Source organism: Nyctereutes procyonoides, unplaced genomic scaffold (genome assembly GCF_905146905.1).
Source record: "Nyctereutes procyonoides isolate TBG_1078 unplaced genomic scaffold, NYPRO_anot_genome, whole genome shotgun sequence".
NCBI lineage: Eukaryota > Metazoa > Chordata > Mammalia > Carnivora > Canidae > Nyctereutes > Nyctereutes procyonoides.
This window is the reverse complement of record NW_026575137.1, coordinates 9,709,831-9,854,009: the sequence shown is the minus strand read 5'-3', so window position 1 is coordinate 9,854,009 and position 144,179 is coordinate 9,709,831. Positions and strand designations below refer to the sequence as shown.

General features: G+C 42.7%; 2 protein-coding genes across 7 annotated transcripts in view; both read right to left on the bottom strand.

Annotated features, from left to right (window-relative positions):
* PDP1 (pyruvate dehydrogenase phosphatase catalytic subunit 1) overlaps nucleotides 1-8,795 on the bottom strand; it is a 9,423-nt gene extending 628 nt beyond the window's left edge. Inside the window, exons 1-3 of one of the 3 annotated variants that reach the window (XM_055303489.1) lie at nucleotides 8,673-8,752; nucleotides 7,534-7,568; nucleotides 1-3,477 (exon numbers count right to left, since the gene is read on the bottom strand). The exon at nucleotides 1-3,477 is cut by the window's left edge and continues 628 nt beyond it. In XM_055303489.1, the coding sequence (XP_055159464.1) occupies nucleotides 1,820-3,477; nucleotides 7,534-7,564 (1,689 nt within the window). In that variant the 5' untranslated portion in view covers nucleotides 7,565-7,568; nucleotides 8,673-8,752 and the 3' untranslated portion in view covers nucleotides 1-1,819. Of the gene's footprint in view, nucleotides 3,478-7,533; nucleotides 7,569-8,569; nucleotides 8,595-8,672 lie in introns of those variants that run through there. The other 2 variants (XM_055303490.1, XM_055303491.1) reach the window with 2 other exon arrangements.
* Nucleotides 8,796-77,801: 69,006 nt separating this feature from the next.
* Nucleotides 77,802-134,077, bottom strand: TMEM67 (transmembrane protein 67). Of its 4 annotated transcripts, none has more exons than XM_055303506.1 (28): nucleotides 133,867-134,069; nucleotides 131,984-132,072; nucleotides 129,692-129,785; nucleotides 122,704-122,803; nucleotides 120,984-121,053; nucleotides 120,806-120,877; nucleotides 115,043-115,105; nucleotides 113,334-113,488; nucleotides 113,130-113,238; nucleotides 112,293-112,379; nucleotides 111,507-111,572; nucleotides 109,665-109,821; nucleotides 108,976-109,099; nucleotides 107,370-107,475; nucleotides 97,997-98,053; nucleotides 96,829-96,927; nucleotides 95,548-95,646; nucleotides 95,204-95,290; nucleotides 94,411-94,510; nucleotides 94,182-94,321; nucleotides 92,249-92,389; nucleotides 88,532-88,612; nucleotides 87,935-88,051; nucleotides 84,980-85,096; nucleotides 84,769-84,873; nucleotides 84,117-84,219; nucleotides 80,160-80,302; nucleotides 77,802-77,894 (listed from the first exon to the last, which is right to left on the bottom strand). In XM_055303506.1, the coding sequence occupies exons 1-28, from the start codon at nucleotides 134,042-134,044 to the stop codon at nucleotides 77,889-77,891; spliced, it is 2,865 nt and encodes a 954-aa protein (XP_055159481.1). In that variant the 5' UTR covers nucleotides 134,045-134,069; the 3' UTR covers nucleotides 77,802-77,888. The 4 variants fall into 4 exon arrangements, 3 of the variants coding, with proteins under 3 accessions (XP_055159481.1, XP_055159480.1, XP_055159482.1); XM_055303505.1 differs by lacking the exon at nucleotides 77,802-77,894 and adding an exon at nucleotides 77,939-79,137 and having other exon boundaries at nucleotides 133,867-134,077; XR_008661610.1 differs by lacking the exons at nucleotides 77,802-77,894; nucleotides 80,160-80,302 and having other exon boundaries at nucleotides 84,135-84,219; nucleotides 84,958-85,096.
* Between the last annotated feature and the right edge of the window lie 10,102 nt (nucleotides 134,078-144,179).

Below are 144,179 nucleotides of genomic sequence, written 5' to 3'. Positions count from 1 at the left end.
TTTAATAATCTACATATATTTCAATTAAAAGATGACGTCAAAACATTTAGAAATAAATACATAGTACAGCCTTCCCCCTTCCAAAATGCTGCCTGGAAGAAAAGTCCCAAGCCGAATTAAGGGGAAAAGTGAGGGAAAAACAACAACTCAGAAAACAAACATTATATGCTGCTCTGAGCTACAATCTGCCTGAGTCTGTTTTTCAGTTGGAACAAGTTTTACCATCACTTCTACATTGCTTTAGTGTCCACAGTCCAGAGGAAGTCCTTGAACAGCTAGTTCATATTTTACAGAAATTGGAAGGACTCCTAAAACCCCTCGACTAATTATACACGGGAAAGCCGATCATGTGTTGTCTTAAAATCTATGTGAATATCAAACATAGTCATAGCCATTCTCTTAACGGTGATGCTAGAGGAAGTGATGAAAATATATGCACAGCTGTACACAGATCACCATTAAACACAGGACAAATGCCATTTGATGCATATCAAATAAGCTCCCAAAAAGCCAATTTGAATATATTTATTTTCATTTACTTTGATACAGCACTAGAAGGGACTGCGTATAATTACAGAGACTGCTGCAAACAACACTTGATGCTACTAAGGGTTCTATTAAGCATCAGGCATGCACAACAGTTACCTTTTAAAACTTCTCATGTATATATCTTAAGATTTCTACTTATAAGCTACAATAGGTTTAAAGCATTTAGTCATTTTTAAACCAAATATTTTAACTGACCTACGTCTACATGGGGAAAAACAAAAACTCCCTCCCCGGTGTCAACACCCAAAAGTAATATTAAATCTTACTCCCCAATTTGAGACTTAAAACTTATTTTATATACGTCACCCTTGAAACTCCAAAAGTGGGGAAGATTCTGATCACTACTAACTGGGCAGTATGATTTCCTGGCAGCAGTCTATCCACCGCACACGCACGCACGCCAAGCCTTTGGGGATTACAAGATAAGCATGACGTGCTGGTGGCTACAGATGACAATGATTGAACGAACAGTCTCTTCTTTTTATTCTGGATCATTTTATTTCAAACTAAATGAAATGAAATCCCTTCATTACTACAAACTAAAAAATGTTTTCTTTGACATCAACATAAGAGTGGAGGAAACCAAAAGCATCGTCTTCAAGGGTGTGGCAAAACAGAAAAGATCTCGATTACGTTAGGTAACCAGGGCTGGGGAAGGGAGTAGTTTGTTTTTCCACTTAAGAAGCATTCCAGTCAAATAATCACAAACACTTACAAATTCAGATTGGTTCTCAGTCATTTATGGCTTAAAGTACTGGATTTGAAAACCACTTCAGGCTAAAATAAAGTTATATGAATAATGCATAGATTGTCTATCTAGGAAATCATGCAGTAAATAAACATTCTCATGTACACTGGAACCTTAGTGATGAAAGGGGTCTGCGGGTGTGAACGGAAACGTTTTTTCCCTTTTACCAAGAGATACGCCCAGCAAGATCCTGGCTTTGGGCCTATTCAAGATCCTACCTGCCAGGTCATCCTGATTTTCTCAGATTGATAAAAGAAGCCAATGTCACAAGACATTTGCAACAAGGAACTGACTTGCTACGAGTGGAGGTGCTGTGAGGTGAGCCAGGCAGGATGAGACGCTCACGGTCCTGCCACCCTGCTGCAAAGTCAATCTGGAGTATGTGACCAACTAGAGTATCGAATGGGTAAATGCTTAGAATGACCCACTGGAAATGTTTATTGTATTAGTATCTTTTACAAATCTGTCTGCCCTTGAAATCTATTTCATTTTGAGAATTGCCAGGGTAATAATATCCACTCGCTATTCCTGGTTTTGATACGCCCCTACGACATGAGAATTGAACTGAACCACGATGATGGTAATGTCGTCTCTGTACATCCGGGCAAGCTCCTCAGGAAGACTAAGCATTTTGGAGAGGCGCTCGTGATCAACAGTCCCGAACTCGTTGTTGCCCACTGCGTGACGAATGAGATGGGTTGCTGCATTCTGGTCCTCGAATACTGAGGACATCTTGGCTCTCCTTTCCGTTAAAAGGCCATGCATCTGTCCTAGAGTCACCTTGTAGCCACCAACAGCTATTGGCTGTTGGTGATGCATGCCGGTCAGGTACTCACCCACAATCCTAACCACATCCTGCCTATGCATGGTCTCCCACAACCCATCAGTAGCCAACACTAGAAATTTATCCTGTGGCCTTAACCGGTGGTAAGTGACCTCTGGCTCAGCAGTGAGATACGGAGGCGTGTAATAATTAGGAGGGATGAACTTGGTGTATTCGTTGTCGTTCAACTGGTCTGGGCCCGATTCTATCACTCTCTTTTGAAGGTCAATGCTCCATTTGAACTTCACGTCTCCAAAAGCCCTAAAAGGCATCAGCAAGCCAAGCAGCCGATCCTGTTTCACCACACTCTTGGCCTCATTCTTTGGGTGTTCCAATTTCAGCCGTTCCAGTTCTCTTTCATTCTGAGCGTTGTGATCATTAGAGAGAGTGACTGCTGACCAAGAGCCATCCTCTTCCTGCACACCCAGCATGGCCCTGCTATCGCCAGTATTGGCCACGTGAAGGTCAACACCGTCTACGTGGGCCACACAGGCGGTGGCCCCAGAAAATGCCACTCGGAGCACCAGGTAGTTGAGGAAAGAATTGGGATCACCAACTTGAGCCTCCAAGGAGATGTCATTGTCGAGCCTCTTGAAAGCATTAATTAAAGCCTCCTTAACATCGATATCAGTAGACTCCCCAGTGTTGAGGTCTATAAGTTCCTGCCAGTAAGTCCTCAAGCTGTTGAAATACAATTTGGATGCCTCCTTACTGAAGTAATCATTGGGGTGCTTGTGCCACTGGAGGATGGGCAGCAGCGCCCGACCACTCTCCACTGCATTTTCAATCTCTAGCAAAGTCTCATGGGGTAACAAAGAGACAGCAATATAATAGAAGAGTCTCTCGCTGACCGCCTGTGAGCAGGCACAGCCCGCATGGCCGTCGAACACCCCCAAGAGCATCCCTCGGGTCTGTAGGCAGGTGGCCGCGCTCCTCCGGTCCTCGATGGGTGCATTTGCAGGCAGCTGATTGCTGTCAAATCCAAGGACTGAGCTGACGTTTTTGCCATCGAACTCGGGTACCTTGAAACTGTACTCGTTAGCCTTCAGGATGCTGTTGACTTGTGGAGGTGTGAGGTAAAACTTCTGGGGTGTGGAAGCGTATCTCCTCCCCTGGGTGTACTGCCACCAGCTCTCCTTCGGCCTGCAGAAGGTTGCGTACGCCGGGTGGGGGCTGTATCTCAGGCGACTCTGAGGAAGGTACGGGGGCGGGCAGCAGAGATGCTTGTGGTGGCAGTAACAGGCGGTGCCATAGATTCTGCTCAGCTCGCAGTTACGGAGGAGAGGGAAAAACAGCTGAGCTGGCGCTGGCATGGCATCCGAGAACAGCGGCAGGCCGGAGCTTCCGACGGGGATTCCTAGACGGCAGGTACACAGACAACAAAGGCAAGAGTTACACTTGGGATCGCTCCACCTAGCCTTGCTTCGTGCAACTGCCGGCAGGTAGACCTGCGCTAGGCCCCGGGCTCCAAGCACCGCATCTCACGCGCCCACCACGTGCTCCTTTTACAGGGTGGATTGTGCTAAGTACAATTCTCACTCCCTCACGGAGCTACGACTACAGTCGAGCTTTACTCTTCTCTTTTCCTCACATTTCCTTGTGCAGTGCAGACTGTGCGGCACGTACAATAGCTGCGGCTGGGAAAAGCTGAGGAGAAGAGGATTACGTAACATCATGCAGCGGCCGTCCACCTGGCCAATCACCCTCCGCCCTCTGTATCCTCAAGGCGGCCCTGGATCTCCCATATCACACAGAGACTCCTCTCATTAATGACAATCCTGTTTCGAGACCTGTGGCCAATTGTCTACCTTTGATTATACAAGGCTATCACCGAAAAGGCGTCAGCAAGTATCAGGTGTTAGTATTGTGTGTATATATATGTTTTCATGAATTATTTTGTAAGTAATATACGTAGATCACTGTATTGATATAATGTTCACTGTAACATATAGAAAAAATTTTACATAATGAATAAAAATAGGAATTCCAGTATTCCCTTCCTGCACCCCAGTGGACGGTCTTGCAAACTACGCTTCTCTAGACCACTGTGCCAATTTGGTGAGCTTAGGAACGTAGGTCTGCCTGCAACTTGCCAAATAATCCTAGAAAGGTCAGTTTACCTCTTTGGGCCTCACTTCCCTAGGTTGTAAGTGAACACACCGAAGCAGATGCTATGGAAGGCCTCTCCTGGAATCCTATGCCTTTATAAGTGTTAGCTGAAGTGAGGCTTTGAAATCGGATACTAGTTTCATTTTTTCATTGTTTAATTTACTGTACTCTTTGTGATAAAAACAATTTTAGGTATAGTAGAAGCTCTAAGACTTTGTTAGTAATGTAAATGCTCTAAGTTCTGGAATTTAATTTACTTGCTGGTATTTTCCCCTGATAATCAGAGGAAGCTGTAGAAATACTATTTTCAAACATTATGGATCCCAAATAGAATTCAATACCTAGAAAAATATTTTCTCTTACATTAAAAAAAAAAGTATCCACTTGCCATCAGGAAGCAATAAATGGTAAAATAAAAGTCTAAGGTTTGTATAAAAAAGGTACACATATTAAGAATTTAAAAATGTAATACTATATGACACTGAAAATATTTAGCCAAAACATTTTACCTACAAAATTTAATTTCATTTTATTTTTATTTTTTTAAAGATTTTACTTATTTATTCATGAGAGACACAGAAAGAGAGGCAGAGATACAGGCAGAGGGAGAAGCAGGGAGGCCGATGTGGGACTCGATCCCGGGTCTCCAGTATCACGCCCTGGGCCAAAGGCAGATGCTCAACCGCTGAGCCACCCAGGCACCCCTACATAGAAAATTTTATGAATGTGTATCATTAATCCAGATAATTCAGGCAAGGGGAAAAAAAAAACTCTTCCTTCTCACTAACATTTATTTCCCCTGAATTCTTGAGGCCTTGCTTCAAAAAAGTCATTTGGCCTGTAAAGAAATAGACTTTAGAAATACTTTATTATTTCTTTTTTAAGTGGACTCCATGCCTAGCATGGAGCCCAACACAGGGCTTGAACCCAGGACCTGAGACCAAGACCTGAGCTGAGATCAAGAGTCAGACACCTAACCAACTGAGCCACCCAGGCACCCCAGAAATACTTTTAAAAAGGAAATAAATGCACTAAACAAAAAAGAATACAGAAAACAAAACCATTTGAGTCATAATATCAGCATTTCCTTCTTAAGTCTGAACCCATTACAGGAAAAAAATGTACAAATATCACAGAGATTGTTAGCTATGTTACGTTACTTTCACATACGCCCTTCTGACAATTAGAGAAGTGATAAGTGAGATGTAGGAAAGCAGAAAAAAAATCAAACACTGAATAATAACTGATTCTTGTCTGCTTCCGTAATAAGCAGTGCATAAACCAGGCATATAGAACCTCTTTTGCAAATGACAGAAAGTACCATTATTTTAAATGCACTATTTAAGAAGGGATTTGTTTAAAAACCTGAAGATAAGCATAGGCAATAGAAGCTAATGATTAGAATTTTGGAAATAAGATCAATAACTAAAGAAGCATTCTAAAATGCAGTAATGGAAAAGAAATTCCAGAAGGACAGGAATCTATCAAGACTAACCACTTAAATAACCGTACTTAAACTGAATACCTGAAAGTCATCCAAAGGTTAAGGGTACATGATTGAGCCAGGAGATGTGCTCAAATGTTGGGCCACATGACATTGGCTTCCAGGCATAGACTATATCTCTTGTCAGATTTGCACGCAGAGAGCACAGTAACTCACTTCATGCTCTGTATAAAGATTTTCTAATATTAAAAATACACACGGATGCCCATCTTAAGGGAAAATTTTCTCCATGAGTTTAGATTAAGTTTGTATTTGTGCAAAAAAAAAAGTTTGTATTTGTGCTATTTTAAAATGTAAGACTTTTACAAGAAGAAGAAATGTTTGCTTTTGCGTGATTCAGTTGAACTGAATCAAACTACTACTTTGTGCATACGCGTGTGTGTATACGTGTTTGCAAGGCAGGGGTTTGGTAGATGCATAACAGAGTTTGGTTATATGATGTCTAATCTAGGAATAAGAAGTCCAAGGAACCTGCACTTTCCTTAAATACTTTGTTTTGACGATTCTTCTGCTTTTGTAGTCAACTGCAAAATGAATGAAACATTGTGGCAAAAGAACAGATTCATGCAGCAGATGGTCTGAATAATACATAAATTCAAACAACAAGCACTCAAATACTCAGGTAATAGAATTTTCCTTCACCGCACAAGTCCTCGAAATTAAAAAAAAAAAGTGGAATTTATCAACTTTCAGTTATTCAGAGGCTTAACATATGGACTGAGACTATCCCAATCCCCCAACTCCCAACATTCTTTCAAAAAACAAATTCTTGGAGAATATGGAATTCATGAAAACCCTGCTCTGTGATTAATGAGTGCTCTATCATCACCAGCACACATGATATATTCTCTCCATCAGACCAGAGATCCTTAGAAGTCAGAGTACTTTCAAATGTGTAAAGCATAAAGGAGCAAAAACTGAGCATCTTTCTGAATATCCTGTGATTCAACCACAAAACCCCATGAAATCAAAACTTTTGCTGACAAAATCGCTAAATTAATGAGGTAGAGAGCTCTTGACCAGGCTATTAAGAAGGGCAACAAGGTGCAGCGTCAGGAAACCGGAGGAGTGTCGGATTTTCAAGCGATCTCTGAGCACAATTTCACTGAAAAGTTCCCATCCCGTGATCCAGACCCAGGCACCTTTACACGCAGCATCTTAGAGCTGGGCAAATTTGGCCCATTTTGCCAATGACTAATAAGAAAAGATGCACCACAATCCGACACAGGAGCGAGACCCATCCCTTCTTACCGATGTGCTCGGCAGAGCCTGTGCCAGGAAATGATTCCACTTCATTCAATAAACCCACAGACCCTATTAATTAGAAAATGCTGTTACACTGCTCCGACTCCGCAGCTCTTTAGCTTTCCAAGCTTTTGGTAAACGGAAGAGGGGGAAAAAAGGAAGGAAAGAGAGCCACACTAGTCAAGGTGTCAGAACCTCAGTTTATGTAATCCGATTGCATGAAACACCCTGTATAAAGAATTTCTCGGCATTTCTGGAAATGCCTAGCCATTTCCCAGCCCCCGTTACCCATCTCTCGGTGAGTGAAGACACCCATCTCCCTCTGAGCCCCGAAGCCCCACGCCAGCACTTGTTTGATGAGTTTCCTCGGTCCCTCCCTGGGAATTGCACTAAGGCCTCGAAGCTCTCCGGGTCCAGGACCTCCCCCCGCCCGCCCGGCCCTGCTTCTACCTACCTCCCCCCTTCATCCACGGCGACCCACCGAAAACCATGCACACGCAAAGCCAGTCACCATCCTTCCCGGTACCCCACGCAGGTGGTCAAGCGCATACCTACCAATTCGTCTGGGCCCGGGACACACACACATTCTCCTGTCATCACAACACGGAGCCGACAACATCCACAACCCGCGCGGGCAGCAGCAGCGACAGCAGCACCGGCCCATTGAAAGCAAAGCAGAGATGCTCATTAGAGGAGGCGGCGGCGGGGGGCGGGCGCGGAGGAGGGGCGAGCCGTCGCTCCAGGCGGGAGGGGGCAGGCCCGGGCGGGCCCGGAGGGGTGGGGAGGACCGGAGCAGACGCACCCACCCACCCCGCGGGGGCGGCCGGGGCACGGCCCGAGGCGGCGGGAACCCCGCAGCCGGCAGGGGTGCGCCCCGGGCCCGGCCACGCCATCCGGCCCGGCCGCGGAGCCCGGCGGCCCCCGGCATCCTCCTGCGCCGCCGCCGCCCACCCCCCCACCGGCCTCGGGGCAGGAGCCTCGAGCGGGGTGGCTCCGGGAGCGTACGGGGGACCTGGGCTCGCCCTCCCGCCGGTGCAGGAGCCTCGGGCGGGGCGGCCCCGGGAGCATACGGGGAACCTGGGCTCGCCCTCCCGCCGGTGCAGGAGCCTCGGGCGGGGCGGCCCCGAGAGCGTACGGGGGACCTGGGCTCGCCCTCCCGCCGATGCAGGAGCCTCGGGCGGGGCGGCCCCGGGAGCGTACGGGGTACCTGGGCTCGCCCTCCCCCCGGTGCCCCCGGTGCCCCCGGCGCAGACAGCAGCCCGCCCGCAGCCCGACGCCCCCGCGCGCTCCGGGGCCCGCCCCGCCCCCGCCCGCAGCCCCCAGCGCCCCGGGACTCGTACCTCCCCCGCCGTCCGCCCGCAGCCCCGACGCCCAGAGAGCCCCGGGGCCCGCCCCTCCCCGTCCGCCTCCCCCTCCCGCCCGCAGCCCCGACGCCCCGGGGCCCGCCCCTCCCCCGCCCGCCCCCACCCGCAGCCCCGCCGCCCCCGCGCGCCCCGGGGCCCGCCCCTCCCCCGCCCGCGGCCCGCCCCCTGCCCCCCGCAGCCCCGCCGCCCCCGCGCGCCCCGAGCGCCCCAGGGCCCGCCCTCCGCACGCCCGCGGCCGCCGCTCCCCACGCGCGCCGGGCAACCCCTCACAACTTCGGGCGGGTCGGGGAGGATCCCGCCGGCGCGGGGCCGCGAGCAGGGGATACGAACCGGGCACGCAGGGGACGAGCCGCCTCTTGAGCACCGGCAGGCGGCGGCGGCACCCGGCGCTCCTCCCACGCCGCCCGGCTCGGCTCCCCGGAGTGCGGCCCCAGGCCCCCAGCTGGCCCACTCCCTGCCCCGCCGGGCCGCCACCCTGCCCCGCCCGAACGTCCGGGCCCCCCGGCGCTTCCCGCCTCCCGATTGGCTGCGCGAGGGCAGGTGGGCGGGGCGGAGGACGGCAGGCCCCGCCCACGGCGCGGCGGGGGGCGGAAGAGCGGCGCGCTCCCGGCCCGCTTTGTGACGTCACGGGGGTCAGACATTCCCTTCCATTCCGAGCCAGCCGCTCATTGGCTGCGCGGCCTGCCCCACGTGACCGCGCCCGCTCGCCCGGCTGGGGGCGGGGCTGCGTGGCGCTAGGGACCCGCGAGCGGTGGGCGGGGCTTAGGCTCCCTCCGGGGTCCCCTGGGGGCGGGGCTGCGCGGAGCTAGAGACCCGCGAGCGGTGGGCGGGGCTTAGGCACCCGCTGGGGTCCCGGGGGCGCGGCTGCGTGCCCGGCAGGGAGCGGAATTGCCGGCGCCTCGCCCCAGCCGGGACTCTAAGGCGCGGTGGCCCCGAGGTTCCTTTACATTCGCTTGCAGATTTTAGACCGGGAGACTCGGAGCCTGCGTTCCTTCGTTTTCAGGACACCTTTCGGGTACTCGCCAGGGGCAGCGGGAGGAAGTCGCGAGGAGGTTGCGCTCTCTACAGAGCGGTGCGGGTGCTCGAGGGCTTGGGAATCTGTAGGGTCTCCTCCTCCCAAAAGGGTTGCAGCCTGCGCAAGCGGGAAGAGCGCTGGGGTCGGCAGTCAGGCCCACCGTCCAGGTCACTCCTGCTGCATGAGACCGGGTCAGTGAGGTGACGTCAGGCTTGGGGTGGCTCGGCCTCCTGTGCTTGAGCAGAAGACCTCCTGGGGCTCCTTCATTGCCTCCATCCACACTCTGTCCAAGAGCCCTTGGGAGCAGCGGCTTCTAAAAGCTTCCTTGGATATTTTCACTCATTTTATCTCCTTTCCCTTTATTCCCTTTCACTAATTTTTATGTCAGTGAGGATGACAAAACATGAGAGACACCTAACTCTGGGAAATGAACACGAGGTGGTGGAAGGGGAGGTGGGCGGGGGGGGGTTGGGGTGACTGGGTGATGGGCACTGAGGGGGGCTCTTGGCAAGATGAGCACTGGGTGTTATACTATATGTTGGCAACTTGAACTCCAATAAAAAAAATAAAAGCTTCCTTGGAGATGACACCAGGTGGATCCTGGCCCGTCCCCTGCCCCGTGCTAAAGCTTAGTTTGATTCATTAAGCATCTCTGCTTGCTGGCCAACAGCATTCACAGGGCAATGTGAGCTGGATATAAAAACTGTCATGTTAATAGTGTTGCAGGGTTTTTACTTTTTATTAATCCTGCATTATTTGGTTTGTGTGTAATAAAGGAAGAAACTAAATAGACACAAAACAGTGCCAAGAACAGATGCTTCGTAATTGCCGGGTGTTCTCAGCTGCTCCTCCAGTCTCTAAATAAATTAGAGCCGTGCTTTTTTGTTCAGTGCCAGGCTGCCCACGAAACTCTTATAGCTGCTCTAAGTGGCCTTCAGCTCTGTTTACGCAGTCCACCGCCCTCACTTCCCCCTTTCTTGTTACTTCTTAAATGAGCATCCCATAATTTCCTAAGTATTCTTCATCGTCCCTTTCCCTATTAGTATATGATCCCTTTATCCACTTTTTTCTTGGTTCGTAGAAACAGTAGAAATGTGGTTTAGCCTAGTGGGTAAGAGCGAAAGTGGAGGCAGGCTGCCTGGGTTCCAGTCTCAGCTCTGCAGCTTTACTATGTGGTCTTGGGCAACCTCTCTCTCTGGCTCAGCCCTCTGTTATGTAAGACAGGAATAAAAATAGTGATAACTCACAGGGTTGTATTACCTAGGTCAATATAAATATATATTGTGCTAAAGAAACTACATAGCAGGTAGTAAGGACTGTAGAAGTATTAAACTCCACGTTGAGAGTAGAGGTTACTTAAAAATAAAATCTTGGGGCAGCCCCGGTGGCCTAGCAGTTTAGCGCCGCCTGCAGCCTGGGATGTGATCCTGGAGACCCGGGATTGAGTCCTACGTTGGGCTCCCTGCATGGAGCCTGCTTCTCCCTCTGTCTGTGTCTCTGCCCCCTCTCTCTGTGTGTCTCTATGAATAAATAAGCACAATCTTTAAAAATAAATAAATAAATAAATAAATAAATAAATAAATAAATAAATAAAGTCTTGAAAAAAAGGTGTTAGCTGTTATTAATCTTATTGACATGTGTCCACATAAGTTGTGCCTGTTTTAGATTTAGGACTCCTAAAGGGTAGGAGATCCAGATCCTTAAGAGCCTTCAGTGCAATATGTTCTTCATTAGATACTAAGAATTTATTAATAGACTGGAAGGTCCGAGAACCTTAGGATATCAGTTTAATACGTGTGAGGGGTGTCCTGCCTCTCAGCCCCTCCTCTGCAGACGTGGTGACCAGTTAACTGAAGCTAAGAGTAGATTTTTACAAGTTTCTGCCTGAGATCTCAGAAGTGAATACCAGGCTTGTCTGTTGTCTCTAAACTTCCCCGAGGACTGTGATAGTAATGAGATTCCACGATGTATACATCCATATTCATGACCTCTTCGAGTTGTTGGCTTGGTTGCATACACTTTTATTCCACACCAACATTGCCACTGTTCAGAGCACTTTTAAAATGACCATTTCAAATTGTCTTTGCACAGGAAACGCCCAACCTGTCTTATTATAACTAGCACCTTGGTTTTTACACCAAAATAGCATTGATTTCCCCCGTCTTACTATTCTTAGTTCTAAATGACCTGACTATTTCTGAAAATAACACACATTCTCAAAAAACTAGTCTTTGCCACCACTAAGTATAGTCACAAAAATTTGTCCTGTGTCTTGAAGGCAATGTCAAGGTATTTCTGGAATCAGGATAAAGGCTCCCCAGTGTAATGCCATGAAATAAATCCATTTAGAGGCACACGTTTTGTTTTCTCACTGCAAAGTTGGAGGATTCGGCGATATGTGTCTTATAAATAAAGTCATGGTCTTGCAGATGCTTTAGTATCTCAACCTTGCCTCCTCTTTCCCGTGGCTCTCCTGTCTCTAGATCTCCGTTTAGCCACTTAGTAGCCTTGCTTCAAAAGCACTGCTTGTTTTTACGTGGTTATCTGGCCAGGCAAGGACAGGTCCTTGGGTGTGCTGCTCTGACCCCACAGACTGTTTTAGCTACCAGAACACCTGTTGACACTTGGACATTGGAAGGCACAGAAAAGAAGCTCCGTGACAGCCCAGGACTGTTGTAAAGAAGGGCTGGCAAAGAGAGAAGAAGGGGTTTCAAAAATAGTATGGTACCCAAAACAGGGCTGTGCAAGAAGACCTACTTTGTCAACACCCATGCTTTCTGTGATACCAGTGATGCAAAGACAGGTTCTTTTTTTTTTTTTAGGATTTTATTTATTTATTCATAAGAGACACAGAGAGAGAGGCAGAGACACAGGGAGGGGGAGAAGCAGGCTCCCTGCAGGGAGCCCGACGTGGGACTCACAGGGCTCGATCACAGGACCCCGGGATCCCAGGACCCTGGGATCACAACTTGAGCCAAAGACAGATGCTTAGCCAACTGAGCCACCCAGGCGTCCCTGCAAAAACAGTTCTTGAATGAGACCCTTGATAGTCATTTTGTTGCCCTAGAATAAACCTAGAGATGAGCAAGTGCTGAAGCAGACTGGCCTGTTGTTCTTATGGATGGATGATCAAACCCTTGGGGGTATTGGAGGTTAGCTGTGACAGCATGGAGATGGTCCAGCAGAGTCTCTGTGGTTCCAGCCAGGGAGTTTAAAATAGACCCACATGTGGGTCTGACATACTGTCGGTCCCCTGGCTGCTGACTTACCCTTGCCTTTGCCCAAATCAACAATTAGAAGAGAAGTGGAGCCCACCACACTCCTCTTTTAAGGCCTTCTTCCCTCCAGATGTTCCCCCCCATTCCAGATCTTGAATAGGAAATCAGCAAGTATTTACTAAGTCCTCCAGCAATCACATCTCTTTTATTACCATCTCAGAGCTGAGAGTTGCTTCTTTGAAATCACTTGGAGTTTTATGCAGTGAGATGGACAAATCACCTGTAAGAAACACACAGAATGTGTATTGTAGCTCATGGCATGTGGATGAGGGGCTTTCACATTTATCTCATTTAATATTTTATTTTTTTAAAAGTGTAATGGCTTTTAAAGTCATCATTGTTTATTTTATTTTATTTTTTAGATTTTATTTATTTATTCATGAGAGATACACAAAGAGAGAGAAGCAGAGACACAGGCAGAGGGAGAAGCAGGCTCCATGCAGGGAGCCTGACGTGGGACTCGATCCTGGGTCTCCAGGATCACGCCCTGGGCTGAAGGCAGATGCTAAACCACTGAGCCACCGAGGGATCCTCTCATTTATTATTTTAAAAAAGACCTGCTGTCATCAGAATTCATGTGGCAACAGTATGTTTGAGGGAGAAAAATAAAGCTTCATTCTCAATTTGTAAAACTAGAGACAAAAGTCACCTGATCAGTAGGCAGGAAATTTCTGTGCATTAATTTAATATGACAAAGAATATGAATATGGGGTTGCTTAGTTAGAGGTTCAGGGGCCTTAGTAAGAAGACTGCAGTTCTGGGGACCTGGGTGGCACGTCTTTCAACAGTCCCTGTTAGTGGGGTGTCTTGGAACACTGAGGATGACATGCATGTGGGGGCTTGGTATTATCTAGGCATGAGACAATCCACCAAATTGATTGCTCATTCGGTGTGAGTCTATGGATGCGTTCCCAAGAACACAGAGGGTGAAAGGTGAAGGAAGGGCTGCAGGGGAACTAAGACTATACCACAGGTGCCAATTCGTGGTGCCTCTGAAGCAGGTCAGGCCAGTCTGAAGACTCCGGGAAAGGCCCCCGCTCCATACGATCAAAAATAGTAGCTGCTGACACGCACACTTCTTGAAAGCTGTACGTCTTTGCTGACCTACCTGTACACCTTAACTACTAGAGTGTAAGCCTCCCAAGGGCAGGGACCAGGTCTCTCTTTTGCACAGATGTAAACCCACGGCATGGCATACAGTGAGAACCAGCAGGTTGTGAGCGCCTTAGTTTACCCCAGTGTCTCCTTATGTCCTCATAACACTCACACGAGGAAGGTGTCATCATTATATCCATTTCACAAGAGAGGAAACTGAGTCTCAAGGAGGGTAACTGGCTCAGGGCTACATGGGTAGGAAGTAGCAGTGGAGCCATCTATCCCAGAGCCTGTGCCCTAAGACGCTCTAAGGACCACCACACACAATAGGTGCTCAATAATGAATGAATGACCTCACTTCAAATGAAAAAAAAAAAAAGGTGGCATGCTGCACCCGATGAATGCATTGTGATAAAGAACTGAAGTTTCACGGTTTCTTTGTGGATTTGAGGTCAGACTAGATACTTGCAGAATGTTCACCCAGGCTTGTCGTGTCTGTGACCAGCAGTGCATCCCGGACAGCTGTGTGTCTCACCTCCGAGTGACCACCCTGGTCAGAGCGCCGCAGGGTTTGCTCATGGTTTTTCAGGAGAACTGACTGTGGATATAAAAGTGTATTTTCCTGAGAAGCCAGATAACATTTGTAGACGAATACCTAACGTAGTCGATCCATACCCTAGTAATAGACCTATAGGTAATTACAGGATACAAAGTGAACAGTTTAATCTGTCAAAAAGCTATCAGTTATGTTGAGTTGAAAATGTCAGTTTTATTTTTAAGCAGTATCAACTGGAGGGAGAAGAAGGTCAAGGAGAGAAGACAGACAAAGTGGAAGGTTAGTAATCGCTATCGGATTATGTATTCAGTGTCTGCCAGGAACAATGGGCTCTGGAACACTAATCAGAATATTTAGGTAATTACTCAGGTACAATATCTGGGTTAATATTTGATCCCTTAAGGCATCACGGTTTTAGGAAATAGGTGTGTGTTGGAGTCAGAGAGACCTGGGTTCAAATCCTAGCTCTGCTTCTTATCAGCTGGGTAATTTTTCAAAGTTTACCCGATGGCTTCGATGTTTAGGAAAAGCTAAGGCACGTCATAAAGATTAAGGATAATGTCAATGAAAATACCAAACGATGGCTGGCCAGTGGTACCAAGTGGCAGCCCTTAAATGAGTTCTCTGTTGCTGCTCGAAGAAACAAGCACACATCCGTGGTTAAGAGCGCACCTGTCTCATGTCTCACCGTTCTGGAGGCAGACGTGTGCCGTGGGATTCAGCTGCCATCTACACGTCAGCAGGATGCATCCCCTCTGCAGTCTGTAGGGAAGAAACTGCTTTCTCCCCTTGCCCGGTAGGCCGAAGATGCCTGTGTCACCAGGCCGATGGCCCCTTGTTCTGGCCTCCGGATGAGCAGTGGTGGCATCTTCAGATCCCTGACTCTGCTCTTCTCCACTGCCCTCCTTGCTGGGGACGCTTGTAATTCCTCGGGGCCAGTGTGATAATCCAGGACGGTCTCTTTGTTTTATTTTATTTTATTTTATTTTATTTTATTTATTTATTTATTTATTTATTTATTTATTTATTTATTTATTATTTTAAATCAGCTGATGAGCAACCGTAATTCCATCTATCACCTGAGTTGCCCCTGGGGATTCTGATGTGGACACCTTGAAGGGAGGGCATTGTCCTGCCCACCACTGTGCTTTCCTCCCCTTAACATTTGTTCATTCATTCCTACACTTATTAAAGAAAAATATGATGGCTGAAAGTATCTTTTACCCTCCAAAAATCTGTTTAGGTAGAGAGCTTAGATCTAAAAAAAAAATTTAATGGGGCACCTTATGGGTTAAATATCTGACTTCGGCTCAGGTCATGATGTCAGAGTCCTGGGGTGGAACCCTGTGTCAGGCTGTGCGCCCAGTGGGGAGTTTGTTGTCCCTCTCCTTCTGTCCGTCCCTCCTCTCATGCTCTCTCTCACTCTCTCTCTCCCAAATAAGTAAAATCTTAAAAAAAATAAATTAAAACTGTACTGATAATCATATGTAGTTGACAGTTTTATTAAAAATCTCATTAGAAAATTAACTGGCAAGACAATCTGCAACAGGCCCTGGGATGAGCCAACAATTTCCTGCTGCAGACTTTAGGAGGAAAGATCACGTAGGTGTAGGAGACCCAGGGAAGAATCTCTGGAAATTTTGATTGTCTCTAAGACTGAATGTAATAGGGTGCCCCCTACCCTCCCCAAAGGACACACGTGGTCTTAGTTTACTTTGAGACGAGAACAATGGAGGTGATAGTCTCCTTCCATTCTGCCTTGGTGGCTCCTCACCAAACTTTGGAGGATGCAAAAAAATCTTCAGTGGAGCCATCGGAGGGCAGCCAACAGGGCGAAGAGCCTAGAACCGGAACATATGAAGAGTTTAGGGACATGCATGGTGTGACCTTCAGGTGCTTAAGTGATAGTCACATAAAAACAAAGGTAGATTGAGCTTTCAAAATCCTAGAGTTTGAAAACGCCAGAACACATGTGCGTCAGATTTAAACTTGGTATTAGAACTTTATGTGATTATAATTTTCTGAAAATGGAATGAGCTGCCCCTTGAGGTAATTCCTGTTCCCCAAGGTATCCGAATAGAATCCAGACAAAAGTGTGAAAGAAGGAGTTCCCAAAGCCCTTTGTTCCTGTATCAAACATTGTGCTTACAGTGGAATCATTTCCACTCCAGTCTTCCTGCATGAACTGTTACCTGTTTCTAGGCTGAACCCATCATATTGATTTTCACTTGGTGTGGAAGGTACCCACTGAATATCGGGTGGGGAATGGATGTGGCCTGGATGACATTGAGGTTGGACAGGGCAGCCTTTGGAGTGTCTCCGACTCTGAGACTCTCAGTTCTCTGAGCTAGTATTTGAACTAGGTTAAATCAGTAGAATGAGAATCCAGAAAGGAGATGCTGGTGGTACATCCTAGGGAAAGGCCTAGAGAGGGGATGGAGCATGTCTGAGTGGAGGTGCTGTATTGGGTGAAGAAGAGGCATTAGAGTTGGGGCAGAAAGTTGGGCGCTGTTTTCCCGTAGTCTGACACATGCTTAAATTGTTCTGAAAAAAAAAGTACTGTGACGATCTGTGACTGGATGGGGGTGGCTGGGGCGTAGCATGGACTGAAGTATGTCCCTCCCCAATTCGTATGTTGGATAAAGATGGGGCCCTCATGATGGGATTCATGCTCTTATACAAAGAGACACCAGGAAGCTGGCTTCCCCACCCCCGTCCCATGCAAAGACGCATAGAGAAAGAAGGGTGCTGTCTACAAACCAGGAGGGCACCCTCACCAGGGAAAAGAATCAGCCTAAGCCAAGCTATGACCTAAATATGGGAGTAAAAAGTTACAACTCTGAGTTAGACATTGGCAGCAGGAATATAAAGGAGGGGACAACTGGGGGCACCTGGGGGGCTCAGTAGGTTATGTGTGTGCCTTTGGCTCAGGCCATGACCCCGGGGTCCTGGGATCCAGTCCTGCATCAGGTTCCCTGCTCAGTGGGGAGTCTGCTTCTCCCTCAGCCTCCACTCTCTGCTCATACTCTCTCTCTTTCAAATAAATAAATAAATAAATAAATAAATAAATAAATAAATAAATAAAATCTCTAAAAAAAAAAAAAAAAAAAGGAGGGACAGGTGGGAAGAGACGTAACTGAAAACACCAGGACTCGGTGGTAAGGTGAATAAGAAAGGGAGAAAAGGAAAGGTATCAAAGAGGCCCAAAGCTTTGTGCACAGGTGACCTGGAGGATGGACATTTATGATCATTGAGTTTGTTTCTTATTCAGATGGAAGGAATTTAGAAAAATATTCAGAATATTCAAGATTTCCCAAAACTCTTTCTGTGAAGCTCGTGGCTGAACGTGGGCTGTTCTTAATATCTGTGAGGATGAAACGTCGAGTGTCAGTCTGGGAGGGGCAGACGTCTCAGAGATGAGCTGGGGTATGGGCAAGACTTGGCCCCAAGTGGTGGCAGTGATAGCAGGTGCTGCATAGGGCAGCCCGTCGGGAGCTGGTACAAGCACAGACACTCGAAACCGATCACCCCGTGTCATTAAATGGCCTGTGAATGTGAAGGCCTTTCAGCTTGTCCTCCACATGGTGTCTGCTTTGGGGTCACGCCTAAGGAAAATTCTCATCCGTGTTAATACTAAGGATAATTATATGTTTCTTAAGTAATTGTGTTTTCTTTTAAAAATTTTTGGACTCTGAATTGAATAAATACCCAACTGTCTTGTGTGTGTGTGACAGGGTGAGGGAGCAGGTTGGAGGAAGTACTCAATGTTTCGGAGCCAGGATCGTGGTCCAGTTATATACTATATGTGTCATATATTACTTTTTTTAAGCTTCTCTTTCATTTCTTTTTATATCCCTACCCTTGTTTTTCTATCCTCCTTCCTCTTTTAATTTATGCTGCCTTGTATTTTATGCATTCATTCTAGAACAAAGGAGAATAAGTCTAAACATATTTATATATATATCAGTCCCCATTTTATACATAAGGAAGCAGATGCTCAATTAATGTATCTAACTCACCCAAGATTCCAGCGGGCATATTAGTATTGCTAGGTAGCAAATCACCCTCGAAATGAGCAGTTGAACACATGAGCATTTATTTTCTCACTTGGTGTCTGCGAGTCAGGAATCTGGGAGCAGCTTAGCTGAGTGGTTGCAGCTCAGAGTCCGATGAGGGTGCAGCCGAGCTGTTGGCTGTGTTGAAGTCATCTGAAGGCTTGACTGGGGCGGGACAATCTGCTTCCAGCTCCTGCCCATGGCTCTTAGCAGAACATTTCCATTTCTTGCTTCATGGGCCCCTCTGTAGGGCTGTTCACAACATAGGGCCTCACTTTCCCAAAAGCCAGTGATATGAGGGAGACATTGAGGTAAAGTTGCAATATATTTTATAATCTAACCTAAGAAATGATGTACGATCACTTCCTTACATTCTGTTGGTCACACAAGCAAACCCTGGTAAAGCCTGGGAGGGAATTCCACAAGACGATGAATGCCAGGGTCGGGGATCACTGGGGCCATCTTGAAAGCTGCCAACTGCCCTGAGTCAAGTGAGCTGAGGCCACTTTTACCAAAGCACTGGATTCATGCACAAGTGTGGGCCCCAGAGCCGTTTCCATTCCTTGCATCTTGACCTCTAGGTGAATGAGCAGGCAAGCAGTGCTAGTCTGGGTTCCCATCCCCTGATGCTGCTTACCATTGCCAATGCTGCCACAATTTCATCCATAAAGCATTGTACGGCCTCGAAGTTCTATTTATTTAATCACTGCTAAAACTAAACCCAAATCTGAGTCTTAAGATAACCCTAAATGATTTAACCTTTGTGTACCACTAAGAAGTTCCACTAATAATAGCTAATGTTACACTATACATGCCTACATTCTCTGACTTCGGTTATGCAAAAAACAATTGATTACGACTTTTCTTTTCACTTTTTATGTTCTTTGCTTTGTGGGAGGTGTATGTGTAATAGAGGATAAAAGTTTCTGGTGATTCCACCCCTCTTGCTAATGTAATGAGAAAATCCATAAAGATATTTCTACAGAACATATTTTTACTGCATTGTTGAACTGTAGCCAAATTTTGTCAGGGAATGAAATTAGGACACGTTGTTTTCCTGGATTCAGGGAACTGCTGGCTCAGTGTTTAGCATTCAGACCACAGATCCGTGACTTACCAATAAACCACCTGGATAAGTGAACACAAAGGATTTCATTTGCTGCTGGCTATGACCCTGCCTTTGGACGATTCTTACTCTATTCTGCATCTGGAAATTCCATTTTCATTTGAAGTATGCATAAATCTATGTCAGTATCAACGTTTAAACACAACCTCAAACCAATTTCTCAGCCAAGATTATTTTTCAGGACAATGGTGTTGAATTATTTCAGCTTCAATTTAAGTTCATAAGCCATCGCTCTGTGCTAATGGTATTTGAGAGTTCTTGAAATTTTCTTTCCCTCTGGGATCGACCTTCAAGGCCTGGTGTGGATGTGCTAGTTTACAAATAAGGTCATTAATTTTGTCTAGGGGGAGAACTTCCTCTTCTCATCTGACTAACTGTACAAATGATTTAGATAAATTCTCCTATAATGCTTACCGGGTTCTCAGCTTTGTGCTATGATCTGTGAATGGATTAAAGGGTAAGGCACATCCTTGTGCCTTTAAGAGACCCGTGGTCTAGCTGCTGGATAAACATTAACAGGAATAATCATGAAACCATGTGATATAGCAGCAGTATTCACAAAATGCTTGAAGAGAAGGGAGAAGGAGTTTAGTTCTGGCTGGTGGAGGAAGGAGATAGCAGGAAAGACTCTTCCTAGATCAGTGGTGCTCAGGTGGTGGCCCCAGGGCCAGGGCTAGTCTCTATTAGAAGTTTGACGATTTGTGGCAGAGTGAGAAAAACAAAACGAGGCCGTCATATTTTAAAATGCAAATAAATGAAATTGCATAAGCTAACTTTATGGTTTTTAAAAATTCTCCAGCCTACAATGATGGGTTTATGTGTTTGTTTTCTGTTATATGGCCCTTTATGTAGTCATGATGATAATATCTATTATGATTTGTTTTCTTTAATTGCAAAATGAAACTTGGCTGCCCTCACGTCAATCTGCATTTTCACCCCTTCATTCATTTCTTGGCCCCGGCTATCCAAAATGTTAGGAGCCCTTAATATGGACAGGGTTCGGGACAGAAGTACACTTTTGGAGCTGGAGTTGGAAGAGAAACACACTCCTGCATGAAGGAATTCCTGCTATTTGCCTGCAAGTGGTTTAACCACATCTGCGTCAGGGGTAAATTAATTTATGAAAAAGAAAAAAATATGCATGCTTGCTTTTTTGAGACCAATTTTGAATGTTTTTCTTGTATGTGTCTGGGGGTGTGTGGGAGGAAGATGGAAAACCTGTGTCCGCAGTGCTACAGAATTTGAACTTACAGCTTTGGAAAGCTGCCGTTACCAATGTGAATACAGGTTTTAGAAGGATTTTTATCCCCATGAAGTCTTCTGAAGTTTAAATCAAATGAATCTTGATGATTATAAACCTACTTTTTTCTGGGCATTCTGTTAAAAAAGCAGAACTTTTGTATATATGAACCTTGATCCCCCTAACTGTTTGCAAGGAAGCTGGAGAAAGAGCGGGCCATGGGCCCTGTCGGAGCGGGTCAGCAGCAACCGGACCTTTCAGGCAGCCACGCCTAAGGCCAAGGCCAGCTGTGCCCACTCCCACTCGCTCATCTCACCTCTGGTAGCAAAGCGTTTCATCTCTCTACAAATAGATGAGCTGTTGCCATAATTTTAAGGAATATGTCATCTTTGAAGAGAGATTCAAAGAGAATGACAAAAATGATAAAAGGACTGAATAATTTCACAGAGATGTTTAAGAAAGGGATAGGGACTCCCCTGTCTGAACTCGGACAAGAGCTTACCTGCCCCGAGTGCCTCCCAGCAAAAGCACTTTAAGACACGATCAAAGATTTCCTTGAAAACTTGCCAGACAACACTTGTACACACCAAGCTCTCATCGTACTATGTACTTGGAAGCAATCCCTGTGGATAGTAGGGTTAGGGCGCGCTGAGGTCAGACAAGCTCGTTGCTCCATCCTCCTCCTGGCAGGTCACAACATTGCTAAACCTCAGTTTCCTCCTCTTCACGAGGGGAATAATAGTTTTTGCTCCAGAGGGTTGTTGAAAACAGAAGTAATAACATGCAACAAGCACAAACTACCACTCTTCCTATTTTTGTTGCTGCTATTTCCTTCTGAAAGGAGACCCTCTCTCCTCCCCACTCTCATCCGTACTGGGCACTGTCGATCATCTTTGATTGTGGAGGGTCCTGATTCAAGCCGATTCTTTCAGTTTCCTTCAAACTAGAGCATCTGCATATGAACAAAAGAAAAATACTCTAATGTCCATAGGGCAGGTCATTTATTTTGGTTAACTTTCATGTATTTAAGCAAAGTAATCAAGCATTTATATCACGGTACTTCTGGACAAAATCATGTAGAGAAAAGAATGTCATATATTTAATGTCAAATATTTAATAGAAAACTATATCTTCTATTAACCATCCTCCAACTTTTCTGTCTCCATGACCTGTAGCAAATCAGCAATGGAAATACTAGAAGGAGGTAAACATACCGGTGATGATGGAATAATGCAATATTACGTGTCCTTCCTGGTTTCTGCTTTGAAAAAAGACAGGGGTGGGACGCAGAAGGGAGACAAAGAGATATGTGGTCTCAAGGGAGTGGAATCATGACCTAATCTGATGCTCAGAGGAGTGTCTGGCCCCCTGAGATGACCGGCTGAGCTGTTGGGAGGTTGAGATAGAGAAGCTAAGAAGCCTGTTTTCACTCAGATACGCCTGAGAAAATTTTGTAATTAAATCAGAAGGGGGGCAGGGATCATGAAATCATATTTCTTGATTAGAAAGGTTGAAGAGGAGTGCCTGGGTGGCACCATTGGTTAGGGGCCTGACTTAGTTCTGGCTCAGGTTGGGATCTCGGGGTCATGGGCTCGAGCCTGGAGTCAAGCTCCATGCTCAGCTCAGAGTCTGCTTAGGATTCTCTCTTCCTCTCCCTCTGCCCTTCCCCACCTCACATAAACAAATAAATCTTTTTGAAAAATGTTGAATTGACCTAACCTTAAAGAGCATGACTTTTGCGTCATTAGTTCAATCGATAGTTAACGGTCACCCCAAGGGTACCAGACACTGCTCTGGACACTGGAGATCTCCGTGTTCTCATGGAACTTGCAGTCTAGTGGGGAAAACAGTACAGAAAGAACACAGAAGTTCCGCAGAACGGACCCGCCTGTGGCACAGGAGCACCCTGAAGGTGGGCCTGGCGGCGTGAGTACTGTACTCACCAAGTTTCACATCCACTCAGAAACTTGGGTGTGTGTTTTCATGTTGTTATGCTAATTACCAAAACACCGACTTCGAGCTCAAGCGGTGAGAATTTTTGACCTTTCAAAAATGGTTGGCATGGCTTTGCACACAGATCTATTTTTGTTCTGCTTTCTCGGGTTTACACCCTTTGTGGTAGCCAACTAGGAAAATGCCGCCCAGCCACAAGCGTCATAGAATATGCTCTATGTTACCCACGATACGCACATGCCGAGAAGCAAAACTTTGATTTTTATCGAATGCAATTTTGTACTTTAAGCGCTGGGGTTACCTACGTAGGGCTTTTACTCTTTGATATACTTGACTTTTTTGGCATGCTTTCTTAAGTTTCATCGTCAGTTTTAACAAGAAATCCCAGCTGAGACCAAAGTCTGGATCATATTATATGTGCTGGTAAAGCCACGAGAATGACCTTCAGATTCCTATAGGCTGTTGGTTTGTAAAGGAGGAGAGTTCGTTCTAACCTTAACCCCCCCATAACCCTAGGGAAAAACATGTGGTAAATCAAGCGGAACATGCTAGGTTTTATATTTCAGCTATGGAGTGATATCTAATGCGGGTCAGCATTTGTTTTTAACTCTGGATGTACTGTATCAAGGAGTTAGAACGCATCTTCTCTCAAACATTCCCCCCCCCCAGATTATTCATGAATTACAATGGGGGGAATGGGACATTTGTAATGGGGAAATCTGGCAGATGCCTCTACCATCATCAGTGCTGGTGATTGTTGACTGGCAGGGTCTTCCGATGAGATGCAATGGCAAGTACCCGGCATCACCTCAGAAATAAGTATTCTCACTGAAGAATGTGTGACTTGCCCATGAGGAGACAGGCAGACACATCCAGACTGTGGGACATTCTGCAAGGCAACTGGTTTGGCCTCTTCGAACACATCAGTACTGTGATGGGACGATGACAAAGGCAGGGAAGGATTGCTGCAAATTAGAAGACACTAAAGAGACATGGCTGCTGGGTGACGGGGTGAGTGCTGGATCCTAAAATGGAGGAGAGAAGAAGAGAGGGGATGGGAAGGGGGAAGGAAGAAAACATGTCAAGGTTATTTGGGAACAAGTTGGAGAACATTGACTATAGTCTTTTTATTACGTAATCCTTTTGCACCGGTGTTAAGTTCCTTAAAACTGATCATTATCAAAGAGATCGTTGTTGTGCTTTGGAAATACGTGCTGAAATCTTTGAGTGTGAAATGTCATAATGGCTGTGACTTTCCCAGGGTCTAAGACAAAAATAAGAGAAGCAACCATGGCAAACCGGTAAGTGGTGCGTCGAGGTGAAGGGAATGCGTGTGTTCATTGGATTATTCTTCCAACTTACCTGCAGGCTCCAGATTTTTTTTTTTAAATAAAAGGGAGCGTGGGGAGACAAGGAAAGTCTACTTGAGAAAAATTATAATAGAAACCTGGAACAAACCCAAAAGATGTGGGAAAGCACATATGCCTACAGCTTAGGCACGCGGCCCAGGACAACGGGTGGAACTGCGCAGTGGGAATCGCAGAGCTGATGTTCCCGGTCCTCTGTCATCACCCGCCGTGTGACTGTGGGCAGTCGGCCCACACTCCCTGTATCCATTTCCTAGGACTGCCGGGACAAAGTACTGCAAACTATGTGGCTTCGAACAACAGAAACATGTTTTTTCACGGCTCTGGAGACCAGGAGCCCGGCGTCGAGGTGTCGGCAGGGCCCTGCAGCCTCTGAAAGCTGGAGGGATCCTCCTCCCTTGCCTCTTCCTCACTCCTGGTGGCTTGCCAGCGATCCTGGGCAGTGCTCCTCGCCTTGCAGTCACAGCACATTCATCTCCCTCTGTGCGGTACATGGTGTTCTCCCGTCATGTGTGTGTCCCGGGACCTTGTCTCCTAAGTACAGCCGATATATTGAACTAGGGCTCCCATGACCCTAATGACCTCGTCTTAAGCTTGCTTACATCTGCAAAAACCCTATTTCCAAATAAGGTTGCATTCACAGGTCCAGGGGGTCAGGGCTTTGACATGTCTTTGGGGAAGAGGGCACAGTTCAACTTACAAGACCCTCCATTCTTGGTTCTCCAACCCCCCAAACATGCCTGAACCAAAATGAAGCCCAAGGCCCCTTCGGCTCCCAGAGCACAAGGCTCTGTGCGTCCACTCTTCCAAGTTGTGACATCAGCTGGCCTTGGGTAACTAAGGAGCCCAAGGGAGACTTGGTGAGGAGGAGGTTCCAGGTCATTACTGAACAGATAAGAAATGCGGCCTTTGGAAAACACAATTCTTGCACATTCCTGGCATAGCAGGCCGCTTTAGCTCGCTGTCACAGTCATCCTCTTTGTCTTCGTTTTGATTTGCCTCGGTGGTTGTTGGCCCAAAGTTTTCCAAGTTGAATTCCCATCCCGTTACCCATGAAATTACGTAAAATGAGATGCTAGCATTTAAATAAATAACTGTCACATCGCAAGTGATCTCGGATGTTGGGTAGGCCACCAGCTGGAGCAGATTAATGAGGAAAATCAAGACTCCTCTCTCTGTCTTTGTCCTTCAGGCTAAAAAAAGGCAAAATAAGAAGAGAGGACGTTCTGTAATGAGTAAGGGCAGCTGCACCTTCAAACCGGCTCAGTCCCTCCTGCTGGGCCTGCTCTGGGCGCCCTGAGGAGGAGACCCTTTGAGGCCCTCGGCCTTCCCTTTGCAAGCAGAGCAGGTGGGGGGCAGCATAAATGGAGATGAGAACTGTCCATGCTTTTTCCTGATGTCCCCATGCTTCAAAGAGAAAACTGTGTCAAAGCACCGAATACCAAGTTGAAAGAGGACGTGTCCCCAGAACTCTGGGCCCACGGTTCTCAGTGTGACATGTTGTATACAAAGATGCATCTGCACCCCCCTGCATCTCCCTCCAAGTGACCTAATGCAGACACACCAGGTGTCTGTAAACCAGGACAAGGTGGTGTCCCATCTGAGAAATCTCCAACTTGTGGCAAGAAGCAAAAGCCTCAGGGAAATGAAATCTTACCAGAGACTAAACACTGTTTATTTTTCCTGACTTCCAGAAATTATATAGGTAAACAGTTGGTCATTCCATTATAGCATTGCCTTTATGAAAGCCCATTACGTCACCGGCTACTAATACAAGGTGAAAACATTGGGAATCCACACTGTGTTGTTATTATTCGGGTCTATCTCTGTCATTCCTTCAGCAGTGGGAGTTATGGGTTTGTCAGCATTTCCATTATTACCTCTTATTGCCAAGGCTCCATCTTCATTGCTGAAAATTGCATTGTACTGGACGGAAGCCTGGGGACAATTTCCTTTAGGGTTATAGCAGCGACATTCCTTTATGGTTGTATGTGACTTTGCAAGTGATTTCTTTTTATTAAAAGATTAATTTGCACATAAATCTCAACTCTTTATGCATCTAGCTCTTATTCAAGATTGGAGTGTGAATCACGCGAAGGAAACATTTACGAGCGGCGCACAATTCAAGAAACGTACTGCCCTAAAAGCAGCAGAGCAAGGTGTGGTCAAGAAGTAATGAGATCTATGTGGCGGTAATCAGCCCTAGTTCTTTCTGGTCACACATTGTGTATCTCTGGAATTCGCAATATAAAACAGAGGAGAAAAGAAGATATGGTCTTAAATTATAATTTAAGTATTATACTTGTAGTATACTTGGTATCATACTTGCTACAGACATTGGGGATTTCTTATCAAATCATAGAATTTCAGTATCTGAAGAAGAACTTAGATTTGATCTTATCCATCAATTATGGATACTTATTCCTTCAATTCCACATTCCATCTTCCTCTTTTCCAACAGTGTATCAGTCACTTATGGCTGTGTAACAAATAACTCCACAACTTAGTGACTTAAAAAAAAGCAATCATCAAGTAACTCTTGATTCTGGGTGTTGGCAGTTTGAACTGAGCTCAGCTAGGTGGTTCTACCGCTGGCCCCACCTGGACTCACCCACGTGGCTGCACAAACTCTTTTCAAGCCTCTGTTTGTGTAACATTTGCTAGTTTGTCATTGGCCAAACCAAATCACATGGCCCAACTCACATGCAAGGAGGTGAAGTGATACGACTCTATCTCTTGGTGGAAGGGGCATAAATGGAAGTATGCATCCATTTGTTTTTATTTGGAAGCTGAGGTCCCATCTGTCAAATTCAACTGGGATGTCCAGAGTATTCTGTTTTGCCTGAAAAGAAACTAAACAAGAGATGGTTAGGGGCCAATGTGCCAAAACCAAAAAGCTTCCTAAGGGAAATGATAATTCATCATAAGAGAGAGAGGACAAAAAGAGAGAGAGAGAGAGAGAGAGAGGACAGTGATACGATTGCCCAAGGACAGTGAGTCTGTGAGAGAGGTGGGGACACCTCAGTACAGTCCCTGTCTGTCCCTCAGATGGCCCCAGCCCTGCGCCCATGATCATACCCAAGGCCTGAGAAGAGGCTGCAATAAAAAGAACAAAACAGAGTTTTCGTGAAGGCTCCAGGGAAGACGTGGGGGTTTAGAGGGTGAAGGGTGTATGGGGGTGGTGCTGGGGGTGCTAAACCCAGCTAGCTTCTGTAACAGAATTGATATGGGAGAGGAAATCACCTGGGTCAGGCATCCAGGCCTTTGACACAGGCTTCAACGGAATGTCCAGGAGGAGCTCAACAGCCTCAGCAAGTCAAGGCTGGAGAGAGGACTCATTCTCAAGCACACATGAGACTCCCTCTTGGGACTCCCAGACAAACTAGGAGACACCCAGAGAACTGAGCATTCCATAGAGCAAGGACGCCTGGAGTCAGAGAAACCTTTTCTGATGACCCTTATCTTGACCTCATTTCTAGTTTCTGGCTGTCGTGGCCTGAGGAGGAGGATTGAGACCTGTCCTCTACTGATGAGCCATGCATGGCCCAGGAAAAACTGTAGATTGTGGTTTGCTCTTGACTCTTCTTAACCTCCCATACGGATTCTCTTTCTCCTTTCTTGTCCTCATCTCCTCTATATTTTATTTACCGTAACAAAAAGGTTCTGCTTTCTGTTATTTGACAAGTAATTCCCTCTAGGCTGAAATTACTTCTCTGACCTGCAGATCTTTGCATTTTCATAGGAGATTTCTGATGCTCCAAATCCCCTCTGGGTCTAAAGGAATAAATCTTTTTTTTTTTTAATAAGAAGAGAAACTGGCTTTCATATTTTCATATATTCCAAAACGATCCACAAAAAGACATTCACTCTAATAAGTAAATTTATCAAGATCTAAAGGAAAAAAATCATTCATAGAAAATTCAGTTGTGGCAGGGGAGACGCTGAGCAGAGAAGGCTTCCTGGAGTCTCTGAGATCACATCTCATGGGTAGCTCTAGGCTCAAGGCTGTTTGTGCCTCCAGGAACCATGAGGACCAAAGGAAACTTGAAAAGGACAATGTACTGATTTTGGAAGATAAGAGAAGCTAATGAGCCCTTAGTCAATATTTTATTATGCAAATTTTCAAACGTAAGAAAATTCAGAGGAATTTATACTAAACATCCATGTGCTCACCACCCAGATTCTATCATAGTGTGTTAATATACTCTATCCTGTCCATCCCTAGCCATCAATCCATCAAATTTTTGGCTACATTTCAAAGTAAATTGCAAACATCACTTCCCCCTAAATACTTCAACATGCATTTCATTAACTAGAGTTTCATTTTATTTACCGCTGTTTTTTAGGCGCACAATGATATATGCACATTTTAAGCAAACATTCCCTAAGTTTTGACAAATGTACACAACTGTTTAATGGAGACTCTCATCAAAATGACATTACTATTATTCTGGTCACGGGATACATCTCATGGCCCTCCCGGGTCAATCTGCCATCTTACCCAACTGCAGAGGCAACTACTATTCTGAGTTTTTTCCACCTTATATTAGTTGTGCCCACTGTGGAACTTCGTGTAGTTGGAACCATACGGCACATACTGCATTATGCAGGGCTTCTCTCACACAGCATGGTTTAGAGATTCATCCAAGTGGTTGCTTGTGTCATTAGTTCGTCCCTTTTGGTTGTCGAGCAGCTTTCCATTTGTTAAATTTACCACGGTATGTGTATCCACTCTCTAAGATCAATACCTGGAATAAGGCTCCATGAGCATTCTTGTATGTCTTTTGGTGGATGTGTATTTTCATTTTTGTTGGATAAAGACCGAGGAGCCGAGATCCTGGATCATAAGATCAGCATGTGTTTCGTCTTACAAAAAACTGTGACATTTTTCTGAAGTGCTGTATCATTTTACAACCCCACCACTAATCGGTTGCTCTATATTCTCATCAGCATGTTATATATTGTCATTCTTGCTTAATTTTAGCCATCCTGGTTGGGGAGTAATGAGAGAAAGTAATGAACATGTAAAATGAGGTGAAAATATTTGATAGGGCGATGAAGGAAATCATTGTGAGTTTCGTATTTTTATTTTTCTAGTTTTCTATTTAATCTCAGGGGATATTCTGGATACCATAAAAGTTAATGATATTGGAGGCAGAGTAGCTCCTTTTAGTTCCTGAAAAAATACGTGAAGGTTTTCTCGTCTACACATAACACTGTCATGAAGACGAGAGAAGCATGATTACCGGTGGCTGTTGAGGAACCAGAAAGAATTGAGTAAGTAAGTAGAAATTTATATTTCCAGAAATATGAGCCACTGGGCTCGAAGGCATACAAAACAAATAAAACTATTATTCTTAAGAATTTCTTTCTTCTTCTTTCATTAGCTATTGCTTGACCTCAAAGCCAATCAAGTATTGCTCTAGGTGGGAGGATACACCGAAGCATTTGTCGTGGTTTCTGTTCTCCAGCTCGCATGCAAGTCTGCATGTGTTGTTCCGTGATGCTATATGAGCAATAACTGCTATGCAATCAGCAAATGCTGGAGAAGGGGCTGCTGGGAGCCCTTGGCCAGAGAGAGACTTCAGGGGAGGGATGATACTGAAAGTGGATCTGCAAATATGGGGCGATCAGGGGAGGGTTAAGATGGAGAATATTCCAAAGACCAATCAAAGGAATACTCATGAAGGTAGAGTAACACCTTACTGAGAAACCTGCTTCTTTATTAAAAGATACTTTGTCTTTGGTCACTGTGAGAGCTCACGTGTCCTTGATCCCCTGAGAGAAACTGTAGGGTCAGGGGAATTAAGGGGGAAGAATGTTTCTGATGCCCCCTAGAATCTTAATATTCAGAATCACTACAGAAATCGAGCTTCTTCGGCAATGGCATTGGTGAACTATTGCCAGAGAGAAAGTGAATGGGGTGAGTGAGTGTGAGTGTGTGTGTGTGTGTGTGTGTGTGTGTGTGTGTGTGTGTGTATCTAAAGCAGAGGCCAGAGGCAGCAGAAAGAACACAGAAGTCTTGGATAAAACAACATGTATATGACACACTTATTGATATGTGTTTATTTATATGCTATTTTGTTGCAGAAGAAAGGATGACTGGAATGGGTATGCACAACTTGAAGGCAAAAATTTAAAATATGGGCGAGTCATTGTTACGTGCGTTTTCTCCTGCATCACTGTACCAATAGCTTTGCATTGCACTTGTGGGGACGATCGAATGGCACTTACATCCTTCGACCTACATTTAAAAAGCGGGCTGTCTGACTGTTGTGCAAGCTAGATCCTTTCTGGGTCACCACCTGCTGTGAGTCAGGTTTGGAATGAGTGCCACAACCTTGCTCGGTTTAAGTTAAGGGATACTCTTTATTGAGGAAAGGGGAAACGTCTAAGGCAGGTCACAAATAAAGAGAAGACATGGATTTACTACCTCCCTTGGGCCCTCAGAGAGACAGGCGAGGGGGCCTTCCAAGACTTGTAGTCAGGGTTGGTATTCCAATAAGGAACAATCCCCCCTCCAACACCCTGATTCTGCTTTTTTCTAGAAAACAAGTATAAGAAAGCTGCCCTGCGGCTGGAGGCAGACTCGGGCAGCCCATCCAGGCAGTCTGGACTTGGAGGCCCAGGTGTTTACAGAAGTAGCTGGAAAAGCCAGCTGCCCAGCAGCTGAGGAACTAGGGTTCGTAGGATGTTGTCCTCCTACCAGGAGAAGGACACTAGCCGTCTCAGGGAAAGCAGAGCTTAGATGCAGCTCTTCGGCCGTCACCAGGAGTCTCATCGCTGGCTCCTGTCCAGGTCACCAGGGTCATTCTCAGACTCTCTTGCTCATCACACTATCCTTAGTGAGAAGGCTGCAGCCAGGAAGCCTGGAACTTGCTATGGCAGCCTTGCAAAGGTCCCTTCACCTCTCTGGCCCTAATTAGAGGTTTTGATACTTACCCTGTTCTGTAGCTTGTTAGGGAATCCAGTGAGAGCGACCAACAGCCAAACAGCTAAATGGGCTGACGTGGAAATAGGTGGTGAAAAGGTATAACCTTCCCATTGAAGAAGATAAGGAGCAGGGGTGTGCGGCCCAGCGTGGTGACTGGGGCTGAGGCTGCCGTGTGGGATATAGGGAGCAGGCAAGAGAGTAAATCCTAAGAGCTCTCACCACGAGGAGAAATTTTTCTCTCCTTTTTATTGTATTTGTTTGAGAAGATGGATGTTAGCTAAACCTACTGTGGCAATCACTTCAGAATATATGTAAATCAAACTTCCACGCTGAACACAATGATGTATGTCAGTCATTTCTCAATAAGACTGGAGGGAAAAAAAGATTAAAAAAAAAAAGGTATGAGCAACAGAAGTGTCTGGGTGGCTCAGCCAGTTACATGTCTTTCTTGATTTTGGCTCAGGCCGTGATCTCGTGATTGTGCGATCAAGCCCTACACCAGGCTCTACGCTCAGTGGGGAGTCGGCTTGAGATTCTCTCCTCTCCCGCTGCCCTCCTCATTTTTCTCTCTAAAATAAATAAAATAAAATAAAATAAAATAAACGAAATAAAATACAATAAATAAATAAATCTTAAAAAAAAGATATCCTCATGGTCAATTTCACTTAATCTTTTTGCTTTCTAAAATGTGGCTACCAGGGCACCTGGGTGGCTCCGTCTGCTAAGCGTCGACGTTCGGCTCAGGTCACGATTGAGCCCCACATCAGGCTCTCCACTCAGCAGGGAGTCTTCTTCTCCCTCTGACCATCCTCCTCCTCATGTTCTCTCTCTCTCTCTCTCAAATAAATAAATATGATCTCTTTAAAAATAATTTTTAAAAATATTTTAAAAATAAATAAAATGTGGCTACCAATTCCTTGTTTACCGGGCAGCACTAAAGTAGACCAGCGGTGATGTCAGGGTCATAGCTTTCAATGCTATAAAAATGTATTGAGCACATACAACGTGCCAGGGACTGTTCTGGGCACTAGGGACCCTGAGACAGTGAGGCACAAACTCTTGTCAAAATGTCACAAAGATTTTGCAGGATACAGACACACAAACAAATCCACCGTGGTGGAGGATTTGGTTCTTGGCTTCACGTAGCTAGAAACAATCTTATCAGTTCCACAGAAAAAGGAACTGGCTCGCAGTTCCCACCCTCATGAGACACTGATGCATAAATCACGGCACCATCAGTTATCAGTTTTCCAGGAGATCTGTCATAATCATAGTTATGGCTTATTAAGCACCTACTGTATACAGACACTGCCCTAGATATCTCCTCACATTATGCCATTTACTCCTCGGGATGGCCCTCTGAGATGGTGCCCTGGTCACCTCCATTTTACAGATAAGGGATTGAGTTGTAGCGCTTTGAAATAATTTGCCCCAAGTCACGCAACTGGGAAGGTCCTAAGCTCAGGAACTGTACCCTTTAACCACTACGCTCTGTCGTCTCTTGCCAAAGGTCCCAGACCTGAGTGTTGGCTGCTCAGTGGTTAGTTCCTCTGTAGGAGGATGCACACGCAAAGCACAATTACACCCAGAAAGGGTCTCCGTGAGCATCAAGTCAGAGCAAGGAGAGTCGGGGACAAAGTGAGAGGCTAATGAGATGAAGACCCCCAGTAGGGTCAAATATCCCCAGTGCAGTGATGGGAAACTGAATTTGTGGAGTCATGGAATCCCGGCCTCCGGATGCTGCCAACTTCGGCCTCTCCATGCTTCTGTTTATTTTCTTTTTCACTGTTTCTAGAATGGCAGTTCCCCTTTCATTGATTCAGTCCTACTTTTGACAGCATAATACCTGCAGTTATGTTCTTGCTCTTCCTGTTTTGAGTCTAGGAAATATTTTGTGTTTAAGTTGACTGATTTACTGCATTCCTTCACTGGCCGTTGGCTTGATTAGTCAAAGCAACAGGGTTCTGACCGACCGCACTCCACCCTCCCTTCCCTTCGCAGTTCAAATCTGGGTCCTGAGATTTCTATGCCACTCCTACCATCTCTGTCACAGCAACTGAGACAAGCCTGGCTTAAAATGATAGATATTTTAAAAATTTTTTTTTAATTCGAATTCAGTTAATTAACATGTATTATTGGTTTCAGAGGTCGAGGTCAGTGATTCGTCGGTTACATAGCACCCAGGGCTCATCACATCGCGTGCCCTCCTTCATGCCCATCACCCAGTTATCCCCATCCCCCCCGCCCTGCTCCTCTCCAGTGACCCTCAGTTTGTTTCCTATGATTAAGAGTCTCTTATGGTTTATCTCCTTCTCTGATTTCATCTTTTCCCCCCTCTTTTTCCCTGTGATCCTGTTTCATTTCTTAAATTCCACATATGAGTGAGATGATATGATAATTGTCTTTCCCTGATTGACTTATTTCACTTAGCATAATATCTTCTAGTTCTACCCACGTTGTTGCAGATGCCGAGATTTCATTTTCTTTTTTGGTGGCTGAGGAATATTCCATTGTATATATAGACCACATCTTCTTTATCCACTTATCTGTTGACAGACATCTGGGCTCTTTGCACAGTGTGGCTATTGTGAAGAGTGCTGCTATAAACACTGGGGTGTGGGTGGCCCCTTGGGATCACTGCATCTTTGGGGTAAATCCCCAGTAGTGCAGTTGCTGGGTCACAGCGTAGTTCCATTTTCAGTTTTTTGAGGAACCTCCATACCGTTCTCCAGAGTGACTGCCCCAGCTTGCATTCCCACCAGCAGTGCAGAGGGTTCCCCTTTCTCTGCATCCTCGCCAACATCTGTCATTTCCTGACTTCTTAATGTAGCCATTCTCACTGGTGTGAGGTGGGATCTCATTGTGGTTTTGATCTGTATTTCCCTGATGCCGAGTGACGTGGAGCATTTTCTCATGTGCTTGTTGGCCATGTCTATGTCTTCTTTTGGGAAATTTCTGTTCATGTCTTCTGCCCATTTCTTGACTGGATTATTTGTTTCTTGGGTGTTGAGTTTGATAGGTCCTTTATAGATCTTGGATACTAGCCCTTTATCTGATATGTCATTTGCAAATCTCTTCTCCCATTCTGTAGGGTGCCTTTTGGTTTTGTCGACTATTTCCTTTGCTGTGCAGAAGCTTTTTATCTTGAAGAAGTCCCTATAGTTCATTTTTTCCTTTGTTTCCCTTGCCTTTGGAGACCTATCTAGGAAGGAGTTGCCGTGGCCGAGGTCACAAAGGTTGCTGCCTGTGTTCTCCTCTAGGATTTTCATGGATCCCTGTCTCACATTTAGGTCTTTCATACATTTTGAGTCTGTTTGTGTGTGTGTGTTGTGAGGAAGTGGTCCTGTTTTATTCTTCTGCGCTTGGCTACCTAATTTTCCCAACACCATTTGTTAAAGGGACCGACTTTTTTCCATTGGATATTCTTTCCTACCTTGTCAAAGATTAGTTGAACATATTGTTGTGAGTCCATTTCTGGGTTGTCTATTCCTTTCCATCTGTTTTTGTGCCAGGACCATACTGTCTTGATGATCACAGCTTTGTAATGCAGCTTGAAGTGCGGAATTGTGATGACACCAGTTTTTGTTTTCTTTTCAACATTCTTTTGGCTATTCAGGGTCTTTTCTGGTTCCATACAAATTTTAGGATTATTTGTTCCAACTCTGTGAAATAATTTGATGGTATCTTGGTAGGGATTGCATGGAATGTATAGATTGCTCTAGGTAACATAGACATTTTAACAATATTTGTTCTTCCAATTCATGAGTGTGGAATGTTTTTCCATTCCTTTGTGTCTTCTTTGATTTCTTTCATGAGTGTTCCGTAGTTTTCTGAGTACAGACCCTTTGCCTCCTTGGTTAGGTTTATTCCTAGGTATCTTATGATTTTTGGTGCAATTGTAAATGGGATTGACTCCTTCCTTTCTCTTTCTTCTGTCCCATTGTTAGTGTATAGAAATACAGTTGATTTCTGTGCATTGACATTATATACTGCCACTTTGCTGAATTCCTGTATGAGGTCTAGAGACTTGGGGGTCGAGTCTTTTGGGTTTTCTGAACAAGAGTCCAGGGCCTGATGGCTTCCCAGGGTAATTCCACCAAACATTTAAGGAAGAATTAATACCTATTTTTCTGAAGCGGTTTCAAAAAATAGCAATGGAAGGAAAACTTCCAAACTCTTTCTAGGAGGCCAGCATTACCTTGATCCCAAAACCAGACAAAGACCCCACCAAAAAGGAAAATTACAGACCAATATCCCTGATGAACATAGATGCCAAAATTCTCACCAAAATACTAGCCAACAGCATCCAACAGTACAGTAAAGGATTATTCACCACGGCCAAGCGGGATTTATTCCTGGGCTGCAAGGGTGGTCCAACATCCACAAATCACTCAATGTGACACAATCACATTAATAAAAGAAAGGACAAGAACCATGTGATCTTCTCAATAGATGCAGAAAAACTATCAGACAAACCATCTGACTACAGCATCCTTTCTTGACTAAAACTCTTCACAGTTAAGGACAGAGGGAACATACCTTGATATCATAAAAGCCATATACAAAAGCCCATAGCTAATATCATTCTCAATGGGGAAAAACTGAGAACTTCTCCCCTAAGGTCAGGAACACAGCAGGGATGTCCACTATCATCACTGCTGTTCAACATCGTACTAGAAGTCCTAGCCTCAGCAACCAGACAACACAAAGAAATAAAAGGGATCCGAATCGGCAAAGAAGAAGTCAAACTCTCCCTCTTTGCAGATATGATACTGTATATGGAAAACCCAAATGATAGACCTTCTTGATCTTCCTGCCTAGAGCTTTCCTCTCTCCTGAGCAGCCTCCACGCACATGCTGCCACCCAGAATAGCTCCAGGGTTGACCTACACCTTAGGTAGCTCCCTTTTGATCTCAAAATAGGTTCCTTGGCTTGGTGTTTTTGGTTCCTCATGATCCAGCTCCACCCTCATCATCAGTGTTCCTCCCACCAGGAATCCTCTTTCAGGTCTTTGTCTTTGCTCATGGTAGTTTCTTCCCTGAAAGCTGTCTCTAATAAAACTACCTACTCTGGCAGCATCTCCCTGATTGCTCCCTCCCTTCTTTTATTTTATTTTTTACTTTTTAAAATATTTTATTTAGAGAGATAAAATATTTTATCTTTGAGAGAGAGAGAGAGAGAGAGAGCCAGCGGCGAGGAGGGTCAGAGGGAGAGGGAGAAGCAGGTTCCCTTGAGCAGGGAGTCCCATGGGGGCTCGATCCCAGGACCCTGAGATCATGACCTGAGCCAAAGGCTGACACTCCACTGACTGAGCCACCCGGGTGCCCCCTCCCTCTCTTCTGTGTCAGGATTCTCTCTCTCTCTCCTCCAGGGTATGTTCAGTGCAGGAGAGCAGGACACAGTCTGGCTTATGTTATGTTTAGCTCGGTGGTGATGGGAAACTGGGGGCTCTGGAGCCCTGCTACCTGGGTGAGGAGCATGTCAAGTCATTACGACAGTATTCGTAACAGCTTGGACTGTTTCAGGTGTCGCATACTGAGTCTTTATGCCATTTTCTCACTAACTACTTCTAGCTCTTTGAGGAAGGGGTTACTGTACTCATGATACAGATAACGAAACTGAGACTGGGGAGGTAAAGTAGTAGCCAGGTGGGGCAGGGATTCAGAGCACGTTGCAGAGGCTCACGTTGGCATTTTGGTGCCCACCTCAGGGGTGAGCTGGTTGCTGGCTCAAGGGATGCATGAAACCGATCTGGTCTAGGCTGCCCTCACTGAACTCCTGTTCTTAGTAACTTGGCAAAGAGCAGGTATAGTGGGTGCCGCAGCGACCAGAGGAGGAAACCAAAGCAGGAGTCCAGAGGAGCTGGTGCAGAGCAGGAGAGGGGAGCTAATCCACTCCGAGGGTGGAGGGGCCCTGAGAGAAAGGAGAGCTGGGAAGGTGGAAAGTGCTAGGAGTGCTGGCGGACAGTGATGGGGGCTGCTGAGTAGTGGGACGAGGTAAGAGCAAGGCCGGGCTCTCCCGGGCAGCACCCGGTGGAGGTGTGAAGGCCCAGATAGGTCGTCTCATCTTCGTGTTTCTAGACTCAGCAAGTATGTGTGTGTGCATGTGCGTGTGTGTGTGTGTGCACTCATTCACTCGCAGCCTCATCTCTCACCCCCTGCACACACTAAGACTGAGCCCCATCACACCCCGTGAATCTTACTGACTTTCTTCTTTTCCGGGTTTGCCTGTGTTTCCCAATGCTGCGAAGAGAAGCTGCGGGGCTGTTGCATTTATAGAACATGGGGTACAGCCCATAGCAGTGGGGAGGCAGCAGGTGAGCAGCTGGATAAGAGTTCTGGAGGCTCTGCTTTAGCTGGAAGCAGGATCCTGGGTTCCATGTGGCACCACCTTGTACTCACCACCTTTCACTCCCTACATACACTTAATTATTCCGTACTGATGAGTCTGTTTCCTCATCTGTGAAGTGGGAATAGTACCAGCGCCTACCTCATGGGGTTGCAGACAAGGGTAAAGGCAAAGGGGCTTGTGTTGATCGTTGGTAAATGGACACTGATGTTCTCTTTAAATCTCCCTGGAGGTTAATGGGGGAGCGTATTCACAGTTTGCCTGTAGCCTTCTCATTCAGATGACTTTGGATTTTGAAATGCCAGGCTTTGCACAGATTAGCAGATGGAAACTCATAGTGCAAAACAGAAAACAAGGCTAGTCTGAGGACTTTCGGCTAGAGCTGGAATAAGGGATCCCAATCTTCGGAAAGTTGGTGAAATGGGTCCAGGGATATACTAGGCTTTAGAGCCATATTTTTATGTACCCCTAGGGCATTGTGGGCCTTGCCCCATCAAGAGGGCCCTCACGCTCAGATACCTTGGGAGCTGAAGCTCTGTAGTGATGTGTCGTCCCCAAACCTCACTGCAGGCCGCACCATCTAAGGCTCAAGAGCACTGTTCAAACACGATGTAGCTTACACATCCAGGCTGCGGGCCTGCCTGCAACAGGGTGAGGAGGAGATGGAGTGAGGGCTTCTGAGGGTTTCCTTTTTCTCCCTCTTCACTTGGGGAATGTATTCAGTGCCTGCCAGCAACACAAGAGCAGTTCTGGGCCCTCTCAGCTGGCTGATTCCCAGGACGGGGACAAGGGCATCCATGGCCTTCCAGCTGCGAAGTCCCCCTGGGCCTGTTCAGTCCAGACTCAAGGGCTCAAGAGCCAACAGTGCTAGTCTGTAGTTCCCTGTCTGAGTGACTGATGGGCAAACCCACCCAATACCCTCAACCAGGGCTCCCCACTCCGATGTTCTGGGTGAGCAGGGCATATCCGGAGAGAAGCCATAGGAAGATCCTTTCTGCTTCAGACCAGAGCAAGGACAGTCAGAGAGAGGCAAGTCGTCTGTCATTGTCTTCTAGCTGCAGAACTGACGAAGCCAAGTTAGGAACAGGCCAAGACAATCTAACTCCTGATTCATGGACCTGAATTTTGTTTTTGTATTTGATTCATTCAATTAATAAAATGCTTACATGCTCCAGTTTTCCTCTATAATAAGCAGAAAAATTGCTCCATAAAATGTCATGAGTGACTGTGCTTTTGAATGGAGTATGACGCCCTGCGGGTGATTTTTGTGCACATTGGAATGTGAACAGCTCAACAGCTCTTTTAAAAATCTCCATTAAGAAGGATGATAAGGGTCTGTCTCAACAGAGACGGAGGACAGTCTCCTCTCCCCTTACCCCATACATGTATCTTGGCGGGCCCTCTTGGGAAGCTGACCCATACGTACATCCTTCTTGGAAAACTTTTCTTTGCTTAGTTTTATCTGACAGAGATGCTGAGTGTTTTGCCAGTTTCCAAGGAAACTAGTGAGAAGAGAGTTGCTGCTGCTCAGTGGCAGTGTCAGCGGGCGCCTCGGTGTCCCATGGAGCCGGAGAGCCATGGCTCCGTCTGGCGTAACACACGTCTTTATACACAGTGTCATCTCAGGCAGGTCACACAACCTCTCTGGATCTCAGCTTCCTTATTTCAGCTGCCCAACCTGCCTTGTATGGCTGCTCTGGGGAATGAAATGTCATAAATGTGTGACAAAAGGCTTTGTAGAGGCAACAAGCCATACAGATGCAAGGGGTAATTATTGTACTGTTACGGATGCCTGCCCTTAATTAGAGTCAGTCCAGAGAATTTTATTTCCCTGGGTGATAACTTCTTTATTTCCATAAAAATGGTTAAATTCTGTCAAGGACTACGGGGCAAAGGCATCAATCTTCTGCTCTCACTGACAATGGAACGGTACCCCTTGGAGTCGAGTCTGAACGCTATTTGTGCTGCCCACTAGTATTAAAACTAGTGTTTCTAGATATTATGTCCTTGGATTCAAAAATTATTACCCGAAAAAGTCTTTTCCTCTGATAATCTTCAGAGCTATCCTGCACCTACATGGAGTTGGCCAGTGTGGAGTCAGACACAGGAGCTCCATGTGACACTGGACACAAGACTTGCTTGTGGTTGAAGACTATGTCAGGAAAGGTTCAGGGACTCCAGGGGCTGAGGATGAAGGACTTCACTACACTGACCAATTTATTTGTGGATGCATAAGTCATCAAGTGGGAAAGTTATCTGGGCAAAACTCCTCATTTTAAGATGAAAAAATGATGGCTCAAAATTGCTAAAATAAGCAAAATCGGCTTAGTGATAGATTCAGTAGTTATTTTTTGAAAACTTAGTTGTTTTTTCCATTTCCAGGTCAATGTTCCTTGTATTAAACTATTAACAATATGAGCAACCACCATGGTAACAGCTACTGTTTATTTATTTATTTTTATTTTTATTATTTTTTTACAGCTACTGTTTATTGAACAACGAGTATGTGTTAGACATCGTGATAAGCTATTTACAAATATTCACTCATGTAACTCCTGCAACAAACCAGTGAGGTGGTATATTCCCCACTTTACAGATGAAGAACATGAAACTCAGAAATACTAATTACTTGCCCGAGATCTGGATGTTGGTGTATACAGTTCACAGTACAGAGAACAAGAGGGAGTATAGTTCTGTGGTTGTTGCTGTTTCCTACACACCATATTGTGTCTACATTCTTAGAAAATTTAGAGATGAAAAACCACTTTTGACCCCAAATATCAAGGACCCTCAAAAATATACTCTGAATGGAACTGTCACACAAAACTCACCCCGAAGTGCAGCCCGACTTTATATCGACAGAGATTAACTGGAAATGAGAGTGTGGAGGCTCCACTTCTTCAGCAAACCAAGCTTTCAGAATTCAGATACAAGATGAGTCATAAGAAAAATGTGCAGGCTTTTGGCCACGGTGGAAATACTCATGTCCCCAATTGTTCAGCACATCAAAACACCGAGGCCAACTATTTTTATGTACTCAGAATGTTAAAAACATCTTTCAGTCTTCACGTTGCTTTTAAAATAATTGAACCAACCTCTGTGGCCCCTGCTGTGGTTTCATTCTAAAGATCCTACACTCTGGCTTTTTCTCCTCTTGCTTTGTGGGAGTCGTGATGAGAAACTTCTCAGGTCCACAATCGTCACTTGCCACAGTCGGTTTGCCTGCCCCTGCATCTCGGCATCATATGCTCCTAATGTTTGTTAAAAAGCTTAACTCCTCTATAAAGTCTTCCCGCACTCTGGCACAACTTGCGGAGCTGGATTTTTAAAACTCTGAATACGTATTTAGTTATAACTCAAAAGATCAAAGGATATTTTTCAAAAAAATCTGCCTTTCCTAAAAAGGTAACTGTACATTAAATAGTGCTATGAACAAATGTCCTAAAAGCCCCAAAATAAGTTCCTGGAATTTCTCCATTATAAAATAAAAGCAAAAAAAAAGAGAGGGAGAGCAACAATCTCTGAAATCTAGTCCAGACTCTTTAAGCCCAAATAGAAACAGGATGAAACTTGACAAGAAGAAAAGAAAAATAATCTTATGAAAACAATCCCGTATTTGCTTATTGGTGGTAGTAAAATGTGGATGGGAAAGAGGATTGTGATGCTCATTTAACAGGATATTTAAAGAGGAGAATGAGCTGTGATTAGTGGGGTCTATGCCATCACTTTTACTTTTTCTGTATCTTTTATCCATTTTTGCATATATTTGTAAATCTGCACCCAGTATTTCAGTGCTTAGGGACTTGAGTCCTTATTATCTGTAGGCCCTTAGGATCCAACACTTAAGCTGTCACACTCTATGCCCTTGAGAAGCCCTCTGTCAATTGGTAGAAATAGATGATACATGGATTCCTATGAAAAGATGTAATACCTGCTACAGGGCAGGAACGTACACAATGGAGTGGAGTTCAGGCTGTGTACGTCTGAGGAGTCAGGGATGGATTTGCCAATGAGGTGACACTTGAACTGAACCTCAGTTGCTAACTAGTGGTTAGCCAGCTGGAGAGAGAAAAGAAAAGGGGAGCATTCCAGACAATGGGAAGAGTGGGTACGAGAGGCACAAATGCATGAAACACTGTAGTGAGTTTAGAATGGTGATACTGGCATGAGGAAACAGAGGAAGGCTGAACCAAGAGGCCAGGCCTGGATTTTGAAGGACCTCTTATTGCAGGTTAGGAATTGGGAATCGTAGATAACTGGGAATTAGAGAGAACATCAAGGGAGGGCTGCCCTGCTTGCATATATATTAGAAAGATAACTTGGCTCGAAATATCAAGGGTAGGTGGGAAGGAGGGAAGCTCGGAAGCAGACATGGATGAAGATTGAAGGGCTATAGGGCTCCCCCAGCATAGTCACAGTTCTCCAGAGAAACAGAACCAGTGGGGTGTGCGTGTGTGTGTGTGTAAAGAGACTTACTATAAGGAATCGGTTTGTGTGATTATGGAGACTGAAAAGTCTAGACTCAGGAGAGTCAGTAGTAGAGTTCCATTCTGGTCTGAAGGCTTGAGGACTGGTAGGGCCAATAGTGTAAGTTCCTGTCCAAGTCCAAGTCCCAGTCCAAAGGCAGGAGAAGACCAATGTCCCAATTCAAAAGACACTCAGAGAGTTCTTTCTTACTCAGGCTCTTTATTCTGTTCGGGCCTTCAGCAGATGGAATGAGGCCCCATCACATCAGGAAGGGCAATCTGCTTTACTCCGTCCACCAACTCAAATGCTAGTCACATGCAGCAACATGCCCACAGATACACTCAGATATAATATTTAATCAATATCTGGGCACCCCGTGGCCCAGATAAGTTGACACATAAAATTAACCATTTCATTCAGCCACTGATACTCCCAGCCTGGTTTCCTGGCCCCTCCACAACCTGGAACTTTGTCACCTTCCAGAATGATCTTCCCCCAGGGCCAATATGGGTCTGCCACTGGCCTGTGTGAAGTGTGCCACAGGCCCCAGTGCCTTCAGGGTATAAGGTAAGCCCTTGGGCCGGGACAGGCCCTTGCTGGAGAAGACCCTGCCTTTCCAGTGTCCACAGGCCCGTTTCCTCTTCACCCTACATCCCAGCCACACTACCTCCATTTCTCCAGAAGGGCCTGTATGCTCTCTCCTGGTTTCCATTGGCAGCGCCCTCTACCTGAACCCAGTTAGCCTTGCTTTCCTCTTCCGTTCCCCTCTCCGGGCTAACTCCTACTTGATCTTCAAGGATCATTTAGGTCATTCTTCTGTTCTAGAAGGTCTCCCCTGACTTCACCTTCCTCCCCAGTCTAGGTTCAGAAAAACACGCATCTGTTGCAAAGCACCCATTTGTCTACTCCTATTTGGCTCTTGTCCCACTGTAATGCGATGGGAACAGAAACCACTCGCTATTACTGAATAGTCCATTTGTCAGGCTCTGAGCTAAATGCTTTATATACTTTACCTTGTATAATCCTTGTACCAACCTTTGGTGGTAGGAGTTATAATGAACCTCATGATACTAAGAAAACCAAAGCTCAGAGAGGTAGAGTCACTTGCCCCGCACTGCAGTTCGTAAGTAGGGGAGACAATTCAAAGCCAGGTAGTCAAACTCCTAAATCTGTGTTCTTAACCACTGTGCTTTACGACTTGAATTTCTTTGCCCTAAACCACAAGCATTTTAAGGAGAGAAACGCTCTTTCTCTTTGTTTCTGTAGGACCTCGCGCAAAGTCTGGCATCCAGGGAAGAAAACTTCGTTGAATGAATGCAAATGAATGAATGCGTGGTGGAGACAAGGAGCAAGGAGGTAAGAAATTGGGCAGTGATTGCAGAGTACTCCTTCATGAATTATGGCTCAGTAGGAAGAAAGAGAAAAAGAACCAGTAGGGTGAAAAAAAAAAAAAAAAGAACCAGTAGGGTGATAGCGACAGGGATACACAAAACTGAGAGGAGTATGTGTGTGTGTGTGTGTGTGTGTGTGTGTGTAGATGGAAGGGACTTAATCACTTCTAGGCCGAAGAAGAGGAGCCAGTGAAAATTGAAAATAGAAAACCCGGGCGCCAGAGTGGCTCAAATTTAAGCATTTGCCTTCAGCTCGTCATGATCCCAGGGTCCTGGGATTGAGTCCTCCATCGGGCTCCCTGCTCAGCGAGGAGTCTCCTTCTCCCTCTCCTTCTGCACCTGCCCCCCACCCCCGCTCATGCTCTCTCACTTGTTCTTCTCTCTCTCCAATAAATAAATAAATATTTAAAAAAAATAAAAGAAAATGGAAAGACGGAAGACATTGAAGAGAAAGCGCAGCCTCCCAGAGCTCACGAGGCGATGACATCCACCAGGAGCTTGAATAATGTGAGTTAGCTCCTGGGGAGCACATGTGCATTCTCAGCTCCAATTTTTGACTCGTAATATTTCTCAAAGGATGTATCTCCTGGAGCCTTCTGTTTAGAAAATGTCAAAAGTATTTGTTATGAATGGGGGTGTTTGGGTGACTCAGTTGGTTAAGGGACTGACTCTTGGTTTCAGCTCAGGTCATGATCTCAGGGTCATGAGACCCAGCCCATGGGGCTCCATGCTTAGTGCAGAGACTGCTTGGGACTCTCTCTCTCTCTCTCTCTCCCCTCCTCTGCCCCTTCCTCCTGTTCTCTCTCTCTTCCTCTAAAATAAAAATTAAAAAAGCATTTGTTATGATTGCACAAATGAGGGAAAAAAAATCATATCAATCTCAGTAATGTGTTTGAAACACATTTGCAGCGGCTCTAAAGCAGCGAGCAGAGTAGATCTAGAAACTCTCATTAGAAGAAAACCATGTTGGGGGTGCCTGGGGGGCTCAGTCGGTTAAGTGTCTGCCTTTGTCTCAGGTCATGGTCCCCAGGTCCTGGGATCCAGCCCCACATCGGGCTCCCTAGTCAACAGGGAGCCTGCTTCTCCCTCTCCCTCTGCCACTCCCCTGCTTGTGGTCTCTCTCTGTCAAATAAATAAATAAAATATTTAAAAAAAAAAAAGAAGAAGAAAAACATTTTGTAACTGTGTGGTAAAGGATGCTAACTGGACTTACCGTGCTGATTATTTTGCAATTTAAATAAATATTGAATCATTATACTGTACAACTGGAATAAACAGGCATAATGTCATGTCAATTATACCACAAACTTAAAAATAAAATTTTAAGAAAAGAAAGAAGGAACACCTGAAATTGCTTTGGACACTGCATTTTCAAAGCTGAAAGAGGTCCTCCATAAACATCACTTTTGTTTTTCAGGAGGTAAGACATGAAACATATTTTCCACTGGCATGAATGCCGCAGGCTACATCGCTGGTGATTTTTCTTGTTGTTGTTAGACCGGCTGGCGTTAGCCTGGCATTTTAGGTCAAAACGGCGGGACAGCTGAGGATCCACGCAAGCGGCTCAGGTGGGGTAGGAGGTAGGAACCCCTCCCCCAGCATCTGTTCCTTCCCTATCAATTGGAAGACTAATACCTGCCTTCCGAAGATTTTATGGGGATTAAATTTTAAAAAGTGTGAAAGGGCTTTCAATTTTCTAAGAACATCCCGGTTATCAGACTCCCAGGCAGTGAGCAGATATCAAACCATTTGATGTCAAAGATAAAATTAAACACAATAGTAGTTGTGCTAGAGCTCGCAGAAAGGGGCCTTAGAAATAGAAGGGCCTCTCGCAAGCCGCCTGGATTGCAGCCTGGATCGCAGCCTGGATCGCAGCCTGGACCGCAGCCTGGACAGCCTCCACCCACCGCGCGGCCCCATCTCCCGTCTGCAGGCCGCGAGGCAGGCTTCTAGGAGTCCCGCACCTCTCGGGCTCTCTCAGAGATGTCTGCAGGCATCTCCCACCCTGGAGGGAAGAGAAGAGAAGAGAAGGAGGAGTCGCTAGGCGCTGGGCTGGCTGCTGGCGGGAAGGCCTGGAGACGGGTCCGGATTATGGAAGCTGAGACTGGGACTGGAATGTTCCAGTCCTGGCTCTTGGGTCATGCCCTAGTATCCTGGAGAAAGCCGCAGGTCCCAAATCCGGCGGGGGGGGCAAGAACCTGTGGCAGGTTTAGGGGGCCCAGAGAGAGGACAAGTGAAGGGGTCAGCCGCCTGGAGCTGGGACTTGAAGCGGGACCAAACCAAAGCACAAGGAGATGGAGAACAGCAACCTGCGAAGGTTCGTGAAGGAGGCTGGTTCTGGGAACCTCCCTGGAGAGCCAGCGGCCCAGGAGGACGGAGGAGGAACCCGGCTTATAAGCCACCTGGCCAGTGCAGGGAAACCTCAAAGTAAACGCTGACCCGCCTTGGCCGCTCCAGGCCCGCCATCATCCGCGGAAAGCGAGACTCGCTGTCGCCCAGCGGCCTTGCTCTCGGATCCCAGCTCCCTGCAGCAGGGGCGCCCGGACGGGGGGCGCAATGTTGGGGGACAATGCATCCCAGAGCTGGAGGGGGAGCTGAGCTCACCAGCGGCCCTGAGGCAACAGGAGGCCCCTTCCCTGCTCAAAGGCCATTCTGGGGGCTCAAGGGGGCCCCCGACCCCCCAAATTCATATGTCCTAACCACCACCCGTGGGAGGTAATTACATTTAGATGAGGTCATGAAGGTGGGCGCTCCTGATGGGATTAGCGCCCTATAAGAAGAGACCCCACATGGTACGCCCGGGTAGCTCAGTGGTGGAGCATCTGCCCTCGGCCCAGGGCGTGACCCCAGGGTCCCAGGATAGAGTCCCGCATCGGGGCTCCCTGCATGGAGCCTGCTTCTCCCTCTGCCTGGGTCTCTGCCTCTCTCTCTCTCTATGTCTCTCATGGATAAATAAATATTAAAAATCTTAAAAAAAAAAAAGAGCCCCTGCAGAGCTTGCTTAACCCTTGTACCCAAAGTGTCCCAGGAAGGTTCGCGCCAGGACACAATGAGGCAGCAGCGTCTGGGACTCACGGAGGCAGGTGTCGCCGGGTGCCACTCCCAGGGCACCCTGAGCCCAGACTCCGCCTCCGGCCCGGTGAGACACCCGTTCACCGAGACAGGCACCTGCTGCCTGGGTCCCGGGGTGCGGTGGGTCAGCACTCCGTTTCACCTACAAAACCCTGAAATGAAGCCTAAGGAAGCACCTTCTCCAAGTGCACTCAGGCGTGTCATGTACTATTGTCATGGATTTGCAGCTTGTTCGCAGACCAACAGACCAGATGATCCTGCTCGGGGAAAACCGTGTCCAGGCCGCCAGCGGTGTCTCAACTCCCTGTGCAGGTGTCCTTGCAGCAGTGAGGTCACCGCTCCGGAGGCAAAGTGCATTTCATGGTCCCCGATGCCCCCTCGTCCGCAGCTCCCCCTTCCCTGCCGGGGGGCGGCCACCGCCGCGCTCGGGGCAGCAGTGACAAGACCAGGCGGTGCCACCGTCACGGGCTCACCTGGCACGTGGGCCGATCACCTGTGCCAGCCAACTGGCTTCATCCGAAGGAAAACTGGGATTTCCTCTGGCCAGGAGCTGGGTCTGCAAGCTGGTGCCAGGGGGTCCCCGAAGTCAGGCTCCTGCCCGTGCTCCCCGGGCTCCCCGAGGCCTGCACTCCAGAGGCGATTCCCACATCCTCGAGAAAAGGATTCCTGGGACTTAAAGCTGGCAGGAGGCTGGTTTAGCTTTTAGAATGGTTCACATAAGGGGCGCCTGCGTGGCTCTGGGGGTCAGGCTCAGGTCTCAATCCCGGGGTCCTGGGATCCAGGCTGCTTCTCCCTCTCCCTCTGCACCCCGCCCCCACCCGGCTTGGGCTCTCCCACTCTCCCCGCCAAGGAAGTAAATGGAATCGTTTTTGGTTTTGTTTTAATGGTTCGCATACATCTCACAGGGACAGAGAAAGAACTGAGAATCACAAGTTTTCTAAAGTAAATGCTGGAAGGAAAGGGGGAGGGGGAGGAGGTCTCCCCTTTGGTACCAGGGAAATGATTCTTTAAAAATTGGTATTGCCCTTATACTTGGCATTCAGATGCGTGTGCTAATCCTGAGTTTTGTTAAGGGCAGTCAGCGTACCCAAGCCTAGGCCACCAGGACGGCACGGGACAGACTGGGTCTTGGGACATAAAAACCTGAGAGGGGCGCCTTCCAAGCGGTGATGATTTCATCTGTGAGAGTCTGTCTAAGAGGCCAGTTGGCTTTCCAGATGACCCTCCACCCGACAGCTCTCCACCTGACCCCAAGAGCTGTTAGACACTTTGGATATCAACATTTTTTTCACAGAGCAAACCCCAAGCAAACACTACACCTACTATCACGGTACTAAGTGACACCTTGTAATGGTCCGAAGCTACTTAGAGTTTTGAGCTTCCCAGGAGGAAGATACTACAGAAGCTGAATAGCTGTTAGGAGAGAGTGGGGCAGGAATTCTAATCATAAGCGGAGTTTCGATTACATGACCTGCAATGTTCGTCTCCAAACAAAGATACTGGTTCCCTTAGGCCTTCACACACATGGACTCCAAGACTCCAAAACCATTCTGCAGAAGAGAGGAGTGTCTAGGTTAGGAAAACTCTGTATCATATGACCTTACAACTTCAGCTTGTTGGGGTTGACCAGGCCACGTTGGCTTTTATCTTTGCTTTTAAGTAGCCTCCACACCCAGCGTGGAACAACAACGTGGGCTCCAACTCACAAGCCCAAAAGAGGAAGACCTGAGGTGCAATCAAGAGCTGGATGCTTAACTGGCTGGGCCCTCCCCAGGTACCTCATTGTCCAGATCACTTTTAATTTCTAGATTTATCCAGTCAGATACTGATGTGTTTATGCCTTTGAAGAGCCTAGTGATTAATAAAGGAAAAAAGAATGGAATGAAATATGCATGTGTGAGAATTTATATGCTTAGAAAAATCTGGAAGGGCAAACGTTAAAATATTACAGTGTTTATTGCTGAGATACGAAATTATGGATGATTTCAGAGTTTAATTTTGTTATTCTCCATGTTTCAGGTTTTTTCTTTTTAATAAGGAAACAAGATTTATGTTTACAATCAAATGTCTGCTTTTTTATCTATATAGATCTCTTTCCCTTGGCGGGCTGGAATATGAGTGGAATCGGGAGTGATTGATAGGAGGTAGGGCCGAGAGGCAATACATATCTAGCAGAAGGAGATGCCCGAAGACAAGAGGGCTGCAAGCAGTAGGCTGACACCCAGGGCTGGGCCCATGGGAGCCGTTTGGGGAAATCAGCTAAGGCAGCAAGAATCCATGGCCCTGGACTTCAGGTGGGAGAGCGAGCAGACCGGCTCTCTACATACGGCGAGGTTTTAACTCAGTAGAAGGAACAACTTTCTCCCCCTCAGAGCCTGCTGGAAACCAGATGGAGATCACTATAAACAGTAACGTGCAAAAAGGGCCAGAGGCCCCTGATGATCCACTGGGGCACAGAACCCAAGTAGATCTTGTGTGTCTCCCACACTTGAAATGTCCTGAGGCCAGAGCAGGGGTTCCATAACATGGGGTGTCATAACTAAAGTAATCCCAGGGATCCCCAGGTGGCTCAGTGGTTTAGCACCTGCCTTCGGCCCAGGGCATGATCCTGGAGTCCCGGGATCAAGGCCCACGTCAGACTCCCTGCACCCTGCATGGAGCCTGCTTCTCCCTCTGCCTGTGTCTCTGTCTCCCTGTCTCTCTCTCTCTCTCTCTCCCCGTGTCCCTCATGAATAAATCTTTTTTAAAAAAAAATATATATATATATAAAGTAATCCCAACAAAACAGGTAAGTGGCTTAAAATGACTCCTGTGACCAAGAAATATAAGAATGTGAGAACTTCAAAGAAATGGCAGCGCTGGCACTTTGCCAACACTGAGAAGAAGGTTTTGATCAGCCACATTATAAGGTAAAAATAGAAATAACTCTGGCTAGATGTTGGCCAAACACAGCTGAAATCATCAAAAAATTAAAAAAAAAAACCCTTTCTGAAATATGGATTTACATCCATCATGATACGTAATAAATGGAGCAGTAGGGAATATCATGCCCTGTGATATCAGCCTAGGAGAGTAGGAAGCCAGCATGGTTATCGGGACATTTTAAAACTAAGCACTTATGATATTATTGATACTAGTTTCATTATGATGAGAACAAAGGGGATAGATCACATTAAGATGGTAAAACGTGAGAGCACTTCAGAAGCATTCTGTATTTCGTCTTTATCTCATCATTTTTATTCCTGCTTTTATACCTGTTTTAATAGCAGACACGTGCAGAAGTGTCCCTGAATGGAAACATCCAACATCCCGGTAGGTGTGCCCTGTGCTATGCGGGACAGGACAGCGGCCTGCACCCCAGGAACCACCCCAGGGACCAGACATGCGATCTCAGATGTCTCCATGATGGGAGGGGAACAAAAACCAGATAATTAGGCTCAAAACTAGGAGTCCATGAGATAATGAGTTCCTGTCACTGGAGCTCTTCAGATGTAGGCCAGCTGGTTGGTTATTTGATTATACCGCAGAGGGGATTCAAGGAACATTTGCAGAATTAAACTAGATGTTTTATTTTAAGATTTTATTTATTTATTCATGAGGGAGAAGAGGCTCCATGTAGGGAGCCTGATGCGGAACTCGATCCCGGGACCCCAGGGTCACACCCCAGGCTGAAGGCGGCCCTAAACCGCTGAGCCACCCGGGCTGCCCCAAACTAGATGATTTTTTTTAAATTTTTTTTTAATTTATTTACGATAGTCATACAGAGAGAGAGAGAGACAGAGACACAGGCAGAGGGAGAAGCAGGCTCCATGCACCGGGAGCCCGACGTGGGATTCGATCCCGGGTCTCCAGGATCGCGCCCTGGGCCAAAGGCAGGCGCCAAACCGCTGCGCCACCCAGGGATCCCTCAAACTAGATGATTTTTTAAAAAACCTTCTAAGTCTGAATTCTATAGTCGATTGATTCTTCTGTTTCCGATGTATTTTGATTCAACTGCTTCCAGATTTTATCTCATTCTGCTTTTTACTATGTTAATTTATATGTTTTATCTCTTCCAGTAGATTAAATTCCCCGAGGGCAGAGATTATTGTGTATTTCTCTTCGGTCCCCAAATCACTTGGAACCACATTTTGTACATTGGAGGCTTTCAATAAATGCTTGTTAGTTTAAATGGTAAAATTTTATTATCTTAGTAAAGCAAAAAGTATTATCTGACTGTTGGGGGAATAAGATAAATCAAATACTGAAGAAAGCAGTGGAAGTTATTCAGAGGAGTCAGATCTTTTCTGATATTGAATGCAGATGATTTTCAGTATTGAATGCATCACATCTTAGTAAAACAATGTCCTTTAAAAAAGATGGTATATATATATATATACACAATGGAATATTACTCAACATCGGAAAGGATGAATACTTACCATTTACATCAACATGGATGGAACTGGACGGTGTTATGCTGAGCAAAGTAAGTCAACCAGGGAAAGACAATTATCATATAGTTTCACTCATATGCAGAATATAAGAAACCGTGCAGAGGATCATAGGGGAAGGGAGGGAAAACTGGATGGGAAGCCACTCGCGAGGGAGAGAAACCATGAGAGACGCTTAATCATAGGAAACAAACTGAAGGTCTGGAGGGGAGTTCGGTTGGGGGGATGGGGTAAAATTGGGTGACTGGCATGAAGGGGGGCATGTGATGGGATGAGCACTGGGTGTGATATGATACATTGGCAAATTGAATTTAAATTCAAAAAAGATCACGAAGTGACATATGTTTAGTCTTACATAGTTCATGAAATACGGTAATTTGATTAAGAACTACCAGGATGGATAATGTATGAGATTACATCATACCTAGATATTACAACATTATAAACTGTTTCCAGCTGAATGTTCTAGGGCTCCAGGGGCAAGAAGGTCCCTGTAGGCTGAAGTGACTGGCCAAGGCTTCTTGGGGGAGAATGGCTTGAGCGGGACTCTGCAGGCATCGACTGCTTTGGTACCTGTGGAAGGCATCCCACGTCAGGGGCCGGCCGGCCCTCTCTTTGGGATCCATCCAGTATTTGCTTTCTGGGTGAGACTGGAGCCACAAGTCGGAGAACTTCTTTGTCATAGAGTCATTGACCATAGCCTTTGTCTCCTGCCATGAAAAAGCCCCTGACTTGGTGGATTTACCTATAAATGTGGTGAATTACAGTTGATCCAATGTCAAACATTTCTTCTACTTATTAAAAAAAAAATCTGTAATTTTATGAGAAAAGAGAATTTCCGGAAAGAAATCCAAGATCCAGATCCAAGGAACTTGGCCTTTCCAGATGGTGGGTCTGGGTAGAGGCTGAAGAGACAAAGCTTGTAGAGGAAACAAAGGGGCGGGGGTGGGGGGAGACTAAAGATCCACCCTCACCCACCCTCCAAGCCGCGGAGCAGCCTGAGGAGCCCGCAGCCCTGACGGGGCCCTGGCTGTGCCCAGCACGGGGTCCTGCTGGAGCCGCTCGGCACTTGTCCCGGTTGACTCAGCCTGGCTCTCCGCAGTAGCTGTGGCCACAAAGAGAAACAATTTGGTTTTGCACTTTGGTCACATCCATCTCAGCGGCTAAGCCCAAGAGCTCAGTGCCTATGGCACACGCTCACATGGCAGTTTCTGGAGCGAGGCCTTGTCATTAACGGTCAGGGGAGCCCATGACTATGAGCCCAAGAGACAAAGGGCAAGTAGAACCCAGGCGAGTGTCATTTTTCTGTTTGTCGTTATCAGGGGTGAGGATCTCTACGGAGGAAACCACCCACTAGAGACATTTGTGCTTTGGTTTTTGGTTTTTCATTTTAACAAGTGCTAATGGACCCAGTTTGGCTCTTTGTCTAGAATGCTGGGACACGAGGCATCGCTCCTGCTCTGGGCCATGTGGTACACAGACGCAAGACCTGGAGGTGGGGTAGACGTTTTAGCTCTTGTGGGGAAAGTCGGCCTGAAGATGAGAAACAGGCTTGTGGAGATCCAGAGCCACAGCCCCGGTGACACAGATGACACATGAGCCCACATACACGGGTGAAGCCGTCTCACCTACATTCCCGAAGCACTGCCCGGTAATGGGCTAGAAACGCAATGTCTCCGTTCTCACCTGAGACTCCCTGAATCAGAAACTGCGGGGCGGGGGCCAGCAGTCTGTGTTTTACCAGGCCCGGCAGGTGATTCTGATGGTTATTAAAATGTGAGAACCAACGACCTAGAGAAGTTACTTAGGCAATAAATCCGCTTCCTAGTGTTCCTGTTACTGGGGTCGCCCGCACTTTGAACAGTAGGGCTCCAGTGGCGTAAAGACTTCCTCTGTGACTTCATCTGTGGCCCTCACGGCCTTGTAAACCTGCTCAGCTGCGAGCAGTCCTTTTGCCAGCTGGGGAATATTTGGACAGGCCCCAGGACTTTTCCAGCCCTTCTTTTTCCCCTGATTTTTTTTATATTGTAAAATACACACAACAAAATACACCATCTTAACGATTTTTAAGTATAGGACTCTGTGGGAGTAAGTACATTCACATGGTTAGGCAACCGTCGTCACCATCCACCTCCAGAACTTGAACATTTTCCCCTCCTGAAAGCACATGCTCGTTCAACACCAACTGCCCCTTCTGTGTACCCTCCGCCCCCGGCAACCATCATTTTACTTTCTGTCTCTGAATTCGACTACTCCAGGAACCTTGTATAAAAAAATCATACAACATTTATTGACTGGCTTAGCTCCCTTAGCACGATAAAGTTTCACCCGTGTGGTTGCACCTGTTAGAACTTTAACTTCCTCTACAAGGTGGAATGATAGTCCGCTGTATGCATAGGTCACGTTTCATCCGTCTGTTCATTGGTCAACAGAGGCTTGGGTTCCTTCCACCTTTTGACTATTGTGGGGAATGCTGCACAAACCCGGGCGGCGGGGCGGGGGGCGGGGGTACAAATACCTGTGAGGTCTCTGGCTTCACTTCCAAGAAATTCTTATCACAAATCCACTTCACACATCATCTTCTCTTACTCTCCTCTCTGTCCCTTTGGAATGAGGGGATTCCAGTGTCCGGGAATTGGTTTTGGAGAATTGGAGTGTTTTCTCTTTTATCTCAAAGTCTCAGTTAAAATGTACAACTCAACCTTCCATTGTACAACGGAAGACACACGAGCTGTTGCTAATCTCTTGCAAGAATTCTTTAAATATGAGTCATAGCCCAACCCTCAAAGAGAAGAGAAAGCACCCAAGTATGTAGAGAGCACAGAGTGCTGGGCCTCAGACAGGGCTTCCCGTTGTTTGGGTGCTGTTTAAATGTGCAACTGCCCTGCCACACGAGGTTCTTATCTTCTCTTCAGATGAGGAAGCTCACTTCAGGAAGGCAGTTAGCGGGTCTGGTCTGGTGTCCCACGGCCACCAGAACCCAAACACAGGCCTGCTGGTCTGCTAGGCCCTTCCATGACCTCTGTAGCCTCTAGGTTCACCTCTAACCCCACAGACAAAGCTTGGATGAGTAAGTTACGAGCGCCGATCCTATGTCAAACCTCAGGAAAGGGAAACAGGCCTTCGGGCTCCAGGGACTTCAGGGCAGTCTAGGTTGAAGACTGAGCGGGGCCAGAACCTTGAAGAACAGGTAAGAGGTAGGCAGACGGAAGTTAGAGGCCGGGTGTTCCTGGGGTGAGGACCCTGTCGGACAAAGTGGGGAGGAGGGAGTCAGTGCGGAACCTGCGAGGGACAGAGGCAAGCCTCTCCCAACCGAGTGAGGGGTCCGATGCAGAGCAGCAGGCCAGAAGGTTAGATCCGCAGGGGCCTGCACGTCGCAGCAGACGCAGAAATGCACGGAGCTTCCCGAAGGCGGGTGGCCTAGCAGGTGCGGCGCGGGCTCACGCGTGGCCTCCAACCTCCGCCTGGTCCTAACTTGGGCCATTTAAGTCGTCAACACACGCTGATCCTGTTTCCCTTCTTATACAATGGGGAGGGTAGTGTGTGCTCAGGTCGGCCCTCATGAGGAATTAGTGGTACGAGCTGTCCAGGGTTTTCCCTGGCCCGCACACACCCTGGTCACCGCGGTGGCCACCACAGCCGTCCCCATCAGTGCACTGGGCGGCAGGGCCCCACGCTCGGGGACTGTGCTGCTCCCGTGGGTGCTGCCCTGGGACGACTTGTCCCACAACAGCACTCAGCCTGGACTCCGGGGGCGATGCTGGTGGCCGCGGACTGTCCGGGGGCCCCAGGGCTCCTGGCTGTGACACCAGCATGAAGGGCAGGGTGGGGGGACCTGAAACGGAGGGAGAGGAATAAGCAGGAGGCGCCCTGAAGGCGGGGCCTGCACACCCTGCAGAGGCTCTGGGGAGAAACACTGACAGCCAGCTGTGTAGTGAGAGGGAGGAGGAGGAGGAGGAGGAGGGGAAGCAGGGGGTAGGAGGGAGATGGGGAGGGGGAGTGGAGAGGGAGGGGGATGGGGAGGAGGGAGGGGGATGGGGAGGAGGGAGGGGGAGGGGAGGAGGGAGGGGGATGGGGAGGAGGGAGGGGGAGTGGAGAGGGAGGGGGATGGGGAGGAGGAAGGAGGAGGGAGGGGGATGGGGAGGTGGGAGGGGAGGGTGAGGGAGGGGGATGGGGAGAGCGGGACTCGGGGGGGTCCCTGGCCCTGCCGGCGCGGTCATCCTGTGGGGCCCTGGCCCGTGCTCCTTAGGGGGTCAGCGTGGCTCCCCAACGCTCTCCCTGTGGCCCATTATCCCTAGAAACTGGAATGGAATTAAGGTGACCTAGCAATGGTCACAGGGTCTTATCCTTCTTAGCTTTTTTTAATTGTTTTCTTTTTAAAGATTTTATGTATTTATTCCTGAGACATAGAGAGAGGGGCAGAGACCCAGGCAGAGGGAGAGGCAGGCTCCCTGCGGGACCGACTCGGGGCTCCATCCCGGGACCCGGGGTCACGCCTTGGGCCCAGGGCAGCAGCTCCACACTGAGCCCCCGGGGGGCCCAGAACTTTGGTTTGGGGAGGAAAGGGCCCACAGGGTCGGGGTGAGTACTGGATCTGGGCTCCACCTGTTGCTACCCTGAGTTCCAGCGGATTCTAAGAGAGAGTCTCTAAGGTTTCCGCCCATGTCTCGGAGCACCCTCGGGGTAGGAAGGACGGGGCAGGACACCGCGTCCTCGCCTTTGTGGCTGTCTCCTCCGGTGGCAGCTGCAGAGTGGCCGCGTGCAAACCAGCCGCAGCCTCTCCGCTGGGGACGGACCACCTGTCGCAGCAGGCGGCCCAGGTGAACCAGGTAAAGCGGGACACCAGGCCCCGCCCGGATGTTTCCCTCTTTGTTGATAGACTTGGAATAATTGGGATCCGCCGACGGCGCCCTCCAACCAGCTCCCGCTTCTCTTCAACAGTGTTTAACACAGAAACGCTGTGTGTATTTAGCTCCTCTTCCACGAAACTGTCAGTTCTTTTTTCTTTTCTTTTCTTTTCTTTTTTTTTTTTTTTTTAAGATTTTACTTATTTATCTGACAGGGAGATAGAGCAAGAGGGCACACGCAGCGGAAATGGCAGAGGAGCAGGCTCCCTGCTCAGCAAGGCCTCGATCCCCGCCCCCGGGGTTAATGACCCAGCCCGAGCCACCCAGGGACCCTAAATTGTCAGCTCTATGAGGGAGAGAGCACGTGTGCCTTGTTCACCCGTAGATCCCCAGTGTAGGTCCCGTGTCACATCGCGGTGCGAACGCAGAGCATAGCTGAGTATCGGAATGCCTGAACGCCGGGGACAACTCGGTTCATTCAGCTGATTACCCGCAACGCCCATCCGTTTCTGGATTATTTTAACACCATCTTTTACGTAACCTACCATTTTTACCTTAGAGTCAGAAACTTGGCAGAGGTCCCTTTACTGCGGCAGTTTTCAACTCGAGAAGTGCATTGGAATCGTCTGGGAGCTTTGCAAAATACTGAGGCCTGGGCCCCCCTCCCGGGGATCGTGACACCCTGGGTCTGGGCAGTGGCCGCGCCAGGAGCCCTACAGTGTCCTCAGGTCCTGCTGTCGTGTAGCCAACGCTGAGAAGCACCGAGGGATCGCGGCCTGATACACAGGAGGAACTTGACCCCTGGAGGGCTCACGTGCCTTACAGCTAGTCATACAGCTGGTTAGCCGCAGAGCATTGAAACTCAGGAGTCTGGCTCTCAGACCAGTGGTTTTTGATCTTTTTTTTTTTTTTTAAGATTTATTTATTTATTTCAGAGAGAGAAGCAGGCTCCCCGCTGAGCAGGAATCCCAAGACAGGACTGGATCCCAAGACCCTGGATCATAACCTGAGCCAAAGGTGGACACTTAACTGACTCCCCCAGGTGCCCCTGTGTTTTTCCACTTTGACTCATTCACAAATGATTTGCCACATCATTCAATATTGCCCTTTAAAGTGACCCACTTTTTAGCATTTCTTTTATTTTTTATTTTTTAAGATGTTATTTATTTATTCATGAGAGAGACACAGAGAAAGAGGCAGAGACATAGGCCGAGGGAGAAGCAGGCTCCATACAGGGAGCCCGACGCGGGACTCGATCTTAGGACGCCAGGATCACGACCCAGGCCCGAGGCAGACGCTCAACCCCCCAGCCAGCCAGGCGCCCCATAGAATTTTAATTATTTATTTTAAAAGAAAATTTTCGGGTGGTGAGTGGGGAGGGATGGGGTAACTGGGTGACGGGCATGAAGGAGGGCACGTGACAGGTGAACACTGGGTGTTACGCTCTGTGCTGGAAAATCGAATTTAAATAAATAAAATTTTTGAAAAAAAGAAAAGGAAAATGTTCATTAGTTGATAACTGGAAGCTGTTTCACTTGCTATCTGTGGACAAGAACTAAAACTAACCACAGTGAGAGGAAAACATGACTTTGCTTTAGCTGAGATAAAATTAGATAATTAGACTTAGCTTTAGACAAAATCGCCTGCTGGAGGTCCCCAGCCTAGGACCCGTTCACAGGAAGTGACCCCGGGTAGCCCGCAGGAGCCGGCGTTAGGTCGAGCCTTTGTCCTCCGCCAGAGGGTCTGAAAAAGGATGAAGGCTGCGGGGCCGTTTCCCTACCTGGGTCAAATGATAAATTCTGGAGGAATTAAGTATTGCTTTCATTGCCTCCTCCGCCCGTGTCCTCCTGGAGCCCAGCAGGCGGCGTCTGCGCCCGTGACCCCGCGGCCTGGCCCGGGCGCGACACCAAGGCACCCGTCGGGTGCAAATCTGCCATCGGAAGAACAGGGAGGGAAAGAAGAACGCAGAACTGTCTCTGATGGACCCGAGGGAAAGCTCACCAGGGCTTCCCTTCCTGGGTTTCAAGCTCTTTACGGATTCTGAGGTCCCCGGGTTGCACCGCCAAATGCCCGTCTGGCCAGAGCGCTCTGCAGGCCGCAAAGGCTCTGACAGCGGCTGCAGCGGGGAGGGAAGATGGGACGGGGATGGGGACCCTGCTGGACGCCGGCCAATCCCGTCTGCTGAGACCACCTTTCACAATACGAATTCGTACCTTCGGAGGCCGAAGGTATCAGACGGCGCGGCCCAGAGGCCCAGGACACATCTGGGGGCGGAGGGAGGGGGGACATGGGCCTGATGTGTGTTTGCTCTAGAATGTTCCAGAACGAGACAATGTTTGCTGGAACCACCCTGACACCCTCCCTAACCCGCGGCCTCACGGACACTCCCTCCGGGTCTTTCTCGGAGGCTGAGATGCTCTTTCTGCTGCACGGCCGTTCAAAGTCGCCTCGCCGGGGTTGGCCTAATGCTCGCGTCTTTCCTGCAGAAAAGCCAGCTGGGAGCTTTGCTTCCGTCGGGGGCCAAGTCACAATGCAGCCACGTCCCTTTCAACACGTTGACTAGGAGATCGCCCCTGCCAGGAACTGAAAGGCTTTAATTTTATGAATCATCAAAGCTTTTTTTTTTTTATTTTTTTCTATACATGATGTAGCATAACCTTTTCTTTTCGGAGCGCCTAATCCACTAGCCTCGCAGACCTCAGGATGTCACCAGATGGCATGTGCGTGGTGTGCAAGAGGAACAAAGGAGCTGAGCTGGGTATTGCATAACACCCCGCATGAGGAAAATCTCGACCCATAAAGCACTTACCTACTTTGGAGTTTAAATAAAGCAGGATGGCGTTCCTTTTTAAAGAACTGCTTTACAGATATCTTCCTGTCAGAATTCCAATTATTCTATGACTCAGTGGGTATATGTCTAGCTTTTTGAAGATTCTTTTTTTCGGGGAAGAATGTGAAGAAGTTTTTAGGAGAAGTTTGTAAAGGAAAGGTTTATATAATAACGCGGAGCTGCATCAAATACAAATACGTTTTGCCTCATTATTCGAAATAAAGTGTTTTGCAAATGATGTTTGCAGACTTGAGCCTTCCCTGCAAAAGTGCTGAACATGTTCTCTGGTGCCTTTGAAAATGTGGTAATTAACTTTTGCTTGGGGATTTTTTTTTTTTCAGAAATGTCATTTATTTAGAGAGACCCAAGAGAGAGGCAGAGACACAGGCAGAGGGAGAAGCAGGCTCCCTGCGGGGAGCCCGATGCGGGACTCGATCCTGGGACCCCAGGGTCACTCCCTGAGCCGAAGGCAGACACCCCAGGGGTCCCTCTGCTTAGGGATTAGCTGATATTTCTGGCAGGTTGAGGGGCTCCAGACCTGTGTCAGTCTTTTGGAGTAAGACTCTCAGAAGAAGAAACAAACTGGACTATTTTATGCAAGGAATTTACTTATCATAATTTTCACATCACCTGAGCCTCGGCCCTTGCCGCATCATCCATAGCAGAGGCTGGCGGGGCACACGGCTCCACTGCATCTCCAGGACCCTCGCGTGGATGCGCAGGGCTGGGGGCCGGCTCTGGTCGGGGCACGTGTCCACACTGTGCACGGCAGCGGTGCGCTCACCTGCAGGCCTGGCCCACCGGGTCTCCACTGACTCCGGTCCCCGGATGAAAAGGATCCAGGCGAGGATGCGGAGGCCACACACCCATTGCAAACACCCACCACGTTGAACTTTGAATAAGTAAGAAATAAACTTTCATTATATTGAAAACTATTTATACTTTTAAAAAGATAGTATTTATTTATTTATTCATGGGGGACACAGAGAGAGGCAGAGACACAGGCAGAAGGAGAAGCAGGGAGCCCGATGTGAGACTCGATCCCAGGACGCCGGGGTCACGCCGTGAGCCGAGGGCAGATGCTCAACCGCTGAGTCCCCCCCAGTGCCCTGAATACTAGACTTCAGAGAACGTTTTCATTGTGTGTTGTTGCTGGTTGTCGTAGTAGCCACTAAACACACCCCTCATCCTCCTTTCTTCCCTCCTGCGCCTTCCTTCACCTCCTTTCCTTCCTCCGTCCATCACGGGAATCGCTCCTTCTGAGTTAATCACCAGACCAAGCTGCTTTTATTGGACTTGGGGTGAAGGCCTTAACTGTGTCGAAACAATGAGACCCAGTGAATTTAATTTCGGGGAACAGTGCAATGGACCCAACTTCTCCAGGAAGCTTCCACGCCCGGATAAGTTTTATGAAGCCACTATTTGCGTAAAGGATCCCAGGTACCGAGTTGGGAGCGCACAGGGGATCCTCATGGTAACCGTGACGCGTGTGATGCCCTCGGGGCCGGAGGCCCAGCCGCCATGGACACCACAGCCACCCTCGGATGAGGAGAGCCAGGGTGCACGGCCCCATAATAGAGATGGGCCCAGGCGCTCAGCCTGCTGCCTTCCTGGGCCGGCCGGCCAGGGCCTTGCGCGGTGGGAGCGGGCGGGAGAAACAGCGGGGCTGCAGCCCACTGGCTGAGGCCCCCCAAAGAATTAGAGTTTCAGCGTGGCTCTTTTAAAAGTCCAAAAGGGACATTTCAATCTGGTTTTGCGTCAGCGGCTCTCCTTCCAGCTTGGCAGGGCCATCCAGCCTCCTCCTCCTCTTCTGGCCACAGGTGGGCGGTTCTGGAGCTGGGCTCCCTGAAGCCCCTGCGGACCTGTCTCAGGAAGTGGGCTCCGGGCACCCCGCTCCAGCTGGACAGGAGAAGCTTTATTTCCATCCACTTTTCCAGTCGGGCTTCTGCAGAAGCATTTCTCTTGGGGTGTGAGTTGGGAAGTTTCCCTCGATTACAGGGTTCCGAGCCATCACTTTGTACGTCCCCCCGGACGTCGCACCTACGCCACCGGTGTCGGTGCCACACTTCTGAGTCCACAGCACGCCTCTTTGCCGCCCCCCCCCCGAGCCCCACCCGTACTTCCCCACCTCCACTCGCTGGATGCCTCACAGCCACCTCTTCACGGTGCTCCCGAAATAGACCGCAGTCTCCTGCCCACCTTCCCTCCTGCATCGATGACATCACCATCCACCTGCTGATTTACAGGGAGCTCTGAATCATCCTGACCCCCTTTCCCTTCCGTCCCCAACTCCAATCAGTCACTGAGGCCAGTCTGTAAAGTGTCCTAATTCTCCATTAAATGTGCCCCCTCTCTCCATCCCCATAGCCGCTGCTCTAGCCTATGCCCCGGTCACCCTCCTTCATCCGGACCCTTGCAGTCGTCCCCGGGGGTGCTCCAGTACGCCTGTCCCTGGCTGCCTGCTTCTTCTGAAGTGCAGTAGGAATCATGAAAAGTTAATACTTATTTTTAGCTTGGCAGTTAGCAAGCTGCTCTCCTGTACATTTTCATTTAAGTATCACAGCATTCCAGCAAGACGACACGCCTATTCTCCCTTTAGCACGGGAACGCGAGGCCCCAGGAGCTTGACCAAGGATCCGCCAAAAGTCAAAGGCTGTTGTTGGATCCCGAGGACTCAGGAGTTTATGCTGGTGACGTTGGGCCACACTGCCAAACACGTGTCAGTCCTCGGTTTTAACCCCTCCGGCTCCTCACCACTGGCTACAAGAGAAAGACCAGACCTTTTAGCACTTTGAAAAGGCTCAGAAAAGGGGCGCCCGGGTGGCTCCGTGGCTGAGCATCTGCCTTTGGCCCAGGTCGTGATCCCGGGGTCCTGGGATCGGGCTCCCCGCAGGGAGCCTGCTTCTCCCTCAGCCTGTGTCTCTGCTTCTCTCTCGGTGTCTCTCATGAATAAATAAATAAAACCTTAAAAAAGAAAAGGAAAGGAAAGGCTGACTGAAACTGCACCCCAGGGAACTTTAGTGGTTAAGAGTAATAGTTGACAGCCCAGCTCTGGAGTTAGAACCCACATTCTAGTCTAAACCCATGGATAAGTCATATAACCTCTCTAAGCCTCAGTTTCCCAGTGTGCCCACTGAGGCTAACAGTAGAGGCTGCTGTTTGGACCCAAGGACTCCCAGCGCGCGTGATGTGGGCACTGATTCACCAGCCTCATTCTGTGGCACGCTGCACCCTTCAGGCGGCCCACACTCTCTGTTCCCCCCCTCTATAAGACCGTGAAGTCCCAGTGGGCGATTCCACCCCCACTCTGCGCACCCCTCTCTAGCTCCATCCTGGGTTGGGTAGTGCAGCCTTTAAGGCCAGCGGTGGAAGGTGCGTTTCCTGGGAGGGGTGAGCAGGTCTTGGAGAACGTTCCCACTATGGGATGCTCTTCCCCAAGCTCTCCCCGGCCCCCTGCCCTGGATCTCTCATTCCCTTGCTCTGCCACTCCCATAAGCCCTGCCGTTCCTGATGTCACATTTGTCCTCCAGGCCTGCCCTTGCTCTAACTTAGCAGCCCTGCTGAAGGCATCTGACCTCAGCTCCGTGCCAGCGCTGCGATCCACTCAAGGGCCAGGCTTTGGCAACTTGTCTGTCTCTCTCTGGCATCTGACTGCAGTCTGTCTCCTGTTTCTAGCTTTTCTGAAGCTGACAAGCCCCAGGGGCTGAGCAGCAACAGTTCAGATAGGATGGTCACAGAGCTTACTACCACCCTGGTCTGTGTTGTCTTTCTCGTCCATCAGACTGAACTCTCTTCCAAGACAGAGGCGTCTTGTCTGCGATCTCAGTAGATCCTCGGTAGCATCTGGTTGAGAATAGATCCTTAATAATTGCCTGTTGATTGCACGTGATGCCGTGAGCACGGGGGATTAGACTGATGAATCACTGACGTCTGCCTCGGACACGAATAATTAAAAATTATATGTTAATTAATTGAATTTAAATTTTTAAAAAGGATTTAAAAACTAATAATTGCTTGTTGAGCGAATTGACTGTTTTGTTCCCCAAACAAGTGGCTGTGAGTCTTGGGGGCTCCTGGTGTCTAAGTTCTTAAGACCACTTAGAGGCACCTGATAGTGCACTCAATCTTCTGAAATGCCTCTTATACAGCCAGTTTCAAATCAATGAAAAGTACACATAACGACGATAATAGTGTTTTTTCTCACACCAAAATATAAAAGTATTTCACCTACAAAGTGCCTTTTTCCAATTTTTTTGCCATTGCTTGCTGACAGCAAATTTGACTATATCATCAACAATCTATTTAGCTTCATTGTATTCATTTTCAAGGTTAACTTTTTTTTGCAACATACTTTGTTGATGTTAATCCCTTACGATTATAAATACATAAATTTCTTGAAAGAAGTCTTTGTGTAGTTCGTTTTTCTTTTTTTGGTGGTACCTTCTTGAACAACCTTATGCAAAGTGCATACCACAAAGTATTGCTTACATTTAAATACACTGCTGCTTTTCAGGTTTTGCTGCTGAAAAATAATCTCATTTTGTGTTTGACTCCACTATCATGGCTTTCATTGAATACATCTTTCTTTAACCACAGGGCCTTAGCTTTGATTTATCTATAAAACAACAAGATTGTCTAGGTGATCGCTGTTCTTTTCACTTCTAACCATATGTAGTGCAGAGTTCTGAAATACAATTAAAAACCCTGGTATCTCCTGGTCTCAAATGATCTCAGAATTAATAGACAAAAAAATCCTAAAAATCTATTGTTATGTCGAAAAGAAAAACACACTTTGAAATTACTAAAAATTTGAAAACTATACCTTAGGGAAATGCAAATTAAGGCAACAGTGAAATACCACAAATTGCATACCAAAGAGAATTAATTATCCCGGTTCTGGGGGCATAACTGGACAGCACTGGTAGAAATGTAATTTTGTATAACCTTTATACCAAAAGGGCAATTTGACATTTATCACCAGACTTAAAAATGCATATTTTAAAAATGCATTTGAACCAGGAATTATTCTTCCAGAAGCTTCTCCTAAAGAAATAAGAATAGATGCAAAGTTTTAGCTAAGCAGTGGTTCCAGCATTTAGATCCAAAAAGAAAAGAAACTAGTGAAATGTTTGTGGATTTTAGGAGTGTCATTTCCCAAACAGGTGGCACAGTGCTTTAAGGCTACGGCTCTGTACAAACTGTGGACAGGGCATGCAACAGGGAAGAAACATCTAATCACTTCTTTCACTTCTTTCTGGGGCTCACGCCTTGCAGCTGAATCATTCCAGGAAAAGAGCAGGTGCAGCCACCTTCCTTTATCCCCTCACCGGGTTCATTATGGGACAAACAAGGGGGAACTGAGGATCACAAAGTCAGAGCCAGAGATCTGAGGAAGAAGTAGCTGGATGGGGCCAAGGAGCAGAGGAGAGGGAAAATCTAGAAGGGAGGAGGTGAGAGGAGGCCCTAGGGAGCTGCAGGAGTGGGTGCAGGGTGGGGTCTGAAACACAAGGTGACAATGGAGGATGAATGAGGACAGCACTCTCCTTTGTTACCTTCTGGTATCCACATGTTTGTGCACCAGGTAGACCTTTCCTTCTGCTCATAAACTCTGCTTGTTGCCCTTCTAAATGGCAAGGACATAGCTGAGGGTTTATGACAGATAATCACCAAAAGGTCTAACGATAGGAGGTGGGTTGAAAAGTGTCTATAGAAGATTACTGCAGGGGAGGAAAAATAATTTTCCCTCTCCCTTCCAAGTTCTTAGCTGAGTCCTCTGTGATAAAAAGACAGATTAACAAGAGAAAAACAGAATTTTATTAACATGTATACCTCCTATATGCATGGTAGTTACCCAGGAAACAACGAGTAACTCCCCGAGATGGCTTAGAACTCAAGCTTAAAATCAATTTCTGAAGAATATTTAATCACATGGGAACATGCTTATTCTGTGTAGGTTTTTTGTTTTTTGTTTTGTTTTGTTTTGTTTTAAGCAGGCTACAAAACAAAGCAATGCATGTCCCAGTATGGAAAAAAAAAGTGTAAGTATGGTATATTATCTAAGATGAAAAGAAAAATGTCTGGGGTAACAAGTGAACACCAAGATAGAATCTGTGGTTATTTCCAGCGATGGAATTATAGGCAGCATTTATTTTATTTTCTTCATTTTCTTTTGTATTGTCCAAAAATTTCTACAAGGAATAAATATCATTTTTATGATCAGAAGAAAAGGGTTTAAGTGTGTAAGAAGTGTGCAGTAGAGACACTAAGGGCAGCGCCCTAAGGGTCAGAGGTCACCACGCATCCTATAATGTGAAAGATATAAGCAGCTGTTCGGTGGGAAAAAAACCCAGATTCATCTGAGGCCTGGATGGGACTCAAGGGCCCACGAAATTTTACTGCTATTTTTCTGTAGCAATTTAAATTGTAATCTGCATAGCAGTAAAGAAAGCTCTGTTTATCTTTTGATAATTCAACAGTAATTTCCCTATTGGCAGGTAAGATTCCCCTGTATTGCTAATAGATATGTGCATATTCTGCATGTCTAATCATGTCATTTGCATATCATTTCAACCCATAAGTCATGTTTATTTGGATCCTGAGCCTCACTCATTGCACTCAGCAAGCAAGATGAGCAAATTATATCCTGTGTCTGTTAAACTATTATCAGAGCAGCCGTGACTGTCCTGAGGAGGCTTTAATCCCAGCTCTTCACTGAAGGGCCCCCAGTGACTTGAGGCCTACCGAGAGCTCACGGCCTCGGTTTTGTGATTCCCAACGAGGGAGGTGAGCTACTCTTGCTTGGGCCCAGTGAAGTCTAGGATTCGGGGATTTCTTTTTCCTCACAGTAACACTTGACAACTTCTTAAAAACATAATGAAGACTGCACGTTCTTTGAATACTAATAATCTTTATTCTGCATGTTTTGCTGAAAAGGAACCACGGCTGTTTTAAAGAGAAATGTCTGAGGCTGCTTATGCACTCGGGAAGGTGGAACAGACCAGGCTAGTCTTTTGTTGGAGAATTACCTGAGGGGGGTTTGGGTTCTTAAAAGGCGATTTCTGCAAGGCATGTTCCAGAAGGAGGTACTTTGACAGAGGTTGGAATGTCCGGTAGATAAGAGAGAGGGATGGTGGGTCTGCCAGGGTTAAATGAGGGGTGGCTACATTGGTAGAAGTGGCTTTGGCCGTTTCCTCTACCATCTGTGCGACCCCCATCCCATTGACACATAATTGTGGGGTGCTAATAAGTTCTTTGGGGGAGTGACGGGGTCCTTATAGGGGCACGAAGGCAAGAGCAAGAGCTGGAGCTCTAGCAGGCAAGATGCGAAACTGGAATTCAGCTGAATCTGTCAGAGTGCGAGGGGACGTGAAGACATGAGCTGATCCTCTGTGGTGACACACGAGCACACCCACACGCATGCTCGTGTGCACGCACACACGCAGGCACCCCCCACCGGGAATCTGCAGAAATACTGGAAAGAGACAGGACTTCTCCTAATACAGGGGTTGAGGGCTGGAAGCTCATCGTTCCATCTGAACAGTGTAGGAACAGGGTATCCTCAGAAGGCTGGAACATTCGCGAATGGCTCTCACTTGAATGTGAAATTCTTTTTTTTTTTTTTTAAGATTTTGTTTATTTGAGAGAGCATGAACAAGAGCACACACTCATGCAGCGTGAAGGAACAGAGAAGGAGGAGGAAAGGGGAGAGAATCCCAAGCAGATTCCGTGCTGAGTGCCAAGCCCCACACGGGGCTCCATCCCAGGACGCTGAGATCACGACCTGAGCTGAAATCAAGACGTGGACACCCGGGTGGCTCAGTGGTTGAGCATCTGCCTTCGGCCCAGGGCATGACCCCGGGGTCCTGAGATCGAGTCCCACATCGGGCTCCCTGCAGGGAGCCTGCTTCTCCCTCAGCCTGTGTCTCTGCCTCTGTGTATCTCTCATGAAAAAATAAATAAAACCTTAAAAAAAAAAGATGTGGACACAACTGACTGCACCCCCTGAAGGTGTAATTCTTAACGGAGAACACATTTTTGTAATATTAGTAAAACGTAGCCTCAGCTGGCTCAATTCTTTTCTTTAAAAGACAGTAACAACCCCCATTGTAGTAGAAGTCACTTCTCCAATTGTTGGAACATTTTCAGCATCTGGTTTCTGTTCAACGTCTTGCTCAGTCAGCTGAGCTCAACTCACATCTTGCACGCACGAAGGCTGCTTTGCCTGGCCAAGCCTTCGGCCTCCAAGGCCCCATCCCTCCTACGTCCTTCCTGAGATCCCTGCCCATAAGGGGCCCAAAGAAGCACCTGAACCACCCACTCGGGCCGTCTTCTCTTGTCGTTGGTTTTTTGTTTTTTTTTGTTTTTTTCATTTAAACTACTGAGTTTTGGGATCAGATGTGTGTATCTGACACGGATGCTCCCCCATTTGGAGGGTGTAAAACTAGGAACACTTAACATGTGACTGTAACAGAAGTCAACGTTCCAGGTGGGGCTTGGGTTTCAAGGATCTGTTTTTATCCTGATTTACTGTTAACTTCCAGGACCGCAAGTTGAAGGCAGGCCCGAACCGTCGTGCGTGGCCTTCCCGCACCGCCACTTACACAAACGAAGTTTAAAGTACGAGGGCATGGAACGGTCCCATGAGCCAGAGCTTGTCCCTGCTATTCATGAGAACATGCGAGCAAATGCTCTTGGGGTGTGCTGACTGTGAGGGCAACACGGTGGCAGGAAGGTACTTGGTTCACAGCGGGGGTAAGAAGTGGTCGGGGAGAGCCTGGCTTCGGGGACACACCCCGCGTGCCGGGGCAGGAGCTCCCGGTGGACCGCGGATGAGGACGGAGGAGAAAGGGAGAGAGACAGTGCCCGTGACTGCGGAGGTGGGTGCTGAGCATGACGGGCGCGCTCGGAAGCTTCGCAGTCAAAAAATAATAATAATAAAATTACAGAATGTTCCATGTGACTGTGCTTCTTGTGGAAGCCTGGAGAGGCTTGGAGGAGCCAAGCAGCCAGCAGCCCCTGTGTGGTCGCAGAGGGAGGGACAGCGAGGGCCCCGGGAGGGACGTGGCCCGAGGGGGGGAGGGACAGTGAGGGGACAGCGAGGGTTCCTGGGAGGGATGTGGCCCAAGGGGGGAGGGACAGCGAGGGTTCCTGGGAGGGATGTGGCCCAAGGGTGGGAGGGACAGCGAGGGCTCCCGGGAGGGAGAGCAAGGGAACAGCAAAGGCTCCCAGGAGGGATGTGGCCCACAGGCCGGAAGGACAGTGAGGGCTCCCAGGAGGGACAGCAAGGGGACAGCGAGGGCTCCCAGGAGGGACGTGGTCCGAGGGGGGAGGGACAGCGAGGGGACAGTGAGGGTTCCCAGGAGGGACGTGGCCCGCAGGCCGGGAGGGACAGTGAGGACTCCCAGGAGAGACGTGGCCCGAGGGGGTGAGGGACAGCGAGGGCTCCCAGGAGGGAAAGCAAGGGGACAGCGAGGGCCCTGGGAAGGACAGCAAGGGGACAGTGATGGGTCCCCACAGGGACGTGGCCCGCAGGCCGGGAAGGACAGCGAGGGCTCCCGGGAGGGACAGCAAGGGCCCTGGGAGGGACGTGGCCCGAGAGGGGGCAGGACAGCAAGGGGACAGCAAGGGCTCCCTGCAGGGACGTGGCCCGAAGGTGGGAGGGACAGCGAAGGCTCCTGGGAGGAATGTGGCCCCAGGGGGGAGGGACAGCAAGGGGACAGCAAGGGCTCCCAGGAGGGACAGCGAGGGGACAGCGAGGGGACAGCGAGGACCCCCTGCCGGGACATGGCCCGCAGGCCGGGAGGTACAGCAAGGGCCCCGGGAGCAGAAGCCGCAGCCCTGCAGCAGGCCCGAGGCCCGGGGACCCGGGACGGCGGGGGAGCAGCGGCCGGAGAGCCACCAAGGGAGCTCTGGGTCCTGCGGGTGGGCTTGAGCGGGAGCCTCCAGCAGGGATGAGGCAGCCGGATCCTTGTAGGGGAAAGTAAAGTAAGCCCGTCACCTGTTCTTAAACGGAGCACAGGCGAGCCTGGAAGCGGGCCACCGGCCGCCGGCCCCCCGACCGGCCCCGTGATCCCCCTGGGAAAATGAGCCTCAGGCAGCAGCCCCTGCGGGGCACCTGGTGGGGGGCTGGTCGGGGCCTGCGGGAGCCCCGGGCCCGGTCCCTGATCACGGGGTGTCTGCGGCTCCCTCTGCCCCTACCGGCTCCTGCTCTCTCTCTCTCTCTCTCTCTCAAGTAAATAAATAAAATCTCAAAAAAAAAAAAAAAAAAAAAAAAAACCAAAACCAAACCGAAGAGCCCCCAGACCAAGGACTCAGCCTCGCACAGGCCACAAATACAAGCGGCCACGTGTCATCGGAGCAGAGCGCGTGTACCCCCATGTGATCACTCAAGACGATAAAATTGCTCTCGAGTTCCATAAAACAGGCACAAATGGAATAACTCAGGATTTCCCAAGAGGCTCCGGCCGATATGCTACGACGTAAACAGTCGCACAAACCAGAGCAATAAAATTAACATGAACTATGTGAGCTATAAGGCGATTCATTAAACAATTAGCAGTATTTTCTTTGCCTTCTTAGCACTTAAATGTCGTCTTACAGGGTAAGTGTGACTCTTAAAGGGTTATCCAAGAAACTTTGAATTAATGCTCTGTTTTCTTTTTTTTTTCATGTTCAACAATATTGAAAGATTTTATTTTTAATTTTTTTTTATTAATAAACTTTTAAAATTTTGGACTCAATTTGCCAACATATAGAGTAACACCCAGTGTTTTATGTCATCACGTGCCCTCCCTCGTGCCCGTCGCCCAGGAAAATGTGTCTACATCAAGCAGCACTGCTGGAAGTCAGTCCATCAATCCCAAGTTGCTTAAGGAGTGGGGCTGATGCTCACCGCCTGTTGGTCTTGCCATTGTTGGGGGCGTTGATGATGATTCCGACACTAAGCCACACGTTTGCGAGAAAGAAGCAGAGAAGAAGATACCAGAGGAGGGTCCTCTACGGTGCCAGTGAGCTGCAGTGGTTACATAGGCCACCACCTCTCGGGACGTAGGACGCTCTGGAGGCCATGGGGCAAAATTCACAGTCTGGTGTAAATAATGGGGATTTACTGGGAAGCAGTTGCTTACGAGTATTTGACGAGTCAGGACTGTGTTAGGCTGCATGTAAGGGGCGCGTGTCTACAAGTAGGGGTGTATGGTTTCCAGGAATGAGACATAGAAGCAGCCCTGTGCTGATGGAGCCGCTCAAGAGCGTCGCCAAGGACCCAGTCTTTTGGGGCTCAGTGGGTAGAGTGTGCGACTCTTGATCTTGGCTGGGTTGTAAGTTGGAGCCTCACGGTGCGTGTAGAGATTACTTAAAAATTAAATCTTAAAAACAACCAAAAAAAAAAAAAAACCCAAACCCAGTCTTCCATGCTGGCCTGCCTGAGCTCATGAGGATGCTTTTGCACGTCCAGGTGTCACGATCACATTTCAGGCCGGAAGAGGGGAAGGGCCCAAAGCATGTGACCGGTGCCCCGACTAGTGGACCTCTGCTGGGCTCCCGCTGAGCACCACGGAACAGGGCCGCCTATGCAATGGAAGCTGAACACGTTTCATTCCAAGGGAAACCGGGGTTCCGTAGGACAGAAGGGGAGAATGAATCGTCTGTAAGGAGCTAGCAACGTTCTTTTGCAAGTTGACTTAGAGCAGTAATTTGGAGCTCTGTGGTGGCGAACTCTACATTACAGGTGGTGTTCACACGTCAGGGTCACCAACATTGTTTTCACCCAGATTGTCTGAGTGTAAATTACTGTACTTCTTACCAAGCCGGCCCACCCGTCCTCTCAAGATTATTTTCTATCATTTAAAAATACATACGCCTACGCTTTAGGTGAAATGACTTGTCCAAGGACACGCGGACTCAATGTGAATATTAAGTGTCCTCATCCAGGATTTCACATGCACAAAGTTATCAACTGTGCATCTTGGGCTCAGAGATAAGAGGCCTCAGGGATCACCGGGACGGCAGCTGGTGGGGCAGGCGCCCGGGAAGCACACCTGCTTTGGCCAAGGTCTCCTGACCGACAGAGATGGGGCGAAAACCCAACCCTTTTGGCTTCCAGTCCAGTATACTTTCCACTCCTTGCTCAAATCTGCCCAGTGAATGTCTGTCTAAGTTGGAACTCGTTTATGTCATGAGGAAGAAGAGTCACAGAGGTTTCACTCACTCGTCCTGCCTCTGTTTCGGAGTCTTTCCTAGGCCACGGCTTGTTTCCGGGACCCCTTCTGGACGAACCGAATACCAGGTTTGTCACCTTATGGACTTAGACACATGCGTCCTGGGATAAATTCTATTTGCCCAGAGGGGAGAGCTCTATCACTCAGGAGCCTGGCGGGCCCCGCTTTGTCTCTGATGCTTGAGTCTGGGCCACGTGTGAGGCAGTTCGCTGTAAGCATGTTGGGCCGTTGAATGCTTGAGGCTCACCCTCCAGAGGCCCAGAAACACCTTCCATTGACGGCATGATTTCGTCTGGGAAGGTTTTGTGTGCACCCAAGAGGCAGACAGGGAAAGGACCATGGGTCGTGTGGTCCATCCCCCCAGGCAGGTGACCCACCCTGTATCCCCGCGGGCCTGGGTGACAAGGAGCCACTATTATTTAGGTGGCTTGAAAATAAAGCCTTAAAGGTCTTCCCTCTCTTAAGCTGAAATCCACTGTTCCTTGGCTTCTGTTTATTGGCCCTAATTTGTACTTGACAGCTGATGGACGTTCGCTCCATCTTTTACGGAACAAATATTTGAAGAAAGCTGTCGTGGCTCTGGTTTACCTTTCCCCAAGGTCCTTCTACTGTGCTTCCTGGAGCATCTCTAGCTGCTTGACCACCCGATCACCACCCTCCAAAAACTCCAGCGTGTCAGGCTCCTGAAAGCAGGCGTGTTGGGAACTAGACACGATGCCAGGCCGAGATGGGAGCCGCACACGACAGGAGCGTTTCCTCCGTTATTTTGGACACGCGACTACCGGAGTCAGAAACTGCGTTAAGAACCTCCTCCCGAGGTTGCTGCGCGTTAAGCTTGCCGCCCGCTTGAAACCACTCCTCTTCCCCTGGCCCCTGCGGTTGGGTCAGTCCTCCTCTGGGTGGTCCTGCCCACACCAGCCTGTTTCGTGGTTGTCAAAGTCGGAATTCAGGGCAAGACGCGCCACCCTCACGGGCACTCCTGTCACCCAGGGTCTGGCCCGGTTACCTCCTCGGCCGCCCCCGACCCCTAGGGACAGAGGCTACCCGGAGTGAGGGGGCGGGCGGCCGTGCAGGTGGCCGGGGCAGGGGGCGCGGGGGAGGGCGGCGGGGGGGCGGGGAGGGGGGTGGCAGTGGGGGGGATGGCAGGGGGGCCTTGGCGGGGCAGGGCGGGGGAGGGCGGGGGAGTCGGGGCAGGGGGTGCGGCAGGTGGGCCCGGGCAGGGCTGCGGCAGGGGAGCTGCAGGCTGGGTTCCGCGCCCGAGGGCCCCTGGCAGCTCGCTGGTTCCCCCCACCCGGGAAGGGCCCGGGCCTGCGCGCATCCCCTGCCCGGGCCCACCCGCCGCCGACGGGGACAGACCCTGCGGAAAGTGGGGGCAGCCGTGGTGCGGAGCCGAGCGCAGCCAGGGGCCCCCCACCCGGAAGCCGGGACCCTGACGCGAGCGGCACCGAGCCTTTTGCTTCGCTTTCCGGGAAACGGCCTTCACTCCCGCCCCCTCCCACCCCAGGGCCTTTGCACGTGCGGTGCCCTGCGCGCGGACCCCTCCCTGCCGCACCCCGCACCGCCTGCTCCCCGCCCTCGGCCCTTTTAGGCCTTATGTTTCTGTGCCCGCACGCGCCCCTTCCCGGCAGGGGACACCCCGAAAGGCGCCCCATCCCAGCTCCCCGACCTTCTCTATTCCTCACAGGCTGACGGGGAGGGGGCGGTGGCCGAGGCAGGGGGAGGGCGGCGGGGATGACCGGGCACAGGACAGATGCTTGGGGGCAGGAGCAAGCGTTCCCGCGGGAGGCTCCATCGTCGTGTGGATCCCTTGGTCGAACTCCAATAAAAAATATACAAATAAAATAAAATAAAATAAAATAAAATAAAATAAAATAAAATAAAATAAAATAAAATAAAAACTTGTACATTAAAAAAACAAAACCCCTCCTTGCTAGAAAGGCCACCTGGGTGGACAGGAGCAGGGCCTCCGGTGTCCGTCCTCCTTAGCACAGGAGGATCCTTGGGGACCTGCCCCGTCCTCAGCGCCACCCCCCCCCCCCCCCCCGTCCCGTGCCCCTCTCAGCCCGGGCAGCGGGGGCTCCAAGAGAACCACCACCCCGCAGCCGCCCCCTTCCGCCCGCCGGCCCAGGAACTCTTTCTTGGCCGTGGGCTCGGGGCCCCCAACCTCACCTGCACGTTCAAAACCTGCTCAAACGGTACTTGGGAGAGTGACGGAGGGTGTGGGGGTGGGCCCCGCGCTATCACAGCAGTCCTTGAAACGAGGGAGAGGCAGGTACGGGAGGAAGATGTCCCACGGGGGGTGGGGGTGGGGGTGGGCTCAGGTCCTGGCACCTGCTGGGGATGGGGGGGCCTGCTTCTCCCTCTCCCGCCTCTGCCCCTGCCTGTGCTCCCTCCCACACATGCTCTTTCTCTGTCAAATAATAAAATCTTTAAGAAAAAAAAAATGTCCCACAGAGTAACCATTTGGGGAGGTTCGTAAAGGAAGCATTACATACCTTGGATAATGGTTTGATTTTTAAAAAGGATATATATATTTTTAAGATTTATTTTTCCAGGAGAGACACAGAGAGAAGCAGAGAGGCAGGCAGAGGGAGAAGCAGGCTCCCTGCGGGGAGCCTGATGCAGGGACTGATTCCTGGGACCCCGGGGTCACGCCCTGGGCCGCAGGCAGATGCTCACCTGCCGAGCCCCCCAGGTGACCCTAAAAAGGATTTTAATAGAAATGTGCATTTTATTAAAAGGAGAGGAGCCGCCCATAATCATTAGTGAGCTTTTCTTTTCCCCCTTAGGCAAGAGCTGTTTGTGGGCCTCCCTCTGAGCCAGGGCAGGGCCTGTTTCCGTCTGGACCATTCGCTCCCTTACGCTGAGAGCTGGCGAGGGCCAGTACCTGATACCCCAGGAGGGAGCCCAGACACCTGCAGGGAGGGCAAGGCCCCCAGGGAGCCCGGCACCCCCCCCCCCGGGGCTCTGCAGCCCTGGCACTCGGGAGCACCCCTGGGTGGCTTTCCTGTGCCCTCTGCTGCCACCTGCCGTCACTCCCGGCTTCAAACAGAACAAAGAGATGTTTTCCCGGTTTAAGGGACAAAAGACACACAGTGGAAAGTTACAGATCGACACTCATCCCTTCCGCTTTATATAATGAACGCGCGAGGGAAGCTCATTTGCTGCACGTCCTTAGCAACAACTGGGATTCTGAACGTTTTAATTTTAGCCATTTCGGTGGTTCCGCCCTGAGGGAGAGCTCATTTATTTTTATTTTGCAGTCTCATGGTGACGGTGGTGGAGCGCTGTTTAGAAATGATTTTTATCATCTACAAGAGCCGATGCCCCCTTTGGCCCGTCCGGGGATGGAATCTGCAGCACCGGCGCGACCGCCCCGCGGAACACTCCCCACACGAGCTTACTGATCATTCAGAAATCCTCCTGCGAGAGAGGCAGGCTTCGGACCTTTGTCCACTTGCTGCTGAGTAATGCAAATACACACAAGTGTAAATTGAATGGAAACTGTAAAGTCCAACTTGCCGATGTTTTCCTTTAAGGCCAGTCTTTTTTGGGTCTTGAGGAATCTTGGCCTACGTCAAAGTCATGAATGTGTTTTCCTGTGGTACCTTCCAGAGGCTTTAGCATTTAACCTTTACTTTTACATCTGCCATCGGCCTGAAATTGATTTTTGTGTGTGATAAAGGGATAAGGATTCTATTTTTCTCTGCTGTGGCATTCGACTGACCATTGAAAAGCCACCCTGTCCACAGTGCACTGCGAATCACAGATCAGGTGACTGTGGGTCTGTGGATCTGTTTCTAGACCTTACTCTAGAGGTCATCTGTTTATCCTGTCTGCAGCCGTGTCCTTTTTTTTACAATAATAATAGATGCAAAGGGACAGCCCCGGTGGCGCAGCGGTTTAGTGCCGCCTTCAGCCCAGGGCGTGATCCTAGAGACTCGGGATTGAGTTCCACGTCGGGCTCCCTGCATGGAGCCTGCATCTCCCTCGGCCTGTGTCGCTGCCTCTCTCTCTGTGTCTCTCATGAACTGATAAATAAAATCGTAAAAAGAAATAGATGCAAAGTTATTTTTTTTAGGTCCACAGATTGCTTTGTGTTGGGCAGTTTGTCCACTCTACTTCTAGCCCTCCTAACGATACATTGTCCTACGCTCAGCCCCAGAGACGCTAATCTGGGTCTTTCTTTCAGAATCAATTAATAGGACTTCTTTCTGCTACTTCTACTAGCACGCGGCGACACTTGCAGAGTACCAGCCCTGTGCCAGGCATTCTTCTAAGCACTGCATGCTTGCAAACTCATTCACTCCTCCCCAAAACTCTAAGGCAGGTACGATTACCCCCCTTTATGGGGGAGTGGGGGGTGGAATTTAGTCACAGAGAAAAGTCATTTGCTCCAAATCACTCAGCTGCTAAGAGATAAGACTTGAATACAGTAGGTCTGGCTCCAGACTCGGCGTCGTCAACCACTATCCATCCTTTGCTGCCTTACAGGCAACGCATTTTTCTTTACGAACCAGGAAGGCAGCCAGGCAACATGCCAGCCTCCCAGCCCCTGGACCACCAATTCTTGCAGGGTGAATTGACTGTGGAGGATCCCTTCTCGCCCCCTCTGTGCATTCACTCACTCTTCGGAGTGTTAAAATATTCAGTGTTAAAATATGTAAACTTGGCTTGAAGTCTTCATACGCTGTGGCTCGATGCAAAACTCTTTCATGATGCAGCTCTCACCTTCTTTTCCAACCTCATCTCCCTCCCAAACCCCCAAATGTACTGTTCCAGGTTCTGTCGTGTGATGGTCAGTCGGGTGGGGCCACACAAGGAAACACAGGAGGGGCTCGGGAAAACAAAGCTGATCATACTCACAGGTGCTAGAAACAAGAGGCTCGCCATGCCAAGCAGGCACCCATGTCACATGGGCCCCCGGGGAAGCACACTGCTGGCTGGGAGGCAGAACAGGGGCAAGGGGGAACCTAGGTCCCAGGCTTTATTAGTTTCTGCATTTCTGCAGGAAAGGCAAGGCAGGCCGGGTAAGCAGGATGAGCTAGCTGGCATCATTACAGGGGGCTCTAAGCTGCAATGGGCTCTAAGGGCTGGTCCTAAGCTGCCTGTCTGGGATGTTTAAGGCAGAGGAATATTGCTTCCTGGGGTGTACTGGGCAGGCGCAGAGTGTTAGTCTGCATGTCAAAAGCATGCTCCTGGCTACGCCCTTTGCTGAGATTCCAATCCTAGAAAACATGTTTAAGTCTCCCTATAGCCAGAGGAAATTAAGATGTCAAAACATCATACATACATACAGCAAACTTTAAAAATATAAAGAACACGTGTTCTATAATACAAACTACCTGTTAAGTGCCCGTCTGCGCGCTTCATCTCAGATACGGACTGTTCTTGCTCTGACTGCCCTTGTCCTGTTCAGGTCAAATGCCGCCTTTCTCAGGTAGAAGTCCTAATGACCACGGATGCACAGTTTGGAGCTTTCTCATCACACCCTGGTGGCTGTAGCACTTTTCAGATCACTGAAATTATTGGTTAATACACCGGCTTCCTCTACCAATTCTAAGACCCTTCTGAGAGGCTCTGGAGTGGGAACAGGTGGAAATATTGTTTGAATGAATAAATACGTAACTCTCTCCCAAACACAATATTTCCCTCTCTTCCCTTTTTCCTAATCTGTACCATGAACCATGCCTACAACATGGTATGAGGACAGCTCCTTCTTGGCTCCCGTCACCGACCGCTGTGACATCTACTGGGGAGAGGGGGGAGACCTCTTCCTGGTGAGGTCGGAAGGCTGAAGCGTAAGTAAGGCTCAGAATTTTTTTTTTTTTTTTGGTCAGTTACTGAGATCAGTAATCTGGGTTTTAGTATTATGGAATTAATTTACTCGCAAGATAGAAAATATACTTGGAGGCAGATGTTTTATTTTTTTTAACTGTTGCAGACTTTCCTTTTTTTTTTTTTTTTTTAAGATTTTATTTATTTACTCATGAGAGACACACAGAGAGAGAGAAAGAGGCAGAGACCCAGGCAGAGGGAGAAGCAGGCTCCATGCAGGGAGCCCGACATGGGACTTGATCCCAGGTCTCCAGGATCACGCCCTGGGCTGAAGGCGGCGCTAAGCCGCTGAGCCACCCGGGCTGCCCAAAGGCAGATGTTTTAAACTAAAAATTCTAAAACTTCTAGTGTTTAGTTTATTCACTGCCATAAGTTTATCTTCACAAGCTAATCCTTACCACAAGTGGTAAACCAAGGGTATTATTTCCATGGCAGAGACGCAGACTAAAGCTCAAAGATTTCAAATGATTTTTTTTAAGGTCCCAAAGCTGGTAAGTGATGGGGGCAAAAATTCTAATTTGAATCCAGGGCTTCTGTTACTAAATCTGGAGCATTTTCCATTAAGCCACATGGCTCCTTGACTTCTATTTATTTCCCTTCAGCTTTCATCAATATTTGCAGACAACAAAAGGAAGACCGATTTCGTGCCTGCAACCACTGAATTAGTGATCATTTTGAATCCTTCTCAATCTAGGTAACCAGCAGAGCCTTCTCAAAAGGGGGTGTTAGGACAGCAGTGCCAGAGAAATAGGCAAATATAAACATCTCATAACACAGAGACTGATCCACAGAACCATGCTAGGGGCCTGGGCATTTCTGTGGGGGACACTAAACACACAGCAGCTTATGAAGAACCTCTGGGTGAACCTAGATTTTGCTTTCTTACCAGATGATGAGGAGACTTACCAACTGTTTCTAGGCAGTCAGTAAAATTGGGGGCATAAGATAGAAAGTACAGTAAATCAGTGCTACAGAAATAGACAAAAGATTATGGATCTAATGGAACATTAGGCACCTGATCACAGAATTTAAATTGTAGCAATGTGAACAGGGGACTCAACAGTGTGTGAAAATCTGAACACATTTTTATGTATCCAACCAAAATAAAAAGTAATATTGTATAAAACCAGTGTGAAATTATTCTTCAAAATGCCTTTTCTCTGTGTTAATTAGGTGAGCTGACTGATCCTATTTTTTGAAATTCCCATTTTCAAACATTCACATTAATATTAACTTCTCATGTATGAATAAGAGTTTGATTTCTCTCATATGCTTCTGAGCAAGTGGTTTTAAAAATCTATACTATTTATTTCTCTTTGCAGCTTTTATAAAGGCATTCCTGTACTTTGACCCTTCAGAAACTGTAGTTTCAAATGCTTAGCTTCTTACCCCTTTTTTCTCCTCTGTCATCCTTAAGATTCGAAGACATGTAAAAGATTCAACTTTGGCAAAGACTGGGGACACCTGCTGCAATAGTGTTGTTCATTCCTAAATGTTATTTCATGAAATACACATTAATCAAACAGGAAATGGAAACATCTAAGGATTTATTCCATATTTTCAACTCAAAAAACATAAACAATATTTACATAGCATTATATTTCAGTATTTACACAGCATTAACAGAAAAGGCAGTAAGAAATGATGGTTGGGGGTCAATGATCATTATACCTGGAATACAAGGATGCCTTTCAAATGGTATGCAATGAAAATCATATCATGGAAAATTATTAACTACTTGGCTCAGAATTTACATTGAGTGTAGTTTTGGATCCAAATAAATACAAGCCTACTGACTTATGAAGCCTAAGTGTGTTTTTAATAAGTCACCTTGTCAATATAACATGATAAATTTATGGTTATTTATAATCTTTAAACATAACTAAAGAACAAAACCTTGCGAGTGCTCTTAAAATGCTAAGTAATTCAAAATGTATAAAAAACTATTGGGAAAAATGTCACACATTATGGCTTGTTTAAAAAATGTAAATGATAATTAAGAAATATACACTCTTGATGGGAAGGACATATTGACACAATGATATAGGTATAAAAAATAATGAATATGTACCATTTCATGAAATGCCTATTAATCCAGTGGTGAATCAGTCCACTGCCAGTGTGAGCAATTAAAATGAGGCAAATCGAGTCAGCAATATACAATTTCAAATTTCTAAGTACTTGAAAGCATTTTCCAACATTTATTACCATAACATATGTAAAAACTAGAAAACACTGAACTGAAAACTGCTTGAACTTGGAATAATCTTGTCAAAGTGAGAAAATGTAGGCAAATCCCAGTTTAAAAAATTATCTACAGAGACAAATGATGGGATTGTTTTATCATTAAAAAGTACTTTGCTGACAGCAACATTTAGATTTCTTTTGCCCCACTGTCAGTGTATCTAATTTATGAGTTCTTGAATTAAATACCATCACAAACGGGAAAACAACATTTTTCATTATACCACTGTATATATGCACAAAGAAGTTATGAATCCACAGATTACAAAAATAAATCTTTCTTTAGCTTAGAAAACAAATAAAAATAGAAAAATTTGTATTCAAGGTTTTAAAAAACTGTGGCAAACTAATCTGATAATTATGACTGTTTTTGCCATAACTATATTGTCTTGATCTATTCAAAAAATTAAATCAAAAATCTTTGATCCACCAATGTTTTGGATGCCAAATTCTTCTGTCCTACTGTATTACGTATAAATCTAAAAATCTGGAAAAAAATTAAAACAATTCAGAATAGAAAAATATATAAAGAAACATATGCACATCAATTAAAATATCTAACTTAACCTAGCTAATTCTGTCAACTATTTATTTTCATGTATCAGGCATCTGTATTCCATGGTGATGCACAAAATTATTTCAAGAGCATTTATCATCTTTCATAACACCAAACAAGTGCATATTCCTATTTAGAATATATCTTAATTAATTAATACAAGTCCTCTCATGTTCACGGAATATACTATCAAATATTTTGAAGGCAACTTACCTCTAGCTTTAAAAGCTATGGAAACATCAAAAGCACAGTTAGGGATAGAATTTGCTTATAATTTTAGATCTCTGTCAAAGACTAATTATATGTTACTAACTCATACTTCCTTGACATAATGGGGGAAAATTTGAGTGATATTAATAACAATATTTCCAGAGAAATTTGTCATTTTTTAAAATCTCCACTTCAGGCTCCATACCCATCCAGCAACTATTGTTTTAACCACACGGGTAGAAACTGTGTGAGTGTCACGACAAAGGGGCTTCTCTGTGGTTGAGTCCTGAGCCCGATCTCCCATCCCCTGCCCTCCGGAGCTTGCCTTTTTGTTACAATAACAGCTGGTGCAGAGGGTGAAGGGAACTCTCATTATTGCTACTTTTTTTTTTTTTTTTAATTTCAACTTTTTATTTAAATTTTAGTTAGTTAATATATATGGTAAAATTAGTTTCAGGTTCTAATTACTGCTACTTCTGGCATCTAGGAGATCAGCAATTTAAGTATCTTCCCTGCTTTTCACAGTTGTTCAAGCAACTTATGCCTTCCACAAGACCCCAGTATTTCACTGACCCTGAGGAGAGTGTAGTTGATTGAAATGTTTCTTCTTTTTTTGGTGGGGATAATTATTCTAAATCTTTACAAATTCCTGATAAAAGCAGACATTGTTATTCTCTGCTATAAAATATCTACTTTCAAAGTATCTGTTTGAAAAAAAATCCAGAAAAGATTTTTAGACTTACCTCTTGTTGCAGGTATGTAAGGAAGGCCGCTAGAACAAAATTTTGGCAAGCCAAATCCACAACACAGAAGAACAGCAGATCAAAAATAAGAAGAGTGGTTTCATTTCCATAATATAGAACACTGCTGAAAGAATATCCTTCATCTATTAAGAAAAAAAAAAGCAATGTATAAGATATAAATTAGAAACTTTAAAATAGAATAAGCTTCTGATAAATTTCTGGTGTTAAAATTTGGGTACTTAATAAAACATAACAGAAGCTACTACTTATAATACTTTATGGCTTTCAAAACAATTAAAGGGTATTAAAATTTGCTAATCTCAAAAGTCAGTAATGGAACTCTGCTCATAAAAAATAATTAAAAATAAATAAATAAATAAAAAATTTTAACACTTGTACCAAGGGTTGGTAATTGCTAGTAGTGTGAGTATATATAGTCAATACCTTCCAAAGACCAGGTAATGAATATCCCTTATTTGTTTATGTAACTAAAGGTCAAAGAATCTTAGATTCTCTAAGATAGACAAAGTTAAAAACACAAAAACAAAACCAGCAAGGATGGAGTAGTGCATAGTGAGTTATAATTTGTGTCTTAACGGTTAGTCCTCTGAGGTTCAGCTCCAAGACCTCTTTTCTTTTCATTCCACAAGGAGGGGTTTGTTCTTCTTGGGATGTAAACCCTCTTTTAAGATTCTGATGAAAGCTACAGACCCTTTCACCAGAGTCAGGGGACGGAGGGAGTCCATATATACAAATCTGGCATGTAATTTCAGGGAGATCCAAGGAACCAATGAAGCTGTTCATGGATACCCAGTTAGGAACTCCTGTTTTAAAATAAGGGGACGGCCGGTATGCCTCAGAGTGTCAGACAAGGATTCTGGGATTTGCTCTCCAGCCTCTTTATCTTTCATGCACTCTTACTATGTCCCACTTCATATCAGGCTTCAATCATAAAATTCATAAATATAGAATGCCATTTTCTCTTTCTGTACAAATATCTTTGCCTTTTTCCCTTGATCCTCCCACTTGACAACTGTTTTTAGGATGCAGTTCAAACTTTTCCATGTGGTCTCTTCTCGTTTGTATGTCTGGTTAGATTTCCTACTCACTATTCGTACCTGGTGTAACCTGTGTCTGCAGAGACTTCCATCCCAGCATCACCCCACTCATATATTCAAGATGCTCACTGGTCTGTGCTATGTATCCTGGGACTGGCACGACACATGACACTCAATAATGCATGAATAAGTGATACCCAAGCCAGGACATAGGTGATTATTACCAACCCATATAGGAGGTCATCCAGCCACATTAAAAGTGACATATAACCTACCCTTTTAATGATAGGAAACCAGATGTAGGCACTATTCCTATCACAGATACCTACAATTTTTAAGAATTTGGATAAAATGAAAAAATTAAATGTTAAAGATTAATCACAAATATTATTCTTAAGTGTTTTATTAGTTTTCCACTGACTGCACATTCCCATAAAATCTGAATTTTATCTTCACCCTCGTCACTTTTATTCAGCATAGTACTGGACATCCTTGCCACAGCAAACAGACAAGAAAAAGAAATAAAAGGCATAAATTGATAAGGAAGAGTTAAATGGTCAGTATTTGAAGATGACATGATACCATACATAGAAAACCCTAAAGATTCCACCAAAAAACTATCAGAAGTAATAAATGAATTCAGTACAGTTTAAGACACAAACTTAATACCCAGAAATCAGCAGCGTTTCTATACATTAATAATGAAGTAGCAGAAAGAGAAATTAGGAAAACAATTCTATTTACGATTATATCCAAAATAATAAAATACCTCGGTATAAATAACCAAGAAGGTGTAAGATCTGTGCTCTGAAAACTATAAAACACTGATGAAAGAAATTGAAGGTGCTACACACAAATGGCGAGGTATTTCATGCTCATGGATTGGGAGAATTAATATTATTAAAATGTTCATACCATCCAAAGTAATCTACAGATTCAATGTAATCCCTATTAAAAACACTAACAGCACTTTTTACAGAACTGGAACAAATAATACTAAAATCTGTATAGAACGACAAATAGCTAAAGCAATCTTGATAAGAAAAAACAAAAGAAAAACTGGAGGTATCCCAGTTCTAGATTTCAAGATATAATACAAAAACAGACACATAGATCAACAGAACAGAACAAAGAGTCTAGAAATAAGCCTACCCTTACATGGTCAATTAATCTATGGCAAAGAAGGCAAGAATATACAATGGGGAAAAGACAATCTCTTCAATAAACGGTGTTGGGAAAACTGGACAGCTATATGCAAAGAATGCAACGGATCACTTTCTTACACCAAACACAAAAAATAAACTCAAAATGTATCAAAGACCTAAATGTGAGACCTGAAATCATAAAACTCCTAGACATATGCAATAATTTCTTTGATACTGGCCACAGTAACATTTTTCCTAGGTATGTCTTCTAAGGCAAGGGAAACAAAAATAACAATAAGCTATTGGGACTACATCAAAATAAAAAGCTTTCCATAGTAAAGGAAACCATCAACAAAACAAAAGAGGCAACCTATTGAATAGGAGAAGATATTTGCAAATGACATACCTGAAAAGGGGTTAATATTCAAAATGTATAAAGAACTTACACAACTTAACACCAAAAACCAAACGATCCCATTTAAAAATGGGTAGAGGATCTGAGAGACATTTTCTCAAAAAAGACATACAGAGGGCCAACAGACACATGAAAAGATGTTCAACATCACCAGGGAATGCAAATCAAAACCACAATGAAAACTTTATACCTGTCTGATTGGCTAAAATAAAAAAAGATAACAAATAACAAATACTTATGAGGATGTGGTGAAAAGGGAACTTTTGTGCATTGCTGGTGGGAATGTAAATTGGTATAGCTACTGCGGAAACCAGTATGGAAGTTCCTTAAAAAAATTAAAAAGTAGAAATACCATATGATGCAGTAATTCCACTACTGGGCATTTTCCCAAAGAAAACAGAAACACTAATTCAAAAAGATATAGTCTCCCCTATGTTTATTGTAGCATTATTTACGGTAGCCAAGATACCAAAGCAAGCCCAAGTATTCATCATTCACAGACGAAGGGATAAAGAAGAGTGAGATATACAGATATATATAGTCACACACACACACACACACACACACACACACACACACACACACGCAGGAATATTACTCAGCCATAAAAGGGTGAGATCTTGCCATCTGCAATAACATGGATGGATCTAGAAGGTGTTATTCTAAGTAAAATAAGTCAGACAGAAAAAGATAAATACCACATGGTTTCACTTAACATTGGAATCTAAAACACAAAACGAATGAATAAACAAACAAACAAAAAGCAAATCATACCTATAAATACAGAAAACTGATGGTTGGCAGAGGAGAGGGGGTAGGAGGAAGGACAAATGGGTTAAGGGGAGTGGGAGATACAGGCTGCCCGCTACGGAATGAATAAAAGGTACAGCACAGGGAATACAGTCAGTGGTATTGCAATAGTCATTTCATGGTGCTATGGTCGCTATACTTGTGATGAGCAGAGCGTAACACAGAGTTGCTGAATCACTAGGCTGTATACCTGAAACTAATGCAACATCATCTGTCAATTATACTCAAATTTTTAAAAAATCTGAATTTTTTGTGTTTTACTCTCTCTCTTCTAGGTCTATCACTGATTTTGAAATTTTTTCACTTTCTTCAGAATAATTATCTTTTACATTTTTGTTTCCTGCTACATGACATGATAAAATGGAACACGGAAAACTACTATCATACCATGAAGTTAACTAAGTTCATTACGTTTCCTTTGTTTTTATATAAAATTATAAAATTAAAAAAAATAACTACAAGTACTCTTTTTTTTTTTTTCAAACTTTGAAAATAGTAATCAAGTTCCGCAAAGGCATTTGAAGGATACCATTGTAAAAGATGCTTTTTTCCATTGGTTCCATGAATTCTATTCCAAGAATTCTTTCAAGAAGCAATTTATCTTTTATAAAGTAGTCCATTTCCTTATGAACCTAATATAAAAAGATAAGCATTATTTCAAAAATAGCATGAAATAAATGTTTCCCAACTAATGTAAATCAGAAAGAGAGAAAATGAAAAATGAATAGTACATGAAGAAAATCTGTTCTTTAAAAAGACTGGTCTTACTACAATGGGCTTTATACCAAGATTTTCTTCAGAAATGTTTTAAATTTTAAATGTCTTTAGTCGTACTTAGGGCTATACTTAAAATCAACTTTTAACAAGCTTTTCAGGAATACAACCACAGCATAGCATATTTCTATAATAAAAAATATAATAATATTTTAGTAATTAGCTAACAAAATTCCAGCACAGGCATACTTTAAGGGAATCATCATTATGCTAATAGATGCATAAAATGTCACCTTATTTTTATATAACCTAAACTCTATCCTTAAGTCACAGTATTAATTTTGATAGGTGAAAAAAGAAGGGTTCTAAGTTCACTGACTGGTTAACTAAAATAACTGACATTACTGGTTAAATTTTTAAAAATTATATTTTGCTTCTAGTAGAAATATAAATGCTAACATACATACATGATCGATGAAAGAGCCAAGAAATTTGTTCATAGTATGATATGCTTTTATACTCTGCTCAAAAGTGCTTGCTGATGAACTCAATAGTCTGGCAGGGCCATTTTTCTAATGTGAAAAAGAGGTAAGAATAAATGCAACATGTCTTACATTCTTGGTTTTTAAATAAGATGAAATATTGGCAAAATATACCTGAATTGTACTTTATACAAACCCTTGTCAGTGTCTCATGAATTCTGTCATAGTGCTGTCTCATCTGGCTAGAAATCGCAATCTGAAAAGTCTGACCATCTGTGTTGGGTACCAAACCCCGCTGGCTACACAGATTTTCCTGAAAAGTTAAAAATTTAAAGATCATGAAAATTTTGCCTATTTCAAAAAGAAAATACAACACTTTTCTTTTAGTTAGTATCACATTACAAGACAACCTGAAATTTTACTGAAACTATACTTGAGACAGAGATTCTGACATTACCCAAGGTTCCCACTCCCCTCTGGATTTTACTAATTTCTATGTTGTCATATGCCGTTCAGGTCTCTGTATCATCTCCTGTATCCTGCTTTAGAAAATCCACACTAAATTCATTGTGTATTGGTATTTGTAGCTTCCTTTATGATTCATTTTATTGCTCTTTAGTGCCTGTCAAAAAGTGTAATCTTAAACACTTTTATAAATAGTCTTTTTTTATTTTCTAAAAACTTTTAGAACACTTCCTTAATTAAATACAATAAAAAAGTAGCATGATATGTGACTAAACAGTTAATATCATGGACCAGATATCCATTTCAGGTCTTCCTGACACAACCTGAATCCCGACAGCAAAAAATTTTGCTTTACCTCACCCCTTAGCTACTTCCCTTCCATGCTTCAAGGTCAGCTCAAGTCCTCCTGCCTCCCTTCTCTTGCCTTATTTGCTTATTCCAGAGCTTAATATTAATAATCTCTTTGTCTAAATTTAATCTGCAAACATAATATAACACTTGGTTTTCTACAGACTGAAAGGAAGTCTACATGCAGTGAATTTCTCTAATTAAAAACATAATAAAAGCTTTTTTTCCTGATTAAATCATTACATGCTACTGAAGAGAATTTATAAAATATGGAGAGGTACAGAAAAGAAAGAAAAGAAAAAAAATCCCCTATGATCTCAACATCCAGAGATACAAGTATTTTAAGGTATTTTATTTCTAGTTCTTTGTCCAGGCATACAGATATAGATGGCATAAAACTGGGATCACGTCGATTTCTTTTTCACCTAACATTATATCCTAGCAACTATGTCATTAAATATTCTATAAAACATGATTTTTATGTCTACCTAAGAATTTTACTGAGTAAGAAAACCAACTGATTTAATATTCTCTTTTAAATAATCCCTTATAAATAACCACTGTGATGAAGATCCTGAACCCAATTAGCTATTCACATTGCTAATTATTTCCTTGAGTGAGATTCACAGAATTAGTGAGTCAAAGATAATGATCTCTTAAAAAGCTCTTTGTATATACATTTCCAAATGCTTTCCAGAAGATTTGTAAAAATTTATCCTGAGACCAGTAGTTTTATGGGTGCTCATTTCATCATGTCCTTGATACTAATATGTATTAGCTTTTTTTAAAAAAAACTAAGCTAATTTGAAGAGGGAAAAAAATATAATTTTTTACGTGTATTTATTTATGACGATACATTTTTAGGGGGTTACTAGTCTCTATTTCTTATTTATGTACTTAAAAATTATTTTATCATTTTTCCATTGAGGTTTTAACTGTCTGCTTAATGATTTCTATGATTTTCAATATTGTTATCAGTAACTTTATCATATTTGTTATGGGAATTTTAGCCAAATTTGCTTTTATTATATGATTGTTGGCCACATAAATGTTCTCCATTAATGAAGTAAAATCAATTAATAGTCCCTTTATATTCTTTATGCTTATAAAGTCATCTCTCAATCTCAAATATTCTTTTTTTACATTTAACTTTTCAAAATCAGGTGTGATTTCTAATGTACATAATACAAAGAACAGTAAACCATCCATCACTCAACCCCAAATCTGTAAATACTTTCGTATATATCTCTAATAAGGTTTTAGCAACAACAAAAAAGCCCACCATGCCATTTTCACACCTAATAAAATTAATCATTCCTTAATATAATTTAATATTTAGTCCTTAAATTAAGTCTCCCAGATTATTCCCAAGGATTTTTTTTTAATTATTGGTTTGAATCAGGATCCAAAGCCTACACATTGTACTGTTTTGTTTCTAAATTTCTCTTACTATCTAACAGTTCTTCCACCCCCACCTCCACCACCACTCTTCTTTACACACCTTAGATTTGCTGGAGACACTGGGTCATCTGTCCTGTGAGACATCCTGCATTCTGAGTATGGCTAATTGCTTCCTATGATACTATTTAATTTATCCCTTTATCTCTTCTATTTCCTATAAATTGGTGGTTAGATCTAGAGGCTTGATTATATTCAGGTTCCACTTTCTTAGGCAAGAATATTTCATGAGTGATATTATGTACTTCCTACTGCATTATAACTGGTAGTGATTAATGTTGGTTCTCCTAATTCTTACTTGTAGTAAGATGGAGCCAGTGTGTTCAGACTATGTCAATCTGATTCCTCATTATAAAGCTCCCTGTCAGCCTTCACTTAATTGTTTTAGCATCCACTGCATTTTAGCCTATCTGCAATAATCCATTAGTCACTACAAAATGGTAACTTACCAAGTTAGAGTTCCTTTTATTTTCTTTTATAAGAAAGAATTTCCCCTCGTGGAAAGAACTTCCCCTCATGAACTATATTTCAAAATAAACAAAGTATTTTGAAGAGGGGAAAAATACGATTTTTTACCTGTATTTATTTATGACTATACATTTCTTAGGGGTTTATTAGTCTCTGTTTCTTATTTATGTGCTTAAAAATTATTTAACCAAAATATTCTTGTTATTTTAAAATATAGTCCATATAGGAACCGTAGGATAAAATTTGATTCTTTCCCTTGATCAATGTTCAGTGTAATGAGTTGGTTGGGTACTCTAGCAACTTTCAAAAGTAATCAATGGGGAATTTTTAAAAATATTACTACAAATCCTAGATTAAGAAAAGCGAACCCATTTTTCAATTAAAAACTGAAAGATGTTAAATATATTCATACCGCTTCTCTTTTAAGGTTCATATTCATTTCTTCCATATTAGTATCTGCATGCCCATGTACAGATCTACCATGAATGTAATATCCAAAGCATTTGTGGGATAACAGAAACACTGATATCTATAAAAAGAGAAAAACAAACAGCAACTCATGTAGAAAACAATAAAAATTAAGTTTTAAAAAAAATTGCTTCCTTTCTCTCAAAATAAAGAGGGTTGAATTCTTGGAAAATATATAAATAGGACAATAAGGTAATAAAGGGTAATTATGTTATTATTAAAAAGTTGAAAAGAGATTGAAGATATTTTCTAAGAAAGGAAGTGTTAAGATTGATATATGAAAACTTTTCAGGGACTCTGCTGAGTGAATCATTTGGTGGAGAAGGAATTCATAATTAAGAAATTGCAAATGAGGAAGAAACTAAGGCAGTAAACATTAACTTGTAGCTCATTACAACTATCTCTGGAATTAGCAATCAGTGGGAAATTGGACTAAAAAAATTCAATCATACCAAATCACTTTTAAAGCCTCTCTTAATGTACTCATGACCTTTAAAAAGGGAAAAATAACAGTTGCAAGATAAAGTCAGAAAGTACTTACATTGCTCATACAGCATAAATCCACAAACTGTCGAATTTTATCTTCTATAAATCTCTCATAAAAGACAGCAAAGAACATGATCTGAAACAGTAAGCCAAGTTCATGGTTATTAGCTTTTAAAATTTAATTTTCTTTTATAGCCACAATGTAGTATCTTAAGAAAAAAGAAAGTCCACCCAAGAACACAGTGGCCTTTAAATGGTTCCTGTGGGATAAAATACTATTTATCATTTCTGATTCCTCTGCCAAAGAAATAAGGTTTTGGGATTGTCTTAAAATTTATTGAGGGAGCCTATTTTGAATTTTAAGAACTTTTCTGTATCATTAAAACACAACAGGACAAACTTGGAGGGAGACAGGGGCTTTAAAAAATTTAGCATAAACAATATATTAATGGCCAGATTTATGTATAGTTCTGCAGTCCTGCTCATCTCCTAAATTTCAAAGCTATTAGAAAACTTGCTGCTTTTCAAATTAACATTCTGACAGAGTAGCACATAAAAAGCATATATCAAATATTCTACTTCAACTGCAGATAATACATTAAATATTGAAATGGAATGGTTTCAGGTATTTTCTTAGCTTTAATAATACCAGAAAAGGAAATTATTTTATAAATCAAAAGAGAAAAGTTAACATTTTAGACCTACTTAGATATATTTGAGAGAAAGATAACATTTCCTAACCATCCAGTTGAAAGGTGTCCCCCATTCATAACTCCAACCCGCCTCTCCTCATCTACTCTGTATCTCATCTCCCTACTGATGCCCTTCACAGCACTTGCCACAATCTGTAGCTTGCTCTTGTTAAGCATATCCTTGAGCCCAGCACGGTGCCTACAACACAAAATGTACTCCGATGTGTGAATGAATAAATAATCTACATCAGCTGATTTACTAGACACACTTCCCTAACATTCTATATACGTCTTGTTTTAAATCTGTGTAAAGGACCCTAAAAACAGCAACCTAAAAAGTTTAAAAATAAAAAATACCTCTTAAAAGTTGAAGAAGCTGGTTTAGGGAAATAAAAGAAGCAAACAATAAAGACTAACATTATGAGAATCAAGAAGACTTTAAAAAAAAAGATTTTTAAAAAAATCTTTTATTTGAGAGAAAGCGTGTGAGACAGAGAGAGCACAAGCATTGGGGAAAGGTAGGAGAAGCAGATTCCCTGCTGAGCAGGTAGCCCAATGCAGGACTCGGTCCCAGGACCCTGGGAATCACGACCTGAGCTGAAGGCAGATGCGTAACCGAGACGCTCAACGATTTTTTTTAAAGATTTTATTTATTTTTTTATTAGAGAGAGAGAGGGAGCAAGTGCATGCATGTGTAGGAAGGGGGCAGGACAAAGGGGGAGGAGGAGGGACAGCGGACTGCAAGCTGAGCACAGAGCCTAATGCCAGGCTCTACCCCAGGACCAAGATCACCACCTGAGCTGAAACCAAGAGTCACTATGACACTTAACCGACTGAACCACCCAGGTGCTACAACAAGACTTTTTATGGACAAATTCATGGAGCTATAGCACATTTTTAAAGGAACTCTTAAAGATACTTGAGGAACAAACCCTGACAAACCTAGAATGTTATCGTGGAGAGAAATATAACCAGAATGATAGCAGAATGAGAGAAAGGTGAGATGGTGGTACCTGAGATGACTAGTTTCTGCCCCAACAATCCTCTCCCCTTTCTCCTTAGTGACAGACCCCTCCTTGGAGTGGGCGCACACTGTTGCCCAGCTGGAAGGTACCAGCGCAGCGAGGTGTGGCCAAGTACATAAGTACTGGCCAAGGAGATGCTCAACGGCACTTCTGAGAAGGCTCTTAAAGAGAGTGTGCACTGTTCTCCTCAACTCCCTCCTTCAACTCCACCAGCCATTATGGACCACCAGGTGACCTGAGAGATGGATGTCCTGGGCGGCAGCCATAGAGCCACCCTGCACTGCACATCTCCACTCTCTTTTCTCATGGGAGAGATAAGGGTCATTTTAACTTCAGCCACTGCTATTTTGTTGTTGTTGTTGTACTCAACCAAATATGAAAAGCAACAGATGGTATTCTTCTAAATTCTCTACATCCAAATGAATCCCATCTATTCAGAAAAATGTGTACTGGTATAACTTTAAAATGAATTATTTTCTATTATATTGAAGATAAACATCAAACCCCATACTCTCTTGATCCTATCTCGTTTCAAATTCTAATTTGTTTGGCTTTCTTTTCTGATTGTTAAGCTATCCCTCACTGGATCTATCTCTGTAGTTTCAAGTTGAAACAAGTGTCACCAATTTAAAATAAATGTAAATTTTAAAAGTCTATCCTCAGGTTTCAGAATGCCACCTGGAACCAATTCAATAGGAATTTCTGGATTTTAATCCCAAACCATGTTTTAAAATAGGCTGTTTTAGGCAGGTATTTGTTTGTCTGGTTAGAGGTAGCTCAATCCGATCTTTTTTTTTTTTAATTTTATTTATTCATGAGAGACACAGAGAGAGAGAGAGAGAGAGAGAGAGAGAGAGGCAGAGACACAGGCAGAGGGAGAAGCAGGCTCCATGCAGGGAGCCCAACGTGGGACTCGATAGGTCTCCAGAATCAGGCCCTGGGCTGAAGGCAGCGCTAAACCACTGAGCCACCCCGGCTGCCCCTCAATCTGATCTTTCTACAGGTCCCATGTTCATTTGCTGACTTAAAACATAAAGGAATTTTTAATCCAACAAAAAGACTCTTTCCATTCATGGGAATGTCTGGAAGTAAGAGAAAGAAGTATAGATATAAGAGTTAAGTGCTTTAGCTGATGCTGTCCTTCCTTTCTTCTTTTTTTTAAATGTCTAAGACAATAAAGGAAATGACCATAGAAAAGATGGGGTGCTGGGTGGCTCAGTCAGTTATGGATCTGACTCTTGATTTTGGCTCAGGTCATGATCTCAGGGTTCAGAGACTGAGCTCCATGCAGGGCCCTGCATCAGGTTCCCATGCTGGGGAGTTCCAGGGTGTGGAACCTGCTTGGGATTCTCTCCCTCACTCTCTGTCCCTCCCCTCTGCCCGACTGGTACACGCAAACACTCTTCCTTTCTCAAATAAACAAATAAATCTTAAAAAAAAAAAAAATGATCCTCTGTTTAGAGTCACAGGACTTGAAGCTGAGGTTTATTTTTATTTTCATTTTTCTCAATAAGTATTTCAACAAAAATTTCACAAGGGCTACTGGTCATGATATATAAATGTAGACAATAAATTGTATTTTAGAAAAGGGGGGGAGAAAATATTAAGGGTAGCTTAGCCATCCCTACAGCTTGTTTAAAGTAAGCCATCCTCTGACTAGAAAAATGCAGGCTCTGAAAGATCCTTCAGAGCCCACTATTGATAAGAATGTGAATTCTGACATCAGATTGCCTGGGTTCATATTCCAGTTCTCCCAATCTCTAATTACATGACTTTAGCAAACTATTTAGCCTTTCTGTGCACCAGTGTCCTCATCTATAAAATGAGGTCTATTTTATAGACTCTATCCTCGAGGGCTTCTATAAAAATTAAGATGTACAATGCAATTAATTGACACAGTGCCTGGATAATAACAGTAGGTAAGAATTAGCTATTAGCTATTATTGTTGTTCTCACCATCACCTTCCTTCTGTTGTAGAAACCAGGGTGTGGTCAATATTTAAAGATAATTAGTATGCAATAGTTATATATACAGAATGTATAATCTGTTGTTACCTGTATAACTCCAATGACTAGCCAAAGAGCAGTAGATACCGCATATCTCAAAATACGACTGTAAGGAGCTATGTAGCTAGGTGGGCTTCTGGAAAGACTAGAAGATGAGTCCATTAATGCTAAGTTCTTGAATCCCACAACCTGGAGTAAAAACGAAAAATTTAAACAGATATGGATGAAGAAAATAGCTTTACTCTGAAAATGAGATGTTCCTATTTCTAACCTTAAAAACTAAAATATTTACAAAAGATTACACAAACAGTAGAAAACCTAGGTAAAAATAATTATTCAGTATTTTTTAATTACAAAGCAAAATTTAGTTCATTTGGAATTCTCTTCAATATGACTAAGGGCCAAATATAATTGTATTATTATATACACTGACAAAAGCAAAAAATTCAACAAAAGAATAAAACTTTCTTCAGTAAATTACCAATGAACAAAAAGTATTTCACATACTTTTAACATATGCCAGGTACTATGTAAAATACTTTATACTTTCAAACAGTATTTTCCAAAATGTCTTTTGAGGAAGGTAACTTCTTTGAAAAAAGGAAGCCATGGTTAAGTAAATGTGGTCTGTACAATATACTCATGTCCATGCCTTCCACTCTCTTAGAATAAAGACTCTGGGAAGTTTTACAGTAAGAAAGCAACATGATTTTATTGAATCCACTGTTTTCTAAATGTGCTTAACTAAAAAAAATCTTTTTCACATATTTTAAAGCTCTTTATAAAACACTTAACAGACAATACTATAAATTAATTTTTGAAAAATCGTTCAAATGCCTTGGAGGCATATATATTCTTCTCTTGGCTTTAAAAAAAGGAAAGAAAGGGAAAGGAGGGAAAAAGGAAGAAAGGAAGGAAAAAGGAAGGCAGACATAAGAGTTAATAATTCATATCTAACTTTATATAAGCAGCAAATTCCCGAGAAAAGTTATTACCTATATAAACATTTTTCATAGCTTAGTCTCATACTCAGTACAGAATACTTTTCAGTAATACCAGCCAGATCTGTGAAATAACTGTAAAGGTATCATAACATGTACCCATTCTCTGTGCATAGTACAGCTGAGCCCCAGCTCTTGGCGCTGAGTAAGGTCCGCAGTATAGGATCCATAGGGCGTTCAGTGAGAATGTGCTGAAAACTTTCACCTTTAATAGTAGTTCTAATGCAGAATTCTAATTCTAGTAAGAACGTAAATTAGGAAGTTTTTTTCAAAATATAGATAGCTAGGCTCACCTCAGAGCTACTCAATCAAACACAATCTCTAGTGGTGAAGCTTTTCACAAAAGCTTCCCTGGGGATTTGGATGCAAACCAGTAGTTTACAAGCCGTTCCTTATCTAGAATAGTCAAACTGAAAGAGACAGAGTAGAATGGTAACTGCCAGGAGGGGGAATGGGCAATTACTGTTTAATGGGTACAAAGTTTTAGTTGTGCAAGATGAAGAGTTTGGGTGCTTGGATGGCTCAGTTAGTGTCTGCCTTTGACTCAGGTCATGATCCAAGGGTCCTGGGATCAAAACCTGCACTAGGCTCCCTGCTCAGTGAGGAGTCTGCTTCTCCCTCTGTCCTTCCCCCCTACTCATGATAATAGATAGATGATAGATAGACAGATAGATAGATAGATAGATAGATAGATAGATAGATAGATAGAAAGAAAAGAAAAGAGCTAGTCTAAGGGTTGATGGCACAACAATGTGAATGTACCTAATAGGATTGAACTGCATACTTAAAAATGATTAAGACGATAAATTTCATATCGTGTATTTTAACACAATTTTTAAAAGCCACTCTTCATAATGGCTTGATAACTTCAGAAAACTCTTTAGAAAACTCTTCCACTAATGTGAAAATGTATCTAGAATTATACAAAATTAGTATTTATGAGGTACACAAAAGTCACATAAAATTACAAAAGTTTATACCTCCAAAAAAAAGAGGACAGTAAGTATTTGAAAGAGTGGATTAATTTTTCTCACAGTCTGAATTTCATTCCATTCATTTGCTACAAAGTATGTTCTCCATATGCTCACAGGAACTGTGGCACTCCGAACACCACCCTCACCTGGTCAGAGAGATAAAATAAGTAAAAGGGTTTCATCTTTGTTCTGAAAAAGTAGCAAAAGAATTTTGGTACAATGGTTATTCAGTTACCTTCAACAGCTTTAAGAACCTTTCCTTTAGGTCGCTCCCAATCAATAAAGAATATATCTATGGTAATCTGGGATATAAGCTTATGCAAAAATTGCAGAGCCTGAAAATGACAAACAAAACACTTTAAAAGTATCCACACTAAGACTGTTTATGAAAACAATACTGATTTTTGGGGGCGCCTGGATGGCTCAGTTGGTTAAGTGTCTGCCTTTAGCTCAGGTCATGATCTCAGGGTCCCGGGATCTAGCCTTGTGTAGGGCACCCTGCTCAGTGGGGAGTCTGCTTCTCCCCCCATGCCCACCCCTCGCCGTTTGTGCGCTCTCTTCTCTCAAATAAATAAAATCTTTAAAAAAATTATTTTTTAAGAAGCAAATATACTGTTATCACAAGAATATACAATTTTCACAAATGACAAATGAAGTCATAATATCATTAGGGAATCACTAAAAGCTCCTTAAATAACATGGAACCGCCAAATTCACAAAATTTTCATACACATTAATTTGTCTTCCCTTCTTTAAAATAGGGGAAAAAGAAAGTCATATAATGAAATGTCACTTTATCAAATTAGCTATAACTTTTATTAATCTAAAACTACTTATCATGGCTTCTTAGAACAATTATTTAAGCTGGATTTTCAGAATGAACCACCTAGTATAGATAAAAGTAGATACCCTTGGTAAAATAAAATAATTCATGCTTTCTTTTAAAATCAGCTAAATTTTACACCAAAGATTTCGAAAGCATTTTAAAGATTTATAAGTTTATCAGGAACCTGTCCTTCAAAACTTACCTTCAGAGCAAAAGCACATCCCACATAAGTAACAAGACGTTCTTCTTGAGACGGGACTGGCAGCAAAACAGAGATAGATTTCTGTGCCTGTGATAAAAATTACCCTGGTAATGGTAAATATGACCATTCAAGGTTTTTAATAAGCACACTTTACAAACCAAAAAAAAGCACAGAAAAGGAAAGTGGTGATACTCAATAAACAGCACATTCAAGGAATGGTGGTGTAGCATGCACTGCTGTACTCTGGATCAGAAATACACCCAAATAAAAGTAGTTCCTTCATAATGACAGCTTACCATCTATTCAAGTATCAACATTTAGGTTAAATTCAGAAACTCACTTACTTTGAAGAAAATAAGCCAATAAAGACCTGTTCCCACAGTGATGATAAAGAAAACATTGGCCAGATCACCAGCATAGTACACCAAGAATTTCATAACTGTCTGCAATTTAAAAAGAGAATTATAGCTGTTATCGACTCGGTCTATTTATCCTATCACTTTCAGTAACATATTCTGTACCCAGTTTCTCAAGCTTGAGGCCTTGTTTCACATGTCCATGGATCACTCAGTTATAAAGCCCAACGGTGGCCACCTCCTGGATTCCTTTGGATCTGTGCCTTTCAGTCCATTCCCAAAAGCACTTGTCTTACAAAACCCTTCTCATCTTTCACCATCTAAGAAAGTTATATTGCTTCTTAATTCTTTCACAGTTTGGAGCCCCCACCCCAATCAATCCTTTATACTACCACCAGACTTAGTTTTCTAAAATGTAAATTGGACTGTAAATGTAAATTGTACATTCTAAAAATGTACAGAGACTCTCCACTAGAGAATAAATTCCAGCCCAAAAGGTCCTTCACAACCTAAACCAAAATGGACTTCTTAGCCTCATCTGCCAGTTTCAACCACTTACTCCATGATTAACTTGCATTGCAATTATTCTGTAGAATGAAATGGACATTGTTTATTGTTTCATCAAATATTCTTTTCTTCTTCTGTGTGGCAAATTCTCTTGAACTCTGAGATTAGAGACCAGAACGGTCTTTGCCCCCGAGTCAGGCTCCATGCTCAGCAGGGAGTCTGCTTGAAGACTCTCCCTCTCTGTTCCTCTCACTGTACTCTCTCTCTCCTCTCAAATAAATAAATAAATCAGATGGGTCATATTTGGAGGAGATATTTCAACATCAAAAACCAAAAGGGGATTCATATTTAGAAAACACAAAAAGCTACTTTAAGTAAACAAAAGAAACTGGAAACCTAACAAAAATTTGCAAGGGATATACACAGGCAGTTCACAGAAGAGGAAGCCCAAATGATTAATGAGGTATATGAAAAGCAGATAAATCAAAATGAAACTAAAAATGACATGCTATTTATAGTGCCACATTGGCAAGAAATGGAAAGATTGGAAAAATAGCAAATGCTGATGAGGATGTGTGGAAACCAGAAAAATGGTTTCCCACTGCTGGTGGGTGTGCAGACTGGCATATAGCAACATGGGAGGGAAATGAGGTGTGCATATACCTCTGCTAGTTATATACCCCAGAGAAGCTGTATCTTAAAAGAAGAATATAAAGTAGTCAAAAGATGAAAATATACTTTTAAAAACTCCTGAGACCATACCTGTAAATCAATCATGGGACTCCCAATGCGCCTCTTCCACCCTGCTGTCTTCAGAAGAGATGATAAAACAGCCAGTCCACCCAAAACACCCAAAGCAATCTAAAAAAAAGAACATTTTGGGATATATGCAATTTTCCTCATCAATGTTCAAATATGCAAATAGAGCATAAAGAAGTGCTCAAGAAAAGAAATTGTGGCAGGCATGGTGAGAGGGCATAGGGGCCAAATTGAAGGAACTCCCAACAGTTAAATCTAGGAAAATTGGAGCAAGATAGATATATAGTAATGAATTATAATCACTAGAATAAAATAAATATCCAGGAGTCCATACTGAGTTAAAGAAATAATTGAATAAATAAATCCATGTGGGCAAAGGGACAACTTCTCCTTATAGTAGAATTCCATTTAACAAAATATAAATTCCATTTAACAATATAAGGAGATAGAAAAATCATTATCAGGCAGATGATACAGTAATACTTTTTATAGATGAGAATCATCACTGGATACTAAAATTAGAGAACAAAAGGATTAATGAGAAGCAGAGTATTTGCATCCTCTCAAGTATTTCTCCACAAGATACTTAATTACAAATGGAAAAACACAGTGAACTCCACAGACACTACCTTAGGCATATGACCCAAGTTAACATCATTAATAATAAGACATCCTGACACCATGTACCCTCTGATATGATGTACTGAGAAGAGCACGACATCGTATCTGTGGTATCTATGTTAAAACTACATGAACTTGATTTAATCAAGGGAAAATATCAGATAAACCCAATTGAAGGCCAAAATACCTGACCAGTACTCTTCAAAAGTGGATGGGGTTATGAAAGATAAAGATTGAGGAACTGTCACAGATTTAAAGGAGATTAAGGAGACATGACCACTGAAAGCAATATGCAACCCTGGGCTGGGTCCTAAAATGGATAGTGAAAAAACTTGTGAAATTCAGAGTATGTAGACCAGCTAATAGGATTACATTAGTATTAATTTCCTTATTGTGATGATTGCACTCTGCTTATGTAAGATGTTAACATTAGAGGAGGCTGGCTGAAGGGATATATGGCAAAACTATTTTGACAACTCCCCTGTATATCTAAACGTTTTTAAATTAAGAAATATACCATAGATATTTTAACAAGTTAAAACAGACTTACATCTGTCTGGACTTGTGCTTCTCCTTGATTCATTTCATATTTGACTGAGAAAGAAATCTGTCATTTAAAAGACAGTAAATTAACCATACTGAAATTATATAACACAAACTTACTTTTACTATAAAGATGTATTTGTATATAAATGCCATTATTTTTAATCTATCAATATTATTAGAGTTGACCCTTATTTATACATAAATGGAAATACTTTGAGGAATTATTCATGATGCTTTGAATATCCCTTTTGAACACATATTAAAGAAAGAGGGGTTCATTAGGAACTCGTTTAGGTTCATTAACATCAATCAAACCAAACTAATGGTTATTTCATTTTCTGATAGGTTTGTATAACTGAGGAATGTGACTAATCTTGTATTTAGCAACTGGCTCAACAATCGCACTCTAAGAAGGCAGATTATTCAACGGGCTGATCAAAAATCTTAGGGATACCACTATATTAAGAGACAAGAAGGCAAAGAACAACCAGTAAAGGGCAGAGAAACAGGACTGTGAGAGGAAGGAGAGGCGAGATAACTGAAGTCTTGCCAAGATCACAGAACAGAGGTTCAAAAGTCTTGAAATATAATGTCAAATGTTGTATGAATGTCAAGTTAAAGAAATAAAACCACCGCATGTGGAATTCATTGTTGGCCTTTAAGAAAGAGGTTTATAAAGAAGCAAAATGGCTGGAGCCAGGCTGCAAACAATGAAAGGGTAAATGGTTGGGAAATCAAGGAAAGATACAGGATAGCAAGGTGCAATGCTGGCGGAATTAAGGGAAGTTTTATTGTTTGGTTGTTTTCCTTTGTTTTTAGCATGGGAGGAAGTGACAGTGGTGAAAAGCAGAGAAAAGGGCCCAGCAGAGGGGCTGGCTGAAAACAGGCTGAAACAGGATATTGGAGAAAGTACTGCAAACAAGCACAGCAGAAGATTAATTTAAGACAGGAGGAAGGGCCCTTTGTTCTTAAAAACCGGAACAGGAGACAGGAAGGATAATGAAACAGAGATTCTGAAGCATTAAAGGGGGAATCTGAGGAAACTCAACTGAGGGGAAATCTGAGAGATGGTCCTGATCTGCTCAGAAAAGATGAGAGAAAGTTATTTGCTATTGATAAGAACACAGAGATGTAGCTGAATAATTAACTAATGGAAAATTTTTGCAAAAGCTGTCATGAAAAATTAAGCAATGATGAAAGAACTGTACATTCTACACTTAGAACGAACCTGGGGTGGATGTCATCAGTATTGTTTCATGATTCTCTCAACTCTTTTTCTATTATTTTCCACTTTATCAAGACCATCTTTGGAATACTTTAAACAACAACAAAAATAGTTAAAATTTTTTAACGGGAAATATTTTATCTTAAAATAAAGGTACTCTTGGTTACCCAAGAAATTTTAAACCAGGCAGTCTTTTGCTATTCAGCGTGTTTCTGGATTTTCCTCTCCTCCTATTATGGTGCATACAAGCTCAGGCAATGGAAACGAATTTTAACACCCAATTAGGTAATATAAATGAGGATGTGAAATCTTTCAGAGGAAAGTTAATGCTGTGTGCCTACCTTCTGCTTAATGAAAGCCTGAAACCAGTAGCAGCTGAGTATAAGCACAATAGAGAAGCCAAAAGTACTGTCTGTAGGAACTAGAACATGAAAATTCAGAAAAGCAAAATAGTGGAAATTAAAAGCTATTAATGAAGTTTGTAGGTAGGGAATGTTTAAACATCTCTCGTGTTTCCAGAGAGGGAATCTGAGGAAAAAGTATAGGAGGATTACCTCTGGTGTCGATGTCTAGCCCTCTGTCACACGCCCCTCCTAAGAGCAGGGAGGCTTTCACTGACCCAAGAGGTTGGGAGGAGGAACTGAGCATGCGTGCTCCGCCTGTTCCAGGCTCGTTCCCTCTGGCGTAGGCCATCTTCAGGGTGTACGAGGTCTCTCCTCCATACAGGCCGTCCCACGCAAGAGAGGCCTTTAGTTCTGTATTAACTTTGAGTTGAGGAAGTAGTCGGAAGACTACGTGGCTGCAGGACCAAACTGTATCCTCTACTTCACTTCAGTACTACTAGCTACCAACTACAGACAATATGAACCTCTTTCTACCTGCTGAAGTGTATTTCCATCCAGGGAGCAAGCCTGGTGAGAAGAGAACACACGTGCCTGCTGAACATTTGAGTTTCTGGTTTCATTCGCCAAGGAAGCAAAATCTTAGTGCAAGCAAGTTGGCCAAAGAGGACAGGGGCAGATGCCGCACATCTCTGCATACCCCAAGATCCCAAACAGGGATGCCCAAAAACTGCTGGTGATGCTGTCTAGAGAAAAACTTAATTCTTGCTTTTTCACTTGAAGGATCCACAAGAACTCATCTTTATCATTATTAGTAAAAAGTAATTAAGACCTGGAGGGAGTCCAAGATGATGGAGGAGTAGGAGACCTTAGTTTTGTCTGACAGGTCCCAGGAATTCAGCTAGATAGCTATTAAATCATTCTGAACACCTGCAGACTCAACTGAAGATCTAAGAAAAGAATAGCTGCAACTCTACAAATAGAAAAGCAACCACTTTCTAAAAGGTAGGAGGTATGGAGAGGTGAATCCGAGGCGATATATGGGAAGAGAAACAGCGGGCTGGCAGCCGGTTACTGGAAAGTGCTATAGCATCCAGACGCAGAATCAGATCTTTTAAAAGTCAGCTCCAGAGAGGGACAGCCCTGCCTGCAAGATGCTCAGGCAGTGAAGTAGGAGCGGAATCCTAAGTGGAGCAGTGTGGTCTCAGGATCCTGGAAGTCACAGGAAGCCCGGGCTGCCTGGGTGCGGCAGTGTCCCCAGGCATGGGGCAGGGAAGCCAGCTGCAACCGGCGAGCTCAGGAGGGGCCTTGCAGCTCAGGGTTGCCATGAACAGAGAACGGAGGCACAGTCCACACCGCTGCTCTCTAAGCAGGGGCTCAACAAATGGCAGAACCATCAAGCCCCCGGCTCCCCTGGGAGGAGCGAGGTGAGAGCGAGCGGCAGGAGTCTGCAGGGCTCTGAGACTCAAAAGGGGTTGCATTCCTGAGGTAGAAATGCTCGTTCACAGGCTGGGCGAGCACACGGTGCAGCCAGAGGCCCCAGACACAGGGTGGTTGACTGCTTTTCCCTGAGGGTGCACTGAGAAGGGTGGCCCAAGCTCAGCTCCAGGGCTGGTGACTGGGAGGCCACCACTTTCAGATCACTGAGAACTGCAAAACGCCAGTGCTGACCGGGGGGAATAGAGCCTATAGAATTCATGGAGTTCTTTTTTCTCAAAATTTAATTTTAATTTTTTTCTCTTTCCTTTTCAACCAGTTTCTTATTTTATCAATGCTGTTTAAAAATCTGTTTTAATTTTCATTTTTACAGTTATATTCTATCCTTTCATTGTACTTAATTTTTTTTATATATGTAAGTTTTTCTTTCTTTACAATTTTGGGATGGAGTTTCTTCTAACAAATCATACATAATACATCCAGAATCTAGCTATGGCTGTTTTCTTTACCTGTCTGATCATATTCAGATTTTTTTTTCTTTCTTCTTTTTTTTTCAGTTTTGTTAAAGTCTTTTTAAATTTTCATCTTTACATTCTATCCTTTTAATGTATTTAATTTTATTTTTGTATATATATGTTTTTCTTCCTTTACAATTTTGAGATGTAGCTTCTTCTAATAAACTGATCAAAATACACTCAGGATATAGTGTATTGCTCTGTTCTGTTCACCTGTTTATATTCCTTCCTTTTTTTTCTTCTAATATTCATTTTTATAGCTACATTCTAACCTTTCATTGTATTTAATTTTTTTCATATATGTTCTTTCATTACAATTTTGGGATCTAATATTCTAGCAGATGGAATAAAATACACACAGGATTTAGCCTATTGCTCTATTCTATTCACCTGTCTGATTATATTCTCTCTCTTTTTTTTCAGTTTTGGGTCTCTTCTGATTTGTTTAGCGTATATTTCTCTAGGGTTGTTGTTACCATTTAAGTATTTTGTTCTCTCGTTCATCTATTCATCTCTGGACAGAATAACAAAATGGAAAAACTCACCTCAAAAAAGAGAACAAGAGGCAGTACTGACTGCCAGGGACCTAATCAGTATGGACACAAGTGAGAAGTCAGAACTAGAGTTCAAAATACTGATTATAAAGATAATAGCTGGGTTTGAAAAAGCATAGAAGACATTAGAGCATCCCCTTCTGGAGAAATTAAAGAACTAAATCTAATCAAGTTGAAATAAAAGAGGCTATTAATGATATGCAATAAAAAAATGAAGGCTCTAACTGCTAGGATAAATGAAGCTAAAAAGAGAATTAGTAATATAGAAGACCAAATGATGGAGAATAAAGAAGCTGAGAAAAAGAGAGATAAACAACTACTGGAACACGAGGGGAGAATTCAAGAGATAAGTGATACCATAAAATGAAACAATATTAGAATAAATGGGATCATAGAAAAAGAGGGAGAGGCAGAGGTGTGTTGGAACAAATTATAGGGGAGAACTTCCCTACTTTGGGGAAGGAAACAGGTATCCAAGTCCAGAAGGCACAGAGAACCCACATCAAAATCAATAAAAACAGGCCAACACCCTGACATATAATGAAACTAGCAAATCTCAGAGACAAAGAAAAAGTCCTGAAAGCAGCTCAGGACAAGAGGCCCATAACTTACAAGATTAGAAACATTAAACTGGCAACAGACCTATCCACAGACACCTGGCATGCCAGAAAGGACTGGCATGATATATTCAGGGTGCTAAATGGGAAAAATATGTAGACAAGAACACTTTACCTAGGTAGGATGTCATTCAAAATAGAAGGAGAAATATAAAGCTTCCAGGATAAACAGAAACTAAAAGAATTTGTGGTCACCAAACCAGCCCTGCAAGAAATAAAAGGGACCCTTTAAGTGAAAAGAGAGCCCAAAAGTAACATACACCAGAAAGGAACAGAGATCGTATACAGAAACCATGACTTTACAGGTAATACAACAGCACTAAATCCGTATCTTTCAATAGTTACTCTGAATGTAAATGGGTTAAATGCCCCAATCAGGAGACACAGAGTAAAAAAGCAAGACCCATTGATACTGTCTGCAAAAGATTCATTTTAGGCCCAAAGATACCTTCCTTCCAGATTTATGTATTCTTTTAAACTGTTTTTTTTTTAAATTTTATTTATTTATTCATGAGAGAGAGAGAGAGAGAGAGAGGCAGAGACTTAGGCAGAGGGAGAAGCAGGCTCCACGCAGGGAGCCCGACATTGAACTTGATCACATCCTGGGCCAAAGGCGGCGCTAAACCACTGGGCCACAGTGGCTGCCCTCCTCCAGATTTAAAGTGAGAGCTTGAAAAACCATTTATCATGCTAATGGACATTAAAAAAAAAAAAAAAAAGCTGTGGTGGGAATCTTTATAACAGACTAATTAGATTTTAAGCCAAAGACCCATAATAAGAGGTGAGGAAGGACACTATATCATAATTAAAGGGTCTCTTCAACAAGAAACTCTAACAATTGTAAATATTTATGCCCCTAACATGGGAGCAGTCAATTATATAAGACAATAACAAAAATAAAGAAACACATCAATAATAAAACAATAATAGTAGGGGACTTTAACACGCCTCATAGTAATGGAAAGATCATGTAAGCAGAAGATCAACAAGGAAACAGGGCTTTGGATGACACACTGGACCAGATGAACTTGACAGATATATTAAACATTCCATCCTAAAAGCAAAAAGTACACATTTTCCTCAAATGCAGATGCAACATTCTCCAGAACAGATCACATACTGGGTCACAAATCAGGTCTCAACTGGTACCAAAAGACTGGGATCACTGCATATTTTCAGACCACACTGCTTTAAAACTGGAACTCAATTACAAGAGGAAATTTGGAAAAAACTTAAATATAAGGACATTAAAGAGTAGCCTACTATGGAATGAGTGGGTCAACCAGGAAATTAAAGAATTAAAAAATCATGGGAACAAATGAAAATGAAAACACAACTATTCAAAATCTTGCGATATAGCAAAGGTGGTCCTAAGAGGGAGGTATATAGCAATACAAGCCTTCCTCAAGAAACAAGAAAGATCTCAAATACACAGACTAACCTTACACCTAAAGGAGCTGGAAAAAGAAGAGCAAATAAAGCTTAATCCCAGCAGGAGAAAAGAAATAATAATGATTAGAGGAGAAATCAATGAAATAGAAACGAAAAGAACAGTAGAACAGATCAATGAAACTAGGAGCTGGTTCTCCGAAAGAATTAATAAGACTGATAAACCCCTCCTGTCCAGATTTATCAAAAAGAAAAGAGAAAGGACCCAAATAAATAAAATCATGAATGAAAGAGATCACAACCAACACTGAAGAAATACAATTATAAGAACATGTTATGAGCAACTATATGCCAACAAAGTAGGCAATCTGGAAGAGATGGATGCATTCCTACAGATGCATAAACTACCAAAACTGAAACAGGAAGAAACAGAAAATCTGAATGACCCATAACTAGCAGGGAAATGAAGCAGTAATCAAAAATCTCCCAACAAACAAGAATCTAGGGCTGATGGCTTCCCAGGGAAATTCCACCAAACATTAAAGGAAGAATTAATACTTATTTTTCTGAAGCTGTTTTAAAAAGTAGAAATGGAAGGAAAACTTCCAAACTTGTTCTATGAGGCCAGCATTACCCTGGTCCCAAAACCAAGGACCCACCAAAAAGAACTGCAGACCAATATCCTTGATGAACATAGATGCCAAAATTCTCACCAAAATACTAGCCAACAGCATCCAACAGTACAGTAAAGGATTATTCACCACGACCAAGCGGGATTTATTCCTGGGCTGCAAGGGTGGTCCAACATCCACAAATCACTCAATGTGACACAATCACATTAATAAAAGAAAGGACAAGAACCATGTGATCCTCTCAATAGATGCAGAAAAACCATCTGACAAACTACAGCATCCTTTCTTGACTAAAACTCTTCACAGTTAAGGACAGAGGGAACATACCGTGATATCATAAAAGCCATATACAAAAGCCCATAGCTAATATCATTCTCAACTGAGAACTTCTCCCCTAAGGTCAGGAACACAGCAGGGATGTCCACTATCATCACTGCTGTTTAACATCATACTAGAAGTCCTAGCCTCAGCAACCAGACAACACAAAGAAATAAAAGGGATCCGAATCACTAAAGAAGTCAAACCCTCACTCTGTAGATGGTATGATACTCTCTGTGGAAAACCCAAAAGACTCCACCTCAAAATTGGTAGACTCATACAGGAATTCGGCAAAGTGGCGGGATATAAAGTCAATGCACAGAAACCAGTTGCATTTCTATACACTAACAATGAGACATAAGTAAGAGAAAGGAAGGAGTCAATTCCCTTTACAATTGCACCAAAAACCATAAGATACCTAGGAATAAATCTAACCAAAGAGGCAAAGGATCTATACTCAGAAAACTATAGAACACTCATGAAAGAAATTGAGGAAGACAACAAAGAAATGGAAAAACATTCCATACTCATGGACTGGAAGAACAAATATTGCTAAAATGTCTATGCTACCTAGAGCAATCTATACATTCAATGCAATCCCTACCAAAATACCATCAAGTTATTTCACAGAGTTGGAACAAATAATTCTAAAATTTGTATGGAACCAAAAAGACCCTGGATAGCCAAAGGAATGTTGAAAAGGGAAACAAAAACTGGTGGCATCAAAATTGCAGACTTCATGATTATTACAAAGCTGTAGTCATCAAGACAGTATGGTCCTGGCATAAAAACACACACATAGACCAATAGAACAGAATAGACAACCCAGAAACGGACTCCCAACTCTATGGCCAACTCATCTTCGACAAAGCAGGAAAGAATATCCAGTGGAAAAAAGTCAGTCTCTTTAACAAATGATGTTGGGAAAATTGGACAGCCACATGGAGAAGAATGAAACAGGACCATTTCCTCACAACACACACAAAAACAGACTCAAAATGATGAAAGACCTAAAAGTGAGGCAAGAACCCATCAAAATCCTAGAGGAGAACACAGGCAGCAACCTTTGTGACGTTGGCCACGGCAACTCCTTCCTAGACAGGTCTCCAAAGGCAAGGGAAACAAAGGCAAAAATGAACTATAGGGACTTCCTCAAGATAAAAAGCTTTTGCACAGCAAAGGAAACAGTTGACAAAACCAAGACAACCTACAGAATGGGAGAAGATATTTGCAAATGACGTATCAGATAAAGGGCTAGTATCCAAGATCTATAAAGAACTTATCAAACTCAACAACCAAAGAACAATCCAATCAAGAAATGGGCAGAAGAGATGAATAGATATTTCTCCAAAGAAGACATCCAGATTGCAAACAGACACACACAAAAATGCTCCACATCACTCGGCATCAGGGAAATACAAATCAAAACCACAATGAAATACCACCTCATACCAGTTAGAATGGCTAAAATTAGATGTTGGCAAGGATGCAGAGAAGGGGAATCCTCATACACTGCTGGTGGGAATGCAAGCTGGGGCAGACACTGTGGAAAATAATATGGAGGTTCCTCAAAAAGCTGAAAAAGCTGAAAATAGAGCTACCCTGTGACTCAGCAATTGTACTACTGAGTATATACCCAAAAGATACAAATGTAGTGATCCAAACGGCCACCTGCACCCCAGTGTTTATAGCAGCATTGTCCACGATAGCCAAACTATGGAAAACTATACACACACACACACACACACACACACACACACACACACACACACACAAACAATGGAATACTATTAAGCCATCAAAAATGAGACCTTGCCATTTGCAATGACATGGATGGAACTAGAGGATATTATGCTAAGTGAAAAAAATCAGAGAAAGACAATTATCATAGGATCTCACTCATATGTGAAATTTAAGAAACAAAACATAGGACCATAGAGGAAGAGAGGAAAAAAATTAAGATGAAATCAGAAAGGGAGACAAACTGTAAGATACTCTTAATCATAGGAAACAAACTGAGGGTTGCTGGAGGGGAGGGAGATGGGGGGATGGGGTAATTGAGTGGTGGACATTAAGGAGGGCATGTGATGTAATGAGCACTGGGTGTTATGTAAGATTGATGAATCACTGACCTCTACCTCTGAAACTAATAATACATTACACATTAATTAACTGAATTTAAATAAAAACTAAAAATGTAAAGTAATTAAGACTTGACTATATTAAATACAGCGTTTATTTAAAAGTTGAAAAAGGACTAAAAGCCTTTTAGTAACTAATTAGTAATAATGTAAACTGCATCAATATTCCATTAACAGACATAGAGGCACTGAACAGCACGGGACTCACCTTCACAGACTGGCTGTTGGGATCTTTGACATCAATGTCACTGTATGCAATGGTAATTAAAGGAGGGTATATATTTCCATTTTTTGTATTAGGTACAAGGTGGATGCTGTTTATGAGAAAATACATTTCTAGTTATAAAGATATCTAAGTCTTTAAGCATTCAGTTAACTTACTGGTTGGTTTTTTGTTTTGTTTTGTTTTGTTTTGTTTTGTTTGTCTTTTTTTTAATATGGATAGTCTTGGTGATCTCAGAACCAACCAGTTAATAAGGACTAGGGAAGGTCAAACATAAACTAATGATAACAACACAAGCTATCTTAAGTTTTACAAATGAAATCACTGAAGTATTGTGAACCATCTCTGAGGTTTTGATTTTCAAAAGAGAAAGATGTGGGTGATGGGCACTGAGGAGGGCACTTGATAGGATGAGCACTGGGTGTCATACTATATGCTGGCAAATCTAAATTCAATAAAAAAAAGAGAGAGGTGAATTCTTCACAAAATAATGTGTGTCATATCTAGTACAATTTATGGCACATAGTGGAGTGCATTTTGCTGAATTCAATGCATGGTATAATTTGTAAATTCAAAAAGGAAAGTGCCAAACACTAGGGGCTGGCATGGTTTCACCACAATCAAGTCAGACCTGACTAGATCCAATTTCATTTTTACTAGTGATACTACATTAGTAGATTAAGGGAATGCTAAATAAAAACACAGTACATTTGGACTTCATCAAGATATAAAGGCTTCTGTACCACTTATACCTCATAAGACTGAGATGGAAATCAGAATGAAATAACAATGAAAAAAGGTTTATTAAAGTGCTTCAAAGTGCCAGACTCATAAGATGATGGTGTTGATCTTCACCAGTGTTCAAAGTACACACCAAAAAATACGGGGGTGGGAAAGTCGGTTATGATCTAGAGGTAGCAATCTCACACTGAAAACAGAAATAAGAGCTGCATGGCACTACTCTTACAGTAGGGTCATCATTAAGACATCCTAAGAAGAGGGAGGTGTCGATAGGTAATCTGGGCCAACCCAGACCAGTAGCTATGAAAGGAGGTGAAAACACACAGGAGGCCTACTCATTGCAAACACTGGGTGGGCTCTTTCTACCATTCCCATTTCAGTCCACTGCTGTTTAATTCCCCTCCACCTTTCAACCCATTCTAATTCAGCAGGGCCAGAGAATGAATTCTGACAAAACTCAGGTTCTTCTGATATAATTCTTCCCTTGGAGCTCCTCACTTCTACTGGTGCATACCAATCTACACAGATTTAAAAAAAAAAAAAAAAAACTTACATATTATTACAATTCACTTGTCCTTATAGTTTTCCTCTTGATAATTACTAGCAAATACTTTCATTATAACATTTTCCTGTACACTCCAAGCTTAATTTAGAAAAACAGATGTTTGGGATGCCTGGGTGGCTCAGCATTGGAGCATCTGCCTTCAGCTCAGGGTAGTGATCCTGGGGTCCTGGGATCAAGTCCCACATTGGGCTCCCCGTATGGAGCCTGCTTTGCCTCTCTGTGTCTTTCATGAATAAATAAAATCTTAAAAAAAAAAAAAAAAGAAAGAAAAACATGTTTGTTCACCTCAGTGATATCTGGGTAGCAATTCGAATTAGTCTTGGCTGACTTGCTAAGTCATTTTCTCGTCCACTTAGTGCATCCACCAAGAAAATGCGCCGAGTCAGAAGCCACTTGCCAGAGCTACTGTCTTTTATCATAAAAAGAAAGAAAAAAAGGTGGCATTAAAAAAATACCTTCAAATTGTTCAAGATGGCTCTCAAGGAGAAGTTTACTGAATAAATTTAAAACACAAAATCAGTACATTCTGTTTTAGATAAGATGGCTGCATAGGCAGTTATTGCTGTAAGAAATTCCTGGTAATAGCTTTTCCTACCTCACCTGACTATGGTCTGATTGTTTGGAAGATATTTTCCCTGCAAATTACCTAATAAGGATTTTAATGATACCAGAACAAAATAAATGAATTACCAGGAAAGCAGCTTTAGAACAGCTTGAAGAAGTGCAGCCCCAATTTTCAGTTCTACTAATTTTTCTCAGCTTATACTTAAGTGATAGTATTAATTTTTAAACAATACCCTGACACATTCGGTAAAAATGTCTAAATAAACCAGCCCCTCCTATTGTTTTACTTTTTGGTAGACTGTATAAAACCATATAACAAGAGAAAATCCATAACCTTTTTTACAACCCATGATTTATTAAATTATCATGTTGTTGGACTTATTTATTGGTTTTTAGCTCAGATGTCTTACCTTGGTTCACAAATATTTTATTGTATTGAAGATTTAGGTTTAACACAGGCATGGCCCAAATATATTGGTCCTGATTTTCATCAGTATATTCAAGGTACACATCATAAAATATAGGAGAGGGAAAGTCCGTTAAGAGCTTAGAGATAGGAATCTCACACTGGAAAATAAAATTAAAAATAAAAGCACTGAAAATTACAAAGCATATTTAGTATCTTTTAAAGTGTTTTTTAATTTTGTAAAACAAAGTATCTTCAAACTATCTTGTTTATATGCATTTCAATGCGCCTTCTAAAACACGGATACCATAAATGATTCTTTTAAGGGCCAAAAAAGTAAGAGTAAAGAACTGCCTAGTTCTTGTCCTACAACACAGCTGGAGAGGGTATGCCTTAATTCTCAACTTGAAGCGTACATTAGTGGAAAAGTTTAAAAACTACTGTCCTATAGGATGAGGTCTTAATTCTTTCTCCTGATGTACAATGTTGTCTGTGATTCCCTTAAAAGAGTCAGGCTTATCTCCCACTGCTCCCTACAGTGTTAAGGTCCATTCAAACTAATCTACTTGCAGTTCCTAAATACAGGATGCTATTCTACGTCTGACATTGCAAACGTTCCTGCCTGACATTCCCTTCCCCACTGTGTTTCACTGGTAAACTCATATTCGTTCTATAAGCCCAAACATCACTCATTCTGAGAAGTCTTTTAGTACTTCCCCAGGAACTACTGATGACTCCTCCTTTGTGTCAATATGGTACCTTGTACACCACATTCCACATTCTTTGCAATTCTTGGTCTATGTAACTCTTTTCTCTACTAGGCTGTGAACTACTTCAGAGGCAGCCAGGGTGAATAAAAAACCCAGGGATTTCAAGCATAATAGAACACTGGCTCCACAATTTACCTGATGCAAGACCTTAAGTCAATTACCCAACCTCCCTGGGCACCATTTCCTCAACTCCAAAGCACAGATAATGAATGATATGTATCTCATAGCTATTTTACAGATGAAATGAGATAACAAAGGTAAAATGCTGAGCATCCAGCAGCAGGCATTAACCAGGATTGATTCTCCTGACTCATGGTAAACACATAACGGTTCTTTTTTCTTTTTTAAATAATACATAACTCATATATGATAATAAAAGTAAATGCATGTTCAGGATAGAGGACTTGGAAAATATAAAATAAATAAACCAATCACTTGTAATCCCACCATGCAGAGATAACCACTGTTAAAAAAAAGTTTATTGTCAAAAAAAAAAAGTTTATTGTCTTCCAATCTAGCTTCCATTATGACATTTTCATCACAGTTCTGTTCTATGGTGTGTGTATATGCATCTTTTCAAGAAGTATTTTTGTAGACAAGTCAATGTCTTTCAAAAGTTTAAGGACTCATAATATTCTTTTGTATCATACTGTAATTTCAAAACTGGGTTTCCAAAGGAAGGAAAGTCAGGGAGGATAGAGGGAGAAAAAGTATGGAAGGAGAGAAAAAGTAGCCTTTGTACTTGTTAACTGGGGGGGTAGAGGGAGGTGAGAGTAACATTTTTATTAGTCACTAAAAATAATGTTTTCACTTTATTTTAAAATGCTTGGAATATTATTTTTTAAAACCTATATGCCTAGAAGTAAATGAACAATAATTATGAAAATCTTACAGTAGATGGTATTTAAACTCTACAGAAAACAAGGTAAGACTTTCTGTACCCAAATTATTAAAAAATTTTATCAGTGAAATTATTCATTATTATTAAGAAACATTTTGAAAATTCAAAGATCATTCCAATTACTGTTGATGTGAAAAATGAAGCTAAAATATAGACTAGTATAGTTCAAACTTACATTTTGTTGAAAGGTTGTTCCGAAAGAATAAGCAGCATTCAGTCTTGTCTCTGTGTCTGGACAAAGCTATAGCAAAAAAACACAACTGATTAGTATTTCAGAATAATGTTTTCTTTGCTTATAGTCAAGAGTTCTTAAACCCCGACATAACATATGCTTTATATAATACTATTTAAAGTAGTTTTAAGAAATTCCTTTTTTTTTTTTTGGAAAGCAAGTCATCTTTTAAGAGCAGCCTGTCTTACATTCAAATGTCATTAGGAAAGAAAGATGCATATAAACACAGCAGTATTCACATCTCATGTTCTGCTTTTTTTTTTTTTTTGACTGTTTATTGGTAGTATTCATTTACCTATTTATTTTTAAAATTTAAAAAAATTTTAATTTAAATTCAATTAACATAATGTATTATTGGATTCAGAGATAGAGGTTAGTGATTCATCAGTCTTATATATAACACTCAGTGCTCATTACATCACATGCACTCCTTAACATCCATCCCCCAGTTACCCCATCCTCCCACTCCCCACCAGCAACCCTCAGTTTGTTTCTTGGAAATAAGAATCTCTTATGGTTTGTCTCCCTCTCTGATTTCATCTTGTTTTACTTTACCCCCTCTTCCCCAATGATCCTCTACTTTGAAGAAATTCTTATTTAAAACACAAGAAAAGAATCAACTGGAGCATGCAAGTGATGCTCTAATCTAGTACATACCTAGTTTTCCTCATCTTTGCCTGAAGCAAAAGTAAGGCACATTAGTAATTCTTTAGCTAGAAGTATGCTCACCTGTAAAACACCTCCTTCTAAAGTTTGCCACTTAAGAAAATTTCCTCTTACATCATAGGAAGCAGCAACGAACTTCAGTTTTCTATTCTAATTAAATGAAAATAAGAATAAAATAATGTCACATATGCAAGAAGCAATGCAGTATTTTATAAAGAAATATTCATTGTTGACTAATCCTTTCTTTTCCCAGAGATCAAATATTAAATAAAACTATCTTTACTTTGAAGCAAAATTAATCTAAGTATCTTTATGATTAAACACACCTAAAAATAAATGAACTATATTTTTGCATTAAAACTATTATTCCAGAATTGATGGCAACGCTAATGACAGATAACCTCCTCTGAAACCTGTTATGTGTGTATGGCATGTGCAAGTGCATGCACATGTATAGAAGAGTGAGGGAGTGAGTGCGGGGGAGAATAATCTAGTCCATCTTTCTAGAAGCTCAAAAAGCTGAAAGTAAAAATTTGGACCTGTGAAATGCTCAGGAAATGGCACAGAGTCCCAATCAATTTTTAGAAGCACTTCTTAAACATGCAGAGATACAGAAGGCCTGAGTTTATCTGGTATTTGGTGATGTAAACTACCTTCTCAGTCCCACAAGCGCTACTTGCTGCCGCAACCACATAATCCAGAGGCATCCATATACCGGTAAGACTGCAAAATGCTATACTGTTTAATTCCTATAAGCACCTGATTTTTAGGTTTAATTTAATAATCACATTTTTAAAAAACAACCTAAAGAATCAAGAATTATGACTAATAACATTCTTATGACCTTTTAAAATGAGAAATCAAAATACAGTTGTTCTTTAAAAATCTAGTGACTTATACCTGGTTTTCCCCTTTAAAACTGAAATTTGTAGGAAGAGGTGTGGTACTAAGTACTTGAGGTGCTAATCCCAGCTGGTCTCCATAGAACAGCCATGGAAGATTCTGTCTCCTGTAAACAATTAGAGTTGTTTTAGTAAAGGGGTACCAAAAGGAACTGCACTCAATCTGGTTAAAATGACAATTCAACAATCAGGGTATCTTTACCAAAATGAAACAGAGTGAACAGTGCGCAGTCCAGCAGTATTTTTAAAGATAAACTGAAACAGTTGGCATGCATCAAAAGTGGTAGAGTCGTAAGAATTCATGTTCATCACACACATGTTTCCAAGAGCTTGGCAGGATGTTAGGTTGGCATACACCTATGAGGGAACCATGGCAAAGAGATGTAACATGGACTTTAATACTCTAGCAAAAACTCATATAAAAATTATGCTTGGTTTTAATTGTACCTAGTCTACAAATTCTTTTTGGCAATAATCTTTTGCTCTTTAATACCCTTCCTCTAATTTAAGTAGAAAAGAACTTTCTACATGAATAATGTGGGCATTTTAATTGTAAGTTATAGGTGAAACTATAAAGATAAGCAACTGAATAAAGAACTAAAAAAAAAAAAGAACTAAAAACATAGCATGACATGTAAAAAAAATTATGAAGTAAAATAACTCTATTTAAAAGAATACTATTTGTTGAGTTCGCCCCTTAAACTTCTCAGTTTTCCCTATCAGGAAAAGGCAATGCCATTTTTTTGTTTTGTTTTTTTTTAATTTTTATTTATTTATGATAGTCACAGAGAGAGAGAGAGAGAGGCAGAGACATAGGCAGAGGGACAAGCAGGCTCCATGCACCGGGAGCCCGATGTGGGATTCGATCCTGGGTCTCCAGGATCGCGCCCTGGGCCAAAGGCAGGCGCTAAACCGCTGCGCCACCCAGGGATCCCGGCAATGTCATTTTTACAAGTTATTCAAGTTAAACATTACAATGATCTTCTTTCCCTTCCCAAACCCAACTCCTCAGTAGATCCTGTTGGCTCAATCTTCACAGTATATCCAGAAACTGAACTTCTCTCACTACCACGCTACCACTCTTGTCCGTGGGTCCACCACCTCTCATTCAGATTACTGTAATACTCTCCTGCCTGGTCTCCCTGCTTCTGCAAAATCTCTTCTTCGTGCTCGTGATCCTTTCAAAACCTGAAGTTCAATCATATTTTCCTTTGCACAAAATCCTTCTATCCTCATTGCAGCACTTGCTTTGGCAGCACATATATCCCCCTTGCAGTAAACTCCACATTCTCACCATGGCCACGCCCTGCATCCCCAAATTCATCTCTCCACTTTTCATCACTCACTCGGCTTTGGCCGCTCTAGCCTCCTTCCTGTTTATTAAGCATGAACATACCAGAGAACTCCTGCTTTGGAACCTCTGCATTTGCTGTGGCTCTCACTTCCTCAGAGCTTTGTTCAGGTATCACCCACAGAGATACCTATCCTGACCACCCTATATAAAATAGTACCCCTGCCACTCTCTATGCTCTTTATCCTGGTTAATTTGTCTTCATAGCACTTAGAACTGCCTGCATTTACCTAGAATATAATTCCATGAGGGATTTTTTTCCTGTCTTTTTCTGAAATATATTACCTGATTTGAGAATAGGGCCCGGAACACAGCAGATTATTAATAAATATGTACTAAGTGACAGTATGAATCACGTTCCCCTAACACTCAATTCCAGCTGAACAACCTTGAAGACATTTAATTTTGTATATTTTCTTTCCACTAGAAATGGCCTATTCTTCTTATAGAATATGACCATGGAGATTATCTACTTAGAAGACTTTTATTATCTGAAGAAAAAAACGGTGGCACAATTCCTCAAAATGAAATAAAATTATTTTAAAAAAATTCAAACTCACCAAACAAGCAGCTGCTGATGACTGCAAATACTTTGCAAACCATTCTGAAGTCAAAGACATGCCCTGTTCACAAAAAGAGAAGTTTCAGTTTCTTAATTTTATTTTTACTTTAAGATTTTTTTAAAAAATGTAAGAAAGAGAGAGCACAATCAGGGGGAGGGACAGAGGAAGAAGGAGAAGCAGACTCTCCGCTGAGCAGGGAACCCAATGCAGGGCTTGATCCCAGGACCCTGATCATGACCTGAGCTGAAGGAAGAAGCTTAACTGGCTGAGCCACCCATGCACCACAAGATAAGTTTTAGTTTTAAATGCAAATGAAGATTTCTTACCTACATTGCTAGGAAAACATTAATGTGCATATTTTCCAATGGGAAATATCTACTATTACTTTCTCATTGTTACCAGAAAATAGTTTTAATGGGACTATAAGAATTAATTCTAACCAAATTCAGTTATCACAAATAAGGACTGCACTGCGAAATCATGTCATTCGGCAAAAGATATAAGGAAACAAAGTGTGTCTATAATCCAAAAAAACTAAACACCCATTTTAGTAATACGAGAAACAACAAAATGGCAAAATATAGAAGAAAACCTAGATACTGATTCAGTATTTCATTGTTAACATTGCTGATTTAGGATTATTATACTGCATTAAATTGGCAAGTAATAAAAGATAAATATTTATGAATGATTTTTAAGCAACAGGAAATCAGGGATATACAGAATAACCAATATTTAAAATCTCCAAAGTGGTGATTCTCAAACAACGATGAACATCAGAATCACCTGTGGGATTTCCTAAGAACAGAAAATGCCTGGCTGTATTCCAAATCAATCTCCAAGACGAGACCAAGGCATGCATGTGCTCTGAAAGCTGCAGATACAAATCTCTGGCTAAGAACCACTGGCTTAGAGCTTATCTGAACATCTTGCTAAAAAATGACACACTGAGAAACACCATTCAGAGTATATCTTCTGAACATGCATGTACAGAGGAGATAACACCAAATTATATGGAACATGGTACCAAAGCTATCAAAAATAAAATTATAAGTTATTATTTTTCATCTCTCAAGAAGCAAAAATTCTCCCTTTTTATGAAAAAACTCACATGTATGTATAAGACCGCAGATCACATTAAAAAATTAGTAAAAATGGAAAGCAGTTACCATGGTGCTTGGAAATTTGTATAAAATAAACCCATGGACTATTCTAGTGGCAATGTTAAAGATGTATGATCCTTTCATAAAGTAGTATCTACACATTTTAACCCAGGAGTTTAGAAACACTTAGGAAACTTAGCTTAAGGAATTAATCTCTCCAAAAGGAAAAACATATCTATGTGCATAAAATGGTTGATAGCACTATTATTAATAACAGAAAACCTAAATATTCAAAGGTACTACAATTATATAAATTTCAGTACATTAATGAGAGTGTTCGGTAACTATTAAAAATTATATTGGTTGAGCCTGGAACATGGTATAGAGAAACCAACAAAGTACAAAAAGACTGATGGAGACATGTCCAAATAACACAGGAGAGCTCTCAAAATTCAGGACAATTTGAGCTTTGAAAAAAAAAATAATAGTAAACAATTATAACACATTGAATAAACAAAGATTTCATGAGTTCACAATAAAGTAAAAACAAAAAAAAAAACACAGAGAGAAAGGAAAGCACTCTTTACAGAAGATTGCTAACTAATAAGTGTAGAGGGAATAAGAGAACTGTGAAATTATTGTGAAATGACCAATTTAAAACTTGACTCAGGCACGGGCTGGCTTATCAATGGCCACTAAAATGGGTATTTACACAGTGCCAAATTAAAATTTCAGACTAACTTATTAATCACAGTACCTTTACAATGACGAGAAGTGGAAGATACCATGGTGACCTGGCCACTGAATTAAGCTGCACCAGGAAATGGAGCACTTAACGTGTTGTGCTCTTTGTTATGATGCAATGGCAGTATACAACACCTATATCATATTCTTGCAAAAAAGATGTTTCATTGAGTCTTAATCATGAGAAAACAATCAGAAATGTCTACATGCGGGATACTCTACAAGACAGCTGGCCTTGACTCTGTATGCAATGGCATAAAACAACAGCAAAAACAATGACAAAAACCCATAAAAGCAAAATAGAATAGGGTCTAGATTAAAGAAAATTAAAAGATTAATTGCAGTGTGGGATCCTTAAATGGATCCTTGGATTCTCACCTCCCCACTATGCGCCTGCAAAAAGGGAAGAGGGTATAAAGGACATTCTTGGAACAAGAGGGGAAATTTGAATATGAATGATGTATCAGGTAATTCTATTACATTAATTTTAAATTTCTTTGCTGTGATGCCAACAAAAGCCCCCTTGTTCTTAGAAGCTACATAATAAAATACCTAGGAGTGAAGTGTCATACATCCATAACTTATGTTCAAGTTGCTCAGAAAAAAAAGTGTGTGTGTGTATTATGCATTTTATATATACATGGAAAGATAAAGCAAATGCAGCATCACATTAATAACTGGTTAATCTTGGTGAAATATATATATAGTCATGGTTTTGTATTTTGAACTCTACTGTGATTTTGAAATTTTCAAAATAAAAGTGAGAAAGACATACAACCAAGATGCTAGATCACTAATTACTATTACTATCTTCAGCGAAAGACAATGGGAAGACACTGACTCAAGTATATCGAAATTCTTTATTACTGATTGGCAGGTACATTCCTACAGTGGGATTAAATGCCTCTCATAAAATTATACAAAACTAATTATGTTTCAATTTTGTATTATCCAAAAAACATCTGATCTTTCATGTGCTAAGTATACTTTTCCAGTTAGGAAGAGTGTAAATTATCAAGTTAATACAAGTACTTTAGTCTAGCTGCCAATTACAGTAACAACATAAACTAGTAAGTATGCATTCTGGTTTATCAATCCATCTAGTCTCTTGTGGATTTATTTTGAACTGGTCCCTTAGGCCCTGACCAACCTACAGGTGAACTGCCAAGGGTGCCAGGCTGAGGACTGGGCCAGGACAGTCACAGAATTTTGACTACATTTGTTTACATGTCTCATATAACTACACAGAACCTGTCTCAACACTAATTATAAAATAGTCGACTTAAAATCAAGGTTTCTAAATTTGTCCTTAGGAAAGCATCAGTTAGTATTCAAGATTCATATGTTTAAATGAAATGCATTCACTGAATCAGATGAACTTTAAGAATGGAATTGCCTTTCCCTGCCCACCTTTTCTTAACAGAGAAGTCTACAATGGATCTACTGCACAGGGGTGTGAAGAAGGGAGGATGTGCAGGTGGTGTGGAAAAGAGTAGCTTGGTTGAAAGATTGTTATACTAGGTAAACTAGTTAAATGATGATGAGACCAAGATTTCTCACTACTGGAGAAGGCACTTAAAATCTGTCAAAAGGAAATGTTAGAAGGAATGCTGAGGTATTGCTTTGGAGTTGAAAGTATCAGTATGAACTCATTTACTTCAATATATATACAAAATATAGAAATAGTTATAGATGTGTTTATGTATTTAACTGTGTGTGTATATATTTTTTGGCTCTGTCTCCTAAGAGGGCATTCTAAGTATGGTAACCTTGGTTTCTAAATACTGTACTCCAGAAAATCTTAGAAAAATAGTTGATGGGGTGCCAGAATGGCTCAGCTGGTTGAGTGTCTACCTTCAGATCATAACCTGAGTGGGGAGTCTGCTTCTCCCTCAATCCTGCTTCTTCCCTCTACTCCTCCTTACTGTTTGTGCTGTCTCTCACACTCACTCTCTCTTTCAAATAAAATTAAATAAGTAAAATTTAAAAAAATAAAATAAATAAAATAAAATAAAACTTAAAAATGTCTGATTCCAGGACTGGGGTAGGAAAAGTATAAGATAAGCCTGGACATCTTGCTGTGTCAGAAAGGTAAGAAATCCTCAAAGAATGATGGAGACATATAAAAAAGATATAGGAGCTAACTTGAAAAAAAAAGAAAGAAAAGGAGCTAACGTGAAGGGGCTTCAATGGTTAAATCTAGGACAATTTGAGAACCAAAACAAATAATGCATATATTGGATTATAACCAATTGAATAAAATAGGAACCCACTAATCTATACTGACATAAACAAATAAATATATATATGGGAAGAAGGGAAAATTCTTCCTTACAGTAGAAGGTTAATTAATAAATGTAGAAGGAATGATGGAAACATTTGGCAACCATCATAGTAGTGGTTGATAAAGGCAAGCATAACTGATGGAGAGTAAAGCTTACTGTTACTGAACTTATTGTTAATGTTTGGTGAGGATGAAGCATAATCTTGCAAATTGTCCTCACTAAATACTAACCAATTACAAAGGGAAAAATGGTACCCTTATAGCAGACACGGTGACTTTACAGCAGGTGATCCATGTTAACATCACCAGTGTTAGGACGTACGGATGTTGCATGCCTTCTGTTCTGGTACAATGCACTGAGAAAAGCAGGACATCGTTTTTGTGGTTTCCTGCCAAGCATGTCCTGATTATGAGGAAAAACTGGATGGACCCAGGTCAAGAGTCATCCGATAGACTGTAAGTAAGACCTGTAACCTTCAAAGCTGTGGAGTTCATTAAAGGCAGGAAAAGACTAAGGACTTATTCCAGATGAGACTGAAAGAGGTGGGAGCTCTAAATGACTGATCTGACACCAAAGAGGGAGAAGAGATTGCTGGTCCTTTTGGCAAATTTTTTTTAAAAAGGAAAACACACGAGAAAAAATGAAAATAAAGGCCTGCAAGTTTGATAATGGTATACAGAAGGTCACTATAACCTGGGGAGGAACACTCCAAATGATATGCATCTTATTGCTAAGAAACCAATTTTTGGGTGATCTCAGAGCTCCCTATTTATACCTCTTAGTATTTATTTTGTTGTTTTGCAAATATTTGGTACTTGCCTACTATCACACCCACAAGACAATACTGGAGAAGAATTCTTGCTTTATTCATCAAGAGCCTAGATTCTATGTTCATCATGGCTATCCTCCAACCCCTCCTAATCATTCTCACTGATCTAAGGACAATTTGAGCAATCAGATCCCAGCCAGTCCACCCCAAGCTCTACTGGCCTACTGAGTATTTTCAATGCTCATTAACTAATTCCAAGTCATCTAACTCCTATTCTCTTGGATTTGTGAACTCTTCAGTTCCAATTAAACCTCTTTCTTCCCATTTGACATAGAAGACACTGTCAGACCAGCATGTGTTGCAGAGGCTCTAACCTTAGGCCTCCGTGCTGTCATCTACAAAAGAAGGAATCTGGCCAGATATGAATAACCCTCATTTCTCCAGTGATTACCATGTGCAGGCACTGTGAGGTTAAGTATTATTACTACGTCCAATGTACAGACAATAAAACTAAAGTTTAGATATATTAAGTAAGTCCAAGGATATAAAACTAGTAACTGGCAAATCCAGGGTTCAAGACTAGACTCTCTGGTGCTCTTAACACATAATGCCGCCTTCTTTTTAGGATCTGTAAAAGAACTTTCCAGCTTAAGCATTTGGTGGTTCACTGAAAAAGGATGAGCCAAGGTAGAGAATAACTGTACTTATAAATAATAATGCTAAGTGGTTAATATTTCTTAGATTGATAATTTCTGTTTTAAAATGACTTACACAGAACTGTTTCTCATTTTAGTCCCAGATTGATGACCAAAGGCAGTAATGCAAGAAAAATGCAACAAAAAAACTGAAACATACTCACAAGATCTCCATAACGGGCAGATGAAATTACACGTGAAGGAAAACTCCCTGTGCTGAAACATAATCCCCCTGTCTTCATAAATTTAAAAAAAAAAAAAAAAAAAAAAAAAGACAGTTTATGGAAAGGTATAAGCAACTTAATTTTAAAATATATACTTCATTAATTTGATGAGCCTTACTAAAATGTTCGGTGCTGAACATGCACAGGACCTGCTGGTATTGATGAATGTTGGTTCACATCGGACACATCTGTCAACATAACAAAAAAAAATTTAAATGTTAATGAATTATGCTAGACTTAATTCCATCAAACAGTTGTCTTCCTAAATGCTGAATTAGAAGAGATTCATTTAGCTAAGTAATTACTTGCAATAAAGTAAACACACTAAAAATATTAACATTGATTGGTTTTCTACCACTCCTTGTATTACAAGGTATAAATAAATAAAATTAACCAATAATAGGAGTATTCTTTTGAAACTATATGAAGTGTACAGAATAAGTAATATTGAATAGCAGATATGGTAAGCCACTCAATTAAGAGCCCAACAAACTCATATAAATGAAATCCAATCTGTTCATATGCAGTTATATCAAATCTACTTTCCTTGGCTCTGTCAGTCTCCTTTGACTGTCACAAAGCAAAAAGAAGATATGTGTATCTATCCCTTCATTAAACTTATAATAAACACTTTTAAAGTCTATTCATTTTCCTTATTTATTTTAGGAAAATATAGCTTTCATTAATGTATGATATACAGGGAGGGAGAGCATCCGCCAGAGTAGTGGGGACACTGATGGGTTTGTAGTATTCATTACTCTTAAGATAGAGCAGGTGGGAGGGGATGGGACATGGCATAGTCTTAGTCCCATAGTCCTAGTGTGAGGACTAGGGACATAGTCCTAGGCGTGAAGCAGAACTGGAAGGGAAGGCCTGGGGATCAGTCCAGTAGTGATCCAATACTAAATATCCTCAGAAACTACTCAAGGATTTTCTATTTTAAACTTGGGAACTGAAGAGAAAACTGTGCTTAGAGGGAAGTCATCATGTAGCCCTTTAAAAAAAATTTGAAGAAGTTGAAATAGGGATATTATGCTTGAGTTAGAGAGGCAGGGCTGTGTGTGAGTGTGTATGTGGTGTGCATGCAAGCATGCAAGAAGGGGAGACAAGTAGTGATAGAGAATAGGGCTATAAATCAGGCTTCTTTTGGGTTACTATAATTATCATTTATTTTTTTATAGAACTTTATTACAAAGCACAGTTCTTAGCACATAGTAAGTATGCTGGAATAGATGTTAATATTTATATACTATATATATTCTAGATCATACAAATTACATAACAACAAACAAAAACAGCTACCTTTTACGGAGCCTTTACTCTAAAGTACTATGCTAAGAATTCACATATTGATTTCTGAGCTGTGATAAAAGCCTATGAAGTGGGTGGAGAATCTCCATTTTAAAGACAAGACTGACTTACTAAGCTTGCCAAGGTCAAACAACTGATAAGAGAATGGGCCAATACACTCTAATCAGTCTCATTCTCTGAGCTTCAGTTTCTTTATATGTTAATGTCTACTTCTATCCTTAAGGTTATTGTGAGGAGAAGTGATATCACAGGAAGTATTTAAAAACGCAGATTTGAGGGGCACCTGGGTGGCTCAGTCAGTTAAGCACCTCCTTCGGCTCACGTCATAATCTTGGAGTCCCAGGATCGAGCCCCGTATCAGGCTCCCTGCTCAGTGGGGAGTCTGGTTCTCCCTCTGCCCCTCACCCTGTGTTCTCTCTCCCTTGCTCGCTCTCTCTAATAAATAAATAAAATCTTAAAATAAAAGGGTACAAATTCCATACAAAAGTAAGATGGTATTTAAAGTCAGCACCCAGCACACTGCTTACCTGTTTCCTAAAGCATTTGCTACTGTGAAAGAGTTTTCATTTTCATCACAGAGCTTACAAGTTGCTTGAGACAACAACGTTCCATTAACATCTCTTTCCACTAAACAATCAGAAACAAAATTAAGATGTAACTCAAAGTCAACATTAATCTTCTATATACTTTGTGAAACCCACTTGTAATTATTATCCTAATAATTTTCAAAATATCCGATTTGCAGAAGAGGCATGTTAAACATCACCATAAAAAAGTATTGAAAAGTGAAGACTTCCTCATTCCCACATAAAAAAAATACAAAAACTAATTTTCTGGGATCCCTTGGTGGCTTGGCAGTTTAGCCCCTGCCTTCAGCCCAGGATGTGATCCTGGAGTCCTGGGATCGAGTCCCACATTCAGTTCCCTGCATGGAGTCTCCCACCCTCTCTCTCTCATGAATAAATAAAATCCTAAAAAAATAAAATAAAGCAGAATAAAAAAATAAAATTGGGAAGAATTAAAAAAAAAAGCAACTAATTTTCCAAATCATAAGTATTTTCCTCAAGGTGTTTTTTTTTTTTTTACTTCTTACCTGTATGTTCCTATTACAGCGAGTATATAGAAACAAGTAATTTCATAGACAGTTGACATATTTCTACAATTTAGACGGTTTTTTGGAAGCTCCTATTAAAATTTTAAATTCATACTTTTCAACACTATAATTTCATTTTTAGATACCTAACTTACAGAAACATTTGCACATGTGTATACGGATATTTACTGAAGCGTTCCTTGTTAGAAAACAACCTAAAAATTTACAATACCAAAATGATGGTATATTCAACCTATGAAATACTATGGAGTAGATTAAGAAGAATGAGGTAATCCAACAGATCATACTGGTAACTGGAGAAAGTATGCTGTAGAACAATATTTTTGGTATGAAACATTTATATAAAAATACCAGCTATATTTCCTGTGGGTATAGTGTATATTTTAAAAACAAGAAAAAAAAGGTTCTAGAACATATCTAGAACACACATGCAAACATGTATGTGCACGCACATCAAAATGATAACAATTACTCTGAGGCTAAGGGAATTAACAGAGAACCAGCATTGGGAAAATTGGTCAAAGACCATTTGTCCCAATCATAATGTTATCAATAATGTTTTATCCATAATGTTTTAAGTTTTTACAAGATGTTAAAAATGATTTTAACTGAAGTAAAGGTGAATGACTTGTTTCTCCTAGTCATCCCTGTCTCAGTAAATGGCAATTCCACTGGACCATTTACTTACGCCCCAGGCCTTAAGACTATCGTTTCTTTTTACACTGCAATTAAAAACAATAAAATTAAAATTAAAAAATAAATCTGCAAATCTTGTTAGCTTTTTCTTCAAAATATATCCAGAAACTGAGTTATTCTCTCTACCTCCACAACTCTACCCCAGGCCAAGGGCCATCATCTATCACCTGGACTTTAACAACAGCTTCCTAATTGGAGCCCTGGCTCTATGCTTTAGGCAGAAACCATGTGTGATAATTTTAATCCCCTGAAAACCTTCCAGTGGCCTTGCATCTCACTTGGGGTAATTCCTAAGGTCACTATCATAGCCTACAAGGCCTTCTGTCGTCTGCACACAATCACCCCAACTTTCCAGACCCATCTGCTTGTTTTCCTCCTTCTTTGCTTCAGCCATGTCGGTGTTATCTGCTGCTCCTTGAACATGCTCAATACGCTCCCACCTCAGGATCTCTGTACTTGCTCTTCCCTCTGCCTAGCATGAGTACCCTAGTCATCTCTATAGCTCTGTCCCTCACTTCCTTCAAATCTTCCCTCAGGTATTACCTTTCAAAATAGGTCTTCCACGATCATCCATGTAAAATAACACTTGTTCTCTCTCCCTTGTCCTGCTTCATTTGTCTTCATAGCACTTAGCATCACCTGGCATATACTGTTCATTTTTGAGATTCATTATTGTCTTCCTCTTGCCACTAGAACCTAAGTTTGATCCACTCCTCAATTAAAGGCAGTACTCAATAAACATTTTTTTAATTGGAAAAATTTTAAATTGAAAGGTTTCACACAAAAATTGCCTATTTTTGGCATCTTTTAAAAATTTTTTCCTATTTAAAAAAATAGGAAAATCTGATTTCATTGGACTCACGTTCTTACATGATGACAACAATCTGCTGGCACTGAATTGGGACTAGCTACTGCCTCTTAGCTTAACTGCCCTTCTGTTTAGTGAAGTTTTAAAAATTTATTTTAAAAATTATTTTAATTTTTTGTCAACAAATATTTATGAATAAGTGAGCTTGACAACATATAAATATTTTCAAGAATGTATAAAGACATACATACATAAAGCATTCTTGGAAGAACGCAAAAGAAACTTAATAGTGCTTACAATAGAGAACTAGGAATGAAAATAAGGGCAGAAGGGAAAGGGCTTAGTTTTTATATTTTTCTATACTATATAAATTTCTAGCCATATAAACACATTAATTTTAAAAAGTAAAATTTTAAAGTTGAAAAATACATGCCTTTTTAAGCAATAAACCTATGTGTGCTCTTAGGGCACTCTCCAAAGTACACTGCAAATAAACACTCCAAAATATTTGTAATATTTTTAAAAACTTGGAAAGGATAGAGAATAAATAATTACCTTAGGGTAGCTTCTGGGAAATGAAACAGATGAGAAGTGTAGACTTTCATTTCTCATTTCGTAGCCTCATGATTTGATATTTTTAATGATATATACTTACTGCATTTATTTTCAAAAAATTATTTACCCGATTATCTGAGCATTTTCTTCTTATGCCAGAAATGGCAAGAGTTGAAAGAGCTTATGCCAGAAGATGTACCTTCTTTCTGTCCACTCTCCCCTACTAGCCCTTCTTGCAAATCCATGGAACAAATTAACAGCAAAAGTTCAAGATGGCTCTAAGGAGCTCACACCATGGAGAATTTTGAGTATGTAATAGTAGCCTCTAAAATAGTGAAACACTGGGGTGCCTGGGTGGCTCAGTGGGTTAAGCATCTGCCTTCAGTTCAGGCAATGATCCTGGAGTTTCAAGACGGAGCCCCATAGCAGGCTCCCCTGCTCAGCAGGGAGTCTGCTTCTCCCTCTCCCTCTGCCCCCTCCTCCAGCTCGTGCTCTGTAGATCTCACCCTTGCTCACTCTGTCTCTCAAATAAATAAATAAAATCTTTTTAAAAAAATAAAATAGTGAAATACTGTTTTCACAGCGGTCACCCAACCTTAAGAGGTCACTCAGTGTCAGAGCCCTTGCCTGACCCCCCTGGCATCTAGCCTCCGTTCTTAGCAATTCATTAAAACTGCAACCTCTGACTGTCACGAGTCATTTCAGAACTCGGTCCATACCAACTTGGTCACAGCATTTGAATCTTAAACTTCATCATCTTCATCTCCACTTAAAAATCCCAAAAATAGGGATCCCTGGGTGGTGCAGCGGTTTGGCACCTGCCTTTGGCTCAGGGCGCGATCCTGGAGACCCGGGATCGAATCCCATATCGGGCTCCCGGTGCATGGAGCCTGCTTCTCCCTCTGCCTATGTCTCTGCCTCTCTCTCTCTGTGTGTGTGACTATCATAAATAAATAAATTAAAAAAAAATCCCAAAGATATTTTTGACTTTCCTTTTTCCTCATCCCCATATTCCTTCACTCATCTCGACTATTATCATCCTTTCGATGTTTCTGGCATCTACTTCTGTGGGTATAACGTGTTCCAACTCTGGTTCAGATCCTTGTTGCTGCCTGTCTACAGTACTGCAGCAGCCTCTTCACATTCTCCCTACTTCCGGCCTCCACTCCTTAACCATCAACTTCATGAGGGCAGGGACTGCGTTCCTGTTCACGGTCTTTTTTTCACTGTCTTACCCTCCATGTTCCTGGACAATGGCCAGGCCACAGTTGGAGCTCAACAAAAGGCCTATGCCCATAGAACATGCTACCATTCAAGACTCCCATAATCTCGACCAACGAACCTTTAAACTCACTACACTGTTATTCCCATAATCCTTTTATATTCCACCTGGATGTTTATACTTATAATAATACTCCTGTTCACTCTTCCTTCTGCCTAGAATGTTCTCTTTCTTGCTTCCTTTTGAAATCCCATTAATCATTCAAGGCCCCACTATTATACTGCCATGCTAACTTTCCCAAATAACCCTGGCTGAAGTGAGTTCTTCCTTCCATTTATTGTCTAGAATGCTCATTTCATGATTTAATATATGTGTTCCTGTGAAAATATTTTGTTGCTATCTTATTCTGCAAATTACTTTTCCATTTGCATATCCTGCCTTCTAACTAGATTTTAAATAAATTGATGGCAGGGATTTTTCTTTAAAAAATCAATTTTTGAATAAATAATATATACGTAGAATATGAAAATAAAAGGCACAGAAAAATTTAAAGTGAGAATTCAGTCTCCTTCCCACCCTTTTCCCCCAGATAGCCAGTTCTCCACACTGGAGGCAATACTGCTCTTAGCTCCTTGTGAATTCTTCCAGAAAAAAGGCTGCGTAAGCACCTATGAATTTATTATTTTTAGAAAGCATAAATGGTAGCTCACCAGAAAAAGAAAACAGTACAAATAGGAGGTATTCAAATATTTGTGGGTAAATATGAACTTTTCTATAGCTTGTTTTTTTATTTAATGTATTTGTTTCTATAGTAATACTTAAAGAATTGCATTATTTTTCTGTATAATAATTATATTTTTCTGCATCCTACACCATTGCATGGATGTATGACAGTTTGACTAATATCTTACTGGACTTTGACATTCTTTACAATATTTTGTCTTGGGACTAATGTTGCAATAAGAAACCATGCATATACTTCTTCAGACATGTATTTCCCTACTCTAGAACGGAAATTCCTATATGAGGGCTACTTGGGTGATCATCTGCATTTGATAAATAACTGTAAAGCTGCTCTCCACAGAGATTGCACCAATTTATAATTCCCCAGCAATATACAATAACTATTTCCCTTTATGCAACCTTAAGTTGGGTGCAAACATTATCAAAGTTCAAAAATGTTGATAATAAAATCTGGTAGGTTAAAAATAACATTTTAATTAATATTATTCTTACTCTAAGGTTCAGCTTGTTTCTCACATTTAGCATTTTTTCTTTCTGAAGTTTATTCATAATTTTGGGCCATTTTCTTAAATTCAGCTTTTCCTCTTGCTCTTATTTATTCATAACAGTTTTATATAGGGATGCCTGGGTGGCTCAGTGGTTGAGCATCTGCCTTCAGCTCAGAGCGTGATCCCATGGTCCTGGGATTGAGTGCCACATTGGGCTCCCTTATGCCTCTGTCTCTGCCTGTCTTTCTCTGTGTTTCTCATGAATAAATAAATTAAATATTTTTTTAAAAAGAAGTTTTATGTATATTGCAGAACTTAGACCTCTGTTGATTGTATGCACTATAAATTTTTCTCTAGTTTGTAGGTGTTTTCCTAGTATTGTTTATAATTTCTTTATGTGATATTAGAATTCGTATTTAGTAAAATTAACCAATGTTTCCTTGTATAAATTCTAGGTTTCTCCTCATACGTAGGCCTATTCCACATTAAGACAAAAAGAATTTTTCCTATTTTTTACTGATCCTTTATAGATTCATATTTAATAATTAAATAATTGATTGACCTGAAATTCATTTGTCTTTAAGGAATAAGTTAGAAACCCAACTTAGCATTTTCCAAGGTTCCCCAGTATCATTACTAATCATTTTTTTCTCCACTGACATAAAATACCACATTTATCACATATCACATTCCAATTGAGATTGGATCTATTTGATTCTCTACTTTAAGTTCCATCCATCAACATGTGTAATCCATATGCCAACCATACATTTTATTAAGTGTCTATAAAATGTGCGTATCTGATGGGATTGTTTCCTCTCTCCTTTTTCATAATTGTCTTGGCTTTTCACACTTTTTCCAGATAAATTGTGGAATTATTTGTGTAGTCTCTAAAACAGACAAACAATATCCTAGTAGAATTTATTAGAGTTCCGTTAAATGGACAGTTTGGCATTGGGGAGCAGACATCTTTATAGTAATTTCATTTTCTCCTCCTAGAATATGGTATGTATTTCACTTTTTTTTTTTTTTAGATTTTATTTACTTATTCATGAAAGACACAGATGACTGAGAGAGAGAGAGGCAGAGACACAGGCAGAGGGAGAAGCAGGCTCCATATAAGGAGCCCAACGTGGGACTAGATCCCAGGACTCCAGGATGACGCCCTGGGCTGAAGGTGGCGCTAAACGGCTGAGCCACCCGGGCTGCCCTGTATTTCACTTATTAAAGCCAACTTTTGTATCCTACAGGAGCATTCTAAGGTGTCTTCAATTGATTTATTTTATACATTTCTTCTAAAGTTTATGTTAGGCACTTTTTTTTTGTTGCTACTCTAGATGAGATCTTTTCTTCATATATTCTGAAGAATTGTTGTTTAGATAGAAGAAGGCTACTAATTTTTGGAAAATAATTTTGTATCAAAAACCTTAATTGTTTATAATAATTTTCAGTAATTCCCTTGGGTTTCTAAACATATAATCAAGTCATTAAAAATTAATTTTTAAATGATTTTTTCCTCTTTTTTAATTACTCTACCTCCTATTTCTTTCACTTATCTAAGTGCACAGTTTACATCTTTATCTGGATCCTGACATTAATAGAAATGCTTATCATTTCTCCCTATTTGGCATCATGTAGGCTTTTGAGTTGAAACATATATACTTTATCAAATCATTTTAAGGAAGTATCCATCTAATCATATAAAGACTTTTTTTTAACCAAGTAGGGCTTTTTATTCTCTACCTAATGCCTGCTGTTGTCTTAAATATCATTAAATTTTGGACAACAACAAAATACTCTTCACCAAGCAATTTCAATTAATGTTCTTCTCAAAAACAGCCTAAGTGAAGATTCATTACTACTTTTTCATAAAGAATCTACTTCTTACCTAAAACATGGCCAGTGGGACAGTGACATTTTCCTTCTGCAGTTAAACCACCGGGGCAAGAAATGCAATTCCAGCCATCTTCAGTAATACCTCTCTGAAATGAAATGAAATGAAATGAAATTAGAATAAAATCTATCCTTTTTTAATTTTCTCCTTAATTGGTGATGTAAATTCAAAAAGTATTATATCACACATACAACATCACCACAATAGTATATAATAAATAGTCAATACTCAAATAAATAATGCACATAGGAGTCACATAAAAAATTTCCTAGATAGCCAAACTATGCTTACATTCCAAAATGAAGTTATACAATATCACTATGTACTAACTACTGTTAACTCTGGGCAACAGTTGCTGCTTCTTTATGATTTTCAGTTCAAATGAGTCCTTACTTTCAAAGTAATACTTTCATTCAGCTTTCCAATTTAAAAGATAAAACAACAAAATTCAACAGGATTTAATCAACAGATTAGCCAATTAATAGTTTAGTTTTACCTATTATAACATATTCTAATTTTTATAACCCAAATACATCCATTAACTTTTAAAAATTAAGCTATGATTTCAAATGGGTGAATTTTATGGTATATGACTATGTAAATAAAGTGGTTAAATTATAAAGATATTTCTATTAATTGTACTAACAAAGGTTTTTGATAAAATATGACATCATTCAAACTGGGATTATCGGGACTCCTCAGTGGCTCAGGATAAATAAATTAATAAATTTTATGAATAATATAAAAATAAATAAAAATTATTATAATAAATAAATAAAAATTTATTCATGAGAGACACACACAGAGAGAGAGAGAGAGAGAGAGAGAGAGAGAGAGAGGCAGAGACACAGGCAGAGGGAGAAGCAGGCTCCATGTAGGGAGCCCAACGTGGGACTCGATCCTGGGTCTCCAGAATCACACCCCAAGCTGAAGGTAGACACTCAACCACTGAGCCACCCAGGCTGCCCAAATAAAAGCTTTAAAAAAAAAATTGGGATTATATAGTAACCAAAATGAATAAAGAACAAATGGCAGTAACAAAACAATACCACAAGTTATTTTTATTTTTAGTTGAAAAGACTGCATATATCAAGAAATGGTCCTGTATTTGGTACATTATATAGAACTATTTAAAAATTAGGATTATTTTGTAATTTCACTGAAAAATAAATTTGCTTTGCAGCCATTTCATACTAGCAGCTTTTTATCATTGATAAATTCAGGGATGGTCACTATTTCTAAAAATATAAAATAAGTATTAAAGTGATAAACTTCTGCCTGTGTCTCTGCCTCTCTCTCTCTCTCTCTCTCTGTGACTATCATAAATAAATTTAAAAAATAAAGTGATAAACTTACAAGTTGAATCAAATTGCCATAAATTAGTATAATTGGTAAATTATACTATTGATAGTAATTAATTTAATGGTAATTATTAAATTCCTAGATTCAAATTTTTTTATCCAGATAATGAGAAGAAACATTACTATAAAAGAACTGGCCCACAAAGACTTGTAATTATTGAAAATGATTGGAAAATATATTTCTGTTAATTAAGAATCATTATATACAGTACTAATTTACTAATTTTCAAAAAGTTATATGACTAACAGAGCAGCAACAGATACTATTTAACCTATTTAATGATACAATTGGCAACTCATGAACGGATCACACCTTAGGTAACATTATGAACATATATTGTTATAAAACTATTGACACAGTAGTTCCAAGACACATAACTCAATCTGTACTAGTCTAAAAATACACATATCCCAACTTGCTCTTTGTATCATTTATCTTTTTTTTAAAGACAGAGTTACTCTATGAGAAAATATAAAGAACATAAAGACACACATTTTCACAGCTTTGTGGTTTTTTATATTTCAGATTTTAAAAACTCAGGCAATACATTTGTTTTTTCCAAGCTTGTATAAAATTTCACTGATCTCCTAAAATTTATTCTAGTTAAAACAAAGTTAATTTAGTAATTTTACAATTTGAGAACATATTAGAATACAGCATTAAAACATAGTTTAAAAAATAAAGATATTCAAGTGGTGCCTGGGTGGCTCAGTCGGTTAAGCCACTGGCTCTTGATTTCAGCTCAGGTCAAGACCTCAGGGTCCTGGGACTGGGCCCAGTGCTCAGCAGGGAGTCTGCTCAAGGATTTTCTCTCCCTCTGCACATTCCCCCACTCTCTAAAATAAACAAATACAAATTTTAAAATAAAGACATTCAATCTACTACGTTTTACATTAAAATTATTTCAAAATAAATACTTGATACCATGTTTTCTGGGCACTTTTTACAAATAATATCAGGTCCTCCATTATTAGAGATCATCTGAAATCCCGGCAGACACACACATGAAGTTCCTAAAAAGAAAAGAGCGAATTTTGACTTTGGTAAATAAAAATAAAACTCCAAGATGGGGAAATTTTCAATATTCTCAAGATCCTGGAAACCAGGGCAGCTGTTAGGAGCACATCTGGAAACGTACTATGTGGACTCTAATCGTAACTCTGCTACTTAGCTGTGTGACCTTGAGCAAGTTACTGAACTCTGCGCCTAGGTTTCCATTTCACCAAAATGGGGACGATAACAGTACTTACCTCGTAGGGTTGGTATGAGTAGTAAATGAGTTATTACATGGAAAGGTCTTAGACTATGTATGGCACACAGTAGGTATTGTGCTTGCTACTTAAGTGCAAGCATCACTGAACTACTGGAGTACTGGACTTTAATTTTAATAATCAGACTATTTGTTAACTGTTATGGGAAACTGTATAGTTCTATTTCATCTGACCACATACATATATTCAATGATTTCCAAGTTACTTTGCCAAAACAAAACTTTATTAACTAAGTTATCTTGATTCAAATAAATTATTGTTTTCCTCTGGATAGACGGTAGACTAAGATGATCACTGTCCAACCTGCTGGATGGGTGAGGCCCACAGTCCCTAAGGAGACATCAGGTGGAAACAGCACCCACCGGAATCTATGCAGCAGATGCATACGATATCTGGGTTCCTAAGTATGAAGCCAACACCCTACACTTTAGGACCCTGTGCAACGCTTTCTCGTTCGTATTTCCTCACCTGGGGAGCCTGACATTGTGACTTACAAGAGGATATATAAGATTTGGAGATGGCAGGGGGTTGACATCGTGGGTGACCAAATCGAGATTGAAGACATCCTAGACCTCAGAATACGGTCTATTCTACTCTATGCCAATTCTGTTCCTTAGTAATATGGGAAAAGTCTTGTTCTGTGCAGTTTCTCCCCCTCTCTAGGGGGAGAACTAGGACCAAATGACACATGTTTCAAGAAAAAGAAATAAGCTTACTCTCAAGAGACTTCAAGGGCGATCAGTAATATTCAGTAACAAAAGGGACGAGTCCTAAGGAAATCTACGTTAAGGACACACGATGTAGGGGAAATTACACTGAGGGCAAAGAGACTCCGGTCCTCCCGAGCTGCGGTGTGGGCGACAGACATGGTTATTACAACACCGGCTGGGCTTCAATTTCCTCGCCTGTAAAATGAGAAGACTGGACCTCATCCTGGTTAGGGTCCTTCTAGCTCTAGGTTTGTGGCATTTGAAATGCAAGATCAAAGCGCTAGCAAAGGGCCGCCTGGGTGTTGAACATCTGCCTCAGGCTCAGGGGTCCCGGGTTCGAGTCCCGCGTCGGGCTCCCTGCGTGGAGCCTGCTACTCCCTCGGCCTGGGTCTCTGCCTCCCTCTCTGTGTCTCTCATGAATAAATGAGTAAAATCTTTAAAAAATAATTTAAAAATTGCTAACAAAATTTATTATTATTATTAATTATTATTATTATTATTATTGTATATGTTTTACTTGGAGCCCCGTTTGCAGACACGTAACCTCCCGCGCTCCTCCCTCCCCCGCCCCTCCCCCACCCTGCCCCCTCCCCGCCCCCAACCGTCCCTCTCCCTCTGCAGGGCGCCTGCCGACACACCCGTCCGCCGGGAAGCAGGGGATCCGCGCCCGAGGCCGGGGCTCACCCGCCCCCTCCCCACCCCCGCACAAGCTGCGGTGCTCCGAGGACACCCCTCCCTCCCGCGCTGGCGGTTCCCTTTCCCTCAGACGTTTCTCCCCGAGGCCGGGGCGTCAGGACTCCGCCTGGGCCCCGCCGGGCCGGCTCACCTCGGGCATCCCGCCGCTGGTTGGCCCCGCATGGGACACAGGACAGCGCGGAGATGTCGAAGCGCTGGCTGTGGCCGCACGACTCCGGCTGCACGAAGGGAAAGGAGAAGGTCTGGGCGTGTGGTGCCCGAGGGAGGACCACCAGGAGGCACAGGCTCTGGACCCAGCGAGCCGCCATGGCCGCTCCGACCCCTCCGCGGCCCGTTGCCATGGTGCGGACGCCGGCGTCTGCGCACGCCCCGGCGCCCCATCGGCCCCCGCGGCGAGTCTGCAGAGCTGATTGGACAGCTCCGCCGGGCTTCCGGAAGTGCCTGCGGCCGCTGCCCCGTTGCCAGGGGAACCGCGCCGCCGCGGGAAGCGGGCTGGACCCAGAGGCGGTGCGGGCGGGGTCGGCGGGCGCCGGGCCCGCGATGGGAGGCGTGTTGCCAGCCCTGGGCCGCCACCTGTTCCCGGGACCCGACACCGGTTCCGGGGTTCGGTGCACGGGACCCCGCGGCAAACAGTCTCGAATGGTATCACGCAGATTGAGAGGAAGTACTTTTTTCGTGGAGCTGTTGAATGACGTTTACACCAGAATTTATTCAGACCGGGCGATTTTCGCGTTGAAGGAGACATTGCAGCAGTGCATGTGTCCTGAGTGTGTCAGTTAAAAAAAAATAAAAATAAAAATAAAGTTAAATAAAAAATAAATAAATTTTAAAAATAAAAATTGAGTTTAAAAAACTTTAAAAAATTTTTTTTAAATTAAACATTTTTAAAAAATTAAAATTTTAAAAATTTTAAAAATAAATAATTTTAAAAAGGTAGAAAAGCAAAACAAAAAACACCCCCGTTGATTTGAAATGGGCAATGCTGGAAGATTGGCTTGAGCATTTCAAAAAGGTCTTTTCCTGGCAGACGTTTCATTGTGTTTCCAGTTTCCTCGTTTTGGATAAAGGAAATCCTGTATATAAAATGAGATCATCTTTACCCCGTTCGTGAATAAAGAAGAAACCTAATTTTTAACCAAACGTACGCACACATGAATGTTGCCTTTCAAAAGTAAGGAGGCCCGTAAAATGTTCACCAAAACATTTTAGAATTAGCTTAGGGGCAGTTTACAGATCATAGAAAATTGCATTTTTCCTTATATCTAAATCTCACTTCCGTTTTTGTTGAACTGTGTTTGTTTTATTTTGTTCTCACATCCCCCCGCTCTCCCAGTACAATCATCCGGCATAATTTTTAGCCATCTTATTCATCAGTCACAGCTTGGAACAACAACTTTGGGCTTTCTCAAAAAACTCTTTTTTATTTTGTAATAAAAATGAGGATCTGACACTATTAAAGAAAATATACACACAATTCTTAATGCATGTGGAAAATGCATCTAAGTTAAGTTAGATGACCATTAACTACCTTCAGGCCTAGTATTTCTCATGTGGCCTTTTCCAAAAGACCAACATTCAGTCACTAATATCTATAATACAGGACACAGGAGAAGTACGTTCTGAAAACTTCCTTAAAGAGGAATTCTAAAAAAAGTTTTTGAGTGATTATGCATTGTTGGAGTGTCTGGTTGGTAGTGAAAATCACTCATCCGAATAAGATTTAAAAAAAAAAAAAAAAAGCATGTGACTAGAGACACCTGGGGGGCGCTCAGTGGTTGAGCATCTGCTTTTGGCTCACATTGTGATCCTGGGGTCCTGGGATTGAGTCCTTCCTCTGCCTGTGTCTCTGCCTCTCTGTGTCTCACATGAATAAATAAATGCAATCTTAAAAAAAAAATTAAAAAGCATGTGACTATACAAATGTTAATGGGGACTCAGAAAAGGTATGGTCAGAATAGTTGAGATTAATCTGCAAAAGCTTCATATGCTGATTTTTAATTCTAGTCTTCCTTAATGAAGTGCATAGGGTTAAATGGTCTGTGAGAGGGATTGGTGCAATAATATTTACTCATTGCATACTATGTGAGTAAAGCAATAAAAGACCTCCCATTCATGATGGCTTTCCTTGTGTCCTACACTGTGCTACTACTAGGCTCTTGACAGCATTAATCTTAACTCTCATAATAATCCTTTGATGAAATATTGTCTCTTTTTGTAACCTTTAAGAACAACAAAAAAAGGAACTGAGTATAAAGACAGTTACATTTTAGGAAGAGGTGGAACGAGAATTTGTCTCCATCTGGTCAACTCCACAACCTATCATTTCAATTTATGAAGTGGCTTTTTTTGTGGAATAGACAGAGAAAAAATTTGACACTTTCTACATGTAGGACAAACCTATTGTCTTTAGTTAAGAAGGTGATACTGCCACTGTATACCTCACACAGACAAGGTGATACTGTCACTGTATACCACAGACAGTGGAACTATGGTGGTCTAAGACCTTTGGGATTTGCACCTGGGAAGACTGTTCCAATAAAGCTAAATAAAGAGCTTAGTTCTAGTGGAAGGATTCAAATAGAAACAGGTTTGCCCTAACTATAGATACTGTAGGCTCATTTGTATAAACTGCTTACAAGAATAGCAGAAAGAATGTGAGCGGGAACTGTTACGCATAAATTGGGACTGTATCATCAGGGATATTTGTGCTCCAGGTAAATGGATCAGGTGATGAAAGCCAGTTCACAGTGGCTTAAACAAAAACAAACACGAGGAGTCTGGAGATAGGTGGCCGCTGCTCTTCATTCAATGATGTCAGATAGTCTGCTCTGTAGTCTTCTCAGCCTTTCTCTCTTAGTTGTAGTGTGCTTGCCTTATGCCAGATATCAACATTCCGATTTAAGACAGGAGGAAGAAAATGAGCTGAACCAGAGATATATCCCGTCTCCTAAAAAAAAATCAAAGCAAACACTTTGTCTGTGTCATGTATAATGCTAAACTTCTTACATGCATTATTTTAATCTTTTTAATAAACCCTATGAGTAGACAGTGCATTTATCAGGCTTAAAGACCTACTGAGTATCACCCAGCTAATGTGAAGGAATTATCCATAGATAAAAGCTTCTTACTGGGGAGGTCCAGGTGGCTCAGTGGCTGAGCATCTGCCTCTAGCTCAGGGCATGATCCCTGGGTATTGGGATCGAGTCCCCCGTTGGGCTCCCCACCAGGAGCCTACTTCTCCCTCTGCCTGTGTCTCTGCCTCTCTCTCTCTCTCTGTCTCTCATGAATAAATAAATAAAATCTTAAAAAAAAGCTTGTTACTGAATACAGAAAAAAATTAAAGGTAGAAATTAAAGTTATAGGAATTATCTAATATGCTTGTGGGGGCTGGGACCACGGATAACAATGTAAATAATTGATATTAATTGCTTGTTTTCAGTGTGTCAGGTACTGCAATATCTCATTTAACAAAATTGGGGCTATTATCACTTCTACTTTACAGATGAGAAAACCAGGAGTTAGAAAGCAATATTTAACTTCCTAAGGTCATAAGCAGAGCACAGTTCTAACTCTGGTAATTTGACTTGACCCTGATTCTTTACTGCTGCTCTTGAATCCCTGGCTGTGCATTCCTAGCCATGAATAAAGAAAAGGGAAAGGTAAGTCAGCCCATTAGGGGGATTAATGAATTAAAATATTACAAAGAATGTGAAGAACAAATGCAAAATGCAGAAATGGAGAGATTATGGTCAGAAAGGGGAATTAGGTCAAGATCTTACAGGCAGGGCTATTTTGTGTGGGAAGCCCTGTACTCTTACCCAATCTTCAGATTCTAGGTGTTACTCTAGTTCCTACTAGAACTGCTGCATCAAATTCCATATGTTCTAAACTGAACTTGGCTTCCATGATGGAACACTCTCCCAGTTTTCTCCAGGCTATTCCTAGAGCAAACTTTCTGCTTATTCCTGCTCTTTGCTCTTTGTTGGCTCAACTTCCTTTACCTATTATATGGAGGATCCCTGAAGCTCATGTCTCTTCTCATACTTTGGTTTCCCTGTGGATGATGTCAACCGTGTCCTTGACATCAGTGACCACTTTTTGCAGATCACTCACATATTTATATTTATCCAGGCCAAGTATCTTTTCTGAACTCTGAAGAATATTTCCACTGCTTGCTTGAAATGCCATTTGGATGGAATAAAGCATTTTTAATTCAAGGTTCCAAAAACAACCCATGAACTCCATCACTTCTCTACCTCCCACCTTTTCTTCTTCCAGTGTCTTATATCTCAGTTAATGGCAACATTAACCCACCTGTAATATAGACCAAAAATCTAAGAGTCGCTTTTGATGCTTTCCTTTCCTTCATCTTCCCATTTCAGTGTAGACTTCTTGATTTTTTTATCTTCTAATATCTCTTTATTTAATTGCCCACATATCTCTTGAATACTTTACTTTTTTTAATAAAGATTTTATTATTTATTCATGAAAGACACAGAGAGAGGCAGAGACACAGGCAGAGGGAGAAGCAGGCTCCATGCAGAAAGCCCAATGTGGGACTTGATCCCTGGACTCCAGGATCACACCCTGAGCCAAAGGTAAATGCTCAATCGCTGAGCCACCCAGGCGTCCCCACTTTTCTTAACTTCTACATCACTGTCACCCTAAAATGCTACCTACTCCCATGTGAATTATTGCAATAACCTATTTTAAACCTTAATTTGGGCAGCTCGGGTGGCTCAGCGGTTTAGTGCCACCTTCAGCCCAGGTTGTGATCCTGGAGACCTGGGATCGAGTCCCATGTCGGGCTCCCTGCATGGAGCCTGCTACTCCCTCTGCCTGTGTCTCTGCCCCTCTCATGAATAAATAAATAAAATCCTAAAAAAAAAATAAATAAGCCTTAAATTTTTAGGCATTATCAATTATTTTATTTTTTTATTGAGGTATAACTGAGATGTATTAGTTTGAGGTATACAACATGATTCAGTATTTGTATATATTGAGAAATGATCATAACAGTAAGTGTAGTTAACATCCATCACCGTATAGTCACAAATTTTTTTCTTGTAATGAGAACTTTTAAGATCTACTCTTAGCAACTTTCAAATATGCAATACAGTCTTATTAACTATAGTCCACAGGCTGTATATTACATTCCATGACTTATTTATTCTACAGCTGTAAGTTTATACTTCTTGACCCTCTTCACCCATTTCACTCACCCATTTCACCCTCTCCCACCTACCCCCGAAAACCACCAATCTGTTCTCTGTATCTGTTTGGGGATTTTTTGTCATTTTTTTTAAAGGTTCCACGAGTGAGATCATAAGGTATTTGTCTTTTTCTGTCAGCTTATTTCACTTAGTGTAATGCCTCAAGGTCCATCCATGTTGTTGCAAGTGGCAAGATTGCATTCTTTATGACTGAATACTATTCCTGTAAGGGTTTATAATCACATTTTCTTTATCCATTCATCCATCAATGGGCCCTTATGCTGTTTCCATATCTTGGTTATTGTAAATAATGTTACAATGAGTGTAGGGTGCATGTATCTTTATGAGTTACTGTTTTCGTTTTCTTCAGATAAATAGAAATTCCAGTAGAATTCCTGGATCATATCATAGTCCTCTTTTGAATTTTTAAAGGGACCTCCATAGAGATTTCCATAATGGCTGCACCAATTTAAATTCTCACCAACAACAAAGGTTTCCTTTTCTCCATATTCTTCTCAAAACTTGTTTTCTTTTTGATAATAACCAGTCTAACAGGTGTGAGGTAATATCTCACTGTGGTTTTTGATTTGCATTTCACTGAAGATGAGTGATGTTGAGTACCTTTCCATGTACCTGTTGACCATTTGTATGTTTTCTTTGGAACCTTCTGCCCATTATTTAATCAAATTGTTTCTTTGCTATTGAGTTGTATTAGCTGTTTATATATTTTGGATATTAACCCTTTATCAGAAACATGATTTGCATGTGTTTTCTCCCATTCAGTAGTTTGCCTTTTCATTTTGTCGATGGTTTGCTTTGCCGTGCAGAGGCTTTTTAGTTTGATGTAGCCCCACTTATTTTTGCTTCAGTTGCCTCAGGCATCTATGGTTGTTTGTTTACTTAAGATTGTGCTCATTCGAGAAAGGGAGAGTGGGCACACAGGAGTTGTGGGGGGGTGGGAGAGGGAGAAGCAAACAATTCCTCTGCTGAGCGGGAAGCCTGATGTGGGGCTCTATCCCAGGACCCTGAGATCATTACTTGAGCAAAAGGCTAACACTTAACACTTAGCCACCCAGGTGCCCCCCAGGCATCTATGTTGTTAAGCACTGTTATGTGGCCTCTAAAGTACATAAGCCAAGAATGAAAAGACTACGCAATCTATTACTGGATCTCAAATTAGGTGTATAGCGTATTCTCTTTCTTGGTTCACCTCCTTTGGGTAAATATTAGCTTCCTGAGAAAATATCATAAGATGTAAGTTTTTGAGACCTGCATATCTGCAAATATCTTTATTCTTCCCTCACAGTTACGTAATAGTTTACTTGGGTATGAAGTTCTACTTTGGAAATATTCCCTCAGAATTTTGAAGGCACTGCTTTTTCTTTTGGTTTCTAATGTTGCTGTTGAAAAAAATCTGCCATTTTGATTCTTAATCTTTTGGGTTTGAATTTGTTTTTTACTTTCTAGAAATCTTGAGAATGTTCATTTTTTTCTTAATTTTACAGCGATGTGTCTTGGGGTATTTCACTATCTTTTTTTTTTAAGATTTTATTTATTGGAGAGAGGGAGAGAAAGAGAGAAAGCATGTGCATGAGCAAGAGGGGGCGGGGGGCAGACGGGGAGAATCCCTGCAGACTCCAATGTGGCTCCATCTCACAACCCTGAGATCATGACCCTGAGGTCCTGACCTTAGCAGAAACCAAGAGTCAGACATGACTTACCCACCAGGGGTATCTCATTGTTTTCTTTTATGTTGAACACTTGTTGGATTTTAATTGTTCCTCTGAATAGCTCTTATTTTTTCCTATTCTCTCTTCCTGGATACTCTATTTTCAGATATTGGACTTCTTGGACTGTTTTTATAATTCTCTTATATTTTTTTCCATTTTATTTGTTTTGCTGTACTTTCTGGAAAATTTTCTAAGCTTTCTCTATCAAACATTACCTTGAATTTTTCTTTTTTTAAAAAAATTATTTATTTATTCATGATTTACATATATATATATATAGAGAGAGAGAAAGAGAGCAGAGACACAGGCAGAGGGAGAAGCAGGCTCCATGCAGGGAGCCTGACATGGGACTCGATCCCAGGTCTCCAGGATCATGCCCTGGGCCAAAGGCAGGCACTGAACCACTGAGCCACCCAGGGATACCCTACCTTGAGATTTTCATTTCCACTATCATTAATTCAATTTCTAAGAGCTCTTTTTCATTTTCTGACTATATCATTTATAACATCCTGGTATTCTTTCATGAATGCAATATTTTATCTGAGGACATTACTGATTGTGTTTTAAAGTTTTCTTCTGCCAATGCAATTTGTTTTTTCAAAGTTCTGTTTTGTGTGAGAGCATTTACTCATAAATCTGGTGCCCCTTTGTTATTTCTGTATACATGTATTGTATCTGTGTATATCTATGTAATGTATGGATACTAGAGGGGCACCCAGGAAAGCTACTAGGAAGTTCGACAAGAACAGGTGGGTCTTCTTGACTGGGTGACAATGTGTGGGGTGATTTAACTGGGCTGTTTCTTAGGGCATTCTCCCATGTTAGTATTTTTTCTTTCTTCTCTCTTGTTGTACTGATCGGATTCCTCAGAGAATGTAAGCCTGGATGCCAGGTTTAGTGGGGAAAGAAGATGGGAGTTTCATCATTCAGCTTCATCATTACATACTGCCCTTTTTTTAATATAATAGAACCCCTAATCTCATCTGTACCCATTGTCCCCTAGTCATACTCTCTCCAGAGAATAAACTTTCAACCTTCTGCTCTAGTGGGGGAGAGATAGGTTTCTTGGTGCTGGAAAGGAATCTTAAGTGCATGTCTTTAGTGCTTTACAAATTGATGTTCAACCAACTGTTTTCACCTCCTTCCCCCACAGAGGATACTGAGGATTTCTAAGGTTTTTAAGGACTTATTTGGTGCATATCAGGTTGCTTCTTAGCTTTTCCCACTGTCCATTTGGGATCCAGCCTTCCTGTTTTCACAAAAGAAATTATCACCTATGCATCTGTTGTTTCATGCTTGCAAAGTTTTATAGCTGTTGCCTCCTCTATTATCTTCATTTGTGTCCATTCTTGCTTCTTTTCCAAGTTCCTTTTCTATTATTTTATTATGATTTCTGGAAAGGGTGGAAGTAAATATCTGTGTTCAAACTGTTATCTTAAACTGGAAGTCAAAAAACCTGTTATAACCTGTCCTCATACACACACTCTTGCCAGCCTGCAATCCATTCTCCATACCTCAGCTGGAGTAATGTCTTGAAATGCAAGTCTAACATGTCACCTCTGCTTAAAATAGTTCGTTGGTTTTTTTCAGTGGGAAGCTCAAAGTCTTGAGCATGAACCGCAACTCCCAGCAGGGTCTGACTTCTTCCTGCACCCTTTCATTGTCCTGTGCACTCCTGTGCTAAGCCTGTGCACCTCTCTGTGCAGACCACCCCTGTTCCCACCCCCTCTCTGAAAATTCACATTTACTTCACTAACTCCCCCTTTACTTCCAGCTCATCTGTCACTTTTTTTTTAAAGATTTTATTTATTTATTCATGAGAGAGAGAGAGAGAGAGAGAGAGAGAGAGAGAGAGAGGCAGAGACACAGGCAGAGGGAGAAGCAGGCTCCATGCAGGGAGCCTGATGTGGGACTTGATCTTGGGTCTCCAGGATCACGCCCTGGGCTGTAGGCAGCGCTAAACCACTGAGCCACCTGGGCTGCCCTCATCTGTCACTTCTTTAACAAATTCCTCTTGCCTTTTGTAATCAGGCCAGGCTCTCCTATGAAATACTCTCACATTATCATGTATTTCCCTTTTATAGCTCTTGTCCCTGCTGTAAACTAACATTTAGTTGAATTCTTTTGCTAGTTTTCCTGTCCTCTCCTGTATTTTATGATTTATGAGATTATGAGAGCAAGGACCATGTCCAATTTTGTTCACCACTGTCTCCTTAGTACCTGGAGTTATGCATAATATATTGTCATTTAAAACACACATCACAACGGATAAGATTAAATCAAAACTTGCTTCATTCTCTAGTTTATTATCATCTTCCAAACTCTAAGGGGATCTCAATGCTATCTCCCCTCATTTCATCCCTGGGAAAGGCCAGAGGACCAATGTGGGTTGAGCCTGGAGTAGGCTTTAGCCAGTCATAGGAGACAGACTTTTTTTTGTGTGTGTGTCCACAAATTTTTGCACTAGTAACCAGTTTCAGGGGAGGACTCCAAACGTTCCTGCCCATTGCATCTTGGTTTTAGAGTCACTAAGGGAAATTCAATGCTGTCACTCACTGGACAGACAAGATTTTACTTAGAGAAGAGACAGAGCAGGAGCAGTTTCAATAGTGGTGTCAGTTCTGGCTAATGGGTCTCTCCTGGGCACTGACACAGGCAACTGGCCTATGTGCCACACCCCTCTCATTCTGCAGTGGAAGCAACCTGGCCTTTCTCCTCAGAGGATGTATGTAACAGTGGGTTGACCAAGTGACATATAATGTACATACTTTAAACAGAAACAAGTGTAGTTAGTGAGCCCACAATAAGGAGATATTCCCACATTGGGTGATAGGCCAGGCAGTGTGTGTGGCCTCTTTAATTCTTGGTAAGGTAGGGTTCCAGACTCAAGGCTCATTCTTATGCAGCTGAGTGGGGGCTGAAAGACTGCCTGCAGGAGACTGCCTCTTCCAACACAAAGTCTTCTAGATTCTTTAATTAATTTAATTTTTTTGGTTTTCTCCTTACATTCAGTCTTTGGAACTTCTCTTATCTTCTTTCTTTTATGTACCTGGCTTTGGATGGAACCCAGAGAAACAAAGCCTAAGCATAAGATAACATGCTTCATGTGTGGTCCTACCTGTTCTATAATGGATGCTACACTGAGATTTGGGGGAGTGGGGTCAAAGCTTCAGCAGTAAAATACAGAGATTTTATCCAGTAGTTTTTCTGCATGCCTCTTTTGTTAACGTATAACATCAATTAGAACATTCATGAACTCAGTCTCCTCCATCTTTCTGCCACAGAGACAAGACTCCCATTTATTTGTCCCAAATTATTCAATCAGTTGTGTCCAAACAGAGCCCCAACAATCCCTAGGGGTTTTGTAGGTATGCCTCCAAGGAGCACTGCAGGGGATAAATCAGAAAGGAGCATATGGGCCACCAGAGCAACAGGTAAGAGTTCATGTTATATGATTTTCTTGGTGTTTTACCATGTGCTATATATAATATATAATGGTC

What these genes read in the sequence shown, in the direction of transcription:
- TMEM67 (XM_055303505.1), bottom strand. Translation starts at nt 134,077, where the DNA reads ATGGCAACGGGCCGCGGAGGGGTCGGAGCGGCCATGGCGGCTCGCTGG. An exon ending in AAAAGTGCCCAGAAAACATG is followed by an intron (nt 129,786 to 131,983) that starts GTATCAAGTATT and finishes ATTTCATTTCAG; the next exon opens with AGAGGTATTACTGAAGATGG. An exon ending in TAAAATATTTGTGAACCAAG is followed by an intron (nt 109,100 to 109,664) that starts GTAAGACATCTG and finishes TTATGATAAAAG; the next exon opens with ACAGTAGCTCTGGCAAGTGG.